Here is a 103168-nt window from a genome sequence, read left to right as displayed (position 1 = left end):
CACGGCCTCCTACGTGTGCAAAGCGCCCGGCCGGGTGTGGCACTGCGCGAGGGTATTGTTTATTCATGCATTTGATAATATAAACAGAAACTAACAAATCTAAAACCATCAATAATCAATGTTAATTTAATAATCATGTTATAAAGGGTTATAATTCACAAAACTGGCCGAAGTCATCTTCCCGCGCTCCGCAGTTTTCCCGCGGAATTTCCCCCCTCCCTGGCCCCGGCGGCCAGGGAGGTTAGTCAGTCGCCATCCAGCACTCGCCCGGGCCGGCAGCCCACGCACGGGGAGCCTTCAACCTTCGCGCCAACATTCTGTAACTGCAATAGGTAATTATAGCCCAATCGTTTTTATATCAGCTCCCCGGTCGGCCCAAATCGGCCGTTAGCGATCTCGCGCGGTCTATTAATAAAGTGTGTAGTCCATCCATGGACCTTTTATTTCCTACATAATTAATTAGGTGGCCCCTAGTGGCACCTGCGCCTCACGCTATAACGTCCCACCTCGGGACATAGTTCATTGCCCACGCAGGGCGGCACTATGCCAAACGCGACCACAAACAGTCGGACGAGTCATCAACTGGGACATGCCACGGCCACGTGTGTGATATCGTTCAAGATTCCACCGTGTCCGTACCCAGCTTAACGTGGCCCTCGCCACCACGCGGACTAGCCGCCTGTGCATATCCTCCTGTGCGGGACTTATCACAGTGATTTAGTGCAATGTGTTTTCATAAGTAAATTCGCGGGACCTACCGCCCTTATAGTGTAATGTGTTTTCATAAGTAATTGGCGGGACCTATCACTCACGCACTTCGCGTTACGTCCACGGACATTCGCATAAGCCAGAACAGGTTCATCGTGCGCGGAGCTTAGGTCGACGATGAGGCGGCCAGTTACGTGATCGTGTGACGTGTAGATTGTGCTACGCAATAAAACAACTACAAGTATGTGCGTGTTTCATTAATCAGGCGTCCTGGGAGGCCATAACAGCCCGGGGGGCCCTTTGTCGCCACGTCCCTGCCTGCAGCCACGAGGCCAGGAACCCCACCCTTGAGATCCAAAATTAATCAAACAGTTAAAATTCACGTAGAATCAGATCAGGCAACGGGGACGGCGTCAGTATATTGCTATTTTTAAAACTATAATTTATTGTCATAGTGGTATGTATGTGTACCTTGTTCCATAGCCTTTAATACTTCAATTATAAGTTCAATCGTTTACAGATGGAAAAAATTACATAGAAAAGTCTCCAAATTGAATCATGTTCTTAAACTTGCCACGGGCCCATCTTCACAGGGCGTGTGGAGACGTGGCAGATGTCGATCGGTCGCTGTGCTGATAATTGGATGGTTGTTTGCCCAGTGCCAGCTCTGTGGAAAGAGGAGCCTCTAACTCTGAGGCGGGAGTGAACTGTCTGGCCCAGTGTGGCTGACCGAGGACGTTACCCGCGTGGAGATCTCTGCAGCACAAACTTAGTGGACTACTAGCTGGTCCACATGTTGTCAGCCCATGGACAAGCCCCTAAGCATGCATTCCGCACACTCGTGTGTATGACACTGACGACAGTCGTCGTACCCTCCCAGATACAGAGGCCGTACCTGGCCACCGACGCGGGCCTGAGGGGGCCTGTTTTCCCCCCCCAGTGAACCCCAGTGTGTGCGACGGCCAGGGACGCACCCGCGTGCGCCCTAGCATGCCAACGAGTGTTTTTTCTATGTGACTTTATCTTTTATTTCAGTGTGTATATATTTGTAAACGATTAAGGGATTTGAATGTGTGTAATTAACTTATTTTATTTATTATTCATTGTGCAAGTTCGCTGTGTAATTAATGTCTCGTGTATGTCTTTGTAAATAATTCAATAACTTTTTCTGAAGTGTTTCGCCGTAGTATGTAATTGCAGCCTGGCGCGCCGCGGGACGGAGCTCTCTCCCACGCCGGCCGATTTTCCCCTCCCTCCCCGCCACCCGCGGGCGCCGGCCCGCGGGCGAGCGGGGAGAGGCAGTCGCGTCCTGGTCTCGAGCGGAGACAGACGTGTTCGTTGCTCCGCGAGCCGCGCACGTTGCGCTCGGGATTGAACGTTCGCTCAGTCCGCAGTCGGTCACGGCAGCTGAGCTGCCACCGCGAATCAGCTTAGCATTGTTAACTTACGAGTCATCGGGAGACGTGTCTAGCGGGCAGTTTCTACAACGCGAACGTGGTGCTACGAGTCTCTGAACTTTTCGCCGTCCACGGAACATTACGTAACGGGCCGCGTATGTACAGCGTTCCGTCTTCGGGCCCTTTCTCACTGGGTCAGCCTAGCATTAATAAACTTTACGATTCGCGCCGAAACGTATTTGAGAACCGCCCCGTCATCAGGGAGTCCGTGTCGCCGTGGTAGGGCACTTGTTCCGCGACGGTTCCGCCAGGCTGCGGCAGGACTTTATAAGCGTTAATAAAAGACGGCTCGTGAAATTCGTTAATGCCGTGTTCTGCTTGCGACAACCTACCAACATTCCTCGCAATCACTTCACTCTCCCTCCAGGTCCCGCCTTTCCCGGTCCCGGCCACGTTGGCCTGGACCCCCACCTCTCCGACGAGGGCAGTACGGGCATAACAGGACATTTATTTCAACGGGAAAACGGGGACCTGAAGCCGAGGGACGTCATTTGGCGCCCAACTAGTGTGGCCGTAAGCATACGCAAGCGCACGCAAGCGCACGCAAGCGCGCAGGTGCAGGACAGAACGGAAGCAGGTGCGGCTGCGCGGCGTGGGAGCGGCTCGAATTCGAGACGTCGCGCCGGCGCGCCGGCGGGAGATAACGCAGCGCGGGAACGGCGCGAACACGAGACGTTTCGGCGAGAGATAGCGCGTCGTGGGGGACAGAAATACAAGACGGCGGTGCAGCGGTATCCCGGACTGAAGATAACGTGCTGGGGAGGATCGTATTGTATTACTGGGGGAGATTGTGTTCACGATCCGCGGATCAGTAGCACAGGAGGACAGGATGGCGTGGAAACAGGCGGGACAAGAAAGATACGATCTAATCAGTTTCGAAACGGACTTGTGTGAGGAGGGAGACTCCGCGAAAATGGACGTAAAAAACGAGGTTTGCGGGTCCGGCGGCGCGGCCGAGGGCGCAAACAGCACGGACAGCACAGTTGAGGACAGTAAACGGGAACAGGGGGACAGGCACGCGGACGCAGATGGGCCGGTAGTGCGGTACGTGAGCACGCAGTTTGAGTTGCCAGAGTTTGCGGGGAGAGACAACGAGGACCCGCGGGAGTTTTTGCGGGAGTGTGAACACCTCCTAAAACTGTACGAAGTGCGACGGACGGAGTGGACGCCGCGAGTGGCGGGACAGCTCCGCGGCGAGGCAAGGAACTGGTGGTCAATGGCCGGGAGTTTTGATACCGAGTGGGGACATTTTGTACGCCAAGTCAAAACTAGGTTTGATAACGATCAGGCGCGGGCAATGTGTTTGCGGACATTTTATTGCCGAAACCAGGAGGAGGACGAGAGTGCAGAGCAGTTCATTTACGAGAAGTTACGCATGTTCCGCCGATTGGGGACAAGTGGGGACGTGAGTGCGGCGTTGCCAACCATTGTCGAACAATTGCTGCCAGAGTTTCGCCCCTTCATGAGGACGGCTGCTGGTCGTGACACGGAGGAGTTCGTGGCCCTCGCCCGCGTGATCGAACGTGACATGTCGCAGTGGAGGACGGCACTCAGGGGCGCGAGAGCTCCCCGTGCTCGCTCGGGGCCGCGAGGGGTCACCGTCACAGAGGTCACGGACAGTGACTTGACCGTGGTGAGCTACGCTGGCGGCGCGGGACCGCGCAGGACAACAGACCGCGGTGGCACCAGGGAACGCCCGGAACCAGCTGCGACAGGAGGAGGACGTCACGAGCGGACAGATACGAGAGAGAGGGACGAACGTCCGCCGCGATGCCGTTTTTGCCCGGACGCGTACCATTGGCATCGCCTCTGCCCCACCAGAGCCGCGTGGGAGGAGGCGCGCGAAGGCAACACGTCGCAGGCGGGAAACGCAGGACCGGGGGCGGAGGGACAACTGGGTGCCGCTCCCCGGCCCGCCAGCCACCGGCAGTCCCAGTAACTGACAGAACACGTCGACCACCACCGGCGCCTACCGCACTAACGTCCTGTATGCCGCCGGGAAGCAGGGGACAACGGGACTACTCCTCATCAGCTGTCCCCATGCCGAGGCAACTGCGGGGACAGCTGACTGCCGGCGCCACCACCGCGGCCCTGAGGCCGGGTATACCAGGGCCGGACCAGCCGCCTCGTCGACACGCCGTCGACGGGGTGGACAACCAGAGCGTCAGCGCAGGCATCCCGCCGGCCATCTCCGTGCAGGGACAGCTGACTGCCGGCGCCACCACCGCGGCCCTGAGGCCGGTTATACCAGGGCCGGACCAGCCGCCTCGTCGACATGCCGTCGACGGGGTGGACAATCAGAGCATCAGCGCAGGCGTCCCGCCGGCCATCTCCGGGCAGGGACAGCTGACTGCCGGCGACACCACCGCGGCCCTGAGGCCGGGTGTACCAGGGCCGGACCAGCCGCCTCGTCGACACGCCGTCGACGGGGTGGACAATCAGAGCATCAGCGCAGGCATCCCGCCGACCATCTCCGGGCAGGGACAGCTGACTGCCGGCGCCACCACCGCGGCCCTGAGGCCGGGTATACCAGGGCCGGACCAGCCGCCTCGTCGATACGCCGTCGACGGGGCGGACAACCAGAGCATCAGCGCAGGCATCCCGCCGGCCATCTCCGTGCAGGGACAGCTGACTGCCGGCGCCACCGCCGCGGCCCTGAGGCCGGTTATACCAGGGCCGGACCAGCCGCCTCGTCGACCTGTCGTCGACGAGGTGGACCACCGGAACGTCAACACGTCGGCGCCGGAGCGAGCCGCGGACCTCGCCGCGAGTTCCCCACGCCCGGACGGCCAGGTGGCCGGGGGCGGTGGGGGACAGACGACTGCACAGCTGGGGCAGGTCGGCCCCGAGGAGCCGGAGCTGCTGCGAATTCCTGTCCGCGCTAACGGGCGGGAGATGCTGGCCCTGGTGGACACCGCCGCCAGCCGAACCTACATCGCGGCCCACCTGGTGGGAGCGGAGGCAGTGACACCGCGGAGGGAGCTGGTGCAGCTGGCCACCAGGGATGCCGTCGTTGCAGCAGGGGGCATCACTCAGGTAACAATGAGCATCGTTGGTCACGTTAGCCACGTCGAGGCCTGGGTGGTCCCCGAGCTCCGCGAGGGGCTGATTCTGGGGGTCCCATGGCTGCACGAGGTCGACGCCACCGTGGAAGTACGAGCTGGCCGGATGCACTTCGGCACCCAGGGGCGCTGGACGGTGTACGGCGTGCACCAGGTTCCCCCCAGTCCCCCTCAGTCAGTCATTCGCCTAGAAGACCTTCAGCACGGTGTTCCAGAGGAGTACGTCGATGTCATCAACCATGTCCTCACCTCTCAGGCACAGGTATTTGCGGCCGCGGACCGGCTACGACGGACAAACGTGACGGAGCACCGGATACCGATGGTACCGCACCGCCCTCCCTTTGAGAAGGTATACGGATTTGGCATCCGGGAACGGGAGGCCATACAGACTCAAATTGACGAGATGTTACGTGACGGGGTAGTGGAACCCAGCACCTCCCCGTATAACTCACGGGTGGTGCTGGCCACCAAGAAAGACGGAAGTCTACGCTTTTGCGTAAACTTCAAGGCGATAAACAAACTGACCATTCCCGCCCCGCCCCCGCAGATCAATATCACAGACGCACTGGCAGGACTGGGGGACGCCACTATTTTCACGACACTAGACTTAAAATCAGGCTACTGGCAGGTGCCGGTATGTCTGGAGGACCGCCCTAAGACGGCATTTACGGCACCAGACGGTCGACGTTACCAGTTCTGCGCCATGCCGTTTGGTCTCATGGACGCCCCTGCCACGTTCCAGGCCCTGATGGTACGTGTTCTGGATGGGTACATTGGTGAGTTCGCCAGTGCCTATCTGGACGACGTTATCATCTGGTCCAGGACGTGGGAGGAACACGCGCACCATCTGGCATTGGTGCTAGAACGTATGGCCAGACACGGACTGACGTGCGCCCCAAAGAAATGCCACATTGGGGCCACGGAAATAGAGTTCCTAGGACACATAGTGACGGCGGAGGGGTGCCGCCCCCGACCTGAGCAGTTGGAGCTAATAGAGGGAAAGGGGGCACCGAAGACCAGGAAGCAGCTCCAGAAGCTGCTGGGGCTGCTCAACTGGCTGCGGTCCTTCGTCCCCGACTTCGCCACGGTGACGGCCCCGATGACGGACCTACTGTCGCCGAAGACTAAGTTCCGGTGGACCCCCGCCGCGGACGAGGCCTTGCGACAGGTGAAGCGCCGGTTCAGGAACTGTCACACGCTCTCACGCCTGGTGCCCAGCCGCCCCATCTTCATCCAGACGGATGCGAGTCAGGAGGGGATGAAGGCGGTGTTGTACCAGATGGATGACCGGGGCGAGAGGCGCGTGATCGAGTACGCCAGCGCCAAGTTTGGGCAGGCTGAGCGGAAGTATCACGTGAATGAGCAAGAGTGCCTTGCGGTGGTCTGGGCCCTACAGAGGTACCGTCACCACGTCGAGGGCCGCTCATTCACGCTGAGAACCGACAGCCAATGCCTCCGCTGGTTGGACTCCGCTCAGGGCCGGAAGTCTAAGTTCACTCGGTGGGCCATGCTGATCCAGGAATTCTCGTTCACGGTCGAGCACATTCCTGGACGTGAAAATCAGTTGGCCGACGAGTTGTCCCGGAATCCGGACCCTGAGAATGAGTTCCACGACGACCAGGGCTGGGAGGAAGTGCTCCTCCCTGAGCGTGAGCGCGGGGTAGAGGACTCGGTGCCGCGACCGTGCGCGTTGTACGCGCTGACAAGCCCCACTGCTCCTGCACCTGACGCGCGACCCGAGACTATGACTGACCTGCTGGCGTGGGTCCACGCGGCGCAACTCCGGGACCCCGACACCCGGACCCGACTGACAGAGTGTGGGGAGGGGGTGATACCGGGCTGCCGGAGCCTGAACGGGGTGCTCCAGACCGGGGGGGCTCACAGGTCGAGCGGGTGGCGGACCCACGTGCCGCCCGAGGCCAGGCGCTGGGTCCTGAGCTACCTGCATGACCACCCCCTGGCGGGACACCCGGGCGCGGAGCAGACGCTGCGTGAGGTCAGACGGACGTTCCGCTGGCCTGGCGACGCGGCAGAAGTAAGACGCTACGTGCGGGCCTGCCTGCGTTGCCAGGAGCGGAAGTCCAGGCGACCCGACGGCAAGGAGCAGCAGGTCCCACGACGGCCCCGGAATCCCTTCCACACTGTGGCGGTGGATATTATGGGGCCGTATCCTCGCACGTCCCGTGGTCGGCGATTCATTGTTGTGGTCACGGATGTCTTCACCCGCTGGGCGGAGGCGTTCGCAGTACCAAACGTGAAGGCCGGCACCGTGATTGCCCTGCTCGAGCGCGAGTTCTTCCCGCGATACGGGTACCCCGCGGTCCTGCTGACGGACAACGGGGTGCAGTTCACGGGGAGAAGCTGGCGAGTGTCCTGCGCGGGTTGGGGGGTGGAGCATCACACGACGCCCACCTACCATCCGCGCGCGAATCCGACCGAAAGGCGGAATCAGGACATTAAAACTCAGCTGCGCATCCGGTTGGACGAGGACCACACCAAGTGGGACCTGCACCTGCCGACGCTGCTGTTTTGCCTGCGCCGTCGGACGAACGCGGTCACGGGCCATTCCCCCGCTGAACTGGTGCAGGGCCGGAACCTCGCCCTGCCCGGGGAAGCGCGCGCAACCCCCGACTTGCACAACATGACCACGGACGATCTGCGCGAAGACGCCCGACGTCGCCAAGCTGACTACCTGACTAGACGTACGCCGCAGACGCACCAGCCCCCAGCACGACTAGAGCCTGGCCAGCAGGTGTTTGTTAAGTGTCATCACCTGTCGGCTGGCGAGCGGGGCTTTTGCGCCAGTCTGGCTCCTAAGTGGGCGGGGCCACAGGAGATCGTAGACAGACTGGGCACCACCTCGTACCTCGTGCGTCGCGCCGACGGACGGACAACTAAGGTGCACAGGGACGACATTCGACTGATAGGCGACCCGCACGACGAGTACGACCACGACGACAGCGGACCAGTGGACGGTGACGAGGCCGAGGATGACGTCACCGAAGGTGTACTGGCCGACCTCGGCGCCCCTGTGGTGGTACCGCCGGAGCCGGACCTGGGACGTCGACGGGGACACGCCCACCCCAGGTCACTGCGGGGGGTGGGCAGGAACGTTGACAGGGACGACGACACACGGGACAGGACCGATGACAACGTCGCAGTAGGGGTCCTGGTCGACCTCGGTGACCCCGTGGTGACGCCACCGGAGCCGGATCAGGGACGTCGACGGGGACACGCCCACCCCAGGTCACTGCGGGGGGTGGGCAGGAACGTTGACAGGGACGACGACACACGGGACAGGACCGATGACAACGTCGCAGTAGGAGTCCTGGTCGACCTCGGTGACCCCGTGGTGACGCCACCGGAGCCGGATCAGGGACGTCGACGAGGACACGCCCACCCCAAGTCACTGCGGGGGGTTGGCAGGAACGTTGACAGGGACGACGACACCTGGGGCACGACACATGGACGGGCCCCCACGACGACACCGACTCAGCCTCCTACGGGGGGACAGCAAAAGGGGAACGGTGGTTGGCAACTGGCAAGAGGGGGCGGGGAACGGACGCCCGTCAGAAGGGGCGGAAGGGGTCCGCGTGGCGCAAGCATGGCAGAGCTGGAGCGCTTTGTGGACCGGGTGCTCCCGCCTGATGACGTCAGCGCCTACGCCAACGACACTGATGGACCGCTCATCGAGGACGTAACACATGACAACACTGCTCAGGGCGACCTGGTCGACCTGAGTGAACCAGTGGTGACGTTGCCGGAGCCTACCCAGAGACGTGGACGGAGGTACGTCCACTCCTGGGAACGGCGGGTGACGGGGACGGACGTGAGCAAGGACGTGACAGACGGGGTAACGGTCCGGCTCCTCAGTGGGGAGGGCGATGTCGACAGGGCCCAGCAGGTGGTCCTGGACTTGCCTTCCGGGGAGCCGAGGATGACCGCTCACGCGGGGAGGGGACCGGCGTTGCGCCGGTCCACGAGTGAGAAGACGGCCCCCCACTACCTCCGGGACTACGAGTGGGGGAGTCAGCGCAAACCCCGCGACGTAAGACAAACGACCGACGGGGGGTTACGCTGCAGCGTGATGCAGCTCCTGCCCCAGTTTGCCCGACCCGGACGGAATGACGTGACGAGCTCCGACGACCAGACAAGTGGCCGGACGCGGACGCGGCTGCCGGTCTAGGTCGGCGTCGGGGGCCAGGACGGCCTCGGGAGAGGGGGGGCATATGACGACAGTCGTCGTACCCTCCCAGATACAGAGGCCGTACCTGGCCACCGACGCGGGCCTGAGGGGGCCTGTTTTCCCCCCCAGTGAACCCCAGTGTGTGCGACGGCCAGGGACGCACCCGCGTGCGCCCTAGCATGCCAACGAGTGTTTTTTCTATGTGACTTTATCTTTTATTTCAGTGTGTATATATTTGTAAACGATTAAGGGATTTGAATGTGTGTAATTAACTTATTTTATTTATTATTCATTGTGCAAGTTCGCTGTGTAATTAATGTCTCGTGTATGTCTTTGTAAATAATTCAATAACTTTTTCTGAAGTGTTTCGCCGTAGTATGTAATTGCAGCCTGGCGCGCCGCGGGACGGAGCTCTCTCCCACGCCGGCCGATTTTCCCCTCCCTCCCCGCCACCCGCGGGCGCCGGCCCGCGGGCGAGCGGGGAGAGGCAGTCGCGTCCTGGTCTCGAGCGGAGACAGACGTGTTCGTTGCTCCGCGAGCCGCGCACGTTGCGCTCGGGATTGAACGTTCGCTCAGTCCGCAGTCGGTCACGGCAGCTGAGCTGCCACCGCGAATCAGCTTAGCATTGTTAACTTACGAGTCATCGGGAGACGTGTCTAGCGGGCAGTTTCTACAACGCGAACGTGGTGCTACGAGTCTCTGAACTTTTCGCCGTCCACGGAACATTACGTAACGGGCCGCGTATGTACAGCGTTCCGTCTTCGGGCCCTTTCTCACTGGGTCAGCCTAGCATTAATAAACTTTACGATTCGCGCCGAAACGTATTTGAGAACCGCCCCGTCATCAGGGAGTCCGTGTCGCCGTGGTAGGGCACTTGTTCCGCGACGGTTCCGCCAGGCTGCGGCAGGACTTTATAAGCGTTAATAAAAGACGGCTCGTGAAATTCGTTAATGCCGTGTTCTGCTTGCGACAACCTACCAACATTCCTCGCAATCACTTCACTCTCCCTCCAGGTCCCGCCTTTCCCGGTCCCGGCCACGTTGGCCTGGACCCCCACCTCTCCGACGAGGGCAGTACGGGCATAACAGGACATTTATTTCAACGGGAAAACGGGGACCTGAAGCCGAGGGACGTCAACACGGCAAATAGGAGAGCAGGTGGATTATGTCATAAAAGAATACTTATAGTTGAGTGGCAATAATAAGTGCCGCTACAAAACACACATGATACAAAATAGAAAAAAAAACAGTAAAACAGAAATAACAAAGAGCGATTTGCAATGGAGCACCTCGACCATGTCTGGCCTCTGTGGTGGCCCGGATAGGAATGGAGACCAGGATGCCGAAATGCCACTTCCACGCGCATGGAGCAAAAGTGATGTTACGAAGTCAGCTGCAGCGTGCTGCAAACAGGGCTAGGACCTGTGCTTTAATTAAGAGGCACGGATGTACAATGCCAAACTATATAATTTTTAATTTAAATTATAGCAATACAGGACATTAAGTTTAATTGTAATAAAATAATAATAACATAAAATTAATTATGCCGAAATTAAATATGTATTGCCGTCGCCCGGGGTCTCGTTCTCGAGAACGGGCGTGTGTCCTAGCAGATATGTGGCTTTTAGGTGTGTTTCTCCGGGTGGGCGCCAGGCTAGCTGCTCTATAACCATGATGTGGGTGTGGGTGTTTCACCCCTTGTGTGGTCTACTAGGATCGTCGGCGGTACTTACTACAAATAATGTACATGGGTTTTCTGAGACATCTTTTAATTGCGCAGCGTGCACTGATTGGGCATAGCCTGCACTGTACGAATATTTGCAATTACATACGAAGTTACATGATACCTTACACAGGAAGTTACACGACACATTACACTGTAAAACTACGTAGGTTGAGAGGCACTGCTTCCTACGTGATACCCTAATGCCAGTTTCGGTTGGGGTGGCGATTGGAGGCGGCCAATCCCGTAAATTACAAGCCGAGTGGAGGCCGGGCTCACCTGTGCGAGCCGCAGTCCAAATTAAATTTAGCGAACAAGTCTGTTACGCGATTGATATCGGCACTCGTGTACCTGACACATTAAATAAAGTTCTGAGTCCTCGGGAGTCGGCCTGTGCCGTGAAGTGACTACAATGTGGGTCTAAGTCACACGTGAGCGAGACCTTAAGCGGCCGGGTTAAGCCCTGCGCCGTAAAAGGACGCGAGGGGTTGTTAGGAAAAAGGGTTAGGACGATGAGTTAATAATTACCAGAATGCACAGTTCAGTGTATACAAAAATGTAGCTCCCCGTGGAACACTAGGTCCGCCCTGGTTCGCGAGTCGCGTGGTACTGGTGTCTGGCCCTGGTGCGAGGGAGGGGGTGAGCGCTCTGTCGCGCCAAGGTTCCTTAAGTGCCGTTATTCGAAAAATATGAAACATGAGTAAGTTATGATTGTACAAAAATTCTATCAATAATTAGTAATAGGCAATTAGGCGACAGAAGGCCTATAATAATTATGCTAATGAAATTTACGTAAAATTATGTTTGAAAATCAAAAGTCACGCTAGAGACTGTTCGTCACTTGTTGACTAGGTACTCTAGTGATTGCTTATGCATAAAAATGTGGAGGTCTAATTTGGTAGACATAACACTACACTTGATTAAGGCAGAAGGCAGCAAGGAGGACACTCACGCTCATAGATTAACACGTTCCCACGGGAGTGACCCGGGCACTCCTGCATCGCACTTTCCCCAGATGGGGTTGGGAAATTATATAAAAATCACTGGTGAGTGGCGTCTAATAATTAGGTGTGGGTCAAGTGGTATGGTGGTTAAGTGCTGTGGCAACAGTTTTACCTTAGAGTTGGGAGGCTTGCCTGACTCGGGTTGGTTTGGCTAGGGGTGTGTTCTGTCAGCGGGGTCAGATGCTGGCGGTTGCAGTTCGGGCTTAAGGCAGCCTTCGGCCGAACGATGTCAGTATTAATCACGTAAATTAATTAACAATTTTAATTTGTTAATTTTGTGTGAGGGTTATGGTAGTACTCCCAACCCCACCCAAGACACTAAAAGCAGACGAGCAAAGGATGCGATCATGAGTGGAAAAACAATTTTGTGAGGTCCAACAACTTTGCACTACTGATAATAATTATGTCGATTATTGCCATAATTAAAAACATTTTTTAAAACTTAATGTCATACCTCATATGGAAATAAGCAAGGTCCCCATCCTGCCATAGCAACCGCCACTGGCAGAACGCACTCGCCAACAAGGCAACCTGAATCAAGGGATAAACCCTATGTGTATGCCTGCCCCATTTGGTCTCACTCATCCCTCTTCAACCTCCGACCCATCACCAGAACTTATTTCCTTGGCACCAGACTCATCCTTGGACTCCCCCGTGCTTTCTAAACCTTTTCGAATGGTTGAAAAACCAAATGATTTGGCGTACCATAGGCCTGAAAAACAATAGTTTCTACCTAACCTTGATTACACTGTAATTTTAAGTTAGGTTATGAAAAAAATAGAATTTCAATCACACAAAGGCTGATATAAAGTTAATGCCAATAACTCTCACAAGGCTGAATCAAAATAAACATATGTTTTAATCAAAACATATTTAAATACAAATTTACATAAATTCATAGTTTTTTGGTTACGCTTGAAAGTACAAAGGTTTCATATTTGCTTCATTAAGATATTATCACTTCTTCTGTTTCTTAAAATAATATAAGTCTTATATTATTCGCTTAGTATTAACCTGGTTCACATTACCAAGGCCTTTAAATAAACAATACAGTCATAAATTAAGTTTAATTTATCACTTAATTATCTATACATATTGATATGTATTTTCTTTAAAATATCTAGCCTAAAATATTTTTTTAATTACTATAGTAGATAAGTTTACATTTTGCATTTTTGAGGAAAGTATTAGAATACACCTGTGAAGAAAAGTAATATGGTGCTGATTGAAGCTAGAGAATGGCTGTACTAGCTATGCATATGATGGTGTTTTGCAATAAATATATTTACAAGCTGTTAATGCATGTTTTCCATTAAAGTCAAAACAATTTTAAATATAGTGCAATTGGATAAGCACAGCTATGTATGGCACAATTATTCAGGTCCAAACCAAAATCAGTGATTGGAAAATAACTTCCTCAGTCTTTTCATCCGAGGCACTGGCAGGGGTTTATTTCTCGGAGGGGCTGTCGGCGTGATTCGTGAGGAGCTATCTGAAGGAGCTGCCTTCGCTGTTGAGGAAGACTCTTCTACCAGACCATTCGATGACTTATTCCTAGGTGCAGTGACTGGTTTTCGTAGAACTTCTCCATTGGTATGTGATTTAACATCCTTTCTAGGCATTAATGACGATTCATTGTCAGATGTAGCTCCTAAACTTTCCTCTGCATTTTTAAGCGGATCTTTGTAGGATTGGTCATTACCAAGATGCACTGAATTTAAGCTTTCATTTGGTGTTTTTTCAATAGAAACTTCTTTACTTGAAGCATCTTCATTTATAGTTTTTTTGCAGCTAGTCGTAGTGATATCTGGAATCACATTTCTTGGCGTTACAGTGGAATGTGTTTTAGAAGGATTTTTACTCGACGTTGTTTCCAAATGTGTCTCTTTATCTAAAACCGACGTCATCATTATTTTATCATGTGGCACATCGCTCTCTGTATGAGCAGGTACACTATTATCCCAATTGTCGACGATGGCTACAGTTGTTTTCTTATTGGAATCGAGCGAGCATGGTTCTTGAAAGGCTGGCTTGTCGTCAGATTCGTCAATGTCTTCATCTGATGCAGCGTCTTCGTAAACACTGGCAGTATCTGGAGTAGAAACAACGAACACTCCGCACTCATAATGTTCTGAAACTGTTTCGACTTGACCCTCATTCGTGGAGACTTCACCGTGAGAAACTTTCACTGCATCGCCTGTTACCGAACTGGACACTTCCAGTTTATCACTGTTTTGGTCGTTAATAATGCGCTGATCCAGCACACCAGAGTTACTCTGGTTTTTGTTTGATTCCGTAGCAACGTAAGGCTTTTCAGTTGTTTCATTTTCATTCGCAGCAGTGTCAGATGAGTTCCTATCATCGCTGGCTGTCACTGTAATTTTTTCACCGTCTCTTGAGATTGTCCTGCTCGTTGTTTGAACGAATACATTGGCATGAACAGTGACTTCTTTGTCGGGTGCTTTTTTCGAGGGATCATCAAGTGCTTCACCATCTTGTTTAGGGTCCTCGCTGGTATCTGTGGCACCACAAAGCAATACTTCTCCAGAACCTCGACTGTCTTTGGTCGCAGTATTTCCATCCTCCGCTCCATCACCAGGTTTGTCCGGTGTTGGTGTCGGGCAGACACGGGGCTCGACCACGAACGCCTTGTCCGCAAGCGGGCCAGTCTCATCTGCGGCAGAAGCACCGGGTGTCGTGCTGCGGTCGTGTCGCCTGGGGAACTGCCGGTGTTCCCCGAACTCCTGCTGTATCTGGCTCACCAGGACCTGCAGGGACTCGTCGGTGGCTGCGGGGGAGTTGGTACGACTGGATGCTCTTGAGCCCTGGGGGAAACAAGTACAGAATACTCATCAACTCTGACCCTGAACATCAATTACGTCACATCACATGATCCTGAGTGCACGTTATTATGAAAAAAACTCATTTACTATTTTTATTGCATTAAAATTTTTATTTTTTTAAAGACGCTGCAATTAGGTAATTTATTATCATGAAGGTGCACTGCGTTGCAGTATTAAAATATATGACTGATTTTTTTATGTGTTCTTTAAATTTATCACAAATAAATATACATGGAAGAGATTAAATACTGATCCCCTCATACTATAAAATTTGTTGGGAAACACAGATTTTCAGTTCTTTCAAATTTTCGTTTGTATTGTCTATTGAAAATGTTTCAAAGTTCAAGTCAAGAACTAGATTGTCAAGTGACGTGTCCCAAGTTTCAAAAACTTTGAGGCAAGACACAAACAACTTTTGCAAGTAGATACCAAGAACTGCATGCAGATGAGGATTTAAGGGCGTTTAGCATCCAGTAGCTCATTACGTATTTAACATTTACGTGAAACATTGCTATACTTGTACACGTTTAAGTAATATATTCTTCATGAAACAGAAATGTATGTACATATTTATTGTATATTATTCGCATAATATTCTGTTGAAGTTCCACTTTTGACATTCTAGCTGCCTACCCCATAAGGAGAACTAAGTGTAAGACAGGTTAAAAATAATTCCTGCTAGTTACTTCGTGAAATAATGCCAAAAAGTTTAAAGAAAATCCCATGTAAATTTGTTTGGTACTTAAATTGTTTAACTACTTGAGAATTTCGGCACCTCAGTTGTGTTGTATAGTTTGTCTGAATTCGACCGACAAACTTAGCTTGCCAGTTCAGCGCGACAAAATAAGTTGAAAACATAAATACGACTTGAGGTCTAAAGTGCTTCTCTAGGCTGGTATAGGTACGTCTTTGAAGTTGGGACTTAACAGTAATTTTATTGTGAATAATAAAGTATTTAAGATATAAAACTAAGCGTCTGGATTGTGTTTAACTGAATAAAGTTATACAACCACCAAGAATTTTGTTGCTGTGGCAAAATTATTTCAGTTAAATAATTGAAGGTAGTGACACGCGACAAAAAACTTGGCATTAATTACCCCATATTATTAAATTTTATATATATATATATATATATATATCTTATATATAAAATTCTCGTGTCACAGTTTTCGTTGCCATACTCCTCCGAAACGGCTTGACCGATTTTGATGAAATTTTTTGTGCTTATCCGGTACCTATGAGAATCGGCCAACATCTATTTTTCATCCCCCTAAATGTTAGGGGTAGTCCACCCCTAAATTTTTTTTTATTTCCAGTTTTTGGTAGGAAATCACCATGGCAACGGCTGTTGCTTTGTTGATGCTTCATTCGTCTCTATGGCAACGGCTATTTCATTGTTAGTGCAGTCCTCATCACCGTTAAATATCAAAAATTGCCCTTTTTTTTCAAGTATATATATTTTACAGACTTGAAACTTCACAGTAATGTTCCTTATGTTACGCAGGATGACATTTTCCGAAAATTAGATCCCATGGGTGGTTAAAACCAGGCAACAGTGGGTACTTTGTCTGCATGAGAACAGTATTTTGCATTGTTCATGCCTTCTGCGTCTCCATGGCAACAGGCATCGCGCGGCAGTGGCGTACCCACAACGAGGGGCATGTATTATGAGCGGCGCAAGAGTGATCTGCCTGTAGACTGCCGTAGCGAAGTACGGGTACATCAGTTTTATGTTGCGTGCACGAGTCGGGAAACCATCGGTACATTATACAGCATTGTAATAAATTTTCACGGAATTTTTTATTATTTACCATTACTGTAAATGGGAGATGTGGCATAATTCTTTTTCCATTAGTATAGCCGTGCGAAGCCGGGTCGGGCAGCTAGTATATATATATATATATATATATATATATATATATATATATATATACACATATACATATATATACATACACACACACACACAGCGACAAAACTTCGTTCAATGAAACATTATCCAGACGCTATGTACTTTATTATCTACAATAAAAATGTTGTTCAGCTGTAACTTAAAAGACGTATGCCAGCCTGGGGAAGTACTTTATACCATGAGTAGTATTGGATGTGTTCAACTTATTGGGCAGTGACGAACCTGCAGCTGATTTGTTGGTCGAATTCAGACTCAGCCTTTTTATTGAGACGCGAAGTTCCTGGCCGACGAGCGGCCTAGCAGCGCCATGAAGAGGGGTTCGAGGGGTCGGGAGGGGACTGCTCGATTGGCGGGCGTCCACGCCTCCTTCAACTGCGGCCAATTGCGCCATCTGGCACACGGGCCTAGTCCACGCCGGCGATGCCTCGGCAATTGGCCCGGTTCCTTATAACCAATCAGGGACAGTGGTGGTAAGTGTAATCAGTAAAACGATATTTTCACTTTAGATTATAATATCGAATGACCCAAAAGGGAAACTTTTTTTTTATTCACAGTAGCTGGTACTACCTATCTAATCCTTAACTAATTAAAGAACATAATTTATTTTTGCTGATTACATTTGCCCCCGAATTCTGGAAAAAAATATAATCAAAGCTTTTAATTCGCATGTGCATCATATGCTATAGTATTTGGGGCAAGTGTAATAAAGTATGAGTAACGCGGTTATGCTAAAAAAAAAAAAAAGGAACCTAATAATAAAAAAAATTATAGAAGCTCTAAATTTAAAGTCGTTTGTTTGTTTTCAAGTTATTTGGTAGTTATGAACCTGCATCCGATGTTCGTCGGTAGAATTCTGACCTAGACAGTACCGGTATGTTTATTAGTGTGCTTAGCAGGCCGCCACGTGTTCGCCGGCTCCTGCCATAGAGGCCTCTATGGCTGCTGCCGACACCGCGGGTGGCATCTGTGCAGCGCTACTGCAGCGCGCCGCGTGGCAGCCTCGTGCGTCGCGCCGACAGAGCGGCGAGGCTCGTGTTTGTAAACTACACAGGCAAATCTCAGTCGTTAACAAGGCGCGCAAGTTACACGAGAATAAAATTGACAGCTCTGAACTAACAACACAGAAGTGTGTCGCGGGCTTCTTTTGATCGTTTAAATTTATCATTAAAAAACTGTCAATAATTTGATTTCAAAGTGTTATTTTCTTTCACCGTGTGAAAGTTGAACAAGAGTAAAGGATGATGTATGCAACAAAACAACATAAACAGAACATCGCTGCCTGCACATCAGTGGTGGATCCAGGATTTTGATTTGGGAGGGGCTTGACCCAGCTGAGGCTAGGCTTTATCAAGGCAAACACTAAAACAATAGTGGACCCAGATGCTTTTTGGGGGGGGCTTGAGCCCCTTAGCCCCCCCTCTGGATCCGCTACTGCTGCACATAACGTTTGCGTCTTTACAAGTTTCCGGAACACTTCTCTTCAAATGTGGAGGTCGGGAGCGCAAGCCAAAACGTTAGACAGTTGGAAGTTGATAAATACTTGCGTTGTGTTGTTGCGCCTTGCGTAGTTTATAAATCGGTACTCTATAATGTGGTTCTAAACGTCTTGCTCAAAGAGCAGACGAATTACCGGGGGGGGGGGGGGGGAAGGGACAGAGAGAGGAGAGAGAGAGAGAGAGAGAGAGAGAGAGAGAGAGAGAGAAGATCTGGTGCCCGGCCATCAAGGCACCACGTCGCTCTCAGGGCAGACAGACAGATGGACGTCTAATCTTCCACTTGCAGTTCAGTTGCTGGGTACGCTTCACTTGTTTGTGACAACAACAGAACGAGCGTGACACATGCTTTGCCATTTTCTCACTTGCACGATTCGCCCGAAGGACATTACTCTTTACGATTTTTCAGCCAACACTAGTACCTACAATAAAAATAATTCTTACTCACCGAAGCCAAATATCCGTCTTAATATTAACATGCGAGTTGACTATAGCAATTTCCGCCCAATAACTAATTCCATGTTACAAATTCTGGTGAGCCGTCAAGTGGAAAATGCGTTGTGGGGCGGGTGGATGTGCTATCCCACTCGACTCTTCCAACTACTAACTGTGCACACGAGGATAGTAGGGTGACGTTCCTCACTTGTCCTAGTTGCTATTCCGTCCACTCTAACCGTGTGGACGCTCCTCTAGAGCCGGGACGGTTCCTCAACGTCCCTTGTTTGTGTCGCTGAGTGCTGCTGTGGACGAGACGTCAGCGCCAGACTGATATTGTGACAAGTGGAGTTGTTGTCGTGAGGCACCCCGGGGGGGGGGGGGGGGGGGGGGGGCATGGTCCCACTCACCGTCGGGGGCGTGGGTGGGGGCGGGGCCCGCCTCTTCTTGTGTCGCGCCCCTCGCCATTGGTCGGGCGACGGCAGGTCGGAGCCCAGGGTGGCCACTGTGACAAACACACACTCGCCTCAAGCATCTGTCACAACCTCAACACTTTCCACATCACCAGTAAAACCCTAAATATCAACGTTAATAACAGGTCAACTTGCACCTAGTCCTAAAATAACAGCAAATCATAAAACCACAGTACATAATACTGGTAAAATGTTTATTACTTCATGGTGGGCAACACTTAATTGCCAGTCACCCATCAAAATTTTGGTAGGTTTTCGTGGAAAATTAAAAGTCTAAAGGGTGTCTTAGCAACATATATTTTTGATGTGTAAACATCTTAGCTCTCGGTATACGGCATTTGGTAGTAGCAAATACTGTAGTAGTCCTACTACACCACTTGGACAGGGCTCGTGGTGCGTCGAAAATGCTGCAAACGAGCTCTCGCGTGAGACAGACAACTTGGATTAGGGCCTACTTATTTTTGCTGTACAAAAGAAACGTCGAACTTGCGATTTCCATCCAAAATTTTACTTTCATTCGATAATGTAATGAAATGCTCAAGTGGAATAATTAATTTTTGGTGCTCATTAAAAGAAAATGCTATTTTCGTTGCTGGAAAGTAATTGATTTTTGTGTTAAGGCGATCATTAATATAGAATGAAAGTTTTTAGTTGTAAAGTATAGTAGGTTTCTAAACACACTCCGATTTAAAAAAAAAATTAAATGCCGTCAATTTTTGAATTGCATCAGAATCAGCGATAATTAAATAAAACATAAATAACTTCATTTAAAAAAATTCAAAACAATTAATTAACTTTTATTATGTCATAGATAATACTAATCAATAAAAACATTTTGCAAATTAAAAATTAAAAAAAAAAAAAAACAGTTTTCCCCATGGAACAGCCTTAAGAACGCACTAAGGACGGCTGACTATCTGTTTCCGTGTTTAGTTTTTAACCTGTATTTTTAGAGGAGAGTAAAACTGGCTTAAACGCGTATTAAAAAAAAAAAAAAAGTATGAAACACTTGGCAGAGATCCTTGAAAGAGAAAAACGGTGTTGGGGGAGGGGGAGTAGAATAAATAAGAAAAATTAATAAACAATTTTTTTTAATGATTATCATGACATTTATCATTATTTTCCCTAAAAGCTCAATATTTAGCTTAGTTTTTAAGTGTCATATTTGCATTTCCCAAACATTCCCGAGTAAGACCCCCGGACCAGCTATCAGGAAGCAGTGTGGCGGTGGGAGAATACCTCCCTCTAGCACGCACCTGACAGCTGGGAGCCGCCCAGCGAGGGGCTGCGGGGCGGAGTGCCGGGGGGGGAGTAGCGCCTGCGCGGGGAGATGGTCCACGAGGCGGGCAGACCCACGGCCTCCAGCTGGGACCGCGGCGCGCGCCCCACCCCCGAGTCCTCGCCCCGGCTGAACGACTGCGACCGGCCAGAGCGCGGCAGCAGCAGGTTCCTGCAGGGACCACTACGTCACGCCCCTCTCCCCACAGCTGTCAGCTTGTTTCACTGCCATCACACGTATCAACTCTAAAATTACTTCAAAAAACATCCAGGGATAAAAAATTAAGGCAGAGCTATCAGAAAACATTTGAAGAAAAAAAAATCCTAATTAATAGCAATGACAAGAACCAAAAACAACAAATCGGAAGGCCGTGTCTTAAAGGTGTAGTATATAAGGCATTTTCTAACTAAGAAGTCCTTATTAAATTTTTTTTAAAAAGTTTATTGAGTTAAGGGCAACTGAAAGCATGAAATCGTGTGGTATACAGTTTCGGATTTTGTAGCCTTCATCTTGAAACACTTTATTTTTAGCATACCATACATAAACTCAGGTTTATATGGTTTTGGGAAAACCTAATTTTTATTGATTTCAGAATGACATGCTAAAAATAAAGAGTTTCAAGACTAAGGCTCCAAACGAGCTGTTAATTCAGAACCTATACAACATGATATAATGTTTTCAGTACATAATAGAACTGACATAAAAATTCACCATTAAGTTCATAAAAATGCATAAATAAGGACTTTTTTTTAGCATAAAAATCCTTTTTATTAACCATAATTTATGGTTAAATTATTTTTTTTAAATCATGTGCAAAAATACGAAATATTAAAAGAGAAATAATCTATAATACTATCCTCTTAACATCATGAGAAAATACTGAAAGGACATTCACTATAAATCACTATAATTGTGTATGTTGAGATATGTGTCAGCTCACTGACTCTGATCCTCCGTACTGCGGAAGGCAATGGAGAACCATTGTAGACTCGCCCTGCCGTGAAAACCTTCCACGACCGCCGCGCTCCTGCGGTCTCCGCTCTGTCACAAGGGCCTTACTGCGTGTGGCATCTGTGGTGGCTGAATGCGGATGAAATGGGCTTTAAGGTCTTGTCGGATCGAGTGAACCCTTCCGACCACATCTCCTACTTGCAAAAAAAAAAAATCCTATTCAAATTCGCCTGAGTCTACTGTAGCTGCAGGCGCTCACATGACCTGGGACAACTTCGGCCTTGGTCCTTAATATAGCGGCCACCAGCCAGGCGTGGCTTTTAAACTCCGCAATTTTCTGTAACCACCCGGCTCAACTATATAGTGATGTAGCTGTTGTATCTTGTTTAGTACCAATATTTATTATTATTTTCAGAGTAATAAACACATTTGTGATATTGTAATGAGACCACCGTTTCGATTGATCAAAATGACCCCAGTCGCCAAGTCCATGACAATGTTATAGTTTTGAGCATGCGCGGGATAGTGATACGAAACAAGTTGAAAGTACATCCCATAATTGTTTTATTTATAAATAGACAAACTATTGTTATTTTTTCTAAAAAATTTTCACTTTCATAAAGGCTCGAGGAGAGAATATAAACCTTAAATAAAAACGGTAGTAATTAGTTGCATTGCAAGATACGCAAGTAATTAGATCTTTGTCGTGTAAGTTTGATCCGTACTTAATTTTTAGGTTCAGATTTGGCTTCTCGTCACCTCCGAAAATGAGCCAATAAAAAACGAAATCCAAATTATTAAGGGGAAATGGCGTAAATTTTTACAGTTATCCAGCCTGGCGTTTCAATTTTCCGCCCTGCGACGACCACTCATTACTCAGTAGGGATCGCGACTCCTTCCTTCAGCCAGAACGACACGACTCTCTCTTTCGAGAGCAACGAGTAACAAGTAACGGCTGTTGCCATGCATTTAGCCGTAAACATCTTACGATTCTGACTTAACGGTGTAAGACAGTGGACATGTATTCCAGAGGACTCAGATTCGAATCCCGGTCCGACCATCTTAATTTGGAGTTTCCCGAAATCACTCAAGGAAAATGCTTGGGTAGCTTCTCGCAGTGGGCCACGGAGTTGTTCAGTTTATCCGTCTCTAGGGCTGTCGTTAAGCCCATGTAATAGATAACGTTAAAATTTGACCACCAGGATGTACTCCACAGTTCCCACGCATACTGGAGGGATTGTAAACTGCTCATTCCACCGGAGCTTGTGTCGGCGGCCGAACAAGAATATCTCACAGATGCACGAGGGATCTGCACGACCGGTGAAGTTCAGCGCGAGTCAGTTCAAGGCCCCCGTCCACCCGGGCACACACGCGGTGCGCGGAGCTGCTCGAGACATCCGAGTGGGGTGTGTCTGTGGACAGCAGGTAAGAATGCCCGCGTGGCCTCTCCGTGACGTCAGGACCGTGGCAAGTCCGGGACCGACGCCGCTAGGCAGCGACGGGTCGATACCACAACGCCGAAATACCACAACCCCGAACGTAATATAACGCCGAATACCATAACGCCGAATGCCAAATTGACCGCAACGCCGACAGCTAGAAAACTGCTGTGTACCACAACGCCGAAATACAGTAACGCCGAAAAATTGTTGCTGCAGGGAAGGAAAGGCACATGAGCAAAATGAAAAAACTGAATGAATTTGTGTGTGTTTCTTAAATGTATCTTAACGCCGAAATACCACAACCTAACCTAGCCTAACCTAACCTTACCTTACCTAACCTAACCTTTGTGGCAGTCCTGCAATGACATTTTTCGGCGTTAATGTACATTCGGCGTTGTGGTACACAGCAGTTTTCTAGCTGTCGGCGTTGTAGTCAATTTGGCATTCGGCGTTATGGCATTCGGCGTTATTGTACGTTCGGCGTTGTGGTATTTCGGCGTCGTGGTGACGACCCAATGGCCGTGACGCCAGGACCGCGGGGAAGCTGGGGCCGACCGTGCCGGATGTACCAGACGCCAGCCTGCAGTCGAGCGAGCGAGCTGAACGAGAGAGCGATGCCCCGCCGCGCGGCAGCCTTCAGCCAGATTGCACAAGCGAGGTGCACGCGAGATAACGCCTATCAGCGGGATCTCCGTGTGCGAGATTAGGTGCTCGCCGCGGTTGCCAGGCTTCCAGCGCGCGGCGCCGCCATGGCGACCACACCAGCTCACACAAGGCAGGGTCATGTATTACAGACAGGAAAAATTCCGCGGTTTCAATGACCTCCAGGATAGACTCCACTATCCTCTACACACACACTGGCAAATGCCAACTGTTCCATTGGCTGTTGACTTGTGAGTCGTCTCGACTGGGCGGCCTGTGATTCGACACTTCTATGAGTGAGGGTCTCTAATTGGCCCTCAGTCCTCCAGATTAACAGAGAACCAATGGCAGAAGCAGCACTAAGGTATAATTATTAGAATTGTAGCATGTCATGAAATGAATCCGCAAATTTTTCAGGTCTCTATGTATTCTTCGCGAAATAGTATGATTGCTCGTTAGACTGCAATAAGGCATGTCTGCGCTAGCGATTGTTCCCTTGTAATTGGCGGCTTTCTGCAAGAGCAGCCATTGGCCTGTTTGGCCGGGCCATTCAGGACGCGTGTGCTGCCGCACTGGATGGCTGTGATTGGTGGGCCCACAGTAGACATGTGCCTGAGATAAACCCAGCCAACCACGAAGCATAGAGAATGCTACAAAGTTTTAACACACAGCTGGTCTGGAATTCTTTTCGCGAAAAGTACGTGTTCCTAGTAATAGTTCGTAATACTACAAGAAAATATGGCTATTGTTATTTTTGTATCTTGTCTTTACTGTCTATTTTTTAAATGTTTTGATGTTCTCTGAGTTTGGCTTGTTTTCTGTATGTTTGCACATTTATCTTTCTTGTCTGTTATTGAGGTTTCTTATGACATACATTATAATCAGCAATGGTGTATGTCCCAAATTATATATATAATCAACCTCCCCAATTGCAAGAACCATTAAAAAAGATTAAAATATTTATCTGGTATTTGAAACCCGTACCTTTGCAAACAATGTATTTATAATGAAATTATATAATATTTCGTAATAATCTCTAAATATCAAGTGTAGTATGAATGGAGAATTTAATTTCATAACGAATTTATTATATCTACTTAAGTTGTTGAACTGAATGATAGGTTCGAACATAATTTAAAACAAAAAAATATAAGAAAAGTGAAATCTCTTGTTGTAGGATATTTTTTGTACAAAATATTTTTTTTCGGGTGGAAAAAAAACATACACAACCATTAATACATGCTTTAAGCTATTAGACGTAGAAATATTACACATCTAAAATAAAAACGAATTCCTATTTTTGTTACAATTAAAATTACAAATAATTAAATAGCGATGTGCACAAATATTAAATAAAAACTTTCTGTAGTTGTGTACTCAAAGAAGTTCATTTTTAATAATCCCGATTATTTAATTAAGTTTCTGAGGGTTTCATTGTATGAAATAAAACTATTATTCTCCTGCTTAACCCTGAGGTAAGCTATTACCAAGAATACTATACTCAGGAGTACTGCAAGTTTCAATAAAAATAGTTGTATTCAAATAATGTGAATATTTCTAAATAAGTAAGCAAATATCACAAAACTAGTGTCATCTAAATTCTTAGTCTTCAGAAATTGATCCATTTATTGTCAGTACTATGATTACCTAATATTCCGGCGATGTCAGTATGAAATGTACATTTTAATTAGACATCTCTAACACTATCATTGATTTCCTACTTAATTAAAGATTTTGAAAATGCCTATTTGCAAACAGTTTTTTGAATAGCTTTCCAGTATTAGCTGCGCATAATAACCACGGTAAAAAAAAAAAAAAAGCTAAAAGTGATATAACAAGGTTGACTTTTCTGTAGCTTTAAAACCAAATAAATATAACACACACATTTTTTTTTTTAACTAGACACACTCTATTAATATCTAACATTTATTTCAAAATAACTTTCCCATCGACAGTTTTTATATTTTTTTACTAGTAATTATATAGTTCTATATAATGTAGAGCGGGACTGTAAGTTTGTTTGCAGAAAATTAACTAAAAAAATTGCCAGAATAGTTATATAAATTATATTTCACTGTTATGAAATTACACAATTCATGCTGAACGAAGAACATAAGAACACATAAATTTGTTCGTTACCGAGGTTAGATGTTACTGCACGTGTTAATGACACACGAAACTACAGTAAACTCGTGGAATAACATCATGTCAGTGTTAAGAAGACTGCGGATAGTCGCTCTACCACTCTGGTTCTGGGGTAGAGCGCCTGCCTTGTGACTTGAAGGACCCGGGTTCGCGCCCCGGCTCCTCCAAGGCGGATTGCCCAGAGAGAATGGCGGCATTTTCTCTGGTAGGAATACAATCCCTTGTAACAAGTCAGGCTACCAAAGAAACGGTGGGTGGAACAGAAAAAAACCTTCCAGGTGGCTTCCAAATGGGGAGCCCGTTTCTTTTCTTGGGCTCCCCATGCGGTGGCCATTCCGGGGGTTTCTCCGGGGGAACGGAGTTTTGCAAATATATATATTTTTAGTTTTGTAGTGTTTTAGTTTTTAGTAACTGTAGCATTATCATTCCGCCATGTTACAAATAAAGCTCTAACATTATTTTTTGTTTGTTTTTGTAATTAACATATTTTAATGAAGCGTGTATCAGTATCAGTCAGTAAGTGCGTGGTTGTATACCGATGTTGTGACTTATCGGTATATATTTTCTTAAATTATTATAGTAAAGTTAAATTTTAGTCACAAACTATTGACCAATACCTCTGTTATGTAGTATTTTAGACGTTTTTGACGAAAAATAATTTTTGTAGGCACATGAATTTTATTCCTAAAAATATTATTTCTGAAAAAAAAAACACGTAGTTTTCAATCAGGAACATTGTCTTTAACACATACAGTATTGTAAATATATGTAATATATAAAATTCTCGTGTCACAGTTTTCGTTGCCATACTCCTCCGAAACGGCTTGACCGATTTTGATGAAATGTTTTGTGCTTATCCGGTATCTATGAGAATCGGCCAACATCTATTTTTCATCCCCCTAAATGTTAGGGGTAGTCCACCCCTAAATTTTTTTTTTATTTCCAGTTTTTGGTAGGAAATCACCATGGCAACGGCTGTTGCTTTGTTGATGCTTCATTCGTCTCTATGGCAACGGCTATTTCATTGTTAGTGCAGTCCTCATCACCGTTAAATATCAAAAATTGCCCTTTTTTTTCAAGTATATATATTTTACAGACTTGAAACTTCACAGTAATGTTCCTTATGTTACGCAGGATGACATTTTCCGAAAATTAGATCCCATAGCATAGGTGGTTAAAACCAGGCAACAGTGGGTACTTTGTCTGCATGAGAACAGTATTTTGCATTGTTCATGCCTTCTGCGTCTCCATGGCAACAGGCATCGCGCGGCAGTGGCGTACCCACAACGAGGGGCATGTATTATGAGCGGCGCAAGAGTGATCTGCCTGTAGACTGCCGTAGCGAAGTACGGGTACATAAGTTTTATGTTGCGTGCACGAGTCGGGAAACCATCGGTACATTATACAGCATTGTAATAAATTTTCACGGAATTTTTTATTATTTACCATTACTGTAAATGGGAGATGTGGCATAATTCTTTTTCCATTAGTATAGCCGTGCGAAGCCGGGTCGGGCAGCTAGTATATATATATGTGTGTGTGTGTATATATATATATGTTTTAATTATCTCACAAATAGACGCTTTGCAGTCAAATTTGCAAACGCAATTTCAATTTTATGATATTAGGTGTTCCACAAAGTAGTAGTTTATCTCAACTACTCTTTAATATTTAATAAATAATATTCCAACTGTAAGAGGAATTGATATATATATATATATATATATATATATATATATATATATATATATATATATATATATATATATATATATATATATATATATATCACGCATTGTTTGACGAGGCCTAAAATTAATAATTTTTTAATAATAAGATGGGTTGGAAAGTATAAAAGGCTTTGCTCATGTTGAAATTAATAGAATATTTTTTCTATATCTGGATGTTATACTGGAGCACGCGCGCGCACACACATACACACACACATATAGGCTATATATGTTCCGCAAAGTAGTAGTCTATCTCAATGACTCTTTAATATTTAATAAATGATATTACAACTGTAATCGGTATTGATCAAGGAAATATGCTGAAGGTAAAAAAAGGAAATATGTTTGTTAAACTATTCAGCAAGATATTTCAGCTGTCCAGATCTGGTTTTAAAGTTAACAAACGTCTCTGAATTACGATAGCATTTATTGTATAACATTTAGTAAAAAAACTATTTCAATTAATTAGAATTATCACATAGTAAGAAATTACATTAAACGTGGTGTCCACTTTTAATACCTTCAAGTTATATTGGATGCCAAGTTTCTATTTTTCACCAAATTGTTGCACTTGAAGATCTTAAGTATTATTAAATTTATAACTTTCTCTGCATCAATACTTGATTGAATACGTGTATGTTTTTTGATGGCAAGTGCTAGTATAAAAAATGTTTCAGCATAATGTATGGACACACAGACATAATAGGTGCTGAGCCTGTTCTGAATTGGCACCTTCACGTACACTATTACGTCACTAATCCCAATAATTGGTCCATATTTCGCGTGCACGACGCAGGACATGAACTCGCACTGAGGTGAATCCAAACGGCTGGATGCTTTTTTTGTAAATTTATGAAAAAAATCTCTGTTAAAACATGTTTTGATTATTGGTTTCAGCAGTCGATCAGTTAGAGATAAAGTTAAAAAAAATCTCCAAATGATAACATTTTAATTGATTTTTTTCACTAGAAAAATTTCTTTTAACAAAATAGTTTCAAATAATTTTTTTTTTCAGGAAGTTTAGAAACAGATTCTAGGGCGTGAATGAACATAAGGGACATTATTTAAAAACGTGGAACAAATTCAGCTACCAAGTATCCAGCCACCTTGCAACGCGACATTGTCGGTTCCTCTCTCCTCGGAGCCCATGAAGCTGCCCTGACGAGGCCAGCAGACGCAGTGTCGTGTCGTCACAGGCGCTGGTCGTCTCCGTGGGAGGGGGGGGGGGGGGAGACGTCAGCAGTGACGTCACCGCTCGGCGTCTTGAAGGTCGCGTCACAGCTGACTGCAGCAGGCGGGGTCATGGCGTCACAGCTGTGCGATCCTCACGACTGCCCCATCGCAGTCAGTATTGTTATTATCAGTTTCAGCAAATTTATTTACCAAAAGTATCTAAGAATACGCATGACGTCACGACGCCAATAAAGCGACGAGAGTGATGGGCGGGGCTGACACAGCCAGTATCCAGTCAGTGTGTAGGTCGTTGAAAAACAGGTTCACGCCTTTACCAGTGGACTTCTGCAGGTGGGAAGAAACAATCTGGCGTTCATGTAACACACTAATCATTCTTACACGAGGAAATTAGCTCTGAGCATTTGCCTGTATTTTGTGATCAGGAAAAGTTACTTTATATATATAGTTACTTTTGAGTGTAAAACTCTAGTATAGCTTACTCATGCGACTTCGATTTCTACATTTTATTAAGTAGTTATATGGAAACATTGTGAAAATTTTACCATGTATGAGAAACCTGACCGAAAATCAGTAAGACATTTTATGCGGCAAAATAATAATTGTGTACAATAAACTAAAACTTAGAAAAAAAAAAAGAAGATAAGTGAAGTATTCTCTGCAAACAAATTTATGTGTAATTTAGTGTTATAAAAACTTAAAGTACAAAAACCAAACGTTAAATGCCGTCGGTTCATTTTTTTTTTTTGTGGGGGGAGGGTCATACACCATTTCTGGCTACACTGTATGTTATAAGAAACTCAATATCGGACAAAAAAGGGAATATACAAATTCATGAATATGCAAGTACACAGAAAACTAGTCAAAATCAGCCGACGTCAAAAATAAAAACATAGACAACACTTATTTCGTCCGTTTCTAAGATTTCTTATGACATACAATATAACTATAATTGGCATATGAAAAAAAAAATGTTAAACCAACCTTCTCATTGCAAGACCCTTTCAAATAACGTTATAGATACCGTGTTTTACAGCTTGATCAAAATAAGTCGTCCTAATCGTAAGGTATCCGTGTGACGCACCCGGAGGCAGTGGGCGGCAGTCTGTCGCCTGGGACTCCTCTAGGGCCCGTGGTTCGATGCCCGGAGCTGGCGGTCGCACCAGCTGCCCTGCCGCGCAGTTGTGTGAGTAGGGGGCGGAGACAGGATCATGAAGACGCCATATGTTTCAATACATTCTCGACATTTGGCTTCATTAAAACATAGTATATAATTTAGTGTAATAGTGACGGGCTGCTGCAAATAGTTTTTACTCCTGTGAAATATTTGGCGTTTAATATTCAAATAGCTTTTGGTGATGACTAAAACTGTAATAAGGATGCAAATAGAATGCTAATGCCTTGAAAGTCTCTTAATTTGTGATCTATGGCTTAAACAAAGAAAATGTTCAATATCTAACGACCAAAAAAAAAAATATTACAGCATGAAAACTATAGAAACTAGTACGGTATATTTCGTTTCCTTTCTCTTCCCTTTTTAAAGCCCCCGCCTACCCGGCCACACATAACGGTTTGCAGAGTTTCAGAAACAAAACACGCAGTTAGAAAACTCAATATCTGATTACGGATACTCATTTAATGATACGCTGAGGGCGTTTTGAGTAGTTACGTTTCCATATTTCGTTAATAAACTCAATTTTTCTGAAAAGTGAAAATTTCTAAAACGCGTGTTTTCAGATCAATATTTAGGCATGAAACACACAGTACAGATTCTTGAAAGCACTCAAGGGACTTGCATTACACCACGTAATGTTGTTATCGCCCGGATCTCGCAGTCGGCCCGTCAGACGAGAAGACTGCGCGCCAGTGCAACCACACACACGCGGGGGCCGGGGCTATCTTATCGGCGCACAAAGGCCGGCCAGATGACGCAGGGGTCGATTAGCTCCGCAAGTGTTCCCTCGCATCTCGCCCCCTTTGTGTCCCGAACACGTCCCTCGCCCCCTGCCCCACAATAGCCCGTCCGTCCGGCGACACTGCGCTCGCCCGCCACACGCGCTGCCGACCGTGGAAGACATCTTGGAGAAAATGTTTCTTGCATGAATTAAATTAGTCTGAAAAACATGTAAGCTGTGCGCTTATAACTAATAAAACTCAATAATTTTTTCACTCTGGTATTCATTTTCACAATTTTCAAAGCTCCCGTGCGTAATTAATTACCTATCTTTCCTATGGCTTAAAATAAATTATGCTTGAAGGAAACATCAATCAAGACATAAAATTATGCGCCGATTTTCGTAAGAAATACACAGTATCGTCTCGATGCACAAATAACCACGGCCACGGGTCGTACAAGGTTATACAGTATGTTCTCGGCAGCTGGTCTCTGTAAGAGTAGAGGAATAAGCCGGGGTGGCTGGAAGGTGGTTGAAAGGGGGAAGGGGGGCGGGTCCCGCGGGGAAAGTGGCACGTGGCACGTGGCACGCGGCACGCGGCACGCGAGGAGGTCGCCCTGGCTAGCGGCCAGCAGCACTAGGAGGGCACTACGCGCCTGCTCGACCCAGGCTTCCTGCACAGTCCCAGCTCGTCTTACCGTCTCCACCGCTACACACAGATACTACACATGCGCCGCTCCAGGTACTCGCAAGTTACCCTACTTTACTGGGTCGGGATTCTGGGCGGCCATCTTGGATGACGTCACTTCCAGCGGCCATCTTGGATTTGACCTTGACCTTTGACTCCGGTGGCCATTTTGTTTTTCTAGAACATTCCGCCATTTTGAGTTTAGTCCGCCATTTTGAATATCTTTATTTATTATCCGATTTTAATGGAAAAAATTTTAAATTTATAAAAAAATTAAATAATCTAAATTTTAAAATAAAATTTTAATATATATATTATTTAATACAATTCTAATTAAAAACCTGCGCATCGAACACCCCACTCCTCTACATTACGAATACACCATCTAGCACCCCACTCCTCTGTTACAATGACATCGTCATCGAACACCCCACTTATCCCGTTAGGAAAGGGGATCCCGTGTATGTGTGTCGGCGAGGCGGGACGATAAGCGCGACGCTCGCCGGTGCTGTTAGCGCGGTGTGTCTAAGTGCAAGGCCATGAGCTGGCGCGCGGTGCACGGGGTGAACATGTGGTTTAGAGCGGCGTCACACATCACACGGCGGAGACATGAATATGAAGTTGTGAATGCAAGTTCGTTGTCGAAGAATCTGTGCAGTTTGTTTCGTGTCTATGAATTAATCTACCCATTTTCATTGTTTCTAAAGATTAAATGCGGAAACAAATCTACCGTCAGCGTATTCTTGAATGGTTTTTCGTGAACAGACACCACTGTGGTAGCGGCGCGCGGGCCGCAGTCGCGAGGGCGAGGACCCATGGAGGCCACCTGGGGACTCCGCCCCACGGCGCCAAGCAGGGTCCGGTCATCAGGCGGCTGCGACTAGCCGCGCGGGCCGGCCTCAGCTTCGGCCAGTGCAGCGCGTCTGGACCAAGGAGCATTACTGTATATTAGCTCCAAGGTCTGGACGAGCCAAGCGCGGCTCCAGAAGGGGGGCGGTGGGGGCGATAACCCCTCCCGAGACCAATTATATTGATTAGTGTACATTTATGTTTACTTAAATATTTAATCTCATATGTTAAACTTTTATCTCATCAAAAGTTGCATGTAGCTACTAAGGTTCTGTATTTGAAACCTGTAATTTGTAAATAATATTCCAAGGCCAATATCTGACCACTCTCATTTCTTTTGCAACTACGACCTTTCTTTGTGCGACAGCCCCTCCCGAAAAGTCAATCTGAAGCCGCCATTGGTACGAGCCGTCGAGACCACGGGCGCAGACATCCTCCCTCCCCTCCCCCTCCCCTGGAGTGTAACAAGCCCTAGCCCTTCACTGGGGGGGGGGGGGGGGGGAGGGTGCTTGCGCTTGCAAAACCGTGACCGTGAAACTGGATTGAAAAAAAAAAAACATAAAACTTCTAAACTATGTTTCATGGAAAACTTCCTGTATATTGTAAAGTTTCCTTCTTACTCCAATGCACATGGGCCAACATGTAGGCAGTATACCACGTACAAACACCTTATTCATATCTGACTTGTGTCGGTTAAAGCCCCGAGCTGAAAACTCGGGCCACGCAGCCCCCCCCCCCCCCTTTTTTTTTTGTTCCTCTTACCACGGCTCAGGCAAATCATTCAGAATTACGCCCCTGATCGCAAAGCTGGGCGAAAACACAAATAACGAAATTGGAATTACTCTGGGACGACCTTCGTGTAGTTGCAACCGAAACTCTGTACGTGTGTGTGTGTGTGTGTGTGTGTATATATATATATATATATTTTTTTTTTTTTTTTCATTTTCCCTGAACACTCCACGGCTAGAAGATAAACCGTAATTTAAAGGGGAAAAAATGTTTATTTGCTTTTCGTTTGGCTGACAGCTGCAGTTGTTATCGAGTTATAATGGGGCCGCGGCAGTAAACCGGAAGTCTTTTAACCGATCGACATTAGACCGACGGTCATTAGACCGATAGTCTTTTCTCCGACATTCTCGTCAAATGACTTCCGGTCTAATGACTGCTCCCGTTATAACTACATACACAAAAATATTCTGTATTCGTACAAAAGATTCCTTTGGAAACTAGTTGCCAATAAATAGTTTGTGTCACTACAATATATATATTGTAACTTTTTACAATACATGGCTATAGTTATTTTTTCTGACATGAAATACATTTTTCGAGATAATACAGAGTATTTCTTACGAAAATTGGGGAACAAGTTTTTATTTTTATTTATGTCTTATTCAAGTATTTTTTTAAACATAGATACTAGAATATTCAATTATTGGACTATTTTGTTTTATTATGTATATTAATATAATCAGGAAACTATTCAGGGAACGTTTTAAAATACCTTTACCTATTAGAGGTACTGGGACAATAGACTAAAATTCCTGGGTAAGAATGGTAACCCAGTATTACTGCGTATACATAGTTGCTTTCACGTAAATGTACAAATGTACAAATATCTGTAATTTTACATGAATATTTATGTTCCATATATATGTACACTATCGAGTTGCCCCCCCCCCCCCCCCCCTTCTCCAATACCGAGCAATATGTGCATTCCGGAGGGCTCGGGTTTGTATCCTGGTCAGCCGAACTAGGTTCAGTTTTCACTATTCCTTATAATCATTCCAGGATTCCAAGACAATGGGTTTATTCTGTAGGCCGTGTCCGATCATCTCTTCCAAGTGGTGGTTGTTCTTACGTCGCGAGACATTGATCATAGTGGAAAAGAAATCTGTCCTTCGCACATGAACATTATATTAACGGTTTATTGACGTGATAACGTCTTATAAATCGATGAACGCCGGCTGAACGCGCGAAAAATTGTCACCGTTCCGCCTGAGCCGAGCGTGCAAGAACCGGCCAACCACCGTGCGAGAAAATCTTCTATAATATCAAACTGGTTAATGCGGTTTTTTTTTTAAACTAATTGTTCGTAATTATATTCAAACAAATTATTTAAATTAAATATGCAAAAAAAACTGTAAATACTATTTAAAAATTACAAGAATGCAATTTTTCATCAATGTTTTCTTATGACGTTATCACGTATAATTATCGTTCGTAAACCGACTTGACGTCCTTCTCGACATTGTAAGCTGGGTTCGCCCCTGGTTGAACGTGGTGGACATGACGGGACTTGGGCGGAGGTCCGGCAACAGCGCACAATTTGCTCATTGGCGCCCGCTCCGATGCAGCTGTGCGTGGCGGCTGCACTGGCCCAGGGTTGCCATGCTGCTTCCAGCGCGGTGCAGCCCCTGTGTACTGGCAACTGTGACCGCAAAACTTCAAGACGGATACATTTCAGATAAAAGTATATTCAAAATCCCCATGATACTTCAATATTTACCGGCATTTTCATAACAAAATATTATTTTTAAAACACGCGTAAAGTCATCCTAAATATACACCCACTTTAAATCGAATTCCCGAAACAAAACTAATAATCCCACATCGGCCTTTTCGGTGCCATCATAAACTTCCAGCATTATTTGGCCAGCTTAATCGGAAAGGTGTTTTAATTGAAAGTTTTACAGTGAGACAAGACCTTATCACGGGAATCAGAATAATTTGCAGACATGAAACGTCCGGTGAAGATACTTGAAAGCACCCAAGGGTCTTGCACTACACCTTTATCTTCATTTCTCCGCCATTCAATGTCATGGTTACTGCTCAAATCTCATAGTCGCCCCATGGACGACGAGCAGACTGCGCTCCAGGCCACAGCCTTGTGCTTAGAGGCGATGCCGCGCTAGAAGCACCAGCGAGCGTCGCACCTATCACCTCGCCTCACCAACACAGATACACCCCTGGCCAGGCGGGCCCCTCAACGCACTGTTGAGTCGAGTGAAGTTGAGCTTAATGGGCTGAATGAGCTCCACTAGCTTCGAGAGCTGTTGAAAACTCTCGAAACTCAGGGAATGGAACTCTTAGTGCTTCGAGTCACTTTGACGGGACGACGGCAGCTCGGTTTTGGTAACGTTTTTACTGTCGCTCATAAATTATGAGTCTTGCTCAGGGAAAAGAGGTCAGCCCGGCCCGAACGCAGGGCTAGAAGGGGTGGCGGCAATTTTTTTTGTAGACTGCAAAAAAGTATTAAATAAAGGAGGAATACAAATAATAATAATAATAATAATAATAATAATAATAATAATAATGCAACATTTACTAACATTTCTATTTTACTCGTTATCAACAATGGTGTTTTCAATGGAGAGTTCATTACTCAGTTCGTAGCGTGTTTGCCTGCGCAGAGGCCGTGCAGGAGGAAGGATGCGGGTGGCAGCGGCTACCTCCGAGAGGACGGAGCTCAGGACAGACGGCGTATAGTGGTAGGTCACTCTGAGTTCGGACACCAGACCCACGCCACCGTGTGCCTGGTAGTGAGGGCAGTGGGGGACCGCCCATCACATGTCCTGCCCGCCGCTGGAGGAACCACAGGGCCGAGCATGGCGTCTGCCACTGACACCAGGAGAGTGGCGACTGGGCGCACCTCGCGACCAGGCCTCGAGATGGCGCCCAGAGCTTCCACGCGCTGTTCAAACTGATGCTCGAGATTTCTGGGTGGCATCAGTTAAAAAAAAAAGGGGGGGGGGTTGTCTGTAAAGTCGGTTGAAGGAACGATATTATTTACAGTTTTTGCAAATTTCATTTAAATAATTTGTTTAAATATAATCACGAACAATTAGTTAAAAAGCCAGCCATAACCTGTTTGATATTATAGAAGATTTTCTCGCACGGTGGTTAGCCGGTTCTTGCACGCTTGGCTCAGAAGGAACGTGACAAATTTTCGTGCGTGCAGCCGGCGTTCATCGATTTATAAGACGTTATCACGTCAAAAGGTTGGTTGGTGGGAGGGGAGGGCAGCGGATTGCCGGAGTGTTTGGAGTAAATAGATATATGGAATAGCTTCCGGTTAAATAGGGAGTCAGAGATTTCTGTTATAATTTACATTAAATATACGGAATTTTTAAGTGAAACTTCTTTGGGCGCGATGGGAGTAAAATTTCAAGGCCCAATTTTAATGCAACGTTTTCTTGAAACATTTTCTAACCTAACTTAAAGCTATGAGTGTGCGGGAGAGGTCTGGGTAGGGAAGACTCTAAGTGCGTATCAGGTCGAAGCCTATATGCTCTAATCATGCAGGTTATGAACCATGCAGGAGAGGTAGCGTGCATCGTGTGCTAGGAGGGCATTGGACAGCCATGGCTGCGATTGGCGCCATGACTGACTATTCTAGACTAAAACTAGATAAGGTGGGTCCAGGTAAAACCTGCATAGATACAGGGCTCATTCAAGCGGGGTGCAAAAATCATGCATTATGTGTGCAGGTTGTCAAGTAGCAAACTTTGTTGCAAGCACTATTTAAATATTCGAAATTACGAAATGGTGAGCCCTAATCCCCCTTAAAATGAAATAGTTAATGTTGGTGTGATGAGCTAGGTGGCGGAGACCAGCAAGTTTAAGAAAAAAAACTTACGTACAAATTTTATGTAGCGTACTAATTCTCCGGAATGGTGTCTGTTCACAATTATTCCCCCAAGTTACTAAACCCTAAATGCAACACATCATTAAAAATCACCTCTTGAACGTGGTTTTCTAGTATTTCTTCCGTAAGGAAACACTATTGCGAGTACTTCTTCACTCGTCTACGCTAAATGCTGGTTTGTTCTTGGCAAGCGGCCATTTAGTCGATCGCACCTGTCCGCAACGCGTCTTCAAGGACGGAGAGATAACGAACAAATGCGTCGAACTTCCTATCATCTAAGTCAAGCGTGCTTCTAGGACTGAGAAGATAACTCGTTTCAGGTTAGCCATTTCCAAATTTACTTTCCAATTGCTGTGCAAGTAAAATACCTTTGATTTAATTTTTTTGGACATGCACCATTTATTTTTACACTGTATGGCATAAGAAACCTCAATAACGGACCAAACATGAATGTACAAACACAGAAAACAAGCCAAAATCATCAGAAGTCAAAAAATGAAAAACATAGACAACACAGAAAATCCCGGAGAAGGAATTGGTCAAAACATTATTACAGCACAGACGGATACAGTAGCAACAAGAATAGCAATTAAAGATACTGATATTCAAATTCATATTTTTTCAGTTATTGAGGTTCCTCGTGACTTATATTGTAACCAGTAACGTCGTATGTAAAAAAAATAAATCTTATATCAATTTTACCCATTGCCAGAACCAATCAAATAACGTACAATAGTAAAAGCACATATTATGAGACCTTTCCTAATATGAGACCCTAGACTTTCTCAGCCGGGAGCTCCTGAACTCTAGCGGACAATACACTAACTCGGTGTAGGGAACGTTTTCTTGCGTGTGTATTGTTTTTATTAGCGAGCGAATGTGCAGACAAGCGTGGTTACCAATTTTGTGTTTTACGAGCCATCGAGTTTTCCACCGAGATAACAGAAACGGCTTACATATAAATCAAGGTAAGGTTACTTGTTATAACATTCATACACACTGATTGCTATATAGATGAGTGGTTATGTGCATGCTAGTGAGATTGTGTTTCGTGCACTTTTTATATCCGCAACACAATGACTTTTGTTGCGTATTGATGGCTCCTATTATGAGACCTACAGAGTACCCTTTTATGGGATACTATCTCATATTAGGAACCGGGTCTCATATTAAGAGCTTCCTGCTAAATAAAGTGTTATGCATTTAAACATCAGAGTATCATTTAGATATCGCCTTGTTACAATACAATGATGATTTATTATGTTATAATGTAATTAAATTGCTTCATATCTAATGTATAGCAATATAATTTTCGTTATTAACAAACTGAAATGACATATTTCATAATTAATGCTGGACTTAGAATATAAATTCATAGGCATAAATTAACAGTTTTCTTTGCCTAAAATTACATTTATTTGAACTTTATTATTGCCTTTCATATTAATGTTTTGCTTTTAGATGGATCCTAGCCGAAATCCGAAAAGGAAGAAATGGGACAAGGAGCAGATTATCCTAGCTGTCAAAGCTATACAAACAGGTACTATGGGTTACAAGTCAGCAGCGAAACATTTTGGGGTACCAAAAAGCACAGTGGAAAGGTATGTGAAAAATACTGAATAACGTTCTGATGATTTGGTAAATGTGCCATCAGGAAGAAGGCCTACATTAACCTGTAAACTAGAAAATGAACTTGTAACGTACTGCATTGAGATGGATAAAAGGTTTTATGGGTTGAGGAAATGTGATATTAAAAGGAGGGCCTTCCAACTCGCCATTACTAATGGTATCAAACATCCATTCTCAGAAAAAAATTATGTATCAGCTGGTAAGAAGTGGATGGGTTCTTTCTTAAAGCATCATCCACAGTTGTCATTAAGAGTTCCCTAAGGCATTTCTCACGCCAGAGTTAAAGGTTTCAGTCCTGAAAATGTGAAAAAAATTTTTGAGCTCTATGTAACTGAATTTGACAAAATTAAAGGCCGTTCTCACAGGTTGTACAATGTTGACGAGACTGGGGTAACTGTGGTACAGCACAGAGCTGAGAAGGTAATATCCCTGCAAGGAAAACGAGAAGTAGTTGCACTGACATCAGCTGAGAGAGGGTCACTCATAACAGTCGTTACTTGCATGAATGCAGTTGGTTCTTTTGTCCCTCCATTGATAGTGTGTCCAAGGAAGAATATGAAAATAGAACTCATGGATGGGGCACCAGCTGGTTCTATTTGGGGATGCCACCCTTCTGGATGGATTCAGGGGGATTTGTTCACAAAGTGGTTTGATAATTTTATTGAATATACAAAGACATCACTTGAAGACCCTGTTCTTCTTGTTCTCGATGACCACTACTCACACACCAGAAATGTTGATGTGATACGATTTGCTAGAGAGAACCACGTATCAATCATTTGTATCCCTCCTCACAGTTCACACAAAATGCAGCCACTGGATGTAGGCTTCATGAAGCCACTGAAAACCTATTATGCCTCAGAAATACAGTCTTTTTTAATAAACAACCCTAACCGTATTGTAACACCACTCTTGGTTGCAAAGTTGTTAAGTGCAGCATATCGACGAGCTGCAGCAATGGAAATAGCAGTCAATGCATTCCGCAAAACAGGATTGTACCCATTCAACAGTGATGCGTTTCGTGATTGTGACTTTGTAATTCACAGTTGTCAAGAAATTCCTGATAGAGATGTTCATACCAGTGCAACTATCATCGCCACTTCGAATGACACATCATGGTGCAGGACCATCTAATTCTCAGCCTGTTCTGCCTATGGATCGCCCACATTTTTCTGGCACAGGGCCTTCTGATGCTAGTCCTGCTCAAACTATGAACATCATACCTATCTCTCCTAAAGACATTAAGCCACTTCCTAGTCTTTCAGCAAATGTACAAAGCCGAAGATGTGGCAAAGCATCTGTAATAACCTCATCGCCTTACAAATCCGATCTCCTGAAGAGTTTGGAAAGAGCTACAACAGCAAAAAATAAAAAAGAAGCTGCAGGGAAATGTCATAAAACCCTGACGAAAAAACCTTCTGCCAACACACAAAAGTCAAGATCATGAAGTTGTACAAGAAGATTAATGGAACAATCCAGCAGAGACGAGTCGGATGATGATTTCGACATATTATCAGATAGCTCTGGTGAAGAAGACAACGATGCTGAGTGCCTCTTCTGTGGATTAATATTTTCAGATGACAAACATGGCGAACAGTGGCTACAGTGTACTGTCTGCTGTCGTTGGCCTCATGAACATTGTGGTGCCACTGACAGTCACTTTGTGTGTCCTCAGTGCCAAAAGAGGATAAAGAAATAATGTGTCCCATATTAGGAAACCTTTTTTTTTCCTTTGGAAAAGTGCAGTGTCTTCCTTTTTTTGCAGAGGACATAAATTTATTAGTTTAAAACAAAATGTATGTATTGCATTGTATAGTTAAACATATCAAGTGATTCATTATACATTAAATGTTAATTTATGTTCACTTAATAAAAATATATGAATTTTATTTAAAAGGGGTCCCATAATAGGTGCATTTACCTTACCTTAGCTTCTATTCTTATTTAAAAACCAAATACATATTTTCAACATGCCAGTTGCTTTAGACGACCAAATGCACGTTCGCTAAATTTTAGCAACGAATAGTTTTGACATTCAGATTTCAATAAACAGTGCACTTACGTGAAACTATTCGGCAGAAACAATATTTTCTGAGAGGTATGAAAGAAAGGGTTGGGGGTCATTTCCACGGGAAGGTTGAAAAACAAAAGCTCTGAACTACGCTAGTCAATGTAAAACACTTTACACTGCAATGCGGGTGATGGCTGTGGGGTCATGTGTATGCTACGCACAAACCATAATTCCTAGCGAAAAGTCATTGAGCTTCTGACTTCCACCAAAATTGTGATGACACTCGTGGAAAAACAGATCACATAATGTTACAATCTAGTTTCTCAGATTATAGCGGACTCCGAACTACTTGCACATCGACTCGCTGCGGATGACATTGAGTTACGCTGGAATATAAGGGCCCCGCCTACCTGAACGCACACACGGTGTTCAGAGCTTCAGAAAAATCACCAATTTCAAAACTGACCAATATATCCGAGTGGTGTCTGTTTAGGAAGAAGCATTTAGGATGTAATAGTATTTTCAATGCTCTGTCTACCACATTAGCATTCTTCAACCAACGAATCAAACAGAATTTGAAAAAGTAACGCTCCGGAACCTGTAACGGACACAATATCAGCTCTTCGAGCAGGAACTATATTTAAAAAAGAAACCGTGAAATTGGTTAGAAAAAAAATGTAGGCATGAAACATCCCAGTGAAGATTCTTGTAAACACTCGAGGGACTAACTTTATTTCTCCGTCACAGCATGTCATGGTTAGCGCTCGGAAATCTCGCAGTTGGCAGCCTTGCGCTCAGAGGCGACACCGAGCTTACTGGAGGCCATGAAGAGCGGGGGGATGCGGGTGTGGGGGAAGGAGCGACCACGTGTCCACCACGTGTCCGTGCTGACCGCCGGGAGACGATCCAGCCCGCCGCCACGAGTTCTGTTCTCAGTTGTACACTGCCAGGAACTACAGTCAGTTTACGGACTTTTCAACGAAGCTTTCAACTCAAGTAAACGGAAGAGTTCTTCGCAACATCAGATAACTGGATCTTCGTATAAACAACGTCATATTTCATTCTTAGACTTCCGAGATATATTTTCGTATAGACAGGATTAACACCCACATGGACGAATCAAGTTGTTTTTTTTTTACAGTATTCTTAACCAGTGTTAGATTGATGTGCTTGTATATCAAGATTATTATTGTAGATTCGTGTTCAAAGAAAGTGACTTTAACAATCCGTAAATTGACGTACGTAGAAAGCGATAAATTTACGAAGAACACTGAAAAATTTTTTAACTGTGTAGGTGTGCTGCGTCACTAACGAAAATAGACTTATTGCGGTAGGCGGAAAGGTTCGCTCGCGTGTTCCTTGTAAGGCGGGGGCGGGGGCGGGGTGATAATACCTGCGGAGGGACGCGTGAATCACCTGCCGCCTCGTCTTACGACCACGAGCCTCGTGGCGGCACCCTGAGGCACAATTAGTTGCTTCGCGAGGGGCAGTTGCACACGGGTACCCTTGGTGCCACTTCCGAGAGGACTGTCCAAGTCGAGGCAGGTGACATGGCGCGGACTGCAACGAGGCGCACCGGTTGGCAGCATTTTCTGAAACTTGCCTCCACGAGGATTCGAACCCAAGTTTCCCAATCCCCCTCAGTTTATCACCCAATCCCCTTCCCATCCACTAAAGCTGTCATTATAACAACAGTCCGCCTGGTTGTCGACTTAGCAGGTCCCCAAATATAGGTTATAAACCCTTGGGCAATATAAAGTGATACGAAAGCTTTCCTTAAAATTATGGCTAAATATAGGGATAATTCAATATTATGAAGCCTAATCCCCTTATTTATCTAACTAAACTAAAAAAAATCAGAGCTTTATAAGTCTTTCAAATTTATCTACTGTAATGAAAATTTAAGGTATGAAAAAAATTATTTTCGTGTTTTTTAAATTCATTAAAATCGTCTATGAGAAAATTCGTAAACGAAGTATTTCCTGTACCAGGAACCACTTTTATCAGTTCGAGTGTGTCCGTTACCGATGCAGTGTTTACTAGTGATAAGCAAGGGGTGACAGGATATCAGAAATCTTTCGACGCTAGCCTAACGTGGTGAATAGCCAAATAAATATATTTTCGACTGCCATTTGTTTGTTTGCAAACGACTTTTTAATTTTTACGTGTTCAAGTTAATAATTTGACAGTAGTAAATAAACATAAAAGTTTGTAAACTGCGGGTGACTAATAACAGACTATTGTTATACTTGTACTACAAGATGGAGCCACGAACCGCTGAAAGGCCCCAAGAATGCATGAAGGGACACGGGCGAATTGTCCTTTCAATAAAGGCTGCATTGGCGATGAAGGCTCCAGCGGCGCCGGAACAGGCCACGTGCCCTGGCGGCCGCGACCTCAAGCTGCTCGGATCCATGGTCCGTGCGCCGCATCCATGAGACCAAGTCATCCGCGTAGAGGGGGAGGGGAGAGAAATATTCGTACACCAATTGGGGGCGCGGAAGACTACCATAAAGGAGGTATTCCGCCTGGCCTCTTCGAAAAAGGCGGAAAAGTACCATAGCGGAAATCTGCCATAATTTCAAAGGACGAGACGGAATCCTGCCATACTTTCTTATACACTACATGGATAGAGTACAGCGGCATTTTCCTCGAAGAAGTGTGTAGAATACAGGGTAGACAGCGCTGTTTCTCAGGTTAACTTTAAAGCTTACAGATAGCGCTTCTGACGGTGATAGTTGCAATAACAAATCACTTCCAGATCGCAGACGAGAATAAAGAAATGTTTCCAAAAATTGTATTATATGGAGCAGCACTGTACCTATTATTATTACGACGATTAAAATAATACATATGATCGTTTTCCTCCTGTTTTGACGAAGGAGACGGAAAAGTACCATAATGGAAGACTGCCATAACAAAAATGGACGATTTCTTATACATTCCACGGAAAGAGGAAAATGGCCTTACTCATAAAATCGTAATGTAACTAACTTCATAGAATTTACATTTTTGCACACTGGAATAATTTAAGTAATTGTAGTTCATTATTTAATGAGTGCAAATCCAACGCAAATATTCAAGGGTTTTCTTATGTAATGTTTTCATTATTAGGGTGATAGAACACAATAATCTCAGATATTTAGGTATTTAATGTCCATATTAAATTAAAGTCCACAAAATGTATATTAAAAATGCTGAGATTCGAGGGAAATATTTTTGTGTAGTGCAGTTTATTGGCACAGGTCAAACAACACAGGCGCTCTAGGGGAGACATAGTTGTTGGTGGGCTTTACACAGGTTTGCAGTCTTTCAAAAATAACCTCTGCTAAAATTTAAGTATTTTTTCTAATACGAAATAAAAAATATTACTATGCATACCATATTATTCTGCTTCTTTAAAACTGTCAGATCAAATTTAAGTTCAGTTTTTTGTGCATTACGACACTTATAAACGAAATATAACACATACATTAAAAAATAGATACCATATAAGCACATTAACACAAGACATACAATGATACATATCAATAACTTTACTACAAAACACGAAAAAACACAACACACAGATAGATAAAGTTCATAGTAACTAATTGGTTACTTTGGTTTTCACAAAAATCTTAAACAGAAACTAAAATGGTGTATACAAAATAAATATTTAGATTATAAAAGTTTTAAATAATTTTAAGCTGAAGTTTTTTACCAATGAATGTTTCTAGATTATTCAAAAATAGTTATAATTTTTTACAAATTTTATAGTTACTAATGGTTTTAAAAGTGTCACTAATCCTAAAATTGCAAATTGAAATTCTTAATCCAAACCGCGATATTATGTCTGAAGCATAAAAAATGGTAATAAAACGTATATAATAAAATGTTTATCACTGATTGAACGTCTAGTAAATATAAAACGCAAATTAAATTCATATAGGAATGTAGCATATTTAAAACGAATTTAAAAGTACAAATTTTAAAAATAATAAATTAAGATTTTTTTCTGCATACTTTCAATTCTATTACAATCAAAATTAGTTATTTATTACAAATTATGACACAATATTCTATATACAGTATAGCCTACACAATCAGGTATTGATGCAGAGAAAGTTATAAATTTAATAATACTTTAGATCTTCAAGTGCAACAATTTGGTGAAAAATAGAAACTTGGAATCCACTATAACTCGAAGGTATTAAAAGTGGACACCACGTTTAATGTCATTTCTTACTATGTGATAATTCTGATTAAATGAATTAGTTTTTTTTACTTAAGGTTATACAATAAATGCTATCGTAAATCAGAGACGTTTGTTAACTTGAAAACCAGATCTGGACAGCTGAAATATCTTGCTGAATAGTTTCACAAACATATTTCCGTTTTTGTTATCAGCATGTTTTCTTGATCAATTCTGATTACAGTTGTAATATCATTTATTATTTGAGATAAACTACTACTTTGCGGAACACCTAATACGATGAAATTGCATTTGCAAATATGACTGCAAAGCGTCTATTTGTAAGATTATTAAAACAAATATATACCACAACTTGTTTGACGAGGCCTAAAATTGATAATTTTTTAATATTAAGATTGGGTTGGAAAGTATCATAGGCTTTGCTCATGTTAAATAAATAGAATATTTTATTTATATCTGGATGTTATACTGGCTCGCACGCGCGCGCGCGCGCACACACACACACACACACACACACATATATATATATATATATATATATATATATATATGTATGTATGTATGTATTATCCTAAAAATATTATTTCTGAAAAACCACATAGTTATCAATCAGGAAGATCGTCTTTAACACACACAGTATTATGTATATATCCTGATTGAAAACTACGTGGTTTTTCAGAAATAATATTTTTAGGAATAAAATTCATGTGCCTATAAATATTTTTTTTATAAACAACGTCTAAAATACTAATTTGTCAATAGTTTGTGACTAAAATTTAACCTTCAATAATACTTCAAGAAAATATGTACCGATAAATGGTTGAACACACAACATCGGTATACAACCACTGACTGATACACACTTCATTCAAATATTTTATGTTCAAAAGCAAAATTTTTTTAAATGTTTGTTTGATCTTTATTTATGACATGCTGGAATGATAATTCTACAGTTACTAAAAACTAAAACGCTAAAAAACTAAAAAAAAATATTTTTGCAAAACTCCGTTCCCCCGGAGAAACCCCCGGAATGGCCACCGCATGGGGAGCCCAGGAAAAGAAACGGGCTCCCCATTTGGAAGCCACCTGGAAGGTTTTTTTCTGTTCCACCCACCGTTTCTTTGGTAGCCTGACTTGTTACAAGGGATTGTATTCCTACCAGAGAAAATGCCGCCATTCTCTCTGGGCAATCCGCCTTGGAGGAGCCGGGGCGCGAACCCGGGTCCTTCAAGTCACAAGGCAGGCGCTCTACCCCAGAACCAGAGTGGTAGAGCGGATACTTGCAGTCTTCTTAACACTGACATGATGTTATTCCACGAGTTTACTGTAGTTTCGTGTGGCATTAACACGTGCAGTAACATCTAACCTCGGTAACGAACAAATTTATGTGTTCTTATGTTCTTCGTTCAGCATGAATTGTGTAATTTCAAAACAGTGAAATATAATTTATATAACTATTCTGGCAATTTTTTAGTTAATTTTCTGCAAAAAACGTACAATAATTATATAGAACTATAGACTAGTACAAAAATATAAAAACTGTCGATGGTAAAGTTATTTTGAAATAAATGTTAGATATTAAATGAGTGTGTTTAGTTTAAAAAATGTGTGTGCTTACAAGCATGAAGTTATTTTATAACTTTTTATTTATTTGGTTTTAAAGCCACAGAAAAGTCAATCTTGTTATATCACTTTTGGCTTTTTTTTTTTTTTTTTACCGTGTGCAGCTAATACTGAAAAAAGCTATTCAAACAACTGTTTGCAAATAGGCATTTTAAAAATCTTTAATTAATTACTAAATCAATTATAGTGTTGGAGATGTCTAATTAAAAGGTACATTTCATACTGACATCGCCGGAATTTTAGGTAATGATAGTACTGACCTTAACTGGATCAGTTTCGGAAGACACTAGTTTTGTGATATTTGCTTACTTATTTAGAAATATTCACATTTTTTAAATACAACTAATTTTATTGAAACTTGCAGTACTCCTGAGTATAGTATTCTTGGTAATAGCTTACCTCAGGGTTAAGCAGGAGCATAATAGTTTTATTTCATACAATTAAACCCTCAGAAACTTTAAAAAAATCATCGGGATTATTAAGCATGAACTTCTTTGAGTACACAACTACAGAAAGTTCTTATTTAATATTTGTGCACATCGCAGTGACATCGCTATTTAATTATTTGTAATTTTAATTGTAAAAAAATTGGAATTAGGTGTTTTTATTTTGGATGTGTAATATTTCTACGTGTAATAGTATAAAACATGTATTATGTTTAAACTTTTATAGTATCAAAAGTTCATTTAATGGTTGTATATGTTTATTTTCGTCCAAAATAATATTTTGTACAAAAAATATCCTACAAGAGATTTCACTTTTCTTATAATTTTTTTTGTTCTAATTTATTATGTTCGAACCTTTCCTTCAGTTCAACAACTTAAGTAAATATAATAAATTCGTTATGAAATTAAATTCTCCACACATACTACACTTGATATTTTGAGATTATTACGAAACAATATATAATTTTACTTTAAATACATTGTTTTTGCAAACGTACGGGTTTCAAATACCAAATAAATAATTTAATTTTTTAAATGGTTCTTTCAATTGGGGAGATTGATTATATATATATATATATATATATATATATATATATATTGCTGATTATAATGTATGTCATAAGAAACCTCAATAACAGACAAGAAAGTTAAATGTGCAAACATACAGAAAACGCAGGGAACATCATAACATTTAAAACATAAACAGAAAATTACGTAGAAATAATTGGTAAAGAAATTATTTCAGCACAGACGGACACAGTGGCCTAACAACGATGAGACATTAGCAACAAGAACAGTAAATAAAGACGAAAAGTACCTTGGACAACTCACAGAATTTCATAACATTCTACATCATTTATGGCCTATACAACTTGCCCCACGCCTCCAAGGACTTCTACAGTCCTTGTTTGACATGGATCCCGAGTGACTCATCTCAAACTTACTTTTTTTGGACTCAGGAATAACTGGTCCTAGTTTTTTGTATATATATATATATATATATTCTGTAGTTTTGAGTCAAGTCTGCTTCCAAAACTTCCCAGTCAATTGCACTCAATAATTTCTGGCTCTATATTCGCCTCTAAATCAGATAATTTTACAAAACGAAACGTAGTTCTGGAGTTTGACAAGGGAGGGGGGATATAGTGATATCTAGACAGTTCTTGCTCGTGCAACGACTTGGGTGCTTATTGAACAGCAGAGCTAGAAACGAGAAACGTTTTTTCTTAAACTTGTGATATATTTAAGTACCTAAAAAGAAACAAGTCGAGGCAGTTTTACATTATTGCTTTTGAGCGCTTTTCTATGAATCGTGAGTTTTTTCGGGGCTTTGATGAATTACGTTACACGGCATGTGTATGTGTGTATACATGACATATCTAAACATACACATCAAAACTTGTGGCTACATATGCAGGACGTGTAGAGGAGGCATAATATCCTGAAATGCATATGTCTGTCGCTAGATATGAGTCGTTGCCGCGCACTAGAAGATACACTGGACCACTGTTATGTGGAATGCCATATCTGCAAGTGCAAGATGCACAACTAACCACACGCATGTTGTGTAATGTGCACACAATACAGTACAGTGCCTAATGCTGGAATGTCAATATCACGTCGAATGCGACGCGAAAAACGCTTTGCGATAGCAAAATATCGCGTTAGTGTGAACATATGATGTTTAACCACGAGAATAATAAAAATATAAACGATTATAATTTATATAAAAAATTTCTTACCAAGCTATAAATGTTTACAATGTTTTTTTTTTTTTTTTTTAAATCGACAAGTCTGAGAGGAAAATGTTTAATCAAAATTTAGCGTTCATTCTGAAAAACCACTGTGCGTGAAGACATCTCAAAGTTTACATAGATAAATGTAGTAAATTTACTTAAGCACCAGTCCAGACATCATTCGAAAACGAAATTCTGGCAAGCATTTCAGTAGGCCGCACTGACGTCACAGATAAATCCAACGTGATTGGCTAGGACATGACGCCGCTCGCACTGCGCTCCTGTGACGGTCGCTCAGGCCTCAGGGCAGGCGCATCGATCCGCCGGTGCTATCGACCTGACATGTTTATTTCGGGGGCAGGACGCCCCACACAATCTGCAGACTGCTCAGGTGCGGGCGGTTGCCGCTGGCGTTCCGTCGAATGTTGCACTTACGTAAAACAAATCGTGATTATCAGATTAGCTTTATCTACCAAGCTGCAAGATAAGTGTTTTCGACGCCGCAACGTAAAGTCGCCTGCGTGATGTCCCTTCAACGCTGGCGCCTTGTAACTTGTCAGTCGTGACTGGAAGCGCTCGCTCATAGAGGAAGCATGCAACTGCGAGTGTACGGTAGTTATTTATATCTCTGGCGACTATGGAGGAGGAGGAGGCGCTCTTTCTCTGGCCGTGACGTGTCCTTTCCTGCGCATCTTCGCCATGTTTTCTTGTAGCACTAACGCCTGGCCATTTTCTCAGAGGCCACGCAAAGGCTCATATCTCCGCTTTTATAAAACTGAGTTACCTACGTCCATTTGCAACACATTCGCCTTGACCTCAGCTGGCATTAAACCCGATCGGGAGCACACGAACGGCTCACATAGGTTCATACAGCTACCTCATATTCACCGTTTCCCCTCTCAACAAACAACCTGCCCCCCCCCCCTCCCGCCCCCCCGGTCCTACTTCCAGACACACACACCTACACGTACACATATACATAGCCTTCAATTAACGTTTAATGTATTTTCTCAATGTAATAAGTCTACCTGGAAATATTAATTTTTCGGTAGTATGGTTTATCAACATGAGAAAATTATATATATATATATATATATATATATATATATATATATATATATATATAATCGGAATGTCTGCAGGAAGAAAACGCCGATAATGAGAGGTCAGAGAGGAAAGGGCGTGTTGAAAATAAAAGACGATGTATTTGCGGTCCTCTGAAGGTACAAACAAGTTTGCAGTCGAACACATCCTCAATAAATTCTGAAGTCTCATTTCGCTCATCAAAATTAATACAGATTACAGTTTAGTATTATGTCTGGGTTATCACTCTCACTTTATTTCCAAATCTTCCAATTTACCAACTCAAAAAAAAGCATTTCCGTTTATAACACAACGCGTTGGTTTGTATAATTGTAAATGATTTAACTTGCTTTCGGGAGAAGCTGAGTTCGAATCCGGGTCCAGTCATCTTGATTTCAGTTTTCCAAGATATACCGAAAGCAGTTCAGGCGAATGCTGGAATATTTTCTAAACACTGGCCCTAAACTGCTTTGTGCGTACCTGGAACTTGTCGACGAAGTGACAAAATAAATTCAACGTAGTAAATGAAATAAATCATTGTTGCTGTGAAGTGACACGTAAGCAATAAGAATAAAGTGAGTAGCGAACGTAGCGCTTCTTAGCTAAGATGTTAAGGCTGGGTTTCACACTCCATGATATTTTTTTTTAATCTTCATTACTGTTATTTAGGGGCTATTTCAGTAAAGTGAACGAACATTATACCTCTCTTGCATATGTTTTCATGTTACAAATATTTTCAACGGGTATTAAGTAAAAGAAATATAATGGATGTAAAACTTTGCCGCAATGTTCGTCATTATTACCACTTGCGCGTCTTTTTACACCCATTGTATCCGATGAAAATATTTGTGAAAGCAAATCTTACGCAAAGAGATAGTGTGTTGAATTTACATAAATGGCCCTTGCCTAATACCAATGACGAGACAGTATATAAACCATAGGTGTAAATGAAATGACGCACCAGGCATTCCGGAAGCTGCTGCCCCTCTGGCCGAAGGAGCGGAACTTGTTGCCGATGCTGTCCCGCCGCTGCTCGCGGAAGGGGTTCAGGTGCTCGGGGTAGTCGTGTGCGCTGATGGTGCTCCTCCGGCGCATCATGGTGCTACACGCGGGGTCGGCAGGGAGGGAGCGCGCCTGACATCCTCCTCCGGCGGGGACGCGCGCTAGACTGAGCGCCGCGACGCTCTGATAACCGCCAGGCGCGCGTCGCGGCGCACTGCTTGCCGAGGGTTCCCTAGCCCTCTGACGTGCTGACGTGGTGAGCCACGAGGACTGCTCCGGTTACCAGCCGGGACAGCTGGAAGAGGTTGGGCAGGCCTCCACCGGACCGCGGGTTCGCTGGGTGATTGAGGAGTCCCAGTGTGAGAGCGGGAGACCGGGGTAGGCGCCAGAAGTGATGACTCCAGAGGGCTTAGGGAGCATCCAACTTGCTGGTGAGCCGAGTGGAGTAGGGGGCCGGAGGTGGTGCATAAGCTGGGATGGGTAGCCTCAGCCTCTGTGCATAGCTAACGGCTCTAACGCCCTCCTGGTTGCGTATGCGGCGTATCCGCATCCATGCCCATGGGGGCCCCAGCCTGGACATCCTTATAGGATATGAAGGCTGGGTTATCAAATAGGTTGGAGGAGAGATCCTCACAACCTGTTTGCCGAGCCCTTGAGTCCCGCCAACCCCTTCATCACATGTTAGGAAAACACGTGGAACAATAGTGAGAATTAACTTTCTATTGTTCATTTACAGGTTGCACTTAGATAACACACAGGACAAGTGATAAAAAATATTTAGTAAAAAAAAAATTTAGGAAACAACTTAAGTATGAAATGTGGGCTATAATTCAGTTTTGCAAAAGATTTTCGCATTATTTCAGTCTTTTAGCGTGTTTTTTTTTTTTTTTTTTTTTAATATCTGTATCGTTATGATGTGAATTGACGCCACAATATAAGTTATTAACACTACAATTAAGGAAGAAACCCGTGTTATCTTTTTACGCACGTTTTCTTCTATAGTTATGTTCTACTCTTTGCAATGCACAATAAGATTTTTGTTTTAAAGCGATGCTGTGAAAGACAATCTCACTTGCAAGTGTGTTCACAACTCTTATGTAAGTCCTGCGCAATTCAGAGGCGGACGCAGTAGCTCTTGTAGAGAGGGGGAAGGGGTGGGGTTCGTGTTCAGAAACTAATGTTTTCCCCTGTTTTATGCTGTGTTAAGTTGCGATCAGCTCCTTCCCTACGGTCCTTGGATCCGCTACTGTGTCGCATACAAAATGCGATCCAACAGCTAAAGTAGCGACACGGTAAACGTGTTTGAAATTTGACTTTCGCATCTCAACACAACCGAGACTAGAAAGCGTCGTTCTCAATCCACGAATTCTCACGGTCTTTACAACTGTCCCTAAAGTCAGTTCATCTGCAGTGAAAACTGACTGTAATAATATTTATGCTTTTTTTAAATCAGGCACAATTGTCGACGAGTTAGTGTGGTTCCAGGAAGCGGAATGGCTGATCAGAGCTCTCCCGCACAGAAGAAAGACTAACAAGTGCAACGTGGGAGGTAGGCGACCTCAATTCGGGCGCTCTTCGCAGGATATTTCTAGAGTTCTGCAAGTAAGATGCAACGAAACAAAAACAAAGAAGCCAAACAAAACCCAAAATAATATAATCGAAAAACTTTGGGGATATGAGGTGCAATGCTGTATGTATGGAGCCGTTGTTTGCCTCAAAGCCGGAGGTACAAAGTGCGACGACTGGAGCGACAAGACAAACCTAAGATTCATTGATCTCGAGTCAAATGCTCCAAAAAAATCTAAGTTCCTACATCATCGGATATATATTTTTTTAAAGTAAAAAAAAATATGTTACGTTCGGTATGTTACATGAACACAATTCTCACAAAAATTGGTTCTTTATTTTATTCCCTGGAGGGTATGTTGTCGCACGTCTTGACGAACATCTAAATTGAAAGTTTAGTTAGGTTAGGTGATCGACATTAAAAAATTATCTAAAATCTTGAAAATGTACTAATTATAGACTTTTTTAATATACTAAAATATTTATAATGTACTTATTCTCGCTTTTTTGTTTAAATTCATTTCGTGAAGCTGTGAGCGTGAGCGAGCGGAAAACTTCGGGTATGTTCGGAATTAATCGTGGGTCAGTGAATCCTAGGCTTCCGTGAATTGCAACATCCCGCCGCCTTTCCCCTCTTGCGACAATTGTACCCTCCCACCATTCTGCCAAGACACGTCGCGCAATGATCTCCTGCATGCTAAATGTGGGATAGCGAAGGGGTAAGGGGAGGGGGTAAATGAAGGGGGCGGGGGTGGTTAAATACCGCGCGGAGTTGAATTTCCCCGCGCTAAGAGCCGTCTTCCCCTGCAGCTGGGAGGGGGCGAGGGGAGGCAGGAAGCGCAGTGGGCAGCCGGCGGACAGCGATATGGTGTGCGGCTGGCCTGATTGCCGCGCCGCTTCGTTTGAATGTCATATCAATTCACAAGCCGCGCACGTATCGCCGCCCTCTTCAGGCGCGGGTCGCCCGCCCCGACGTGCGTTCCTTCCACTGACGAACAAACAAACCACTCCCGTCGATGCAACTGTTTCTAAGAACCTCGGTGTCGGCGTGTCTACCCCCAAAAATCCTTACGTGCTAGTGAATGGTTTTACACCAAGTGGGCATCGTTATAAATGAGCAGAATATGCTGACAAACAGTGGACATGCGCTTGGTCTAGGCTAAGGGATCGTGACAAAAAGAGGTCAATGACAATGATTTTATTATGTGTTAATCAACAACAGTGATAACGAATTTGCAAACAGTAATCACACAAGAGACACGCCATTTGCATATACACACTATGTTTACCCTATATAAAATAAAACCGGAACATATCCAGCCCTTTACGCGTCTATTAAAAATTAAATTTTAGAATTTTTATAATCAAAATCGTAAAACGTTTGAAATTAAGCAAAAATCTGAAAATATGGTTTAAAAAGGTTGGTCATATCACCGCCCTTCAGTAATAATATCTGGTTTGCCATCTTTTATTCCCGCATGTATTACAAGTACAACGGAATTAACAAAAAAGCCGTCTTTACGACATGCTTCATTCTTTATTATAATTACCTCACAGGGAGGTAACATGCATTACATACAATATGCTAGGGTAGTGGTGCACAGTAGTAGTTAATAAGCAGAAATATTATGCAATTGCAAAATTACTGTACCAGATCCCGTTTTTGGAGCGCACCCCTAGCCCAGCGGGAATGAGTTAGGTGAGCGCCTCGGGCGTGACCCCACTAGACTCAAACTTCAGGGCACGAAACCCCGGGGGCTCGACCCCATAAAACAATTAAGGAACAAGACATTAGGACACAATTATTAATTCACAGGCATTAAACAAGTGCGTCGTAGCTACTCCGTGCGAGCACCGCACGCACGGAGTAGACAACGAACCTCATTACCAGTCACCGCGGCCACTGGCCTTAATTAAAGTGCCCGTGACAATGATCGAGTCAGATTAGGAGAAATCCAACTAAAACAGTTCACAGTGATACAATATGTTAATAAATTTACAGTCGCCAACTTGATCCACAATTCAAATAACTAAATACTATAAAACAGTTGTTAAGCCTTAAGCACCCAATTACCAGGTGCTACCTTTTAATTGAGCACCTTGAATGTGTTTTTAGCTTATAATAGAGCAAATTAAGTTAATATAAGTTTTTGGCGCCAACTCACAAAGGAGGTGTAAGTTTCCCTCCCTTGCGAGGCGGCCATGTTCGGCAGTCTCTAACCACTCCGCGCCAGGTCAAGACGTGTGTCCGTGAGCAGCCTTCAACTTTGTTCCACCGATCGTTCATTCTGCACTTGATTTAATAACCAAAACTTTTTAATTCATTGCTGCTCACGTAGACTCGGCGTGTATTTCGCGGACCCGGGCTTATCTCGACCGTTTCCTTGGTGATTCCGCACCATGTCACGGACCACGCAATTTACGGCACTGGCCGACTCCAGCCAACTCGTTTTCACGTCCCCGCGAGACTGCCGCGGCAAATTCACAGTGTTATGTTAGTGTCGTGTTTTGTTTTGTAATCAGCTTGTGTTCGTGTAATTGTACAACGGCTCAGATGCCGCATAGCGCACTATCCTAGCTTTTGTAGTTGTTCTGCCACCGTGTAGTGTATGTGTAGGGAGTACAGCGTACCCATGCATACCACCGGAGAAGTCCGTGGATTAAAAGCCAATTTAATATAAACTGTGTCGTCTACGATAATTTCGCACCATTCCGTCCTCCACACGGCCGAGCGGCCTCACAGCCAAGTAGGGAGTTTCAGGGTAGATTTCCAGCTGCTTACCTGGCAGGGCACGCGGGGGCAGAGTACCCATGACCCATCACCAATGGCCTAGTGTCTCACTAGCCTGGCGCCCCCCTCCCCCCAGACAAAAGTAGCCCCACGATGCCCGTAGCGCCCGTCAGGTACTTCCCAGACCTTCTACAGAGGCCGGGTGACGGCACAGCATACTGAGACATAGTTGAAGTCACTTTTTAACCTCATTATCGCCATATTGTTCTGCCCAAAATATTGTTTAAATGATGCTTTATAAGTATGAATTAGTATCTCTGTAGCTAAACACATTCACTTTCATTAAAGCAGAGATTTTCTGCATTGAAAAAAAGTATTTAAATGGAAAAACTGTGGTTGGTGATGCAAATGGAGAATGATGCATTGCAGAGTGCTAGCTGTGGAGCAGAAGGATTGAAGGAATGGTGTTACACTGATACTGAGAGAGAAGGCTGCAGGTTGAGCTACCCAACGGCCGCAGCTGTTAAGGGTCGTTTTGTGCGAAAAACAGGGAGAGAGCAGAACACAATCCTGTACTGTGGTAGTGTTGGTCACCATATTCAAATACCTTTTTTTGTCTATTATAAATTAGAAAGCATTCAAATTACGTATGCCACATAAGAAAAGGCCATTTTCCAGCCCTTGTCTGTCACTGTTCAAAAAAGTGTTTAAAATTCAAAAAAAGATAGTTAGAATAATAAATGGTAAGACACAAAGGACTCACTGCAAACCATTGTTTAAACAATTAAATATTATGACTTTTCCTTGCCTGTACATTTTTCATACTATACTTTACACAATGCGTAACTCCACAGTAATATCAAATAGTAATATACACAGTTATCAAACTAGAAATAGATGTGATTTACATTTAATCACACATAGAACAAAACTATTTTCACAAGGACCCTACTACAGTAGTATCAAACTAATTAATAAATTACCAACTGAAATTAAGGAAATTGTCCATTTAAATAGGTTTAAACAAGAACTAAAGAAATATTTATTGACAACTCCCTTCTAGTATGTACTGGAGAAAACAGGAGGCAACCAAATAAAAAATAAGGTAGATTTAGTTTTACTTCACTTGTTTTACAGATGTTCCCTATGCTTACAATAACTTTCAGATACTACAGTCATAGCTGAAAAGGTTGATATTAAAGAAAATACATACGATAGTAATGATCCTATGCACAGAAGAAAAGAATCGTTCTATGTCATCATTAGTCTATGTTTTTTCAATCATGGAATCAAATAAAACTCTGTGGAAACAAACAAAATGAGACGTACTGTTCTAGCAAATTTTTGGTTCTAGACTCTAGATAATTTACTTCACGCCAATTGTTTTGAATTGTAACATAGTCTCTGTGCCTGAAATATAAGTGATATTTAATTATATAAATGGAGTCTCGACAAAATTAGTTTAGAGGTAGTATAATTTTCTGGAGTCATTATTTTGAGGTTAAGTCAAAAGTGGAATAAATAGCTAATCTGTTTGTTGTAAAATTTGTTTGTTCTTTAAGTAATTGTAAATAGTTACTTTTTTTTAAATTTCGTATATGAAACCTGCTGCGGTCCAACTTTTCCGTACCCTCCGGATCTGTATCATATTACTTGCTTACACACACTCATCTAACTTTGTTATTACTTGATCGTTATTACAACCAACTTGATTTTACTACTTTGTGTTCACCTTTGTCAAAAAACTTCTTGAGTTCACTTTCCTACTTCTAGGCGTTTCTATCCTGCCGCCCAAATTTCCTCAACGTCCCACCCCACTGAGTACCTGGTACATCTAAACTAACCAATCTTTTCGCCTTTTTGGATCTTCGTAACCTATAATTGCTACATTAGTTCTTTTGGGATATTAATATAACCTCCCTTTTCATCCTTTTATATTCTCCTCCACTTCCCATTCATCCACCCATCTGTACTCCCACCAGTTCCCTCTTGGACACAACTGTGAATGGATCAAACACTGCCGTAGCATACCCCATTCAGCATAGAGCACACACTTGCGCGTACACACTGGTTTTAGTGTACTATATGTACAATGTATGTGTATTCATGTAAGTGTTTGTAAGAAGTGACACATTTACTGCTCATGACCTTATCGGTATCCAAGTCACAGTGAATGATAACCAACTTATGCCAAGTTCACATTGGCCAGTTTACAATCTGGGTCAGGTTTTTCAGTTCAGATGCAGTCAGCATTCACTTAGTTTGTACTACCGACAGTACCAACTGCTTACTGTCTAACCCAGAGAGTGTCAGGGATTCATTTGGGCCGAGTAGTGAGATCATCACCAAGGCATTTGAGTTGATTCCTGGCTGGGGTCAAACACTTTTTTTTGGGGGGGAATGTTGGACACCTTGCTGTGAGCCAGTGAGTTTTCTGAGGGTAGTTCCATTTCCCGTGCCGATTATTTCCAGGTAATGCTAAATTCTCAACTAATCGCCCCTAATCGTCCATAACATCTATGTAATGTTAAACCATTCTTCAGTCATTCAGAGAGTCTAGAAGGTTAAAAACTTAAGTTAATTTTACATAATCATCTATAAAATGCCCACCCAATATTTTAGTAAATATTTTGAAAAAATTATTTCACTACTAGCATCTTTCAGTAAATTAATTTAGGCTTTAGAAATTTCAGTTAAATACGAAAACAGTTATTTTGATAGCCACACTAACTAAATTTTTTGTTTCAAAATAAGTAAATTAGCCTACATAATTAAACAATATAATTTATTTTGAAAAATAAAACCAGTTACTGCAAATTTGTTAGTTTGGCAACTTAATCTTTTTGTCAAGTTTGTCTAAGGTATGAAGCATGTGTTAGTTGACGGAAGTATAAGTTTATATATAATATAATTCATTGGAAACCTTTCAAGTTATGTGATGCGTGCAGGTCACATTTATAGTTATGGCCAGGGTAACGTTTACAGAACAATATATATATCGTTTACAGAACAATATATATATATATATATATTTATTTATATATATTGATATATATATATAAATATATATATTGATATTTATATATATTGATATATATATATATATTTGTTGTTTTTTTAAGAATTGCACATATAGAAATTGGAAGGGGAATCCTGCATATGACTATTTTATCGTCTTAATTACCACATGTATGTATCTGTATCTGTGTTCCAGCGAGGTACTGCAGAATGGGGCCACCGCCTGTAGTGACTGGCATATCGCCCAAGGAAGGGCCTCCAGGCACCAAGGTTACGGTTCGGGGGGAGTTCTTGGGAACTGGGCCTATGGATCTGACAGGCAAGCTGAAATGCATGTTTGGAGTATAAATGAACAGTAGACCCACATTTGCCATTAATTAATTTTAAGTTATATTTGGATCACATTTATTGTACATTTGAGTTACTCTGCATTGTGAAATCCATATTAGGTACATCTGTCACGTGACGCTTTTAATAAACAATAGTTTTTGTCGGTTTACGCATCCCAAAAAGTGGTTCCAGCTGCCTTTTTTTTCCTTGAACCATTTTTCCTACTTGCTACTGTTAATTAACTATTCGCTTACAACAGAAAATATTGAAGTACCTAAACCTAGCATGAATGCCTTAGTTGAGAAGAAAAGTGGAAATTTGTTTGCATAGTCCAGTTTCCTTAAAGTAGTGCATTATCATGTTAGACAAGAAACTCACATGCAGGGTTGGTGACATGTTAAAAAAACTTTTAGGATGATGATGTTACACTTCACTATGGCCACAGCAGCTCATCCTTACTTGGTAACTCCGGACTGACACAACAGTTGGGCGACTCGAGCTACGGCCTGTGTGAGGCAGGCCTTCGCGGGGGTCAGGTTACTGAGCTGTCAGTGGACTCTGTGTGTGACGCCCAGGCGGTGGCTCGGTCAGTCGGACTCAGCGGCTCAGCAGCCAGATGGTGAGCAGAGCTGTGCAGCTGGTTGGTGCCCTTCAGAGTGATTACCGATAATTTGGGCGAGCTCGTAGATCTGTTACGCCACTGACCGTAGGCCCGAGAGTAGGGTGAACGATGCGCCTGCCCTTTCTTGGAGTCTCTGGCTGGCGAACATTGAAGGTCGGGTGGGTTCGGACCTCCTCGATGGCCCTCGGCGTGGTTGCCCGGGGCAACAGGCGACACGTGGTCGCTCGCAGCCTGCTGCGCGGGTCACTCCACTTGTAAGCCTCGGCACCGGGTTCAGTAAGAGAGGAGCCAGCGGCTTGATCATAACATATGTGTACGGCACACAGATCATTATAATTATCTTAAAGCTAAGGAAAATTACAAACTTTTAAAAATCATCTTCGTAATGGAAAAAAAATATAATTTTTCAGTTTGCAATACTTTCAGGAATAATGCTGCTGTAAATGTGTAGAAATAGTCAGCTTTTACTCCATTTTTTTTGGGGCCACCAGAATTTCACTTACAAAAGAAAATTTCACCTCATGTTACATGTTGCAACTTTTTTACCCACCGGCTTGATGGTGTTTTGAAACATGCAACTCTCTTTTTCCGCAGGACTGACAATTTGCGGATGTGACTGCCTGCTCTCCGCGGAATGGAAGTCCAAAAACAAGATAATCGCTCGCTCTGGCCCAGGGAAAGGGCGTGGAGACATCATCGTCACCACACGCTCAGGGGGGAAAGGCACATCCACTGTGCAGTTTAGAGGTGAGCATTTTGAATTGGTGGTTTTACTCCGAGCAAGGTGGCACAACTTGGCATATTTATTTTACTTATTGGTTTGTACGTCTTGTGGACAATGAGGTGTTTACAGATGAACATATGCAAAACAATTAATGGAAATTGGGAAGAAATGAACTATGGCCAATAGTAAGAAACCATTTGCCTGGAGTGATTTCGAGAACCCATGGGATAACAAAATCAGGATGGGTTTTGAACGTGTATGGTTTTGAATGCAGGTTCAAAATTTTACTAAATGTCAGGGTACAGTGTAATAGTACAGCTAAAACTTTTGTTGTAACCATTTAATGCTCATTGTGAGCTGACAGATTGTCAGTAATTTTGTCTTCTCAACTAAATAAACTATTTTTGGGTGGGTTTTATTTACAGCTGCAGATATGTTCTTTGAATTACTTGCGATGGGGAAGATGGTTTGAAACATTATTTTGCACACACACCATTGCAGGTACACCGTATGTTGGACAGAAAACCTGAAGACCGGTCAAAGAAAGACGAATACACAAATACACAGAAAACAAGCAAAAATCAGCCAATGTCAAATGTTAAATCTACAGACAGCACAGAGAATTCAGTGAAAGTAACTAGTCAGAACAGTATCACAGCATAAACACGGTTGGCTGACAACAAGAAGACCAGTAAACGCTGACAAGCAACTATCTTGAACAACACAGTGACAAAACAGAGCATCCCAACAATGATATTAAACAGAACACAAATTCTCTGTTCTGTCTATGCATTTAACATTTGACATAGGCTCGTTTTGGCTTGTTTTCTGTGTATTTTTTTATTTATCTTTCTTTGTCCGTTCTTCAGGTTTACCTCTATGACGTACAGTGTAAACCTGCAATATAGCCTGTGTCCAAAATAATGTTTTAAATTACAGCTGCAAAGTTATTTAAAGTTAATTTGTTTTGAGATTGATGCTGTATGCTGTCACATTATCACGCCAGCAAGTTGTCACAGGAAATTATTTGAACTGTTAATGTTATGATTTAAGATTGTTTTATATTGAACAGGTAGTACTGTAGTTTATACTAGCCATAATATGTAGGATGTTGATAAATTTTTATACCTGCAATATAATATTTTTGGAGGCCTCAATCACACCAGATGACTGTCGTTGACTAAATATTAGTTTACGGAGGGTGATAATCTGTGTTGTTTGTTTGCAGTGATGAAACACAGGTAATGCATGTTCCTGTGTGCAGGCTACCATGAAACCATCGGTCCCATGAAGGAAAGCGCGGTGTGGGTGGAAGAGGCTCCCCTGCAGACTCTGGCGTGGGGTCGTCGCTCGCTGTCCCCCACCAGCTACCAGCAGGAAGACCCCCTGGGGCTGTCTGTCGAGGGCAATGAGTACGTGTTACCTGATCACGACTAGGCTAGCTCTACCTAGATTAGATATTTTGAAGCGTTGTGTGTTACAAAAATCCATAAAAAAAAATTAAATTAATTTTAATGAAAGGTAGTTTAAATATATCGTTGGAATGATAATGTTAATTTAAGAGATTTGTTTGGAAAAAGTTTTTCACCACTCGGTTATCTTGCAAGCATGATATTTACAGTTTCTAGATTTCTGGTTTTGTTTTGGTTAGGTTTGTACGGTTAAGTGGTTTGAGGGTTGGGTGTCGTAAATGTATATTTTCATTGGCTGTTTACAGAAAATTGTTGGTAAGTGCTAGCAGAAAAATCCAGGTGGTACAAAACTTTTGTTGAGTGGTTGTATTTATGCACTTAAAAATTTTAGACAAAAATACAAACACCCAAATAAAAAAAAAAATGGTTTTGGTCCACATCAATAAGGGAAGAGACTACAAATACTTTACACAAAGATAGTTCCAAGTGCATAAAAAATGTCTAAGAAATAAGGTGTATCAAAAAAATTGACTTGCAGTATTTCAGTACAGCATAGAGATTGTGAATTTATGTTAAAACTGCAAAGGCAATGGTATATATTGCTGTTATGTAAATTTAAACAGCTGTTTTCATTGCCTAATATAAGTAAACTAGACATAGACTTAGGTATTCAACGGAGATCCTAACAATCGAGTAGCCATCAAACGAATGGTAGAGACAAAAACAAAACCACTGAAACCAACTGCTTCATTCACAATAATTGATGACTGTACATTAAGACGACAAACGCTTGTCACAGGGACAGCAGTGGTAGAAGACAAACACCACAACAAGTAACACAGCTCACACACAGAGGACACATTGAAAGCAAATGAAGGAAGTGGGCTGGCTGCTGTGTCTCGGCCGTCATGTCGTGTGTGCTCGCAGCAAGAAGTTCCCGGAGGAAGAACTGCACGAGCTGTTCCCCGAGGGCTCCGGGGACCTCACGTCGGAGCAGTTCGTCGCGGGCTGGTTCCTGCTGGAGCACCACCACGCCACCTCGTTCGACGACCTCAAGGCAGGGCTGGCGTTCCTCCGGCGCAAGGTCGAGTCCCAGAAGGAGGGTCAGCTCTCGTTCCTGAAGGTGACATCCGAGTCAATATCCTAGCTTTGTTGTCCTCCAGCATTGTAAATGTTACATGATCGTGTTAGGTACTGGTTGCCCCTTTTGTTGTTCTCAGTTGGTTTTTTTTTTGTATTGCTGAATGGTAACATCTGTAATACAATTAAATGGATTTTTATATGAACTGACGTTTTTTTTCTCAAGAGGATAATAATTAACAGGGTTGCTACAAGAATAGAAAACTAGGTAATGTCAAGAAAATTAATTGAATAAAATTGAAACTAGATATGTGCCGGTGATGCATGCCAAGTGTTATATGTGCTGTGTTTCTAAGTTATAGGTGAATAAAGATAAATGGAATGTAATTACATATTTTGTAAAATATCAGTAAGGTTTTTTTTATCAAAGTACATAAATTAGGAGCAGTTTGATGAACGTTGTGTTTAGCACCCACCATTCCCCTTTTAAGTTGGATTTTTTCAAACCCAGTGTACTTGCTAGTGTTGGGTGTTAGTTTTATTTCACGTAGATCTGTATCCATAGCAATACTATAGTGTTCAAGGTTCACTGGAAACGTAAAAGATAAAAAAATATATTTGGTGGTTTTAATTATGGTACAATGTTAAAGTTACGATGTTGAAAAAATTATATTTGACAAAGACCAGAAACTGAACTTATTTTGACTGTTGTATTACCTAAAACCTATACATATTCAAGTTAAAAAAAAAAATTGGTCAGCCCATTCTGCACCCCCCCCCCCCACCCCCCCCCCCGCCAATCTAGAGATCCATCCCTGAGAGTATGGATTTAGATGTAATCGAAATTGAAGAAACAAGTATTAAATAGTAGAATCAAAACTGGAATCAAAATCAGCGCATTTGAAGAACCGGCCCAAAACTTATTATGACGTCTATTCCCAATACAATATGAATACACAAATGGTTGGCTCCAAATATAGTCAGTGCTCTTACTACTGGCTTCTGTATGCCGGCCGGAACATTTAGCTCAGTGTGACCATTGTAGTTGAAGTGGCCAGACCACTTGCGTCCTTCCACAACAATTCGGGTCCATCCCAGCGGGGTCAAACACAAATGGGAACATGGTGAACGATGCTGTGAACCTAGCGAGTCTCTTCTGGGTATTCCATTTAAATTATTTACTCCTGAACATCTCTAATGATCTCAATGTTGATGAGATGTTAAACTTTAATTACTTCGTTCATTACTAGGGGTCTTTGAGTACTCGAAAAATATTCAATATTCATGAATAGTTTGATATTCGATAATCACGAATAATTGGATATTCAATGCAACATTTATAATTTTTTATTTTTTTTTTTCCAAAATATTTGTTACCAATAAATAGGCCCACACCAATTCGGACACATTTACAAAAAAAAAGCATTGTAAAACAAAATTTAACGTGTTTGAGGGTATGATGACTTATTGAAATATTTTTATTTGTACTCCATCTATATTCATACATTGTTTTATATTTATTAATAATATTATATTTTCTGTATGTAACAATATCAACAAAACAACTTACAAACTTAAATTTTTGTGGTTTAAAAAAAAGTATTTTTTTTTCTTTATTTTACACCTCTTTGTAATGCTTACATGTTTATTACTCTCTTTTATTTAACTTTAGTTTGGATAAACTTTTCTTGGACTCCTGTGAAGTGCGGAAAAAAAAAAATTCACTGTATGTTAAAATTAAATTAGAAAAATATTCAGTATTTGTGAATATTGTAATATTTCATTCAAATGAAGAAAAAAAAATAGTATTCTCCGCAGAAGCTTATTCGCTAACTGTTTTGATGTTACAGAGAGTACACAAGATCCATTACATTTGAGAAATAGTTACTGCCTAATTCTGTTTTTTTTAAGACAAAGTATATCTTTTAACATTAATTCTTTGTTTTATTTAATAACTACTCAATCTTAATCAGTGTATGAATCTTGTTCTAACCAGGCCAATGTTGGATCTGTGATGGACCAGTTGGATACATTAACTATTCTTAAAGAAAAATTTGAGGCTGACATCAAAGAATATGGTTCAGATCCAACAGCAAAAGTAGAAGAGGCTATACAAGGTAATTAACTCATAGTATAAATTAATTTATGTGAGCGTAGCACACACATATATATATATATATATATGCTAATTTGAGTATGTAAAGTACAGAATAGGTATTTCTAAATAAGAATGAAATGTGCAAAAATGGAAACGCATCTGCGGGAGTCTATTCCTTGAAAATAAAGAGAAGCTCATGTCTCACGTCAGACTACGCCTGTTGGTCAGCCATGGTCTGATAGAGTGCGTGTACCGTTGGTCCTAAAAAGCATTGAGTGTGACACTTGTACTTGAAATGTAAACACAAAAGTTGCTTATTTTTGTTTCATAATTATACTTATTTTATTTGATTTTCTTATCCTAATACAGTATTTATACTAGTACAGAAATATACCCTTTTATGCCATCAATCAAAATAATGAAATGTAGCCATATAGGTAATTTTAATTGCTCGCTGCCAACTTTATTGAGACGTGCACCTGACAAAGTGTGCATTTTATTCATCCATAGTTCTAAGCAGTGATATTTAAAACAGTGATTTTGAATATTGTATTTAGTTAAGGTGTCTTATCTTTGTAGCCACTTTTATATGTAAAGTACTGTGTTACTAAAGACACATTGGAGTTGTTTCAATACATTATTATGAGAGCACTTTTGATTAAAAAGTGAATGGCAAAATATTTTGATAATCCTGTTTTTTGTGAAAACAGGAAAATTAATGAACTAAACACTTTTTTATCTTGTAGAACAATGTTGTATCACAGTAACCTTTGTTTTTTTATATTTTTTATATTTTCATTTCAATTAAAGACAGTAAAAATGTAGAGGGACTGGGCTTTGTAATAGAGGGTAGGCACTTCCAATTTGTAGTATTTGCTAGTAGTATCACGTGATCGCTTAGCTTCCACCAATGTAATCTGAGTTTGGGGAACGTGGCAGATATTGCAGTGCATGGGTGGGAATTATTTTCGGGATGCTGTCATTTCCTACATCAATGCATTTCACCATCTCATCTCATCTCCTGTTATCATCTCATAATTTATTTATTTTTATTTGTAACATGCCTACCAACAGTAACATAACATTTGTGGTATGCACTAATCAAAATGACAAACGTGATACTAATTAACAAGACTAGCTATAATAAACAAAACTAAACAAGAGGCAGGCACTGCACAATGGGTAGGTACCATATACAGGAAGGCACTACCAACAGGTAGGCACTACACAGAAAACTTACTCTACATATATGTACATACATGTAGACAACACCAACCCACACTACAAGAGACAAAGTCACAACTATGACAAACAACACAAAAACATACAAAAACCGTAGTAACACATTAGGTATTATGAAAACATACTATGTTAATTTGTAATATTAAAAAAATATATATATATGATGATTTTAATGTTACAATAATTATGTACAGCTATGCTAAATTACAAAGTTTAGTACCTAACTATTAAAATATGGACTAGTAGAGAACTAATTGATACAGAGTGTGTTTCTATATATTACATTAAGCAGTGTTACGTTAACAGTTTAACCGGTGTTTTTGAGACATAATGCCACAATTGATTGATTGATTGATTGATTGCTGTGGCAGTGTCTATGAAGGAAGCCAACAAGCTGTTTGAGGAGGTGCTGGCCAGGAGGGACCGTGCAGACGCAACCCGCAACGCTCTGGGCGTGCTGCAGCGCTTCAAGTTCCTCTTCAGTTTGCCCGTCAGCATCGAGCGCAACATCAAGAAGGGCGAGTACGATGTCGTCATCAATGACTTCGCCCGAGCCAAGAACCTGTTTGGGAGTTCAGATGTGCCGGTCAGTGGTTCCGAATGTCAAATGAAATATAGTATTACAATTAATTGTCAATCTTCTAAAAATTATCAAACACTTTGGTCCAAAACAATTTTTGATTAGACTGCAAGGGGTTGAGAAAGCCTCATGTGGGAAAAAAGAATACAAACAAAACTTCTGTACAATGTAAATTTATATTTTAATTGATAGCACCATACAGGTTTTCAAGTAGTAGTTTTGCGAATAACTGAGAAATCAAGTCTATGTATTAGTAGTGTCCAGACATCTATTTCTATGAGTGATTCCGACAATTATTTTTATGCACGCGGTCTAAATTGTCTGTGTAACATATACACAATACCTTACAGTGTTAACACGTTACTATTAACCACTTAAATAAGTATTTTGCAATATTGCATCACAAGACGTGTTGTGTGTAATCGGTGCGCCAACTATGGCAAACTGAACTAAAGAAGCAAAGTGGATTCGGGCACATGACGAAGCGGCAACTTGAGTCGTCTCAAGGCCAGCAGCGCTGGAGGGGGGAGGAGGGAGGGTACTAAGAGCAGGGAGAGGGAGAGGGAGAAGAAGAGAAGAAGAGAAGACCCACCCAGCTCCGAGCAAGAAGAACATACCGTATACACTGTAGCGAGTTTACGCTCCAGCCAAACGGCGCCTTTAAGCAGAAAGTGCGAGAGATTATGACAGTGATGAATCCATGAGCTCTGCCATTGTTTGTGAAAAGAGCAAAAAATATTTTTCTGCAACATTTACAGAGCAGTTTTTAAATAATTGTCACATGAGTTAAACGTATTAGTACTCTGCTGATTTACCATATTGAGGCTGTGTAAAAGTTTTATTTATTTATTTTCATGTTTCAGGTGTTTAAGAAGGTGCTGGCGGAAGCTGAACTGCGTGTAGCCAAACTGCAGGAGCTCCTGCAGAACAAACTGAAGGAGATGCCTTGCACTTTGGAAGAACAGAAGAAAATAATTAGGTAAAAACTCCAATTAGAAGATCTGTAGCTAGTTCATACTGTTGTTACAGTGAAGCACTATTAAGTTGATCATCACGGAGCTTAAATATTGGGTTTTTAGAATAACTTGCAGCCCAGAAGTTTAGCTAGTTTTTTTCTAATGGTTATATGCACGTGAAATTTCTTGAAACGTACAAGCATAAGAAGAAGCAACGGATGAGAGCTGGGTATTTAAGAGAGCAAGAGTAGAGAAATGATAGTTGCAGAGATGCGCTTAAGATGTACTTTAATGGTAGTCGGATATTACGAGTACAATGGGCTGCATATGCGATTAATGAGGATGAACTGCACTCAGGTCACGTATGCTGGGGGTCTCCTGTTCGAAGCGTGAATAAATAGAATGTTCAATGAACACTTTAGGCATGGTAGTTATATCTGAGTACATCTTATGACTCCCTAGACTAAGGCAATACTTAACCAATAAGTGCAAAGATCCGGAATCCAATATGTTCTTGACCTTCCTCCTACCTAAACCCCCTTCTTCCACATCCCCTTCCTTTAAGAGTTTCTTCTGGTAGTGACGGACCACGGGCCATTACATTAAGGGGTCTAGAATGATTTTAGAACTATTACAGTTAATTAGTTTTTGGCTACTTTAACGAAAAATAGTTCTGCGAATTAGAACTGTCTCTTGATGTTATAAAGAAGTTTTTAACTAAAAGAGATATAAAAATGTTTGATACACAGATATGAAGATGTGTTTTGCTAGATACTAGTATACTTAATAGTACTGGGACTTGGCAAACACTTTGTAGAAGGGGGTGTTTGTTATGAAGGGGGTTTGACTGTAGTTTGGTACCGGAAGCAGTTGACCTGTGTGGCAGGAACCTTGTGAACCTGGAGGCGAGCGGGGACCCAGCGTGGGACGCCATCGTCACGCACTCCAACTTCATCGTGGAGGGCTTGAAGGCTTGCAAGGACGAGCACATGGCGGCTGAGAAGACAAGCAGCGAAGATAGTGGTATGCCTTTTAGGATCATTCCATGCTTGTGCAAGGGTTTTTTTTTCTGAGGGGGGGGGGGGGGGGGGATTAAATCACAGTACTGAATTTTTACAAATGACACTATTATTAAATTTTTTGATTACAGTCTCACTCATTAATGAACATTTTAGTAGGAATATGATATCTAACCCTATGGGAAATGTCTATTCAAATTGTCTTGTCACAGTTCTAATGCTAACACCATATTAAACCTCAGAGTTGCAAATTATGGGTTGTTAAAGTATGGAAACTCATGCAAAAGAATGCTAAAGTATGAGAAAATATGTAAGTGTTTACAAAAGTGCATAGTAGTATTGGAATTTACACAAAATCATGCGCTGCTGCTGCTATCTTTAACTGGCTCTAAAGATGTTTGAAATCAAAAATTTTTATATTTAACTCGGCACTATTGAGATTTTCGTTACATACTGTTACGTGTAGGAAAACAGGTTTGAAAAGAATAGCCTATCAATTAAATACAGTTTTATTTATTATTGTTATTTACACTTTTAATTAAATTACAGTACTGAAAATGTCTATCCACAAATAAATTACGCTTTTCGTTTAGTCCACAGTTGACTCTCCCCACTGGAGCTGGGCTCGACAGTGGCTCGTCTCTTAACTCGCACCTCGGTCCAACTGCTCACTCACTCACTCACTCACTCACTCACTCACTCACTCTCTCTCTCTCTCGTCTGCTACACACCCACCATAGTCCCGGATGCACCAGTCTCTGCACACAAAGTTCATCTCTCTTCGTCCGCTTTCTCTCACCAAGGGGGCCACTCGCACTCTTCACTCCACTCCACTCCGAGGCTGGCATCACTGTATTTATACTCCTCAGCTCCTTCTGGTACGGTCTCGCACCCCTTTGAAGTGTTGCGTCATCAGGGTCGACTCACACCTAAAGAAGCTCTCCGAACACTACACATGGCGGAGCTCTGGGAACTTGCCGAACCCTCCAGAGCCACAGATAGTTCATTGAGAAAGCCAGGTGGGGGGAAGCAGAGAGGGGTGTAGTGAAGCATCATTGCTAATCTTATAAGGGTTGTAGCGCTAATAGATTGCACCCCACCCGCTGGCTTACGGGCCAGCCGGTTGGCTCCCTCGTGGCCTCGCCTTGTAACAACATGTTAAATTTACTCCGTTACCTACTTACTTCCATTACCCTACGATTCTGATATTACCTTACTGGCTGTAAAAAGTTCCACTTCAAACAAAAAAGAAAATAACTATACACAGCCAATTCATGAGTCTCGGAAAACAACGTTGAGAGACAAAGAAATGGTTCTAAGGTAGCAAGTGTGTGTCCTGTATTCAGTGTAATTTGTTCCAGCCAAGTCGACGCCCCACTCGAACAAGTTCGGGGACAAGACCCCGGGGGGCGGCGTGGCCCAGGACTGGCAGAACTCGGTGCCCCAGAGGGTGCTGTTTGTGGAGGAGGTGTCGGAGATCGTGACGAACCGCTTCCCGGACCTGTGGAAGCTGGGCCAGGCGTACTTCGGCGGGGAGCTGCATGTCAAGGTCGACACCAGCAAGCAGGCCCAGTTCAAGGTCAGCTCCTCCGCGAGACACCCTCATGTTTTATCTTTACAAGGACTCCTTGTTCATTAATATCTGTACAGTATTTTTCAAATAAACATGATCTGAACGTAAGTGTAGCAAAATGTGTCTGTCTGTAACCACGAGTTGCGTGCCACAATCCCTGCAATTTCCCAATTTGACCGATATTTCTCATCAGTTGGTTATCAGACGTTGACCTGAACACATCTCTGCAAGTTTCATTCATTGTTTTCGCAAAACCATGGATATTACGCCAGAAGAAGCCTCACAAGTTGATGCTTTGTTGCAAGCAGACTGCAGTAAACGGGAAGTCGCTCATCAACTGTTCTTGTTCCCATCTGCTGTCTCATGATCATGAGTATTCAGAAGGTTTCAGGAAACTGGTGCCTTCACTCGGAGTACACACACCATCTGGTGCACATTTGAGAGGGATGATCACTTCATCATCTCAACTTCACTGTGAAACTGTCATCTCACTGGCGTCAATGTACAACATTAGCTGGGACAGGTTCAAGGAGTAGCTGTTAGTCAATGGACAGAAGACGCTTGAAGAAAACCAACCTCACTCCAAGATGACTTGCTAGAAGCCAAAATTAACTGCATGTCACCTCCAAACACAACTCAAATTTTCTTGGGAACACGTCAATTGGAGCATCTAGCAATTTCGGTCCGTCCTGTTCACTGATGAGAGCAGAATGTGTCTCCATGTTAGTGATAGGAGAGCAATTTTCACGATGCTGCTTTGCTGAAACAGTCTCATACGGCAGCAGTTCCTGCATGATGTGGGCTGGCATTTCCCTTGAGGGGAAAACAGATCTTGTTTTCATACCTGGTTGCGGCCGGAGGGGGGGGGGGATCTTACTGCATCGAGGAAATTCTCCTGGATTTTGTTGTGCCCTATGCAGGATATATAGAGGAAAACTTCTTGTTGATGCATGACAATGCACGGCAATCCATGGAGGAAGTTGGTCTCGAGATGGATTGGCCAGCCCTCAGTCCCGACATGAATCAGATTGAGCATTTATGGGACGGGCTCAAACGGAGGGTTCAAGTCAGAATTCCAGCTCCATCTGACATCAACGAGCTCAAGATGCGCTGGAGGAGGAGTGGAGTAGAATCCCCCCAAACTTTCTCAAAACCTTAATATTGTCTATGAGTAGAGGCACTGGAAAATAGCATTTATAATGGCTGTTCATAGCATTTATATTTTGCCATATAGCATTTATATAGCTTTAATTTTAATAGACTAGAAAATTCTTACATGATTCTATTATTCATTAGGTATTCGATTATTCCATATTTTCAAAACGGTTTTGAAAAGATTCTCCCAGTTTATGCGGATGTTGCAAGCTTTGCACATAAGTATGTTAGTGTCATTAACATAGAAATGGTGCGACTTGTATTGCTCTGCACGTGAATGCACGGTAACAGATTTTGTCCGTCCCATAATGGTAAAAATATATATATATTTTTTATAGTTCTAACTGCATTGCACGTGAACGATATACATAAAACCGACTTTAATAATCTTAATTTTATTGTGAATAGCAGCGCAATATTTTAGTATCACAGATTACCGTTTGTTTTTCGGGTTAGGAAATTAGGAAAACACTAGGTACGGTCAACAAATGTACGACAAAAGCATAGAGCTACATTACTGCCATTTTTTTTCCCCGTTAAAGTGCTTACAAATTTGACTGAACACAGAAGTAGATTTTCGTAATTTTTTTTTGTAGTTGCCAAATATAAGCTGCGTGTGTTGTAAACTTAAATTAATGTATTTTTATATTTTAGTTGTCATTTAACAGTAAATAACGCACACGTTGCAAACATGGCCGCTTCAATGTTTTCACTTTCTTTCCCGTGAAAATATTCATGCACGTAAATAAACGTCTCTCGTTAATCGTTTGCATTTGTTTGGGTCGTACGTTACGTTTGCCGTTAACAAAGTTTCCGCGCGAGCCTATGCGTATTTAAATTGTGTTTCGTGGTATTTACAAAATTCATAGATCGTGTTGATTGTTTACATGGCTCGCCATCGTCACCGTTTATTAGGTAATCTTCAAACACGGTAAGAAGATGCATAAAATAAAGAATGTTCTTTATTATATGAGGTTAGGCCGTTAATAATAAGAAATGGTTTATTTAAAAATATTAGGTAAACCCAAAATTTACTGGAAGTTTTAATATTACTAGAAATTTTAATAATTACTTCTAAAAATGGGATTGTAGCGTTTATTTGTCGGTAAACCATTTTGTCGCTTTTATTCGCGCCTATATCGTTTTTACGATTTTCCAGTGCCTCTATCTATGAGGAACCACATGCGAACTGTTGTAAAGGCAAGGGGAGGTAATACCAAGTATTGATCAATAAAGTTTTGTTTGTTTTGCTTGAATGTTTTGTTGTTATTTAATTTTAAATACCCTGACATCGTCCGGGCCTGCGGCCCCTTTTAAGTCCGATATGCCACCGCCCAAACACCACCCACCCTCCATTCAAACCTCCCGCATACCCGTGCGTATGTGTGCGTGCGTGTGTGTTCGCCCGGCAAGAGGGCGCTGTCGAGCCAGTGCGCCGCACCCCTAAAAACATAAGTATATGTAATTGTGTTGTTTGTTTTTATATTCCCTAAGTGCAACGTGACGGCAGATCGGCCGGGAGGGTTTTATGTACTTTTATTTTAAAATAATGTATTAAAATATCATAGCATTTCCGGACATTCCCGAGGAAACCCGAAGCCAGACAATAATTAAATTTAAATCTTAATAATTATAATTTGTACAATCTTTTCTCTTTATTCAAAAATTGTCACATAATTGTTAATGCATTCTTGTCATGCTAATTTAGTTACCCGTGGCACGAATTCGCAAATATCTTTTAACGGCAATTGTTTCGGCGGTAGGACACCATGTTAGTTGAGCGAGCCATGATCTCAGCCCAGTCTTCCGCCATCAACGACCGAGAGCAGATGCTTCAGCACTCTGGGAACCTCACCGCTTGTTTTCTCTGCCAAGTAATTCTGTTAACTTTAATTTCGTCTCAATCACTTTCTTTTAGTCCTCGGAGCTACTCTCGGTCGGGGGACTGCTTCATTAATTAGTTTACGGCCAGTATCGGTCTTTTTCCTCGTACTACGTAATTTAATATGTGACCACGTGGTGGCTCATTACCCCTAAACAGATTCGTGATGCGGGCGTTTTGTACAGTTTCAACCGTGTACGTGTGTGAGCTGAATTAGCGGAATAAACCAGGTGTGCGAAATTAACGTATTATTCTTTTATTTTCAATCTGTGTAACCACGTGGAGTGTGACGGCGTGTGGGACGCCTGAGAGCCCACTACGTAGGTAAAAGCGTGCCCGACGCTGAGAGCGGGCAGGAATTAGTGCTAGATGTTTTCAAGGGGGGATATCACGTCTCACATGGGCGACGTCACGCCCTGAGTCAGGAGTCTCACCGGGTCCACGTGGTGGCGCCCACTAACCTTCCACCTCAAAGCCGACCGATCGACCCCACCCAACAACCACTAAGTTTTTTTTTCTTCATAATCCTTCATTTTGCTTTCATTTTTATTCAAAATGCATTATAAAATAAAGTACTGAAGAGATGTTCATGGAAATGGTGTTATTTATAAAGTGCTTTCAAAAATAAATGTTTTGTGAAAATCGGTTAAGCCATTTTAAAAAAATGCACCTTTTTGTGCGCACTGGAGGAATGAGTCTATTTAGTTGCATGCAACTGTAGATGACATCAATAACTGTTCACGTGATTGTATGTGCTTGGCGACCCATATTTTGCAGATGGCACTAATGTGGTAATGTGGTCATGTGGATGTGCAGCGGAAGGTGCTGACGCCCATAGATCTGCTCTGCGGGCTGCTGCGGGCGGCGATCCTGCCCCACACGCTGGACCGCATGTCGCCCCTGAGGCCCGGCTTGGGGGTGTGGCCGGCGCCAGGGGCGGACTCCCTGGGACCCTGGCTGCCCCACTGCCTGCGCTGCGTGCGCTCCACGTACGCCGGCCTCATCCGCCTGGACCTGCCCGGCGAGGCCCTGGACATCGTGGGCTGCCTCATCTTCGACCTCAGGCGAGTGGGCTGGGTCGGAGGCTACTGCAGGATAGGCAGACGACTGCGTAACCTGGCATGAATACGAGGCAGTCCTAAATTACTATATGGTTTGACAAATAATATAGCATTTTAATTGATCTCGAAGTTTAAATTTTGTAAATGAATTGAGCAGTGTACGGTATTCATTTTCGATGTCAGATTGTGTTGAATTACGAGTGTGATTCATTTACCACTGACTCTGCTGGTGCGTATTCCTTAGCGACACTTGACTAGTAGCATTCCCAAATGGTTTCCTACAGACCAGTAACCTCAATGCTCTCAGTTGAAAACAAGTGCACCTATAGTTGTTATTATGTTTGTATGAGATTGGAAACGTTATCTTGGGTATCATGTTTAATATTGTTTTTGCTGGTGCAATTTTCAGCTATGGAGTCTTCATGTTCATACGTATTACCTGTATATTTACTTTCTATCATCACTTATGAATATTGAAGCATTATCTCTAGTGTTCCAAATGTATATAGGTTCTTGCATAACCAAAAAATTTCTATCTGTGTCGGTTGAAGTTCTTGAAATTCTTTTTGTGCTTTCCCTCAACTGGTGTCAGACACATTAGTATATACTTTAATCTTAGTGTTTAAGTACTTAGTCATAAAATTGAAATTTACGTGAATAAAATATTAACACAAATGAAAATTTGTATCGAGAGCCAAACAAGAGACAAATATTCTTAAACTTAGATTTGTTGTGATTTTTGTCATTTGTAATTGTATTTTCTGTAGGGAATTTATTGAATGTGTGTGCTGATATGTTACAGGTTACATTGTATGAGTACACAGTTCATTCAGGGTACAGAATATATCAAGTTACTTCATAAGAAAGAGACTTGGATTATTGAGTTTGATGCTGATTATAGTGGAATAACACAGCTGGTAAGTATTGTGACCCTTGGTCATGTTTAGAACAAAATTACAACAAATTTATTCTTTGCGCATCAGTTTGTCTCTTAGCCTGGAATCTTTATTGTGTTTGATCATTTTACTAGGACCAAATGAAATTCAGTTTTATTAAATGGTGTACATTAGTTTTTTTTTTTCTTAGATAAAGTTGTAAACAGTTATAGATTCAAGAAATGGTGGAATCACAACTAGTTAACCCAGTTTACTAAGCAGTTGGTTTCGGGCTATTTCTCAGTGTAAGAATATGAAAAGATATAATACTTCTTGAAAAAGGTTGTGCAAAATTTGTTTATAGTGAAAATCCAATACAGTAATCATGTTTCTTGTAGACATTTCCTGAATTAATTACTAATATTGATGAACTGTATCAAATTTTGGAAATATTGAAAATTAATGGATTTATGTGTATATAAATATGGATATATTTATCATCATTAATATTCCATTGCTAAATAGATATTGCTTTGTGCCAGTTAAAGCACAGTACTGTGATAATTTGGATATCGGAAATGCACTGCAGGTATCATCTACTTAATCATAGAAAACACATCGATTAGAAGTTGCAATAATCAAACTCAGTGAAATATCACTACACAGTATGTATATATCTCTTGAGATTTGTCGCTTTGAAAGTGCCTTGTCATGTCTATGTCCCTACGATATGTCAAGTACAGTTTGAAGTACTTCGCTGTATTGCGGTGAGCATGTTGCATGCGGGCTGGTGGAGCAGTGCGGAGCGTGGTTGCAGCCGTCGCAGTTGGAGGCCAAGGTGCGGGAGGTGGTGCGGCTGGTGAAGGAGTCGGTGCTGGGGGGAGAGCATGGCAGTGCTGTGAGTGTTGCATGAGGGCTCGTGGAGCAGTGCGGAGCGTGGTTGCAGCCGTCGCAGTTGGAGGCCAAGGTGCGGGAGGTGGTGCGGCTGGTGAAGGAGTCGGTGCTGGGGGAGAGCATGGCAGTGCTGTGAGTGTTGCATGAGGGCTCGTGGAGCAGTGCGGAGCGTGGTTGCAGCCGTCGCAGTTGGAGGCCAAGGTGCGGGAGGTGGTGCGGCTGGTGAAGGAGTCGGTGCTGGGGGGAGAGCATGGCAGTGCTGTGAGTGTTGCATGAGGGCTCGTGGAGCAGTGCGGAGCGTGGTTGCAGCCGTCGCAGTTGGAGGCCAAGGTGCGGGAGGTGGTGCGGCTGGTGAAGGAGTCGGTGCTGGGGGGAGAGCATGGCAGTGCTGTGAGTGTTGCATGAGGGCTCGTGGAGCAGTGCGGAGCGTGGTTGCAGCCGTCGCAGTTGGAGGCCAAGGTGCGGGAGGTGGTGCGGCTGGTGAAGGAGTCGGTGCTGGGGGGAGAGCATGGCAGTGCTGTGAGTGTTGCATGAGGGCTCGTGGAGCAGTGCGGAGCGTGGTTGCAGCCGTCGCAGTTGGAGGCCAAGGTGCGGGAGGTGGTGCGGCTGGTGAAGGAGTCGGTGCTGGGGGGAGAGCATGGCAGTGCTGTGAGTGTTGCATGAGGGCTCGTGGAGCAGTGCGGAGCGTGGTTGCAGCCGTCGCAGTTGGAGGCCAAGGTGCGGGAGGTGGTGCGGCTGGTGAAGGAGTCGGTGCTGGGGGAGAGCATGGCAGTGCTGTGAGTGTTGCATGAGGGCTCGTGGAGCAGTGCGGAGCGTGGTTGCAGCCGTCGCAGTTGGAGGCCAAGGTGCGGGAGGTGGTGCGGCTGGTGAAGGAGTCGGTGCTGGGGGAGAGCATGGCAGTGCTGTGAGTGTTGCATGCGGGCTGGTGGAGCAGTGCGGAGCGTGGTTGCAGGCGTCGCAGTTGGAGGCCAAGGTGCGGGAGGTGGTGCGGCTGGTGAAGGAGTCGGTGCTGGGGGGAGAGCATGGCAGTGCTGTGAGTGTTGCATGAGGGCTCGTGGAGCAGTGCGGAGCGTGGTTGCAGCCGTCGCAGTTGGAGGCCAAGGTGCGGGAGGTGGTGCGGCTGGTGAAGGAGTCGGTGCTGGGGGGAGAGCATGGCAGTGCTGTGAGTGTTGCATGCGGGCTGGTGGAGCAGTGCGGAGCGTGGTTGCAGGCGTCGCAGTTGGAGGCCAAGGTGCGGGAGGTGGTGCGGCTGGTGAAGGAGTCGGTGCTGGGGGGAGAGCATGGCAGTGCTGTGAGTGTTGCATGCGGGCTGGTGGAGCAGTGCGGAGCGTGGTTGCAGGCGTCGCAGTTGGAGGCCAAGGTGCGGGAGGTGGTGCGGCTGGTGAAGGAGTCGGTGCTGGGGGGAGAGCATGGCAGTGCTGTGAGTGTTGCATGAGGGCTCGTGGAGCAGTGCGGAGCGTGGTTGCAGCCGTCGCAGTTGGAGGCCAAGGTGCGGGAGGTGGTGCGGCTGGTGAAGGAGTCGGTGCTGGGGGGAGAGCATGGCAGTGCTGTGAGTGTTGCATGCGGGCTGGTGGAGCAGTGCGGAGCGTGGTTGCAGGCGTCGCAGTTGGAGGCCAAGGTGCGGGAGGTGGTGCGGCTGGTGAAGGAGTCGGTGCTGGGGGAGAGCATGGCAGTGCTGTGAGTGTTGCATGCGGGCTGGTGGAGCAGTGCGGAGCGTGGTTGCAGCCGTCGCAGTTGGAGGCCAAGGTGCGGGAGGTGGTGCGGCTGGTGAAGGAGTCGGTGCTGGGGGGAGAGCATGGCAGTGCTGTGAGTGTTGCATGAGGGCTCGTGGAGCAGTGCGGAGCGTGGTTGCAGCCGTCGCAGTTGGAGGCCAAGGTGCGGGAGGTGGTGCGGCTGGTGAAGGAGTCGGTGCTGGGGGGAGAGCATGGCAGTGCTGTGAGTGTTGCATGAGGGCTCGTGGAGCAGTGCGGAGCGTGGTTGCAGCCGTCGCAGTTGGAGGCCAAGGTGCGGGAGGTGGTGCGGCTGGTGAAGGAGTCGGTGCTGGGGGGAGAGCATGGCAGTGCTGTGAGTGTTGCATGAGGGCTCGTGGAGCAGTGCGGAGCGTGGTTGCAGGCGTCGCAGTTGGAGGCCAAGGTGCGGGAGGTGGTGCGGCTGGTGAAGGAGTCGGTGCTGGGGGGAGAGCATGGCAGTGCTGTGAGTGTTGCATGAGGGCTCGTGGAGCAGTGCGGAGCGTGGTTGCAGCCGTCGCAGTTGGAGGCCAAGGTGCGGGAGGTGGTGCGGCTGGTGAAGGAGTCGGTGCTGGGGGGAGAGCATGGCAGTGCTGTGAGTGTTGCATGAGGGCTCGTGGAGCAGTGCGGAGCGTGGTTGCAGGCGTCGCAGTTGGAGGCCAAGGTGCGGGAGGTGGTGCGGCTGGTGAAGGAGTCGGTGCTGGGGGGAGAGCATGGCAGTGCTGTGAGTGTTGCATGAGGGCTCGTGGAGCAGTGCGGAGCGTGGTTGCAGGCGTCGCAGTTGGAGGCCAAGGTGCGGGAGGTGGTGCGGCTGGTGAAGGAGTCGGTGCTGGGGGGAGAGCATGGCAGTGCTGTGAGTGTTGCATGAGGGCTCGTGGAGCAGTGCGGAGCGTGGTTGCAGGCGTAGCAGTTGGAGGCCAAGGTGCGGGAGGTGGTGCGGCTGGTGAAGGAGTCGGTGCTGGGGGGAGAGCATGGCAGTGCTGTGAGTGTTGCATGAGGGCTCGTGGAGCAGTGCGGAGCGTGGTTGCAGCCGTCGCAGTTGGAGGCCAAGGTGCGGGAGGTGGTGCGGCTGGTGAAGGAGTCGGTGCTGGGGGGAGAGCATGGCAGTGCTGTGAGTGTTGCATGAGGGCTCGTGGAGCAGTGCGGAGCGTGGTTGCAGCCGTCGCAGTTGGAGGCCAAGGTGCGGGAGGTGGTGCGGCTGGTGAAGGAGTCGGTGCTGGGGGGAGAGCATGGCAGTGCTGTGAGTGTTGCATGCGGGCTGGTGGAGCAGTGCGGAGCGTGGTTGCAGCCGTCGCAGTTGGAGGCCAAGGTGCGGGAGGTGGTGCGGCTGGTGAAGGAGTCGGTGCTGGGGGGAGAGCATGGCAGTGCTGTGAGTGTTGCATGAGGGCTCGTGGAGCAGTGCGGAGCGTGGTTGCAGCCGTCGCAGTTGGAGGCCAAGGTGCGGGAGGTGGTGCGGCTGGTGAAGGAGTCGGTGCTGGGGGGAGAGCATGGCAGTGCTGTGAGTGTTGCATGAGGGCTCGTGGAGCAGTGCGGAGCGTGGTTGCAGCCGTCGCAGTTGGAGGCCAAGGTGCGGGAGGTGGTGCGGCTGGTGAAGGAGTCGGTGCTGGGGGAGAGCATGGCAGTGCTGTGAGTGTTGCATGCGGGCTGGTGGAGCAGTGCGGAGCGTGGTTGCAGCCGTCGCAGTTGGAGGCCAAGGTGCGGGAGGTGGTGCGGCTGGTGAAGGAGTCGGTGCTGGGGGAGAGCATGGCAGTGCTGTGAGTGTTGCATGCGGGCTGGTGGAGCAGTGCGGAGCGTGGTTGCAGCCGTCGCAGTTGGAGGCCAAGGTGCGGGAGGTGGTGCGGCTGGTGAAGGAGTCGGTGCTGGGGGAGAGCATGGCAGTGCTGTGAGTGTTGCATGCGGGCTGGTGGAGCAGTGCGGAGCGTGGTTGCAGCCGTCGCAGTTGGAGGCCAAGGTGCGGGAGGTGGTGCGGCTGGTGAAGGAGTCGGTGCTGGGGGAGAGCATGGCAGTGCTGTGAGTGTTGCATGAGGGCTCGTGGAGCAGTGCGGAGCGTGGTTGCAGCCGTCGCAGTTGGAGGCCAAGGTGCGGGAGGTGGTGCGGCTGGTGAAGGAGTCGGTGCTGGGGGAGAGCATGGCAGTGCTGTGAGTGTTGCATGCGGGCTGGTGGAGCAGTGCGGAGCGTGGTTGCAGCCGTCGCAGTTGGAGGCCAAGGTGCGGGAGGTGGTGCGGCTGGTGAAGGAGTCGGTGCTGGGGGGAGAGCATGGCAGTGCTGTGAGTGTTGCATGAGGGCTCGTGGAGCAGTGCGGAGCGTGGTTGCAGCCGTCGCAGTTGGAGGCCAAGGTGCGGGAGGTGGTGCGGCTGGTGAAGGAGTCGGTGCTGGCGGGGGAGCAGCGGGAGGCGGCCCTGCTGGAGGACGGCGGGGCCCAGCGCCAGCTCGCAGCCCTCGTGCAGGGCCTGCTGCTCAGCTTCGGCCAGGTGCGTGCCCGTGGCTGGAGACCTCCGGGATAGACTCCACCACACTCCACACACTCGGGCAGGTGCCACCTGTTCATTGGCTGCCGACTCGTGAGTCGTCTCGACACTTCTACGAGCGAGGGTCTCTAATTGGCCAATACTGTTTATAAATAATCACGGTGCAAGTCTCCGGACATTCAATATTTGTAAGTAATAAGTCTGTGCCTTAATGAAATGCTTTATTTAAAAAATGCAAACTATAAATTTTGAATTTTTTGCAATTGATTATTATGTATATGCAAAAATCAACAAGTTTAAATGTAGTGCTGAGCTGAGGGCAAAACTTTCGTGAACAGCAATATTTCGTAAAAACGAATAAACATTCATTTACGTATGCGCATGTGCGGTATCTTGAAAGTCTGGAAAAATTTCGGGATCACAGAAGATTTTCTAGTCAGGCAGGGACAAAATTTCCGCAGGATCCCAGAAGCCACTGCACTACACATTTACTTTTTTCTTTCCAAATGTATTTGTTATGATATGCAAAAAATATTATTGAGTGGGATTCTAATTCTTAATATTCAAATTCAATGTTCGTATTCGAGAATAATTTCATATTCATATTCTTATTTGGTTCAAACTAAAAAAACCTGATATTTGCACTTGCCTACTTAAATTACAATAAAATTGGAGAACATGTACCCATAGAATTTTAAAAAGATAAAAAAAAAATTGGTTGACACCTGGAATAGATTAAATTTCATGTGTAACTGATTTTTAATTATCGGAAACGATTACATCGGAAATCCAGAAAATTGAGAATATCGGCCAATCCTGATAGTAAAACGATATCATTATCTATTTATCCACATTGTGCTGCTTTATCAGTGGCCCTCTTCTTTTGAATTTTGGCATGATTATGTACCTTATCAGTGCAAATACAATATTAGAAAACAAAAAACTTTTGAAACTTAATTTCTTACTTATTACATACTGTAAAATCAGAGGAGGAAGGCTATGATTTTGAATTTAAAACTGTAAAACTGCGTATCTTTTGTAATCATTGCATATGCACTGCCTCACACGCACATTATTTGCTGCTAAGTGCTAACCCACAGTCTGTGTCCATGCCCAATAAGCAATAAGCAACAGAACATTGACCTTGGATCTTTCAGGGGCACGGGAACAATGGCACCACTCAAGGTATGCTTCATTGCTATGAAGTGTTTCCAAATTTTTTTTAGCAATATTGTGTGCGATGATCGTTCAGGAAAAACAGCAAAGTACAGTTAGTGTTATTCTCTTCAATTAATCTTAACAGTTAAAATAGAATAAGATTCTATTCTGTATATTATATGATATTTTGGGTTATTAGCATGTTTAATTCAAATTTAGTGCATTAAAAAATACTGTTTTATTTACTTAGGCGCTGGAGACGTTAGCATTCAGCAATAATGCATCACATGATGACCACTCGAATGCAGTCTCGCAGCTGATTGGTTCTCCAGCGGTCTACAGGGCTGGGGAGAAGGAGAGCCACTGCCCAGTAAGTTCTCTGATTCTAGTGCCTCTGTAGTTGATCAATGGGTAGAGCCAGGGTTTTAACACATGTAATAATAAGTACATGATAAACACAATTACATTGATCAACTGAGACACTTCAAATGTGTACATTAAATAATACTACTATATATTGATGAGAGTAAGTTAAACAAAAATTGCGACAAACATTTTCTTGTAATGTTTCTTTATGTGCCTGTACCCATGTGTGTGTGGTATCAGCTACAGACTTGTTTTATCTACTTTATTTGAGAAAAAAAAAACCTAGATAGAGACTAAATAATGGGTTTTTACTTTGTATATAATATTTTAGGTTTTTAAATAAAAACCTAGATTAAAGATTTATGAAATGTATTGTATATTTTAATACCCACAATAAGGTAATTGAGGTTAATTTTGCTAAATTTTGGTGTTAATGCAGCAATATTGGCTTCCATTCAATGTTTGGCATTGACAGTGTATGTATTGACTTTCATTTTGGTGTTTGGTAGTGTATTGACTTTCATTTCGGTGTTTGGTAGTGTATTGACTGAATTTTCCTTTTATCGCTATTCACAATGAATCTTGCCTGTATTACTTGTGATATGGTGAGCTAAATTTTATTGTAAAATGTTTATATGAAAAATCTTTATCGCCTGTTTTTCAGATTTCTAATTTATTTCTTAGTGGTTGACAAGTGAAGTCTAAAGATTTATATTTATTTTAGTTCTTTTCATGCATTTAATTTAGCTTGTTTTTAAACTATGTAACAAACAGATAGTTGGCTTGAATACAACTTGTGATGAATGGAATTTTGAAGATATCATAAACCTGCAACTTTACACCATAAAACTGCTGAAAACCTCTTTTTAGTAAGAACAACTTAAAATGTTATCTTTAGCTGAAGTTTCGCTTAAAATCCAAGTGCCCTACATTTTTATAACAGTCCAAACTAACCCAAGTAATAGTACAGTAAATCCCTGGTAAAAAGTTTCTGAAGGTTCTTGGAAAAACCATATTAATACATAAAACCTATCAAATGGGTAAATTGTATGTACAGTGGTCAATTTTTTTAAACTTATTTATCAGGAATTTTTCTTAAGTGGGATTTTCGTGAGAGATTATTACTGTGTATTAAATGGTAGGTTCTATATTTATATGCTTTAGTAAGTTATCATTTGACACAGTCTCAACGTCTGTTTTGCCTAGAGACGTACGTGACTGTAAAATCCAGATAACACGACACAATTAATGACGATGCACTCGCGAACAACTCGCAAGCGTGCAGCAAGCGTGCACGACAGCACAACTTACCGCCACGGTGGTTGAACGACAACTGCTGCTCCGTCGCCGGAAGCTGCGGGGCTGCCCGCCTCGGCAGGCAGGCAACTTGGAAAACTTGGCGCTGCTGGCGAGCGGTGCGGGGAAGTTCAAAATTCAAATGTTTCCGAACACTGTACACTAAATTACACTCCATTATGAGTCCAAGCAATGTCGGAGTGACAGAGCACGGCGGTGTGCCGCAGGTGTGGGAGCAGCGCCTCCTCACCACGCTCAGCAACAGCCGCTACACGGCCGCCGCCGTGCTGCCGCGCGTGTCGGAGCTGTTCGTGCAGCACGGCTACCCCTCGCCGGCGGCGGCGGTGGCGGCGGCGACGAGCGCGCTCGCCTCGCTGGACCGCAGCATCCTGGAGATGTACCTGGAGCAGAAGAGCGACCCGCTGGTGGGCACCATCGAGCCCTCCATGTACCTGGGGCGCTTCGACTGGGACACCGCGCTCCGCCCCGTGGACGTCCAGCCCTACGCCAAGGAGATCCTCACCAACATGGTCGGGGTGCACGCCGAGGTACTGGGGCGTCCGGGGCTCCTCCCCCGGGAAAATGTGCATTTTAAGGTGTAAGATTGTGCTATTTTAGCAGTTTTCGGTACTTAAATTTAAATAATGTAATGGTAAAAATTTTATTAATTTTTAATATGAAATTTGTTTGAGTGATGAATAAGAAATTAATTAAAGATTTGGTGCTAGGGGGGTGGATTTGGGGGTTTGAACCCCTAACTCCCCCCCCCCCCCCCCCCCCCCACGCCCCTGTGTGGCGGTCGCACGTCCCAGAGGTCAGGTTCAGCTATCCTGACTGGTTCCTTAAGTCACTCCAGGCAATTGCTGAGATGATTTCATGGGTTGTTCTTTCTCCAGTGTCCCTGTTCTGATATTCTCCGATGACCCAGCTGTCAATGAAATGTTAAGCGAAGATGCAGCGAGATGGGACGGCACGGTGTGCGCAGGTGCACCGGGTGAACCCCAGTCTGGTGCCCCGGGTGCTGGGGCAGATCGTGGAGAGTGTGGCGGAGGAGCTGTCCCGGCTCATGTCCTGCGTCACCAGGTTCAGCCTGCAGGGCAGCCAGCAGGCCCGGGCTGACGTCCGGGCGGTGCAGGAGACGGCGCGCCTCTACACCACGCCCGCCGCCCAGTGAGTGACACACATTACTATTACCAACACCCTCCTTAGCTGTGATCTCTGGGATTATACAGTGAAGGGTGTTCCGGACCACGGTCCGGAATATTGATTCTCAATGTGGTTTTAACAGGAACAATACACAGTGTGAAAGTGTGAAGTTCGAAATATAACTGACTATAAAACAGGAAACACTGCACTAAAATAAGAATTAGTTGTCGCGATGAACTCTGTAGAAACTCAAAACCCCAGGCAGCGCAGTAATGCGGCCGGGTGGCCAAGGTCGTCGGCCGGAATCTGAATGCGAGAAGCTCGATCGGTGCGGAACCGTAGGATGCCGTATGAAGGACCTCTCACTGTAGTTGGGTTCAAAAAAGTTCTGTGAAAGTTGTACTTTTTGCTTTAGCAGTCGCACGTAAAATGCAGTTAAACCTCTGTACATCAAAACTGAGTTTGACTGAATTACTGTGTGCTTGTTCTTTTAAGGAGGTGGAATTGAAACAAAGCAAGTAAGTCCAAAGTATGGGATTTTCCTTTTATTCCTGGATGCAACACAAACAATTTTTGAGTGAACAGCATATTAAGTATGGTTTGAAAAAATAATAATTTTTAAGGACAGCTTACCACTAGTCACCTGTTTTGTTTGCAGAACTTTCTTCACGGAAGCCCTTGAAGCCATACCACCCCTCAACAACCCTGCTGATGAAGAGTAAGTGTCTAGTATATTTACTTATTTTTGATGAGACAAAGTAAAAATAGAATGAATTTCTTCCTGTATTCATGTCCGTAGGAAGGCAATAAGGGTCAAGGTTTACCCAGGACCATTGTGTGTTAGTTTAGTTAATTGCATTAGATATTTTTTATGTTTGTACAGATTTGCACAAAGATATTGGACTAGTCATATTATTCAAAAATACAATAATAAAATGAGAAATTAAATAAATGCATACAAGCAATAATTTAATTTTAATCTTGCATTATTTCAGACCAAAACTGGTTATGCAGCGAGTGTAGCCTGTTAGCATCTGTACATAAAAAAATAATGCACAATATACAAATGTCAATTACATTTTTGTATTTTTATTCATTTTAACACAAATATTTAGTGTTTGAATAAAAAGTATGGCCTTTAAGAAGTATTTTATGAGTTGTTTGTTATGTGTAAGACTGGGCTGTCACTATACTCTGTTCCCAACATTTAAGTAAAGTGGCTTTGCATAAATGAAGATTTACGTTCAATAATTGATCGTGGAAACTTTGTATACCATGTTCATCTCATGACGTGAACTGATGTCACCCGAACACAAGGTGTTGGTTCAGTTGTACGAGTGTCGGGAGACGGTGACAGGCTGTCTGTCCGCGGCCAGGCTGGTGTCGCAGCTGCTGGCCCGGTTCCGGGCGCGCATGCGGCTGCAGCTGCTGTGCTTCGGGGACGCCCAGGGCCCCTGAGGGCAGCCCCGTGTCGCCCCGGCCGGAGCGCTGGAGTCCCCGGTGGGGCCCGGACCGCTCGCTGCAGACTCCTGAGTGTGTGCACCGCGATGTTCCATCCCAGTTCTCTCAGTCCCCCGACAGTTTCCCGATAAGATCTCACCTGCGCGAGGTCAAACTGTCTATTTCTTCTCGTATTCACTTGATTTATGTATAAGGAGGCAGATAGGGAACTAAAAGTGTTGAGAATTCTAAATATGATAGATTATATTGGTATGAATGTATTTATACTTTATAGACTTTTGTTTATTGAACATGTTTTAAAATGTGTTTCATAATACATAATGTGCATGTTAGTTGTGTCTTAAATGACACCAATATTGTTCATTCCATTCAAATACATCATGTAATATTCTATATTCTTGAAAAATTCTATGTAATTTTTTTTTTATGTAAATATCTGTAAAGTAATATATACTAATATGTGTACAGTTAATAAAATGTGTAATTGTAAACTTCTGGTTTCTGATAAAATATATTTTCTCTTGTATTTATGCTATAGAATTGGTTATGTTTTCTATTATGTTATTTTTTAATTCAGTGTATGTAAAATAAATTATGAATTTTTTTCCTCATACTCAAAAGTTTGCAGTATATTAAATTTTTGAAATTAATTTACCTGTATACAGTTATGGAATAAAAGCTTCAAGGTGCAAGAAAGTCCTGTAGTCACACACTTGCGAGAAGTTTGTCTTCAATGCATTGCTGCAGCAAACTTTATTGCTTCACAAATACCAGCATTGTAGAACAAAAAAAAATTAACATTCTTACTTACAGCATTTCATTTTTATATATATAAGGAAACTTGTCTTTGAGCACAGGCAGGTCAAAACACGGAGGCACGAAGATCAAACCTTCACCCTTCTCCCATCCCTCCCCCTTCCCCCCATACTTTCTTCCAGTGCCAGTAAGATCTCTTTGACTGCTCTCGCCCCCTCTCCGCCTTTGTTTCTTACTCACGCTGCACAAAAGAGAGCCTGGGATGAAAGGCTTATTGATGTAACCTTAGCCTTTGATGTTTTCAAAGCCTTGACACACTCGCAAAGTTCCCTTCTCATCTTCCTTACCTCCGCCTTGAATTGGTAATAAAAAGAAAAGTACAGGTCTCTAAGCTCCTCTTCACTTCTTTTCTCGAGCCATCGCCTTCCTATTATATTTACAATATTAAATTACAAAAGGCAAGTACTTGTACTTTTGTCTTCTCTAAAATTCATTTCTACTTACCTACCTGTTATTAATTTTTTTTAAACATGGTAGTGATAAAAAATTCTTTGCTTGCAAAGAGATGGAAGGATTTCTTATATTTGATTTGATAATTGCAAAATATTACATTGGTATTGTTTTCAAAAAAAAATTTGTACTTAATTTCTAATTTATATTAGTAGAGCACCAGCAGAAATTTCTGTACACATGAGTTTTGGTTACATGGTAGTGTTTCCGAATGGTATTTAGTAACCTCTTTGGTCCTTGGATAGTTTCCCATGGCCACCTGGTGAGTGCCGGTGAAGTTCCGTAGCAAGTACCTCCCCCTTCCGGCCTCCCTACCAGGGGCGTAGGAACCGGGGGGGGGGGGGACAGGGGGGACGTGTCCCCCTGAACTTTTTGGGTGGAGGGGACTGTCCCCCCAAATTTCTAGAATGTGATATTTTTATTTTATAATATTATTCTGCCCAACTTTATTTGTAATTTCTTCACTCTCAAATTTTATCTTAAGGAAACAATAATAATTTTAACATCGATGTATCCAATGGTTAGATACAAAAACTGCTTAAAAAGCGCTATTTTGCAGTTTTAAAATCAACATTTTCCAGTGGAGGACCCCCGGTAAGAGGGAAATGGGTTTACATGACATCAAAATCATTATTTGTCCCCCCCCAACTTTATGAACACAGCTATGCCAATGCTGCCTACCTACGGAGGTGACCGTAGCAGGCATCAAGCTGACATTCAGGCGAGGTGTGGAGACGTGATGCGGCACTTCATGCGTGTGACAATGTCTCCCTTGCCACGTCCTTGTTCATGGGTCTCCAGTGGCTGACACAGCTTATAGTTTTGGGGTTTGGGTGGTGTGGAATGGAGAACTCCTAGTTAAAGAAGAGTCTGTAATTTTGGAAAATAATAGCCCCTTTAAAAAAAACTACTATGATGATTTTATGTTCTATTGAAAATTAATCATCAAAACTTTAGTTTAACTGATTTTTAAGATACTATTTTTTTTTTTTTTTTAATTTACACACAGTAGCAACACAAAAAAAAATAGTCAAATAAAACAATATTTAAACAATAATTAATTTGGCATCACAGGTTAGAAGTAGACTGAGGTAGATTTTGTTTTGATGTATCACCTAATATTTGTTATTTCTAGGGATTATAGTCTGGGAGGCGGAGTGTTCACCAACACCTTGTTCAGCCACTTAACATAACTGCTGTCAAAAAGTTCCAACTCTTCTCTTTCTGCATGTTATATTCTCCTTCTCCTCCCATCATGAATATTTAGTCTAGATTCTTATCTGAGAGTAAGTTAAAATGAAAGTTAGGAACTGTGTTTTCATTCAAATAATTTTCTAGTAAAATGCCACAGAAAAATGTTTGGTTACATGTGGATAAGCAAGTTTGTGATACTTCCATGCCCAAGATCAAGTGGTCTCATGCCTTATATTCCGTCATCTTGCATGTGGGAAGCTTCGGTAGATCAAGAAATGTATGCCTGTAGTGATTAGGGTAAAACGTGTTAAATGAAAATAAAGATGGTCGAGACAGGCCCACCATAATGTGACTCCACTGTCAACTTCTCACACAGACGTACTGAGTAATTCTGAACTTGAAGTAAAACTGTGGTGTGAGGACTCATTAAAAATAAGTTTTCCTGAGATGAACACCATGTTTTTGGATCAGTGTTTGCTTGATTTGGAATTTGCAATCTTTGAAAATTAGTTGGGAGAGTAAAATAATTCTTCTTCAATAAAACATGGGTGTTACTATTTTTTAATGTGCAAAATTATGTAACCGAGAGTAATTTACATGGTTTTTAATGATAAAAATCAATTGTATTTTTGGATAGAAAAAAAAGTCAATTTGTGGTACACACGTGTGAGCAGTTCCTTTGGAAATCAGCTGTCAGTGCAGAGTAAAGTGGTAGTTTTGTTTGCCTACTGAGCAGCATTTATTAACAATGTCCCAACAGTCAGTCTCAACAACATACAGGTGCATCATGCACAGCATGTGGTTAAAACATCCACCAACCCACAGCAGGATTGACAATAATTAGGACATTAATGAGATTTTGTCAGCCATATAGTTGCACAAAACTGGTTTTTGAAACAATGTTTTGCACTTACACAAGTTAAAACATGATATATTTATTTTATTTTAAAATATAAATTGTATTAGAGTTTATTTTAAAAATCTTTAAGGATTTGCATTAAAGTCATTTTATAATTTTTAATCTATGTGTGAGTGAGTGTGTGTGTGTGTGAAGATACATAGATAGATAGATACATACATACATACATACATACATACATACATACATACATAAGTACCAATTTAATCATCTTTGACATGGTGATTTTCCAAAGAAAATCATAAAAGAAAATCACTGAATGTCTGGTATGACCTGAAAGCCGCGCACGCCAGATGTCTGCAACTCGTGGATGCCGAGCCCTGGTTGGCGGGTGAGCACAGCCGGTGGGAGGAGGAGGAGGTCATGCTATGAAAAGGGAAAGTAAATGCGCCCCTGCGACTCGGCAGCGGCAGGCCTCTGGCTCTGGCTCTGGCTCTGGCTCTGGCTCTGGCTCTGGCTCTGGCTCTGGCCGGCCGGACAGAAGTTTGGCCGCGGCGTGTTCCGCGGGGGGGGGGGGGACCACTCGCTCGCGCACCTCTCTCAAGTTGTTTCCGCTAATGAATTCGGTAAAGAGCCGGGGATTGGAGGAGGGTCGGTACCCCCACCCCCTCCACTGCGCCAGTAACTCACACGACAGAGGACTCGCGTGTTGCCGTAGAAACCTTTTGATGAGCCGCTAATATGGACTTAACCCTTGACAAAGGAGCTTTTTTCCTCCCCTCCCTCGGTTCTCGTGCCCCCCTCCCTCCCTACTGCCAGCCTGGGAGTCGAGAGCAATTGCCGACATGAAAGCGACCCCCGGGTTGCTGAGGGAGGGGGAAGGATGCGCGGCCGCAGCGGCGCTCCTTTGAATGACTCGTGGCGCGCGTGTGCCCTCTCCGCCCCCGCCCTGCCCCAGTCCGTCGCGCGCGTTTGAAGTCCTTGTTTGCCGCCAAGGAGGTTACAATGGTGAACCACCACATGGAGAGGGGGGGGGGGGAGGTGGCACTTCAAACGCTGACTCGCCGCCTGACGACCCATCTCACTTTCCGCTGTACACAAAATTCCCTTCTTTGTTCTTTTTTTTTTTTTCCTTCTTTGGCTTTCCAGCCCCTCCTATCGTTTCCCGTCTTCCTCTCGCCACACACAACCCCTGCAGCTCCCGCGCAGTCGATGGTCCTGTATCAGCAGCCACCAGTTCTTCCCGGTGCTTCAGACCTGACATCGCCTCTGGTTGGCCAGCCCAGCCGTCGCCCAGACGCCATGTGCATACTAGCGCGATGCCGTGGCCACAAGACGCTCCAAGTGCTGAGGGGAACTGCATTGCAGCGTCACACAGCCCTGGTGCAATATTTTAGGGACCATCCGTTTGCAAAATATCATTGTTTATGTAGTTTTGGCATGATGCGGTAACAAATGCCACACCTCAGGTCATCCGAATCATCACGTTCATAGTAAATTGTATAAATAAAACAAGTGCGTTTTATTTGAAAATAGCGCGGCAATGTTTTGGCAACTAATGTCTCAACGGTTCTGTCTCGCACGCGGTGTTCATTATTTAATTTTTTTTTTCGTCTTGACTATAACTTAACTATAACTTTTTCTCGATAGCGCATTTTGTTTAGTCTCAAGTTATGTCAATAGATACTTACTAGGTAATATCTAATAACGGTAAAATTCCGCGCAACAATTCATATTTAACTATAATCACTTGAGTGAAATTTTACATCTCGAAAATAACTTTTTGTAAATAACGTGAGGAAACTGTTAATCCAACAAGTGCAATAGAGCTATAGCTGTAGAGTTATACAGAAATCTCTCGAATAACAGCAATGACAAAATTAAATAACCAACTGTGTGGGAGACTGAGCCTTTCTCGAACACTTGAGTGACTTTGTAACCCCGCAATTATAAAATTGCCATAGTGTCATCTATTGGTAATCTTACAAAACGAAAATACATTCAGGCTGTTCCCGAACAACACAACTCCCAACAGGTGATTCATTACTAGAAAATAACACCAAAACAAACCTACTTAAAAATAATAAAAGCTTTACTTCAGCAAAGCAACAAATAATGTGAATAATGTTGTTAATAACGGAGATATTAAACTAGTGGAAAAGTGGTTGGTAATATGGGGGGGGGGGGGTCGGTCACATATTTTTGCCATGCAATTTTACAACTCATTGTCTTAATCGAGTTATGTGGAATTATTTAACAGGTACTTAGAAATCAACAAAGATGGTAGTCTTGCCACCACGTACACAAGTGACGGAGGCTAAATTAGACTCGCCTGGCAAGCAGGCAACGCGCACTACACACGTGTGCGAGGGTGGCGCTACACCCAGGCGCGGTAGTAGTCAGGGCCCCGGTGGGAAGGTATGTCCAAAACAAGCACGTCTGGCTGATGTGAATACACGTTATATCCACATTATTGTCCAAATATTCAACATTAATGTATTTGGTTCGCGATATACTGCTTGCAGACCGAGACTGCGCGTCTTACTAGATCACTCCCCTCGATACTCGTGAAGCATGACGGCGCCACAGCGCACTTGCCAGCTGTATCTGCCGGCCGACACAGCGCACGAACGATGCCTCGCGCATACTCACTCACTTCATTTCAAGCGATCTGTCCGAACATACGCCACTGCTGGTCTTCATTGCATGTCATGGAGAAACCACGGGAATGGACAGAAATGTCTCTGTATCCATTCCTGTAGTTTCTCTACGACTAGAGACCTGAAAAAAAATCGCGTGTTCGTGCGGCGATTGGCTATAATTAAGCTGCATGTACCTCGAAGCTGCTGTTGCCTATTGGCTGGCTGTTCGTCTGGACGACTCTGGGCCAATGAGAAGCCGTCAACCAAAGAAGTATCGAAACCCAGACAAGCCAGTTGAGACAACTCGCAAGTCAGCAGCCAATGAACTGGCGTTTTTCCCCCCCAGTATACAGAATACTGTGTAGTCTATCCTGAAGGTCATCGAAACCGCGAATATGTGTGTCCAAACAAATAGTTTAAATCTTCCCCGTTGCAAGAATCATTCAAATAACGTACGTCAGTCGATGGCGCGGTGACTGCGCAGCTCAGCACTAAAAAAACTTACCAATGGTTCATGTAGATGGTGAAAGAATTGCATAGATGTAGTAGTGATTTTTTACAAAGAAATATAAGACGGTAACGTTCTATGTTCACTTTGTAATCGCATTACATGTCTACCCCCCGAATGCAATACCGTCGTAGCATATTTGATGTGCGTGTTATCTAATTGACAAGCTAATGCAAGTGAACGTTTGCATGACTGTTCGCAACATGCGAAAAAAGGCTTATCCGGAAGTGTTCTGAAAATGTGATAAATTTAATTTTTTTTAACTTTTATGTAGTAGTTAAGAAGAGTTTTGTTCTCTAAAATGTTTACACTTCTGTACTTTAAAAATACACGTGATCAACAATATTTCTATTATTGAAAGGAAATGATACCGTCAGCTATATTCCCACAGGTGTAAAGTCAGTTATAACCTACATTATTTGCAAATTTGTTGTTTAGCAAAGAAGTTTCCTATACTAAAAAAAAAGTTTATAGAATCTTATATTTAAGGGCGCATGACTCCTTTACTAACTAGGTACTTGAATTTAAAAGTCGTAAACATGGTAATGTGTTATTTTTTTCGTAAGGAATAGCCTGCTGGACATGTCTGCGTTGTTTGAGACGTCCAGAAATTAAAAAAAATTTCAATGGAAATATATTTGTTTTAAGAAAAATAATGTTCTCGTATTCACTGAACATGGAAATTGCACCTTTAACTTTTATATTGTGGCTTTGGTGCGTTTTATTTTACCCGCACGTTCAGGAAATGTTTCTTCTTTCGGAAGGAATTTTTTTTTGTTCCAGTGAAACAAATCCTTTGCCATAAAGTATTTTGTACACATCAAACGTATCTTCTTAAGTTCCATCATCACTGTGTGTGTTTGTGGTGAATTCAGAAGTTAATGCCTGGAGTGCGTTTTTGAAAAAACCGAGCACTAATTAAAAATTCTGTGTTCCGAGTTGGGCGTAATTATTTTGTTCTCCTCCTGTTAAATGTTTTTTTTTTCTTTCCAAGTGGATTATCACGACTGAGTTTCCCACTTATAATAACATTTAAGGGGATTGTTTTTTTTTTTAAAAATTAAGCTCTTGTTAAAAAAAAAGTACTTATACTTACCACACAAAAGGCACGAGTGATTGTTTAAATGTCAGCGTTGCTTCTGACTCCACTAAACTTTCCCGCGCGCAGCCGAATCGAATCACTGAACTCTTGGAATATTGTAGCTACTACGTGGCTGGAAAAATATGGCAAAATAAGGAAATTATGATTATCGTTTAAAAAAATTCAATATTTCTTTAAAAAGTTATGACATTCAAGAAGAAAAAAAAATTTTTTTTTTCAATAAATTTACCAAAGTTTATTTCTGTCGTACAATCATACTATATTTTAACCGCTGCAATATTTTATACATACTGAGATTCGTTGGTGTTTGGAAGTGTCATTTAGGCAGGTAATATACACACCGTGAATTCAATAACGCAAATATAATTTTATTTATAATTTTGCCCAGTTTCTCATTATATATATATATATGACATAAACTTTCGCACACTGCAAAGTTGCGACCTGTCATATTTTGGGTGGCGGTGCATTAATATCATTGCATTAATTGATAGAATTGCGTAGACCTATGTAAACTTACTGAGTTTATGAATATACACAACATATTCACATCTGCTCTGAAGCGGCTGCCGCTCTGGTTTCAGGAACAGGTGAAGCCGTCGAGAGTCGAAGCCCTGCCACGGGACCGCCAGCGCCTTTATGACGTCACACTTCAGGTGACCGCCGTTCCCAGCGCCAACCGGGCCTCTCGCGGGCGACTTCGTAACTAAAACCACCCTGAGCGAACTGTTCGAGTAAACACATGCAGGCTACATACATAGTGATATATTTATCTGCACCGTCTGAGATGGAAGCTTCTGGCAAATATATTTTTGAAAGAAATCGTAAAAAATTAAAGCTTTTTTTTAAAGATGAGTGAGAAAGCGTCCATATGAATACAACAGTCCTTGATTAGCTAGCCAAGAGTAAATTGATCAATGTAATAGGCACACATCATACCAGAAAAAAATTATTAATCCTCTTCTCGCGCGCAGCTGGAAGTAAATGCGAGTATGCATGAGCCATCTCCCGGGCAGCCGGCGCGAGTTGTGTCGTGGCTGAACAACTGCGTGTCGCTTGCACCGCTGGGACCTGGGCGAGTACTGAAACAGTCGAGCTTTGAACCGCCCAGGAAAATAACAAAAGAATACGTCCGTGAATGAAATAACTGTTGTGGTCAGTGCACAAGTCACTGGAGCGTAGCAGGCGCTGCCAAGACACCGGCCTCATTGCTCATTGTCCAACGCTAAATAAATATATATATATAAATCTTCTCTTCCGCTATACAAAAGTTAAGAGCACTATTGTTTATTTCGTTCAATTTACACAAACGCCGTTTTCTGGATGAGAGAACTAGATGAAAGAAAAAAAAATACACCTCACAATATTTTTTTTTTTTTGCGTGTGGAATATGTATGCCCATATAACAGTTGTAATCGTACAAAATAATATTCGTCTTCGCATCATGTCCGCCTCGGGGAAGCTAAAGAGTGGCATTGTTTTGTTTTGAATATTCGTTTAAAATCCAGAATTGTCCGTGGAGGAGATTCAGAAATGAGTCCGGGAAAAAAGCACAAAAAGGGGACGGGAGAGAGAGAGTTGTTTCTTCCTCGTGACATTTGGGGACGGGACATCACGAGGCTGTTTATAGCGGTTTTTATCTGTTCTGCATTCAGATTGTGTCCCCCCCTCCCCCATTGTGCGCGTCAAGTTGCTCGTGCGAGCATGGGGGCTGCGGGGTACAAGGGAATGATGTGACGAATGGGGAGAGAGAGCGCAACTGCACATTAAAAGAAAAGCGATAGGAAGGAGTTGGCGCTTCACCGTGCAGAATGAGAAGGGATGAGAAGGGGGGAGAAGGGGGGAGAAGGGGGGAGATCGCAGGCATGACTCGACGCTCGCTGGCAACACTCGGCGACAATCAGAAACCAGGCACATTAAGGTACACACCATTTCAGCCGTCCGGATAACCCACGTTCATACATCTTTTAGCGATCGTAACTGAAACATGAAAGGTTGATTGGGTTAGGTCAGCGACATTTTAAATACTCTAAAATCGTTCTAATGTATTAACTCTCGCTAGTCCCCCCCCCCCCTCCAACTAATACCTACCGCGGAGTCGCACGAGTGAGCGGTGAATGTTAGGATTGTGCAGCTGATTGGCGGGAGTTGGTCAGCTAACTCTCAGTGTTGTGCGGGCCCGGCCGGCGTGCCAAGAACACAACTATCTCTGCGCCACAACAATTAAACTGTCCTCACGATGCGACGCCAGGAACACTTTATGTTTCATGTCCTTACAGAAACGTAATTTTTTAAAACATTACAACGTTGTCTAAAACTTGTCTGCTCCATGTCCTAAATCTGGCAACAGTGCACACCTAAACGAGGACTGCGCTAGTGACAGAAGTCCGTGTGTTGTCAAGAGAGAGAGAACATGTAGCAAAGCTTATCTCCAGTGTCTCATGTCTCTGTCTCCCACGCGGTGTTGTTTCCCCTGTACAGTATGTCATTACTTCTATGTGAGGGTTTGCTGCAAATACATCACCATAGCTCTCTTGCGTTTATGTTTCGTTCAAAATTTCGCCACGAGATATTAAATAAGTGCCATTTAATATCGATGAAAAAAAATCTCGCAATTATTTACATTTTGCAGCACGTAAATATGGTTTAGTAAATATCTGGCGGGAAAAAAAATCGTAAACAAAGCATTAAAAAGGCAAGAGAGCTATAGTGAATGATTTTAAGCAATAGCCACTGTGTTGAAATAATAAGTGGAAAATACGAAAAACATGCGTGTGAGACCGAGCATTTTGCCGGATCAAGGGTTGGTGAGCCGGATCAAGGGTTGGTGAGCCGGATCAAGGGTTGGTGAGCCGGATCAAGGGTTGGTGAGCCGGATCAAGGGTTGGTGAGCCGGATCAAGGGTTGGTGAGCCGGATCAAGGGTTGGTGAGCCGGATCAAGGGTTGGTGAGCCGGATCAAGGGTTGGTGAGCCGGATCAAGGGTTGGTGAGCCGGATCAAGGGTTGGTGAGCCGGATCAAGGGTTGGTGAGCCGGATCAAGGGTTGGTGAGCCGGATCAAGGGTTGGTGAGCCGGATCAAGGGTTGGTGAGCCGGATCAAGGGTTGGTGAGCCGGATCAAGGGTTGGTGAGCCGGATCAAGGGTTGGTGAGCCGGATCAAGGGTTGGTGAGCCGGATCAAGGGTTGGTGAGCCGGATCAAGGGTTGGTGAGCCGGATCAAGGGTTGGTGAGCCGGATCAAGGGTTGGTGAGCCGGATCAAGGGTTGGTGAGCCGGATCAAGGGTTGGTGAGCCGGATCAAGGGTTGGTGAGCCGGATCAAGGGTTGGTGAGCCGGATCAAGGGTTGGTGAGCCGGATCAAGGGTTGGTGAGCCGGATCAAGGGTTGGTGAGTCGGGATATGAGTGTGACACTCGCCGGTGCTTCTAGCGCATGGGACAACTGTGAGATTCGAGAATTTAGTTAAAGGTGTAACGCAAGTCTCTTAAGTGCTTTCAAGAATCTGTACCGGCCGTTTCATGTCTCAAAATTGTTCTGAAAATACGCGTTTTAGCCATATTCACTCTTCAAATACAGTTTTAAAACGAAATACGGAAACAGTACTACCCATTCGCCCTTGGCGTATTATTAAATGTTTTTCGTAAATAGACCCACTTGAAAATCTTGATAAGTTTCCAATCCGCGTGTTTATTTTCTAAGCTCTGCACACTGTTGTGTGCCCGGGTAGGCGATAGATACTCTTGAATCTTTGTATTGGGAATATTAAGAAACACGCCAGAAATTGATTTGCAGGAAGAAATTTAAACTATATAGCGAAACTCCTCCGATAAAATAAAAAAAGTTAAAAAAAAAACTAAAACCTGGCTTTAGATCTGATTTTCAACAAGAAATTATATTAAAATCCTCCCCATCGTGTTAAAATTCACGCTGACACAATACAGTTTTCTTTTAGCTTGGTGAGCTTTGATTCGCGCCGTCACCCGCAGGTGGCAGCACCGTGGTTACACATTTCCGTTCCACGCGACTTCCGCTCCACTCATGAAGTCACTCCTGTCAAATGCCGTATGCCGAGAGCTAAGAAGTTACGCATGAAGAAATAATTTTACGTTCTTGAATCTAAATACTAAAACGTGACACTGAAATAAATACACTTGCGCGGGTATTGAAGAACAACAAACAGTCGTGTGTCCAATAAAGAAAGGATTGTTAAGGTTATGTGCGAGTGCCGCCGCGCGCGAAGGCTGGTCGCTTGGGCCGCTCTGCGCACAACCGCGCGGCGGGAAAAATAGCTGTCTTTACCTTTTTTCCCCAGAGAGAGTCGTTGCTTCGACCCTGCATTGCGCTTGCCGCGCATGAATGTCGCTCTTGCCCCCAAGAGCGGTGCCCCCCCCCCCCCCCCCGGCTCTGCGGCTGTCTTTCCTTTCATCCTTTGTAATATTCCCAAGGCTCCTTTGTCAGGACCTGCAGGCGGCTGTTTATAGGCTGGAGGGGGGAGGCGGGACCGAGTGGTTCCCAAAGTAAAGAGCGCAAGATCAAAAACAATGCCATCAATCAGCGCAAACAAAAGCGAACGCGCGGATGCGCATGCGCGCAACGGTGCCGGTTCCCCCTCCCCTCCACTACAAGCCCGGGAGGGGCCACTTTGAGCCTCAAGTCTGAGGGCGCGGTGACAAGTGAGGCGGTGCGTGTTCTCTCCCCTCCCCACACCTGATTGGCCGGTCAGTCCTCGAGTCCTGGCGGCGTGCTGGGCGTCAACCATTGTGGCCCGGGGAGTAATGACGCCATCTTTGAGGGATTAGCTGGCGTATGTGCACACACACACACACACACACACACACACACACGATAAGTCTGTATTCGACCGGAAAACCTTTGCTGTAGCTTCAAGTTTGAAAACACCAGAGTCCTTCCCAAGGTGGTTCTGAAAAACACTTTTATTGTAATTAATAGAGAAAGTGTTTAAGAGTGAACACTGAGTTTCTAGATAACTTTTAATTTGCTGAATTTTTACATTCACCGCAAATTTTTTTCGCTGCAGAAAAATTATTTCATTGAAATAATTGGAGGTAGTAAACAGTTACAAAAGTGTGTGAAAAATTAAGGCGTTACTACCAATTATTTTAATGAAATAATTTTTCTTGTGACAAAATTTATGGTGGTTGTAGAACTTCAGTCAATTAAACAATCCCGACGATCAGTGTTTCATCTTAAATACGTTTTTTTTATTATTTACAATATTTCAGCTACGTATACCAGCCTTGGAAGCACTTATAATATGAATATTAACTTATTTTTCCGTAATGAACTTGCAGCCCCGAATTTTGTTGGTCGAATTCAGACTCTCTTTCTCTCTCCCTTTCTCTCTGTTTCTCTCTATATATATGCACACAATACACACATATAAGCGTGTGTGTGTGTGTAACATGTATACTTTATTTTGGTTTCCAGGTGAGACAACTCCCGCTCGTTCATTGGCTACTGAATGTAACAAGTGAATTGCTCGTGGGTGTTCTCTGAAAGGTGTACACACAATTCTGAACTCACTTGTATGGATTTAAATTCCACACGGAAACAAAAAAAAAATCTGTTATTTTACATAAGATTCCTTTGGAAAACACTAACCAAGATATGATTTGTAATACCGCAGAGTAGATATTGTAACTTTGTACAACAGTCTTCAAAATAAATCAATAAGTATAAATTTAATAGCTCATATATAATATTTTATTTGTATGTAATCTCTTTTTTTGTATGTAGATTTTATTTTTCATCCTGAGAAAATTACGTAGCATGGTGCGCGCGCATCGTAATAATTCATTCTCACAATTTTTCCATAGCGCGCCTAAAGAAGTGTAACTTCAAAAATTGCGCTATTTTGTGTGCACTGCGAGGCTTGTTAATGTCACGTGGATACTAATTTTTTGTGTTTAGTTTATTTCGTTGTCTGCCATTACAATCGCGATGGAGAAAAAAAAACTACCCAAACATGACAAATGCAGACATTTCGCCCTCTGATAGAAAACACGCTTAGAAAATAAAAAGTTTTCCTTCCACAATTCCTTGAAACACGAACTCCCCAGCTGAAACATTGTATTCTGTAAAGTGAATCTTTTTAATGTACGTGAAACTTTGTATTCAGAAAAAAAAGTTGAAATGAGAAATTTCGGAAATATATTTTCTTATTGTATTTCATCAAGCGCAACTACTGGCAATAATCAGGGTTTATACTTCTAAGGATACGAAACTGAAAGACGCCATCTTTTTTTAAAATGATTTTTGTTAATTTTTTTCATTAATTTGATATTACAATTGTTGTCTGTTTGAGCATAATTTAACGTCATGCCTCGATACTGATAGCGACGGACTGCTGCAAATAGTTTTTTCTGTGAAATAAATATTTGCGTTCATTTTAGAATTAATTTTCTTTCTTTCAGAATAACATGACTGCAATAACAGTGTCAATAGACACTACTTTATGGTTTTATAACAATGAACACATCGCAAAGGTAATGGTATGTTAACAAGTAGGCCTATGTCAACAGCGAGTGTGTGCCCTGAACTGCACACTAAGAGTAGATGGACCCGTATGCGGGCGACATCTGCAGTCGCCGGAAAAAGGGTTTGGGAAGTAAGAGGGAGGGGGGCGGGACAAGGAAAGGAAGGGGGAACTCGATGTGGGAGTCGTTGAGCTTCTATCGACCGCGGAACGACTTCTAACGATCTCCAATTATCGACGTCGCGGCCGACTGATGGAACTGTCGAAGCCACACGCCAATCATTCCGACCGGCGCACAAGGCACCCCTAGCAGCGGGCCTGCTTCACCCCGCAGCTGGGGGGGGGGGGGGGTGGGGGGGGGGCCTTCAGTGTTTCACGAGCTGTGTTCTTACACGAGATTCCTTTGGAAACCAGCAGCCGAGAAATAGTTTGTAACTGTGTACAACACATAACTATGGTTATTTTTGCGTGCATGAAATACGTTTTTTCGAGATAACACTGAGTATTTCTTACGAAAATTGACTCATGATTCTATATTTTAGTTTACGTTTCATTCAAACCATGGAAAAGATAATCGAAAATTCAATAATTAGACTAGTTTGTTTTATTATGCTTACTAATATGCGCAGTTAGTATTGAGGGAACGGTTTACAAATAACTGTAACTATTGGAGGTGCTGGGACAACACACAGCATGAATGCCCGGCTAGGAACCCGGACCCAGTGTTCCCGTGAAGTGTTCCCTGCTCCTTCCACGAGCCAGTAGCGACTGGACGACAGAAGCTCCGCCGGGGACTCGATCTCGGGACCTCGCAGACCTGCGCCTGGCGGCGACCCGCGGAACTAACTGCGCCTGGCGGCGACCCGCGGAACTAACTGCGCCTGGCGGCGACCAGCCGGCGTCGCGCGGAGGACAGCAGCTTTGCAGCTCCGACATACATCACCCAACCCACAGTTCTCTTACAACAGCATCGATTATCCGAAATAATTCCGGTCCGGGGTTGTTCGGTAGGTTTAACTAATTTTTTTTGGATAACCTATCATTTACAAAACAAAAAAAAAATATAATTTGTACCAGTCTCATAGGAATAATATAAAACAAAACAAAAAATATGGATTGTAAACTCAACATTGTACATACTGTGAATGACACATATCACAAGTAGGTACATACTCCGCGCAGTAGCCCTGCCACGCCACACCAGCGCCCGCTAGCGGGAAGACGCGACGCGCAAATTAGAATTTGCCGACTGGAACGCTTTCGGTTAACCGATTTTTCGGTTCATGTATTCGGATAATCGATGCTCTAATATGTAAACTGCACACAAAATTATCTATTTTTCCAATAACTTGCTAAATTAACAAAGTCGTGGTTTTACAGTATTAGTCAAAATTACTCGGTTAAAAATATTTTGACCGATAAATCTTACAAAGTGTTTCCTCCTCTAAAAGTATGGCAGTATTTTATTTTGAATGTTTATTAATAAAAGGCTTATTTATAATTGCTTAGCTAACAATGTAAGTCACGGCATCTAAAAACTTGGTGCAGAGTGGGTATTTAATTTTTTTTAATTCCCTAAACTAGAAAAATACTACATGTTTTGAAATTATTTTATTAGGTATTTATATGTTAATATTTAGAAACGTAAAGAAAAATTTTTATGTCAACCCTAGCATGGACTAAGAGCATGTAATCGTGTTGTATACAGTTTTAAATTAATCGTTTGTGTGTAGCATTTAACATTTATTAATTTTGTGTATCATCCATGAATCAATACAAATTTGGATTTCCTACAAACCTGAAAAACTCAGGTTTTGTATGTTTTTATTTGGGGGGGGGGGGGGGGGGAACTGCAGTAAAATATATTTAAAACAAATTTATATTAAAAACATTCTCTAATAAAAACATTAACGAGCATATTAAAAAGGGATTCGCAGAAAAACATTTGAGGGAAAATAAAGTGCACGTTTTAATCGTGGGATTATTAAAATTGTACGCCACTCCTAGTACTCGAACGAAGCTACATGCAGCATTGCATATCTCGTCTGTCCTTTTTGTATTCTAAATTATTTAACGAAAGAGAGGAAAGGCTGCATGCAGCTCTAACTCGGCGCCACTCTGCTTGCCAGAGTGCAAATAGAGTGGCGCAAGTCAGAGATTAAAAACAAAACATAAAATACACAAATATGTTGATAAAAAAATCCCAAAAATTATTTTTTTTTAATTTTTTTTCTGAAGGGCAACATCAAATTTAATGTTTTTTTTAATTCTAAAGGCGTTGAACATAAAACATTGGCTTATTATTACTGTTTGCTGTTAGACTCACAAAGTTTTGAGACCCCTTTAGGCAGAGCTCATGGCATAATTATTCAAAACAGTTTGTTTTTTGTTCCCGCCGAGTAGCGCGCGGGTATTGGAGACGAAGAGAGCCGCAGCGACCCGCAGGTTCGCCAGACGGCCTCGTGGGGGCGGCACAGACGCTCAGGAGGCCTCGTGGGGGTGGCACAGACGCTCAGGAGGCCTCGTGGGGGCGGCACAGACGCTATGGCGGCCTCGTGGGGGCGGCACAGACGCTCAGGCGGCCTCGTGGGGGCGGCACAGACGCTCAGGCGGCCTCGTGGGGGCGGCACAGACGCCCAGGCGGCCTCGTGGGGGCGGCACAGACGCTCTGGCGGCCTCGTGGGGGCGGCACAGACGCCAAGGTGGCCTCGTGGGGGCGGCACAGACGCCAAGGTGGCCTCGTGGGGGCGGCACAGACGCTCAGGCGGCCTCGTGGGGGCGGCACAGACGCCCAGGCGGCCTCGTGGGGGCGGCACAGACGCCCAGGCGGCCTCGTGGGGGCGGCACAGACGCTCTGGCGGCCTCGTGGGGGCGGCACAGACGCCAAGGTGGCCTCGTGGGGGCGGCACAGACGCCAAGGTGGCCTCGTGGGGGCGGCACAGACGCTCAGGCGGCCTCGTGGGGGCGGCACAGACGCCCAGGCGGCCTCGTGGGGGCGGCACAGACGCTCAGGCGGCCTAGTGGGGGCGGCACAGACGCCAAGGTGGCCTCGTGGGGGCGGCACAGACGCCAAGGTGGCCTCGTGGGGGCGGCACAGACGCCCAGGCGGCCTCGTGGGGGCGGCACAGACGCTCTGGCGGCCTCGTGGGGGCGGCACAGACGCTCAGGCGGCCTCTAGGGGCAGCACAGACGCTCTGGCGGCCTCGTGGGGGCGACACAGACGCTCAGGCGGCCTAGTTGGGGCGGCAAAGACGCTCAGAAGGCCTCATGGGGGCGGCACAGACGCTCAGGCGGCCTAGTTGGGGCGGCACAGACGCTCAGGCGGCCTCGTGGGGGAGGCACAGACGCTCTGGCGGCCTCGTGGGGGCGGCACAGACGCTCAGGCGGCCTCGTGGGGGCGGCACAGACGCTCTGGCGGCCTCGTGGGGGCGGCACAGACGCTCTGGCGGCCTCGTGGGGGCGGCACAGACGCCAAGGCTGCCTCGTGGGGGCGGCACAGACGCTCTGACGGCCTCTGGGGGCGGCACAGACGCACAGACGCTCAGAAGCCGACAAACGCGCAATTGATACACCAGTCGACCCGGGAAGAGGAGGGAGGGGGATCACAGCCTTTAAGAGCCCCCATATGATGTTATTACCGACATGGACGAGCTGGAGAGAGAGAGAGAGAGAGAGAGAGTGAGAGAGAGAGTTGCAAGCGGTTCAGAGAGCGCAGGTTACTTTGATGTCGCGGCGCGAGCGACGTGAGCGACGTGAAGAAGGGGAAAGAGGGATCACGTAGGAGGAGGGGGTGGGGGGTGGGGAAGAAAAACAGGGCCGAGAAGAACTGGCAGATACAAGAGATCAAGAGATCTGATTTCTAGCCATGAAAGAAAATAATAAAAAAAGTATCCGAAGGGAAATTCTCGTCTGAAGCCCGCACGCGGTGTCTCGCCGTGTCCACCGGCTCGGCTGTGCCAGTGTCTGTGAACCGTGCAGCTCGGCTGTGCCAGTGTCTGTGAACTATGCAGCTCGGCTGTGCCAGTGTCTGTGAACTGTGCAGCTGGCTGTGCCAGTGTCTGTGAACCGTGCAGCTCGGCTGTGCCAGTGTCTGTGCACTGTGCAGCTCGGCTGTGCTAGTGTCTGTGAACCGTGCAGCTCGGCTGTGCCAGTGTCTGTGAACGATGCAGCTCGGCTGTGCCAGTG

At 43.9% G+C, this 103168-nt stretch overlaps 2 protein-coding genes across 3 annotated transcripts; one reads left to right on the top strand and one right to left on the bottom strand.

The window, feature by feature from the left end:
- Positions 1–12975: 12975 nt before the first annotated feature.
- On the bottom strand, positions 12976–50728 carry LOC134541917 (uncharacterized). Of its 2 annotated transcripts, XM_063385659.1 has the most exons (4): positions 50437–50728; positions 20552–20745; positions 19233–19327; positions 12976–14964 (listed from the first exon to the last, which is right to left on the bottom strand). In XM_063385659.1, the coding sequence occupies exons 1-4, from the start codon at positions 50571–50573 to the stop codon at positions 13534–13536; spliced, it is 1857 nt and encodes a 618-aa protein (XP_063241729.1). In that variant the 5' UTR covers positions 50574–50728; the 3' UTR covers positions 12976–13533. The 2 variants fall into 2 exon arrangements, with proteins under 2 accessions (XP_063241729.1, XP_063241730.1); XM_063385660.1 differs by lacking the exon at positions 20552–20745 and having other exon boundaries at positions 50437–50509.
- A 5334-nt stretch (positions 50729–56062) lies between these two features.
- Positions 56063–85629, top strand: LOC134541916 (exocyst complex component 2). The gene is made up of 18 exons (XM_063385658.1): positions 56063–56242; positions 57989–58111; positions 59339–59491; positions 60733–60880; positions 61808–62003; positions 63957–64077; positions 65672–65886; positions 66744–66859; positions 67723–67859; positions 69217–69434; positions 73282–73529; positions 74329–74443; positions 79338–79493; positions 80899–81018; positions 82538–82858; positions 83296–83480; positions 84115–84174; positions 84833–85629. The coding sequence occupies exons 2-18, from the start codon at positions 58003–58005 to the stop codon at positions 84912–84914; spliced, it is 2700 nt and encodes an 899-aa protein (XP_063241728.1). The 5' UTR covers positions 56063–56242; positions 57989–58002; the 3' UTR covers positions 84915–85629.
- The last annotated feature ends 17539 nt before the right edge of the window (positions 85630–103168 follow it).

Source organism: Bacillus rossius, assembly GCF_032445375.1.
Source record: "Bacillus rossius redtenbacheri isolate Brsri chromosome 4 unlocalized genomic scaffold, Brsri_v3 Brsri_v3_scf4_2, whole genome shotgun sequence".
In the NCBI taxonomy this organism is placed as follows: Eukaryota; Metazoa; Arthropoda; class Insecta; order Phasmatodea; family Bacillidae; genus Bacillus; species Bacillus rossius.
The sequence above is the reverse complement of the archived record's forward strand: the minus strand, read 5'-3'. Positions and strand labels throughout refer to the sequence as shown.

What these genes read in the sequence shown, in the direction of transcription:
- LOC134541916 (XM_063385658.1), top strand. Translation starts at nt 58,003, where the DNA reads ATGGGGCCACCGCCTGTAGTGACTGGCATATCGCCCAAGGAAGGGCCT. An exon ending in TTGGGAGTTCAGATGTGCCG is followed by an intron (nt 65,887 to 66,743) that starts GTCAGTGGTTCC and finishes TTCATGTTTCAG; the next exon opens with GTGTTTAAGAAGGTGCTGGC. An exon ending in GAACAGAAGAAAATAATTAG is followed by an intron (nt 66,860 to 67,722) that starts GTAAAAACTCCA and finishes CCTGTGTGGCAG; the next exon opens with GAACCTTGTGAACCTGGAGG.
- LOC134541917 (XM_063385659.1), bottom strand. Translation starts at nt 50,573, where the DNA reads ATGATGCGCCGGAGGAGCACCATCAGCGCACACGACTACCCCGAGCAC. An exon ending in AGCAGCTTCCGGAATGCCTG is followed by an intron (nt 20,746 to 50,436) that starts GTGCGTCATTTC and finishes TGGTCCCTGCAG; the next exon opens with GAACCTGCTGCTGCCGCGCT. An exon ending in GGGCGGCTCCCAGCTGTCAG is followed by an intron (nt 19,328 to 20,551) that starts GTGCGTGCTAGA and finishes TGTTTGTCACAG; the next exon opens with TGGCCACCCTGGGCTCCGAC.